At 40.6% G+C, this 144,179-nt stretch overlaps 1 protein-coding gene across 2 annotated transcripts; it reads left to right on the top strand.

Moving 5' to 3' along the window:
- Positions 1-37,758: 37,758 nt before the first annotated feature.
- Positions 37,759-124,691, top strand: RIMS4 (regulating synaptic membrane exocytosis 4). 2 transcript variants are annotated; one of them, XM_072996930.2, is made up of 6 exons: positions 37,759-38,557; positions 102,020-102,158; positions 117,351-117,463; positions 120,851-120,952; positions 123,002-123,141; positions 123,848-124,691. In XM_072996930.2, the coding sequence occupies exons 1-6, from the start codon at positions 38,461-38,463 to the stop codon at positions 124,064-124,066; spliced, it is 810 nt and encodes a 269-aa protein (XP_072853031.1). In that variant the 5' UTR covers positions 37,759-38,460; the 3' UTR covers positions 124,067-124,691. The 2 variants fall into 2 exon arrangements, with proteins under 2 accessions (XP_072853031.1, XP_072853032.1); XM_072996931.2 differs by having other exon boundaries at positions 102,017-102,158.
- The last annotated feature ends 19,488 nt before the right edge of the window (positions 124,692-144,179 follow it).

Below are 144,179 nucleotides of genomic sequence, written 5' to 3'. Positions count from 1 at the left end.
CCCTGGAAAAGACCCTGATGCTGGGAAAGTGTGAAGGCAGGAGGAGCAGGGGACGACAGAGGACGAGATGGCTGGACAGTGCCATCGAAGCTACCAAGATGAATTTGACCGAACTCCAGGAGGCAATGGAAGACAGGACGGCCTGGCGTGCTCTGGTCCATGGGGTCACAAAGAGTCAGACATGTCTTAACGACTAAAAAACAACAAAAGTTTAAAATCTGATTTATCTTCAAAGATGCTTATCAGTAACATCTTTTCACTATTTACACCAGCTTCAGATGTCTAGATTTTACAGCCATCTGAAGCTGTAAAGTTGTGGCCCCATCATACAGGTAGACATATGTCTTTAAAGAAAAAAAATTACTGCAGGTTGCCTTACCCTTTCTTTAAAAAGCTCAGGTTGGCATACATGATTCTCACCTTCCTAGCCCATTTTATCCTCAACACAACACTGTCAAATAGATAAGGCTGACCAATTTGCTTAAAGTTACACAACGAGTTTCATAGATGTTTGGGAATTTGTATTCAGTGTCCTTTTTCTGTAGTTAAGCACTCTAATGAGTATGCTGCAGTAGTGCTTTAAAAGTATGGGCTGTCCAGACTCTTTGGATGTCACTGCAACCACAGATCATATGACAGCAGAACCTGTGGGAAAGCTGGTCCATAGAACCTAATAATGTAATCTACAACATTAGTGTTCATGTGTTTGCTCCTTTCCAGGAATCTGCATATCAGTTGCCAGTAGTGCCTTTACGATATTCTCCATCAGGCAAACAATTCAATCTGACGTCAAATCTCACGTCAGAAACTGCAAGAATGAAATCTGTCTCACTGAAATATAACTGCAAATGTGGGCAGGAATGGCAATTTTCCAGTGGCCCTTCAAGGACAGATTGTATGGCAAGACAGCTGAACTACAAGTCATCAAAAATTGCAGTTCTTTCTCCTCTAACTTGAACAGAGGAGAAAGATATTTATTTAATTTTATTTTATTGAAAACTAATATTACATTTATTAACAGTTCACCAGTTTACTGAAACAGCGACATCTCCATTGGCTTGGGCATGTCATGAGAATGGCTGACAGTCGGATTCCAAAAGATCTCCTGTATGGAGAATTAGTGTAGGGAAAGCACCCCAGAGGGAGACCACAGCTGCGATACAAGGATATCGGCAAGCGGGAATGGACCTCAACAGATGGGAAGCCCTGACATCTGAGCGTTCAGCCTAGAGGCAGGCGGTGCAGCACGGCCTCTCCCAATTTGAAGAGACACTTGTTCAGCAGGCCGAGGCCAAGAGGCAGTCCCGAAACTAGCAAAATGAGGGAGCTAGACAGGGGACAGAATGTCTTTGTCTTCAGTGTGAAAGGGATTGTCACTCTCGAATTGGCCTTCTTAGCCACAATAGATGCTGTTCCAAGACCTCTATTCAGAGCATGTTACCATAGTCCCTTGAGACTGAAGGATGCCTACCTGGAACAGTTCACCGGGAGAAGGGTGATGGAGTTCTTACCACACAACTCTTTTGTGAGTGCTTATTGTTACTAAGGTGTAATTACCACTGTTTGTGTTTTGTGCACTTCACTTCCACTGTCCCCATCCCAATAGTATGTGTGCAGCTCTTGATTCATGCATCAGATGCTTTGGATTCAAGTACACAAAAGCTTATGATAAATTTAAGAATTTTTCAGGTGTCATAAAACAAGACATGTAGTTGAGTCGACTTTGCTGCAAGAGGTTAACATGGCAGCCCTTCAGGAAGAAATGGCTAAGGATAAGGCAGTGCAAATATGTCTCTGGCCAAAATACTGTTGCTTAGTGTAGTAAATTGCACAGAAGGAGGCCCATTGGAACTGTTGGAAGAGTGAATTCACTAAATTCCCCTATTGATTCAGTGGGTGATTTACTACACTAAGCAACAGAATTTTGGCGTCTGTCTTACAGAAAATCTGGAGAGGTTTGACAGATGCTGTATTAGGTTGACTTTAACTGCAAGGGGAAGCTTCTATGGTACAATTATTTTGAGACAAGTGAAGAACACACTGCAGAAGGAAGGAAAATCAACCTTTTTCCTGCCAAACTCTCTCCATGGTGTTCATTAGGAAAAACAGCTTGTTGATTTTTAATTCAGAATTAACTCTAGTGGGATGTGCGAACTGCTTATTAATTTTATTTAATATATTAAAAAAGAGCTCTTTGCTGTATTCCGGGAAACAAAACAATCAAGAGAAGAGAGACAAGGGAGAAGGAATATTATAAAACTCTATCATACATAATATGATTAACTATTCAATGAAGGGTGGAGAAAAGAACCATGAAACAAAATAATTTAATAGTATCTCTGTTCTACATGTGAGACATTGAGTGGATCCAGCGTGTTGCTTGTAACGTGCCAGAACATATATTTTATCTGCATTGTCCCCTACATAGGAAGGTTTGTTCTGTTAAGAATTTTGATTATAGCGTGCACTCTCATAACATTAGCAGAGTAAGAAGATATTGGTTAGCCGAGATACTTATGACACTATGACACTGAGAGAGTAAAACCAACAACTTAGTCTATTTACATATATACATAGAGAACATACATTCCTCTGGCAGCATAACATGACATGAAGCAACACACAGCATAGGAAAAAGTGATCTGACTTACAGCAGATAAAGACGTTCATTTTACACATGACTTATGTACAGTTCTGTGACCAATCAGAAAATACATTACTTCATTTTCTGTTACACAAAGTTTCATCATGTACCACAGCTGTACAACATTAAGTCTTCATCCTTGATAACCACACCTGAATACAATCGGTATAGTGACTCAGGTAAAATCAGCCATCAGCCATTTTACATTTAGCTATACAACATTAATATTAATACATTTTCATATCAAAATCTCAACATGTTCTGCATGAAGCAACATTTCAGATGTGCAAGGCCAGATTGCAGAGTACCTCTTCCAATGCACAACTGCCATGCACAAACATAAATATTTTCACGGTACCAATTGACCAAATTTTCACTTTGCCCATTTATTTTTCTATTTGGGCAGCATATAATTTTAAAGGAATTTAACATTTAGATAAATATGATTAACTCACGGTTTCATTTGCTGGTGCTGCATTATTTAGTTTCATATTTTTAAAACCATTTTTGCTATTGTTCCAAGGTGGAGCCTTCAATAAAATGTTGCAGTATATCGTTTCTCCTAACAGAGGTGCTCCTATTCTTCTTGGTGGCAGATGGCCATTCCTAACAAGGGAAGCATCCCATTATTCTACACCCATAACCTCCTTCCACGTTCTTCTTTTCCTTTTAGTTCTCTAAATTTCACAGCTACTGCACAGTGATGGATCATGACCAGAGCAGGGGACACTCCCTAAAATTTAGGGATGATGCTTCTTCCCAGTCTATAAGACACCTACTGTGTGTACTCAATCAGTGCACTTTCTGAAAGTGTAGTGATAGTGTGCCCAGTTAAATGTGTTTCTTAAAACTAAGTTTTGTGCTTCTGTAAACACTAATACCTTTTCCTTAAGCATCCTGATAGTTCCTGCCTTTTCTTTCTCAGTAAACCTGTATGGGTTGCAATACTTTACACACTCACTATTTATGGAGTGCATATCATCGTCAACAACAATAAAGTAGTACTGCCATTATTAACAACATGAACAGCAGTAAAATATTAGTATTGCCACTATTAACTAGCCCTGTTCCTATGTCTTTAAAAGCAGCCCAATACACAAGCAAAGCTTTTCCTCATTGGGATAAGAAATAGGAAATCTCCCTCCCTTTACATTTAGTGTTACAGGGATTTTGCAGCTTGCCCATGGCTACACAGGCTGGCTCTTCTCCCAGGAGTCACAGTGGGGAATCAAATTCCAGATACCTAATTCACTGAGCTATCCAGGGAGCTTGATCTCTGTGCTGCAAGTTACTGTAAATGGGGAGGAAAGAGAAGAAAAACACAAGGTCAATGTTAATACACATCAGTATAAAATATCTGTAATGATTTGGTTTTTGGTGTTGAGTCAGAAACGTCATGAAGATGAGTTTCAATGTTAAAAATATCTGACAAATTTGTGCACAGCTTTTCTTTCTATGCAGGTCAAGGTCAATTCTTTGATGTAAAATGTTTATGTGAATGGTATGCTGGTCTTTGTCTCATTCTCCTTATCTAAGTGGATGAGGGCAATGTTGTTTGTTTCCCCAGGATGTACACTGCCTTTTTAATCTACAGTGGTAGGAGTTGCTGTTTTCAAAGTAATTATTGTACAGATCTTTAGAACCCTGCAGTGGATGTACAAATGACAGAGAAGAAGACATGAGTCAATACTGTGGAGGTGTTACAGTATCCTTGTATAGCCTTTCTGTTCCCAAATGCCAAAAACAGGTCAGTTGTAGCGAACAAAATCCCTGCTACATCTGAAGTCCTTTCCATTTAGGAACAAATGTCCATCCCCTAAATTGTATAACAAATCTTTTCAAGAGAAGTGTCTTAATTTATTGAACTCTAAAGGGGCTCAAGGACAGGTAAAGGGAAGTACTTCTTCAAACTACAGAACTCGCTAGTACAAGATTTGGCTTTGCAAATTATTTTAGTGGGTGAAGCTATCAGTGGCCAGTATTCATGATTTATTTATTTATTTTATTATTTATTTATTTTATTTATATCCCGCCTATCTGGTCAAGCGAGGACCACTCTAGGCAGCTAACAATCTTAAAATAATACAGTAAAAATGTAAATAAACAGTTCTAAATCATAACAACACTAAATTACGATGCACAAACACAAAACATAGAACAGTAAGGGGGAAAGAAAGAGGTCGTGAGTTATGTGATGGAAAGGCCTGCCAAAACATCCATGTTTTTAATTGATTTTTAAAGGTACCCAGTGAGGGAGCCCCGCGACTCTCAGGAGGTAAGTTGTTCCAGAGGTGAGGAGCCACCGCCGAGAAGGCCCGATTTCTTGTCTTTTCCTTCTGGGCCTCCCTCGGCGTTAGGCTCCTCAGCCTCACTTCCTGGCTCACACGAGTGACACGGGTAGATCTTGGTGGGAGCAGGCGTTATATATGGATATATATGTATATAACCACTAATAACAAAGCAGTACACCTCTGAATGCTAGTTTCTCATGGAACATGTGCAGGAGTGAATTACTGAATGATTAGTGAATTTTTTTGTTGTTGTTTTCATTTTGTTTAATTTTTTTAGTGGTCCAATAAAAGTATCACCTGTTCCTACAAGGCCTGCTTATGGGCTTGTCATAGACATTTGAGTGGCTAATGTGTGAAAATAAGGCTAGAACAGGTAGGTCTTTGGCCTGATCGGTCATTGCTTTTCCTATATTGTTACAAGATAATGAGTTGGGGCCCTTGTCATGGAGAAATTTTATATACCTACTGTATACTTATGGCACAGGTAAAGAACCTTTGACCCTACAGATGTTTTAGACTCGAATTTCCACCATCAATGCTAGATGGCTGTTCCGTGAAATAAAGTTCAAAGCATCCAAAGAGGAGCAACATTTCCCCCACCAGCTCCTGTTGACTATCACAAAAACGAGTCTGTGGGTTAGGTTTCCAAGGCCCTGCAGTTATAAATTCTTTCTTATGAAGGATGGGATGTGTGTGTCTTATCTTCCCTACAGGGGAATAAATAAATACAGTAAATTTTATTTGGAAAATTATTTACAAAGGTTTGCCAAGCTGCTTGTAGAGGTTGCATTCCTGTTTCCAAGTCCTTAACTTTGGCCCAGCTCTAGAAACTAAAGCATACAATGCATTGTCTTGCTCAAAACAGGAACAATCCATTGGCATAATAACAATATTTGAAAATTAGCCAAAAACTTGAGCAAAATGGATTATGGGGTATATTCGGACTCTATTAAAATTAGAGTCCCGGAGGGAAAAGACATGAAACCGGGCCTTCTCGGTGGTGGCTCCTCGCTCTGGAATAGCCTTCCTCCGGAGATTCGCAAGGCCCCCACGCTGGGTACTTTTAAAAGCCAATTAAAAACTTGGATGTATATCCAGGCCTTCCCTCCTGTCAACACTTGATTCTCTTCTCTTTTCTGCTATTTATTATTTACTATATTTCTGCATTACATCTGTTATTGATTGTATCGTAATGTTTTTGCGTTATTTTAACGTATCTATGTTATGTTGTAAGCTGCCCAGAGCGGTACAATATACCAGATGGGTGGGATATAAATCGAATAAAATAAAATAAAATGAAAAAGAGCAGTGGGAATTGTGGGTAGAATTAAATGAGTGTGTTGTGTATTTCCAGACTTTCAGTGAGGATCCCAGTCCCTTCTCTTACCCCATGGGATCAACTTACTGAGTATGCTGCTTCTACTCTTATCATGGTGGTTTGTTCAAAAAGGCACAGGACATTTTTCATGATGGTATTTTACATTTGTAAAAAGGCAATTTATGCCCAGAAGCTGCACACTGAGGACTTTGTTTACATTTTATTGGGTGATGAGATCTCCTTGTTTCTATGATCAACTGGGCTCAGAGTCACAAAGAGGGCAGGGCAACTGCAGTTTTACAAGCTGTAAAACTTTGCCACTGGAAGGGCATGAACCCTATACACCATCAGTTGCTCTGTCCTTATTGGGTGTCAGCTGCTTCTCTCCAGACAGAAGGAAACACAAAACAGGTGGGCTTGTGAAAAACCAATATGGCCATCATATATATATTCAGAGCCAGGCGTTCCTCCCTCTCCATCCATCCTCCCTGTATGCTAATCTTTCATGATCCAAACTTCAAGTGAGTTTCCATGGCCAAGTAGGGATTCAAGCCTTGGTTTCCAGAGTCGTAGTCCATCACGCTGTCTACTACACCACTCTGGGTACCTTTACAAAAAGGAAGCCACCTACTTATTTTCTTAAAATGTTCAGTAGCAAAGGTATGACTATACAAATCAGACCAGAAAGCTTTGTTTTCTGTTTCATTTCTTTCTGCTGATCCTCTTGGATCACTACAAGCATTGTGCATTCTCAGCAATATGTAATAGCAGCAGCAGCAGCAGCAGGATCTGTCGATGAATTGATTTGCCCAGCTGAGATATAAGGAAATAAAGATTAAGCACAAGCTATTTGTTCAGCATCCCTGTTATGCAATCAGGCACCACAGATTAAAAAAGATCAGTCAGCTCCTATAGCACAAGAGGGAATTACTGACCTGTTAAAGCAAGCAGTGGATTTCCTGCCACTTACCAGCACAGGAAAGGGGTGGAAAAAAGCTGTTGGGGAGGATAAAAGTATAGGACTTCAGGTTTTGGTATTTTACTCAAATTGTATTCAAGACACTAAACACCCTTATTTAATAAAATACAGTGGTGCCTTGCTTAACGAGTGCCTCGCTCAACAATGAATTTGCATAACAATGGCCTTTGCTGGAATTTTTGCCGCCTCACCTAACGATGTTTCCTATGGAGGATTTTCACATAACGATGTTTGGGACCTTGCTTCACTTAATGATGACAGTTTTAGGTCCCCTGTTTCGCTGAACGTTTTTTTGACAGCCCGGTTTTTGCTATTTTAAAAATATTCTAAAATGTTTAAAAATGTTTAAAATGCTTGGAATCGTTAGTGCACCTAATAAAACCTTCGTTAAAGTAATTTGGCTTCGTTCTGAGTTTTTTTGAATTTTTGGTGATTTTTTTTTCACCATTGAAATGTATTGAATAGGCTCCTATTGGAATGGGTTAACTGGTTTTCAATGCATTCCTATGGGAAATGCTGTTTCGCTTAATGATGTTTTCACATAACGATGTTTTTAATGGAACCAATTAACATCGTTATGCGAGGCGCCACTGTATATTGTACAAAACTGAGCATGGATCTGGAAAACCCAGGTTCAAATCTTAACTTTACAAAGGACTTATCATAGAATTTCAAGCACATCAGACCACCTTTTTCTGTACCTGACCTGTATTGATGCCATTGTTGTTTCCTCTGTGGGTACCCATGGAAGTGGGCTATTAGGAGATACACCTTTTGCCAATGGTGCAAAGATTACATTGTGAAGACACTATTCAGAAGACACAGTTCAGAAAAACAACTGTGTGGATGAAAATCCTTGCATGCACTTGAATCAATCTGGAAGCAACTGCAGAGGCAAGTATGAACCAAGAGACGGATCATGAGGATACGAGTGCAGAGATATTTCATGGGAATCTAAGTTACTGTTTCTTCTATATAAAATAGAATCCTCCCTAAGTGACATAAGTGACATTTTAAATGAAAACATAATATGTACTGTGGGCTACATTAATTGGTATAACTTCTCTCTTTGTAGGAAGATGAATCAAAAGAGCTTTTGTAGTATTGGGAGTGGAGGACAAGGTATGTAAATAAATGTTAAAAAGGTGGTTGGCACTACCAGTGAATGGGATTTGACCATTGCTTATGCTAGTTATGTGCATCCATAAGCTGTGTCTATGCTAGTCAAGTGTATAGAAGAGCAGACACTTATGCAAATTGTCTGTGAGTAACACACACAGCTGTAACTCCAAGAGAGGGGAGTAGTTTGGGGTTTGGAAAGAACAGCTGAGGGGAGAGTACTGTTCCTTCAGAAGCTGCCACCAGAGAAGGTTGCCTCAGCCTTCCTGCCCTTCCTATCAGCCCCCATTGTTGTTAATACCAAAGCCAATTCAATGGCCTTTTCCCTACTTCTCAGCTCATGTGGCTGGTCCACAGGCTGTGGGGGAAGTGAATAGGGATCCTACAGATACACAGAAGATGATTCTGAGTCATGCAGTTCACAGGCTGGCCACCTGTATGAAAAAGCATGTGTTTGTTAACACAACAAAAGGTAAGAGTAGCAGTAGATAACACAATACTCTTTATTGTTTGTTCTGATGATTAGGTTACCCGCCCTGACGCCATAACAGGGATCTTTGTGGCTAAGTGGAAATTTATTCCTAGATCTCTTTCTTCCTAGTCTTATACTAGATCTCTTTCTTCCTAGTCTTATACTCTAACCACCACATCTCTGTAGCTATCATACATGTTCAAAACTGAGCACCACGACAAGAAATGAATAACTTGGACTGGGGGAGGGGTTAACAAATGTGGGATCTAACAATCTGAGATTTGTCAATACTGTAAATACTGTACAGGATTGGCTAGAAATGCTTTAATAATTAATTGAGTAGATAGATAGATAGATAGATAGATAGATAGATAGATAGATAGATAGATAGATAGATAGATAGATAGATAGATAGATAGATAGATAGATAGATAGATAGATAGATAGATAGATAGATAGATAGATAGATAGATAGATAGATAGATAGATAGATAGATAGATAGATAGATAGATAGATAGATAGATAGATAGATAGATAGATAGATAGATAGATAGATGGCCAAGGGTCTCCCCATCCTATTCTTTTTCTTAGTAATTGGTTGTTATTATATAGACTGCTATTTTCAGGCTTGGGGTGTAATCAGAGAGATGCAAAGGTGCATGCATGATCACACAAGAAAGAGTTGCTTTAAAATGACCTCTTTGCCACAGGGGTTGGGTTGGAGCTCATTTTTCCCCATTTATTATGCGATCCTTGGGAAATACATTGCACCGCCCCCCCCCCCAAGCAATCCAAATGGTGATCTATTTCCTTGTGTGATCACACCCTTACTTACCTTCTTCAAAGTTTGTTGTTGTGGCTTTCCTTTGGCAGACAGAGGTAGCTACATGTGGAGTCTCTCTTGTGGCTACCAGAAAATCTGCATGCACAGAAATCTCCTACAGGCTTTAATGTTGACAAGTTACAAGGGCCAAGGGCTGCATCATCAAGGCCAGGCTATTTTCGAGGATGGGGCTGTTGATGAAACAATCTGTGGCCCAAGCGAAAAGTTTAGTCCATTAAACCAGAGGTCCCCAATCCCCGGTCCATGGCCCAGTGCCGGTCCGTGGCCTGAGCCAGACTGAGCTGCAAAGACAGACACCCTCCCGCATGCATGTGAGTGCCGTGCAGCCATCTGCACATGTGCACAAGCATGAGTGCACCCACACAAGTGCCGCACCGCCATTTGCACATGTGCACAATTACATGTTCACTCACACACGTGAGAGAGCGCTCATTCGTGCATGAAACTCTCAGAAACTCACGACTAATAGTCAGAAGCTGAAGAACAATACCAAGCCACTGCACTCTGCCAGTATAAAAGCCTGATAACAATATGAAAGGAGTGTATTTTGCTCATTATCTAAACTCTAAGGAAACTGATATGTGTGCAGTTCTTAGGATTTTATAATTTTCCTATTTGCAGATTAGAGGGAAGAGCGATGGAAGTTGTAGAAACAGCAAATAATTGGTAAGAAGGACAGTTTGAACCTCTTTATCTGCTTTTGACTGTCTATTGCAATGACATGCACATATTACAGACATACTAATGACCAATACAACATGGAAAAACTGTGCTATGTTTGTGGGAATTGATTTTCTTTTTTAGGATAAGTCAACAGACAGACATTTAAAAATAACACAGTCTCATGCTAGGAAGAATAGCTTAAAAAATGAGATCTTGGAATAGTTACTTTTGTTGCCTATGTCATAAATCCCATGGCCAGGATGGCCTGTATGCTGGCCGGCAGCTTAAAAAAAAAGAAAGGGAAAAAGAGACAACTTGTCTAAGCATTGGAAAAAATGCCCATTAAGGCCATCAGTTCTAAATGGAATACATTCCCATAACACCTCCTCCATGTCATTTCTTTTATAGCATTCAGATTTCACTTCAAGACTTAAATTTCTCATAAAAATTCCCATTGACTGTTCTAGCAGAGGATGGTGGGAATCATCAGATTAGAGAAGACTGCCCATCATGAGCTGGTCTGTAACTAAACCTAAATATCTGTAACTGGAGCATGTGCAAAGTGCACTTTCCCCCACCTTTCTCCCCTGCTGATGTTTCAAATTTTAGATTGAGAACTACTTGGGGCAGGATCCTGACCCTCTATCAAATGGCATGTGTACTGATGGTGCCATAATGTAACACTCTTATTACTTTTTAGCATTGTTTTTATTATTTAATTCTGGATCAACTTGAGAATAAAAAAAAGGAGCAAAGCGATGGAGTTCTGGACAACAGACCTTCCACAGAGGGAACATTGCTCGTGACCTGAGTTTGATCCTGGGCTGAGTTAGCTGGCTTCAGGCTGACTCAACCTTCCATCCTTCTGAGGTCCATAAATGGAGTACTCAGTCCACTGGTGGGGGGTGGGGCAATATATACTCTGCATAATTAAATTGTAAACAATGTAGGGAGTGCTTTAAGCACTATGGGACCGTATATTAGCAGCACACTTTGCTTTTGTTTTGCTTTATTTGGTAAGTGTCTGTGTACAGTAGAGCAAAGGCTGTATGTGGGGAGGGTGAGAAAACAGATAAAGCCACTACTATTGGGTAGAATGCTCATATTATTGATCTAAACTTACGTATTTAACATATTTTACCCCACCTTTCTCCTAAAGGAAGATCCAAGGCAGCTGGGGGAAGCTCACTCAGCCTGTCCAAATGCAGACCTGTGTTTCCTCTCTGTCTTTTCTTGTTACTATAGGGACGTGGTGGCGCTGCGAACTAAACCGCAGAAGCCTGTGCTGCAGGTTCAGAAGACCAGCAGTCGGAAGATCGAATCCACGTGACGGAGTGAGCACCCGTCGCTTGTCCCAGCTCCCGCCAACCTAGCAGTTTGAAAGCATGCAAATGCAAGTAGGTAAATAGGGACCACCACAGTGGGAAGGTAACAGCGTTCCGTGTCTAAGTCGCACTGGCCACGTGACTACAGAAGATTGTCTTCGGACAAAACGCTGGCTCTATGGCTTGGAAATCGGGATGAGCACCGCCCCCTAGAGTCGAACACAACTGGACAAAATAATTGTCAAGGGAAACCTTTACCTTTACCTAAGCCTCATCTTAAGTACTGTGTCCCATTTTGAACACTGCACTTTAAGGATACTGACAAACTGAAGCAAGTTCAGAGGAGGGCAACGAGGATGATCAGGGGATTGGAAAACAAGTCCCATGAGGAAAGACAGAAAGAACTGGGCATGTTTAGCCTTGAGAAAAGAAGACACATAATAATAGGCTTACGTTACAGGAAGCCAGATTCTGGTTGAGTATCGGAGAGGGGGGGAACCTAACTGTTAGAGCAGTACAACAATGGAACCAATTACCTCAAGAGGTGGTGAGCACGCTCCAACGCTGGAGGCATTCACAAGAAAATTGGACAGCCATCTGCCGGATCTGCTTTGATTTGTATTCCTGCAAGTAGTAGAGCAAAGGGTAGACTCTATGGCCTTATAGGCCCCCTTCCAACTCCATTATTCTATAATTCTATGACATAAAAATGACGAGGCACATTCATACTAATTTTTCTCCTGATCCATTAAAGGCAGCCAAATAATGTAGTTGATTTTGTCAATCACAACTGTGACACTTGATAGGAATGTGATGTAAAACAGTATTATAATTAAATTGTGCCATCTGCAGCCTGGGTATGCTTGATCAGAAAAGATATGTCACACCACTCCTCATGATGCTGCACAGATGAGTCTAGGGAAAGGCTCCCGATTGTGCCCAAAATGGTTTAGCCCATCTGTTTAATACTATATTCACCCGTAAGTTGATTCCTTGTGTTTTGTTTGCTTTTATATGAGGAATGATTGCTCAGATTATTCTGTGTTTGTCTCTCTTCATTCCAATGGCCATCATATTTTCCATTTCTTTATGGTGTGTTCTGCATAAGGAGGAATGTTCTGGGATTTTCTTGAACTTTTCAGTCAAATCTTACTATGCCCTTACAGTATTTACTCAGGCTTCTAAAGTTAATAACCCAGCAATTTGGACAATAGGCTGAAAGAAAACCCTTAAAGTGAATTGAATCCTAACAAAAGAGAGACCATGAGTTAAATGGCTATCATGTTCAGGAATTAGATGCGCAGCATCTTCTAGATGGGGGTTGTGCTGCCCTAAAAAAGAAACAATATTGCTTGATCTAGAACTGTCTAGATTGGTCCTTGATTTAGAACTAGCTCAGGTGGCCCCAGTGCCCCAAAGTGTCAGCTAGTGATAGCTGTTCCTGTTTCTGGGCAAGAATAATGTGCCCACAGTTGTTAATACTTTGGAAAACCGTATTTGGATTACTGTAATCCATTGTATATAGGACTGAAGATTATTGAGACACAGCAACTGGTGCACAATACATCGGCCAGACTTATGCCTATTATAGCCAGGAAGAATTCTGTTTTGAAAGTGGAGTGCCAGTGTAATGTAATTCATAGAGTGACAGACCTCAGGAGATTCTGGCCATGGAAACTCATGGGAAGTGGCAATAGGTAAGCCACTCTTTCAACATCTCACATACCTCTATTAAGGCCACCTTTTAAAAAATGCTTAACTATATTTATACACTGGAATCCATAAGAATGAAAAGTAGTTTTATAATGCAAATATCTACCTACCGGTATGCACGTGGAGCTGATGTCAGAAGGAAGGAAAAGGGGCAGCTGCCCAGGACCAAACAGATGAGTTTTGATATGAAAGATGACCCAGAAAGATAATTCCTGAAGATCAAGTCCTGCTCTGCTGAGGTTGATTCCACATTAGCTGCTTACACTAGAATTAAAATCTTTTGTTTATTCACATTTTTGCCATAAATCTAGTCTTTTAAAAAAATGAAGCAAGAACTTGGAAATATCACTTTTGGGACTACAATTCTTACCCTTAGTGGCTAAGTGAATCTAGGCATTATAATAAATAAAGTAACTCTTCCAACTTCTGACTTTATTTACAATCTTCCTTTCTTCCAAAACCAGATTTTTCAAGGGCCAGTGAGAGCTCACTGGATGCTGCCCGAACCGCAACACTTTCCAAGGTTCAGGCCCCTCTCTCGGGGTGAACCCATTCCAGGGCACCCTGCCCTTCACAAACTCTCCCTGGGACTCTCACTGGCTTCTCCGAGATTGGTCGCATTACCACACTGGGTGCCTTGCAGCACCCATCTCCACCATTCCGGATTCAGGGATCTGAACCCAACTCCCTTTCAATCGGCTGAGGGCAACGGAGACCATTGCCCATCCCTCCGGAACGGCACCTATCTCTTAGGACCAAATGACCCGTGTTCAACTTCTCCACATGCCAGAGGTTATTCACCTTGGAGACCTGCTGGAGGTAAGCAGTGTTGTCAACAGCACTTAGGAGTACTCAAAGCTGATTCATCCCAAGAGAAACTATGGTATGAGTCTATACAGCCCACTATTGTCTAAATAAACTGACTCTTCAAAGTTTGGAGTTAGTAGTCTTTGGCAGCCTGACTGGGAGATATTGGCATTTAGGTTGCAATCTTTCAATTGCAAAGCATGTGCTATGCAGCAATGCTACATCCCTCCCTTGATCTGAGCTTCAGTTTTTCTCTATTGTCCCCTAGTATTTGTAGACTTACCATATTTGTGGCACATTTTAAAATGTAAAATGCAGCAGTGATGGGAGCCTATCCATTATGGATTGGCAAAACACTGTCTTGTCTTTCCAGGGCTACTTTGCTTTCAGTGAGAAGTTTCTTCCTCAAGGTTTTCACTCCTTTTGTTGCTTCTGCTGGAGGGAAAAGGAATGTAAAAAATTAGTCCATATCCCTGGCAAGATGAACAATAAAAGTGTGCTTTAAAAGTTCTCCATTAGGAATGCTGCTACTGTGGCCACTGTGCTGAACAGGAAACTATAAAAGGGAAGATGCTGCTGGGATCAAAATTACCATTAACATTGTAGGAACTTTCCTAAACAGACTGTGGTTTCAAGTAAACCTGTCAGGATCTTGGCAATGGCTTGGGAACTGCAATGTTAACACAACTGTGTATTATGTTCTGTGTTGAACCATTGTTTTAATTCCACTTTCAACCAGCTACAGAAAAATGTCACTAAGAACTGCTTGAATGAAAGGAGTCTATGTTAGATGACCAGGAAGCAATAAATGCTGAATATGCAAGGAGATGAATGTTTGATTGAAGCCAGACAGAGTTGCTTCTTTTATTTTATGTCATGTCTTTTCCATCTTTCTTTCAATGATGGGACTGAAGGCAGCTCACAAATTATTAAAAACCAAACCAGTTAAAACATGATCAATTTTCTGTGGGAGGTATAGCCTTCTCTTGTAATCAGAAGGACAAGAGGGAGAGGACCTACCTAGCCACTTAGGAAGGTCATTCTACAATCTGGGAGCAGTCACAGAGAAGGCCTTACTCTTGTGTCTCCAGTAGAGATGGGGGTATTCGTATAAAAATACCCACACACAGCTGGATGTAATGAGGGTCTGCCCTCCCTGGGACTGGACCATCCATTCACATATCCGCTGCCAGTGCCAGCTCTCCTCTCCCTCCAGAGCTCGCGGTCGGCTATCCACATGTCAGCCTGGCAGGGAGATTCGTCTTCCTTCATTCTGCCAGGAGTGGATAGTTGAACGTGAGCTCTGGAGCAATTGGAAGGGAGAGGAGAGTCAGCGGCAGCAATGGACACGTGAGTGGATGGACCGGCTCCATGGGGCCGTATCCCCCTTACTTCCAGCTGTACAGGGTATTTATATATGAATACAAATACCCCCATCTCTAGTCTCCAACAAACGTATCTGAAATGGCAGTGGGATTGAGAGGAGGGATTCCCATGAAGATCTCAACAGCCAAGAAGGCACATAAGGGGAGATGCAGTCCTTCACATAGTATGGACTATATCTGGCTTCATAGGTCATAACTAGCAGTTTGAATTGGGCCCAGAAACAGAATGGCAGCCAGTGAAACTGTTTTATTTGTGTAGCTACAGAGTATGGTCCCAGCCATGGTTAGCAGTGTGGCTGGAGTATTTTTCACCAGCTAAGGTTTCTGAATTGTCTTCAAAAGCAGACCCGTGTACAGAGTGTTGCAGTAATTTAAGTGGGATATGTCACTGTAGCCAAATCAGACATCTCTAGGGAGAGTCATACATGTGCACTAGTTTTAACTGTGCAGAATGCACTCTTGGCCAGTGCTGAGGCTTAACATCTAGGCTCAAGAAAGAGTCCGGGAGTATACCCAAGCTTTGAGCCTGAGTTGTTCAGGAAATATAACTCAACCCAGTACAGACTAAATCCCTAAACCTTAATCTGCTTTTTGATTGGCTGGAAGCAACTTTGTCTTGTCTGGATTGTTCTATCTGTTTACCCTCATCCAGTCCATTGCCAATGGCAGACAGTAGCTATAGAAGCAACTTAATATCCTATGCTTCCTCTAATGAGCCCGTGGCTGTGTACAAAGCTTCCTTCCTTCTGATTTTATCATTATGACAAAGTAAGTAATAAAGATCAGAACAAGCAACTTTCCCCAAAGTCATCAGTAAGTTGCGTGCCTCAATGGGGAATTGAACCTGGAACCAGGATCTCCCCAAACACAGCTATTCTGATTCTCCAGTACAAAATACAACTTTATTGTGCCTCCTGGGAAACAAGTTACCATAAGTCAGAATCAACTTGATGGCACGTAACTATCATTACTTAAAACATGGGAGCTTAATATTCTTATTTTTAAATAAAGGACAACAATTTGGCAACACTATTATATGAATTCTACATAAACATGAGATCAACAAGTGCAACTGGAGAGAAAAGAGTGAGTTACAGTTTTGTTATCCATAAGGTAAGTCCAAAGGTGCTTCCTGGTTTAACAGGAAGTTGGTAGTGGATAGACATACTGTGACGGACAGGCCAGAAACCACACCTGTCCATCACAATGGAACACTGATTTAGTAACCAATGGTTGAGCAGGAGGGCAGAACCAAGGAAATATAAGAAGAGAATGGAGGACAGTTAAAAATCAGTTAAAGTTTCAGTTAGTGATGAGATAGGATAGTTAGTCAGGAGTTAGGGAAAGAGTTAGGTAGATGGAAGAACTAGCATGAACAGTTAGAAGTAGGAGAAGATTTTAGAGAGAGATAGACAGTGATTGTTAAAGTCAAAAAGAAACACTTGGAAAGAAACGTATAAGAGAACTGAATGCAATGAAAACTATAAGAAATAAATAAATTGTTATAAAGTAATTGAAACTAAATACCCAGTAACCAGCATATTTATAATTGAATGAAGTTTAATGAATATCAAATACAATACCATCTATAATTTTCTTGATTCTTAAATATGTTAATCGGATAATAAACATCGTTATATGTGACACGATTGAGTCTGTGGTCCTAACTGTTAATTGAGGAAGGATTTCCCCTGGTGGCAGCGGATGTGGAGATAAGAGAAATTGTCATACCCGAAAGCAAATCTGTTTTGTTAGGGAGAACATACAGAGGAGCTGGGTTGTGTGACACATACATCCTATTGTTAAATGATTTGTCAGTCCAAAGCTTTGAAATGTTGCTTTTTTGCACACAAAGCTGGTAGTTTTAGTCCAACCCCCCCCCTCACAACATTCCCCAAATTGTAGACTGAGCCAAAATTCAATATTAGAATATAAATCTATCAGGAAGCAGCTGTGCATTCACCCTGTGGAAAAAGAAGAAATCGTTGAGACTTGCTATTTTCTCTGCAGTTGCACTTATTCACTATGGTTTTACGAAAAATTCAGAGGATGCAGTGTTAGGCATTAAAATTTCAAAGTGCTGCCTGTAGACTTACCCACTGAGATGTTCATCCATCAATTAATTTTTTTTAAGCCAATACATTTTTCAACAGTTGCAAGACTGAAGAACAAAAACAGCCTGTTCCAGAATAAATGTTCCCAAAGAAGAGCTGTGAAAAACCCTGTAATTGAATCTGTAATCTATTAATTACACAGATTAATTGACCGACTGCAGCCTACACTTCCTCTACCTTTCTTCCCCTCCGAGGTATTGTTTTATATATTTAATATATGAAACTCAGTGTACATCCGAATTACATGATATCATGGCTAACCACAAAATGCTGAGCAGAACACAAGAATTAGCCAGAAGGAAGTGAAGCAGCAACATCACAAGGCAGTGAGTGCTCAAATATTTCTAGGAAAGTCAATGTCCCCTGCAGAAAACTAGTTTTAAGTCACCCCAACAGTTATCTTGGTTGCTAAATACTTTTTACTAATTTCAAAAGTCAGAGGATTGCAAATGCATTTGAGATAAAAACAAAACAAAAACTTCATCCATATCTCCACCTGGTCATGGGGCTGTGTATCAATATGGCACTCCTATAATCCCACTCTTATGGCTGAGGAAGTGGGCTTTATCCATGAAATGTCACATTAAAATATAGCAGTTAGTGATTGTTGTAGGTTTTTCAGGCTGTTTGGCCGCATTCTGGAGGTTTTTCTTCCTAACGTTTCACCAGTTTCTGTGGCTGACATCCTCAGAGGACAGGAGTTAGAATTCTGTCTCTCAGAAAGAGTTCTAGCTCCTGTCCTCTGAAGATGCCGGCCACGGAGACTGGCAAAACGTTAGGAAGAAAAACCTCCAGAACACGGCTAAACAGCCTGAAAAACGGCAGGTTACTCACCTGTAATTGTAGTTCTTTGAGTGGACCTCCATGATTCACACTGTGGGTGTGTCAAGCGTAAGTTTGAAAATCCTCTGATGTGGATGGAGGATCTACATCAGCGAGGTTGGAAGCTGGCGATGTGAGAAGCACAGATGGAATTTGTGTTCGAGAACCATGTTCTGAGACTTCAGGATCAAGCATGGAGTCGATAGAATGTTGATCAACCTCAGTGTCGAGAGGATGTTGGTCATACTAATGTTGACGGTGGTCTGCCACTGAAGAGTGTGGCATGTCCATGGACCTTTGTCAACGTTGAGAGTTGTCAACCAGTATTGATGTCGAAGGTGCATCCATGGACAGAGGTAAACCAGATGGATCTTGGTGTTGAGGTCTGTGTCTTGATATTGATGGACTGCATGTCTAGGCTGGTGCTGTTGTAGAGGGCTAGCCACCAAGAAAGACCGAAGTGGAGCGTCCATGGACCAGGATGGATATTGAGGGTCATCGATATTGGAACCAGTGTCTCTATGGTGTTGAAAAGGCGACTGAGGCCGATTCAGTGGATGCATAGATAGGTCTGTAGAGTAAATCAATGCTGGGGAGGCCGATTGAGAGGAATGATTTCCATCATTTTGAGCTGGAAAATATGCAGTTACAGGGGCTGCGAATGCTTTGTGGATCAAACCGTGTTTCTCTACTGCCCTGATTTTCACCGGTAGTTGATAAAGAGTCATATGATGGCTGCGTTCCTCTAAGTGATAAGACCTCTTCAACATGGAAGGCTGTCTAGATGGAGGTTTGTGACATGATGCTAATATCAGACTAGAGGATGCAGCCAGTCGAGCATCTGCAGCCAGCAGGTTAGAGTAGCACTGAACAGGGCAAATGTCTACCCCATGAGCGTGCTGTGTGTGGATTGATCGACACGCGCTTGTGGAATTGCTTCATATGATGGATGTGCCTGATAGCGCACCTGTGGCCTTGGAGGCCGGCCCAATGACATAGAATAGGGCACTGTGTCCGGCTGAGGCTCAGGTTCCTCTCTCTCTGGTGAGGTGTCAGTGGACAGATTAGGAGGAGAGATAGAGTGCTGGGGACTATTAGGTGAGGAAGTAAGACGGTCTACTCGCTTGTCCCATGTCGGTGACTGAGAAACCGGTTGATGAGATGGAAGTCCCTCATCATCAGAGGGTGAAGGTACAGAAATTAAATCACTGGGTTCGGAAACCTGTTGTGAAAGGACTGTCAAGGTCCTTGATTTGGTTTGTTTAGCCTTGTTTCGGTTGCGGGAGACCGGGAACCGGATTGGAAGGAGGCTTTCGCTTTTCAGAAGGCTTTGATGTCTAAGTTTTTGATGTCAGCTGTTTAGACTTGTGTGTCTTAGAAGTTTTTGATGAAGTGGAAGGCACATCAGAGTGAGATGGAGTAGCGGAGGAACGATGTTTCAATGATTCTCCAATGGCTTTTTCCATGGCTTTGGCTTGTGAGGTGGTTTTACACACAGTTTGAGCCATAGGGTTTGCCAGTTGCAAAGACTGTTCCCAGAGGTGGAGTTTGAGTCGAGGTAGGTGAGAATGAAGGACTCCTCATTTGAAATTTTTACAATGAGGGCACAAGGAGGTTTGATGCGCCTCGCCTAAACAAAAAAAGCACTTTGTGTGACCAACTGATAGCGGGATCTTGTTATCACAAATCATGCAGTGCTTGAATGGGCCCAAAGGGGCCATGAACAATAAAGAGAAGAAAAATCATATGTGTGTGTGTGTGCGCGCGCGCGCGCGCGCAATGGCCAAAGGCCAAGGCACAGAGGAGAAAAAACTAAAAACAGTAAATGTAACTTTGATTACTTATAAAGAGAAAAAGATTTTTTTAAGTTCAGCAGTAAAAATTTGACTTGTTTCACTTTCAGACTCACAGAAGATAGACGTAAGAGGCTCTTCAACATGGCGGTTGAAAGAAACTGAAGGGAGAGTCCTGGCGCCATGGTACTTACTGTATACTGAGGGGGAGGAGTCTATCCTAGTGTGTTTTTTTGCTACCACGGAAGCTTTAGAACAGGGCTCTCAAACTCAATTTACCTGGGGGCCACTGGAGGCAGAGTCTGGATGAGGCTGGGCCGCATCAGATTTTCCACCAAGCGGAGCAAGAGCCTGAGGAAGCCGCCCAGGAGTTTCCTTAGCCCGGCTGGGGCTCCGAGGAGGAGGAGGAAGAGGGGGGCGCGCAAGCCCTTGTAGCCAGCCATGACCCCCTCCAGCTCCTTCTTCACCACCACCACCACCACCACCACCACCAGTAGGTTGAAGAAGCGAAGAAGGGAGGGAGCGCCGGCACCCACCTAGCGGGAGGGGGGGAAGGATGGCACAACATAAAATTTAAAAAAAGCCTCACAAAATTCACCTTGCCAAAGGAGAAAAGCCCCCACCGGTACCCATAAAATTAAACAGAATGGGGCAGGGGCCCCACAGGTGCACACCCGTGAACGCACACAAACACACACACACACACACACACAGAGGTCCGGCAACCTTCCTCTGAGGGCCCCCCTTCAAAAAGAGGTGCAATCAGCAGCAGCAGCTACCCCCACCACGACAGAGGAGCAAACTTTGTGAGGCTAGCCCAGGCAGCCTCCAGAGCCGAGGCGGCTGAAGCAGGACCAAGAGGAGGAGGAGGAGGAGGAAGCACCCACTGGGTACTGAGGTGACTGCTGGCCAGGCTGGTGCTGGGGGTGCCGAGAGAGAAAGAGAGCCAGAGAGCTGCTTCCCTGGAAGAGGCGGTGGCAGTGGCAGCTGCTGTTGGCGGCTTGGAGGTGCTCTTCGAGGACAGGCTGGGAGTGAGCGCCGCTCGGCGGTGGCTCAGGCACTCGGGGAAAAGGGCTGGCAGTGCACCTCTCTCGCCAGCTCTTCCCCAAGACAGCACCTCTTGCACCCTCCATCCAGAACTGCAGCCTGCCAGCCAGCACACAGGCAGGCTGGCTGGCAGGCTGCAGTTCCGGATGAAGGGTGCAAGAGGCGCTGTCTTGGGAGACAGCCGGCGAGCGAGGCGAGGCTTTTTTTGACTCTTGACATCAGAGGATGTGTGGGCGCTTCGGGGGGCAGGCAAGGCGAGGGCCACAAACTATCATCCGGCAGGCTGCAAATGGCCCCCGGGCCACATGTTTGAGACCCCTGCTCTAGAATATTCCAAAGAGGCTCTGAACAGGTGTGGATCACCCACAGTGTGATTCACAGAGGCCACGAAGAAGAACCTACAACAGCCATCGGATCCCGGCCGTGAAAGCCTTTGAGAATATATAGCAGTTAGACTTTAAAACACCACAATATTTTTGTCCCTTCCTCTTTTTTGTTTTGATTTGTGTGATATGTTTGCATAGGCTAACAGGGCTGCTTCTTTGAAAACCCAGTATTCTAGGCTTTCAGCACCATTCCACATACAACACGGCAGCAAACTTGGATTCACAATTATCTATTTCCTTAAATTTCTGGTGTGTGCTCCTGTGAGGCACCTGGGGGCTTCAGTGTGGCACCTGAGCCCTCAGACCTTCCTCATCCCTGAATCCTTCTTCTCTGCCATCTTTGCCTCTTTGCAGAGTCATCCAAGTGGGAGGCAACTAAGGTATGGGTCAAGTGATCTCTACGCTGCTTGTGGGCCAGGATGTAACAGACTCTTGACCAGTCATAGGTCACACACCATCCTCTATTATTAACATTTCCCTGTTCCTTGCCTTTAAAATAAATTCAGTAAGTGACATAATATTGAATTTATATAACAACGGATATAAATAGTTGCTTCAGCATACTTAGTACAATGTCTGTGGTATTTGATCCTTGTTCTACTGTGCAATAGGTTCTTCCTTTGTTATTGTCATCTTATGCCCTGATGGAAAATCAAACATCTTATCTTTGAATGCACTAGAACTTCCAGTCAGGATAATCCGTAGAATAAAACACTGTTTATAACATTTTCTCAATTTCGCTTTTTGTTTGTTTTTGTTTTTTCCCCTGTTTTGTTTTTGCCTTTAACCAAGAAACATCATAATTTTTTCTTTTTCCAAAGAATGCAGTGAGACCGAGCATGTCTCCCCATGTTTTTCTCTGCACTAAAAAATGGAATGGGCAAATTCCAAATCTTTCCAACAAGACCTTGATTATGCATATTCAGCTAATGCACCTGCTTTTGACTCGTTTTCTGCAAATTGGCCGAAGTGAAGAACAGGTAACATTTAAAGAGTTTCTTCTCACCTGGCATAGTAGGTTCACCCCTTTTCTTGTTGCTCAGGAATGATGGTCCGAATGCATTCCATTTAAAAATAAAATACTGCAATAATGTCTGGAAATGCTCTTTGATGGAATAAGTATTATCTAACATTCTGAAAATATAAGAGTCCAGGATAATTCTTTTTTTTCCCTTCAAGTCTTCTCCCAATGCTTCCAGAAGCACTGACTGGCAAGGCACTGGTGAGGTATCATCTTCAGAAAGCATTTAGATATGGATTCTATAAACAAGCTCTGAGGGAAGTGCCCAACTCTGCCACTGGTATCATCTTGCTCTGCCCAGGTTCATTGCTAAGTCTGAAAAGAGGGGAAAACTTATAGGATTTTTACTGTTCCTTCCCTCGGAGTCAACCCTGAAACTGGATAAAACATTATATTTGGAGAGGTTACGCTAGGTTCTTCCTTCTAAGCATGTTCAGAACCCTGAGCTGAAAAAATGCTTGAACACGGTTGTTCAAGCGTTTTTCATACATTTCTTGTATCCAGAATGTATGGAAAAAAATTAAGTGATCTATGGACACTGTATATTCTTTCCCATCCATATTGTTTGAGGTTTACTGGGGAAGACCTTGATTTGAGTCAGTTTCCTAAAAATGACTAATTAATGTAACTACATATTTATTTAAAAATTCTCTTTCTTTTGTGGATACCACATTATCCTTCTCCTTTTTCATGGGGGTCCATGGCTGGAATTTCCAATGATGGAAATTGTAGTCTAACAAACCTAAAGCATGGCAGCTGGGGGACTACTTTCTAGGGCAATCTATTTTAAACAGCTTGTGTTGTTTTAACTTCAAGTCACAGCTAGCTATATGCTATTGCTTACAATCAGGTCATTTCTATTTTAGCCAAAAATTTGATTTTTGGTAGTTAGTCACTTTTAACATTTAACAGATCTGGCCTTTCTTTTTCTTCCACAGCCTGATTTTGCTTAGCTATAAATTATTTCATTATTCTTTGTTTTGCTTGACATTTGAAATCCCATATATTATATATATATATATATATATATATATATATATATATATATATATACACACACACACACACACACACACACACACACAGTAATATATACACAGTATTTACTAGGCGAATCATTTAGACTTTACTCCAACTGGTTTTACAACAGGAAGTCATCATCTTAAGCCTCCTTTTAAAAACAAAAACAAACCCCTTGGGAACTAGATATTGTTTGCGCGTGCAAAAGCAGAAGCTACTTTTAAAGAAAATCTGACCCATATAGCTTTCTTTAGCAAACGCAGAACAGACACTTTGTGCTATATACAGAAGGCTGTGGAGGTGGAGAACCATAATAAAAAGTTAGCAGGATGCAGCTGAATGGGAGCTGAATTATTGTGCAGACAAACTGCTTCCTTCATGTTATTCATTCATTCCCACTCATGTCATTGGCAGTGTCACAAACGGAGGCGATGTTGGAAAGATGGAGCAAATTGAACTGCCTGAATTTTAATAAGCTTGTTTTGCAAAGCTCATCAGCCACATCAATTGGGAGATAATTCACCTCTAGTTTCACAAGTACATGCTTACACACTCCAAGCTGCATATTTCCAATTCCTTTAAAAAAAATCTAGCAAACAGCACTTCAGAGCCACACACAAGGTTTAAGCAAAACAAAGGGAGTCTAGGTATTAGCTTGCCCAGATAAAAAAAGTATTGCTAAGCTGTTCTGAAGCCACCTGGCTGGTCATGTTCAGAAATACATGCTTAACCTTGGCCTGATTTTAGAAAGACCAGAGGGTACTTTAATGAGGAAATGGAAAGGAATGTGTGGCCTTCCGGATGTTGCTTTCGACTGCACCTTCTATCAGTCCTAGATAGCACAGCCAATGAGAGAGGATGAAGGGAGCTGTAGCTGAAAAACATCTGGAGGAACACACTTTCCATTTTGCAACAAGCTGGGGAGATGTCTCTACTCACTGACAGACTTCAGTGGGATTCATATTCATAAGAACAGCCCTGCTGGATCAGGCCAAGGGCCCATCTAGTCCAGCTTCCTGTATCTCAAAGTGGCCCCACCAGATGCCTCTGGGAGCACATGAGACAACTAGATACCTGTCTTCTGATACCCCTCCCCTGCAGCTGGCATTTGGAGGTACCTTCCTTCTAAGCCTGGAGACTGTACATCCCCATCATGGCTTGTAACCTGCAATGGACTTTTCCTCCAAAAATCTATGTAATCCCCTTTTAAAGGCATCTGCTGGTAGGATGATGATGAATAAGAGGGGAAGTGACTAGGATCCTACGGAAAGCAAAACCCCTCAAAAGCAACATAACAAGAAAGGAGAGAAATGCCATCAAGTCCCTGAACTCAGACCCGATCATCATCCTACCAGCAGATAAAGGCAATGCTACAGTAATCATGGAAACAGAAGAATACAGGGACAAAATCAGAGAACTTCTAGACCCCATCACCTACAAAAAACTGAAACGAGACCCAACTAACAAAATCACAAAACAAACATGCTGATCAGGAGTTCCTCCCTGCACCCCAATGTCCTCCAACAAATTTGCAAGACAGAAGCTCTCCCACCTAGACTATACGGACTCCCCAAAATCCACAAGGACTCTGCCCCGCTCAGGCCCATTGTAAGTGCCATCGGCTCCCCAGCATATGAATTAGCCAAACACCTAGCAACCCTCCTACAGACCCACATTGGACAAACCTCATCCTACATCAAAGACTCGGGGCATTTCATAAGCAAGATCAGTACCCTAAAACTCAACCCTGGGGATAGACTGGTCAGTTTTGCTGTAGTATGCCTGTTCACTAAGGTACCGGTAAAGGACACACTGATACTCATCCAGCAGATATTTCCAGAAGACATCAAGGCCCTCTTCCAACACTGCCTTACAACCAGCTATTTCCAGTGGGATAATGAATTCTACGAACAGACAGATGGAGTGGCCATGGGCAGCCCTCTCAGCCCGGTTATAGCAAATTTCTACATGGAGCATTTTGGAAAAACTTGCCCTGGCTTCAGCACCCCTCGCACCCACAGTCTGGTTCCGATATGTGGATGACACCTTTACAATCTGGAGTCACGGTGAAGAAAAATTGGAAGAATTTCTCAACCATCTCAACAGCATCCACCCAAATATACAATTCACCATGGAAAAAGAAACAGAGGGCCAACTCCCGTTCCTAGATGTCATGGTCCTACGCAAAACTGACCTCCGACTGGGACACAAGGTCTACAGAAAACCCACCCACACAGACAGGTACCTACACAAAAACTCCAGCCACCACCCACGGCAAAAAAGAGGCATAATCAAAACACTGTGAAGCTCAGTTTCTCAACACTGAACTCGACTACCTGAATTGAGCCCTACAGGCAAATGGCTACTCCAAAAATGAAATCACAAGAGCCATCAAACCAAGAAAACAACACGGAACTGAAGAAGAAAAACAGCCACCCACAAACAAAGTATTTCTGCCATACATCAAAGGGGTCACAGACCGCATGGGGAAACTTCTGGAAAAACACAACCTAAAAACAGTATTCAAGCCCACCACAAAAATACAACAAATGTTACGGTCAGCAAAGGTCAGAAGGAACCCCCTCACCACTGCAGGAGTATACCGGATACCTTGCAGTTGTGGCCAGGTATACATTGGAAACACAAAACGAAGCATCCACACCAGAATCAAAGAACATGAGAGACACTGCAGACTAAAACAACCAGAAAAATCTGCAGTAGCTGAACATGCCCTAGAACAAACGGGACATGAAATTCTATTTCAAAATACTGAAATACTGGACAACACCAGCAATCATTACGTCAGACTGCACAGGGAAGCTATTGAAATCCACAAGCACCAGAAAAACTTCAACAAAAAAGAAAGTTTGAAACTCAACAAAACCTGGCTCCCAGCTCTCAAAAATACAGCATGCAAAAGGTCATGAACTCTACCCAACCACAAGGTCAAGGGGATCCATCAACCACAGTGACAGATAATCTCCTTATCACAACAATACACACACAACAAAACACACTAATCACCCATCCACAGAAAACAATACACCCACAATACACACTAATCATCCCATCTCACAGCCATAAATACTCCACGCCCTAGCCAAACTACACCAGAGCACAGTTTGCTGTCCTCTGAAGATGCCGGCCACAGAGACTGGCGAAATGTTAGGAAAAACCACCTTCAGAACACGGCCAAGAAGCCTGAAAAACCCACAACAACCATTAGATCCCGGCCGTGAAAGCCTTTGCGAATACGTCCACATCTTTCCCTTCCTTCAGTATGGCTGGATAATGGGTTATCGTGGGTGGAGGGGTGAGGATATCATAGGAGAATGACGGGGGGGGCAATAGTATAATAATATTACATATTCCTTAATGTGGTCTGAGGGTGAAATTTCTTGGATATATGGTGTAATAGGTTGTATTCATGAAAAATGAAGGTGTTTTTGTGTACAGAATTGATATCGGAGTAGTAAAACATATTGTGTGACTTAATTCCTTAACTTTGTATACTTTCTGTACATTTTTGGTCAAATGTATCCAAACCTGTGGGGGACGTGGTGGTGCTGTGGGCTAATCCGCAGAAGCTTGTGCTGCAGAGTCAGAAGACCAGCAGTCGTAAGATCAAATCCACATGATGGAGTGAGCGCCCGTCACTTGTCCCAGCTCCCGCCAACCTAGCGGTTAGAAAGCATGCAAATGCTAGTAGATTAATAGGGACCACCTCGGTGGAAAGGTAACAGCGTTCTGTGTCTAAGTCGCACTGGCCATGTGACCACAAAAGATTGTCTTTGGACAAAACGCTGGCTCTATGGCTAGGAAACGGGGACGAGCACCGCCCCCTAGAGTCGAACACGACTGGACAAAAATTGTCAAGGGGAACCTTTACCTTTTTATCCAAACCTGTGGTCACAGTCTTTGGCTTTCAGCACAGCTAACACCATGAAACCAATTCTCATTGACAACAACAGTATAACAAATATCAATATGTAAGATACAGACATTTCCCATCCATTAGTAGTGCACCCTGGAGACATCATATGGCATGGTACTATTGTGTGTGAATAAAGTCAGCATGTTCTAAATCACCTAGTACTTTAACAGCACAGCTAAAAATAGCAAAAGAAGGGCCAAGTGAATGCAGCTGGCTGAAATTCGCATCAGCAGGAAAAGGCTATTAGAATGAAACTGCACATTTAAAAGTAACAAACTTGTCAAAAGTATAGGGCAAAGAAGAAGAGAGAAAGAAAGGCCTCTAATCAGTTAGATAAATCTAACCTGGCTCAGCAGTAAGCATCTGAGAAACACTGGTCTAAACAGCTGTATCTGGTTAATGAACATTCTATTTTTATCTGTAATCAAAACATTAAATGGTCAGTCACATGAGTCTAATCAATGAATTGTTTCCAGTTCTACTTATATCCAGAGAATCTAGTTTGGTTTATTCACCACAAAGCTTGTGTCAAACAAATAAGAAATAGAAAGGAGAATCTAAGCTAGAAAAATTTGTATTTTAAAGTAATATAGCACTAAATTGATATAGTACTAATGTTCAAATGTTCTGGCAACATTGCCTGGGAATGATGGCTATTTTAGACCAACAACATCTCAAAGCCAACCATGGGGAATGCTGGGTTATGTTTTTATATAACCATCAACTGCATTATATCATGATTTTCTTTCGAGTTCGAGGTAGTGTATGTAAGTCTCATCCTATGCATTTAATCCTTACAACAGCCTCAAAATCAGATTAGGTGAAAGTTGGTCACTGCAAATCATAGTTGCAAGGGGGCTAGAACCTGAATTTCCCAGGTATTAGTTCAACCCCTTAACTGCTGTGAAGGTGAGAAGAGCAGTGTGCTGTCCTCAGAGACACAGAGTGCCATGACGGAAAGCGGATGTGTAGAGGGAATATTAGTGGAGATAGAGCAGGAGGAAGTGATACCTGCAAAACCGGCAGAAGTGTGCCTGGCAGACGAAGGAGGGGAGGAGTTAGACTTGAGACTTTGGGAAGATATAAAGGGAGACGAAAGTGCGCACGTTTTTAGACTGACAACCGAGGGGGAACTGAGAAGGACTGTAAGTCGTGGGGTACAAACGGAGCCTATGTGTGACCATGGAGATGACCCCGGGATTTTAAAGGACTTCCCCAATCTACAGCTGGAAGAAGGGCTGCTACCTGACCCCTTGTTACCTGGTGGGAAAGGATGAGGGTACGATCCGCTGGAATGGACAGGAAAGGACAGTGGTTGTCCACCCTGGAGGGAGGAGGGTGATCCGACCTGGTCCCTCTTTTCAGCAGAAACCACCAGAGGGGGACTGGGCTCGGCACCCATGTTTTGGAACGGTCTGCGCAGTGCAGAGTGCGCCCCTGAGACCTCTGACGGACCGGGAGCGTTTCAGCCCAGCGCCCTTTTGAGGGAGATTGGAAGACCCCCAGACGTTAGAGTAAAGAAGTACAAGATTTTACCTGAAATAAGTTTATTGGATCCATTTGATTCAGTTGAACTCAGTTCTGTTACAAATAAAGAAGTTGATGTTGATGTTTTAGGCCAGCCTCCTAGTCTTTTTCCCGCCTTTACCACCAGTGCACCCCCGGCTGAAGAAGAACTCTGTTACAACTGCATAAGGAAGTCCCCAGAAACCTTGTTTAAACACCGATCATTGTTCTCAGGTCCTGAGAAATCTAAGGTAGCCTGCAAGTGTGGTCTCACTGGGCTTAAGCACATGGACAGAGATTTTAAGTGACAGACCTGGCACTTGTATCTTTACATGGAACAGACATTCAGGTTTCAAAAGGTACTGCATGACTCCTAATAGACATCCAGCCTTCAGTATTCTGGGTAGCAGAGGGAAGTATTTGTATTTCAAAGTTGTGGGTTGGATGTCTTCCATCAAATAAAATTGGCAGCAGACTCAGTAAAAAGCAGCAAGATGTCTGTGAATCATGAACCACTTCCAAGTTCTTAGAAGCAGATTCTTATTTTTAAACATGAAGATTTATAGCACATTTTATTCTGAAGGGTTAGGTTAATAACACTGTTTACTTTATCTTGTCCTTACTCCCTCACAGCAAGTTTGTGAAGTAGACCACTCTTATTGCCATGGCAGGAGGTGTTGACTTGTCATATTACTGAACAACAAATGGATTTTCCCCCTAATTTTTTAAGTTTTGCAAACCAAGCTCTAGCAATGTATACCTAACGTTGTGCTTGTTTTTGACCAATATTTATACTGCAACCATTATGAATGCATCCTTCTGCCCAGACTCTGAGCATCTTTTCCTTTGATGGTGGACTGAGAAAGACCTGTATCTGAAAGATACTCCTAGTGAACATAAACAGTACAGAATTAGACAGACCAATGACTTCAGTTAGCTTAAGATAGTATCCTCTTTTGATTGCTCTTTTACTCTTGTAGCTCTAGCTAGTGCTCTCGCTTGTCAACATAAGCTCTTTAACTGAATTTCAGCTCCACAGCCCTAGCGGGGTTGAAAGGTGCACGTACGTATTTCAACGTCTGGCTGCATATTTATTATCTATTTATTTATATGCCACCTTTCTTCCCATAGGGGACCCAGGTCAGCTCACAACAACTAAAACTAGAAATCAACAGTTTTTAAATGCCATTTAAATATCATATTAAAATAAGTGAACATATATTAAGTTTAAAACCGAACAATGTAAAAATATTTTAAAAAACATTTAGAAATCTGTGAGCTAATAAACAAATCATTCCTGAGGCACTTATTGCTTAAAAGCCTGCTTGTAAAGGAAAGTCTTTGCGTGATGGCAGAAAGACAAGAGGAAAGGTGGTAATTCGCGAAGGCTTTCATGGCCGGGATCTAATGATTGTTGTGGGTAGTAGGTGTGTTCTTTTGCTTCAGAGTGTTTCCAGTCTCCGGGTCTGTCTGACTGTTTCGTCCCCATAGAGGCGTCCAATGTATTCGCAAAGGCTTTCACGGCCAGGATCTAATGGTTGTTGTGGGAAAGCTGGTAACCTGGCTTCTCAGGGCAATTCATTCCAAAGCCTGGGAGCAGCCGCTGAGAAGATCCTCTCTCATGTCTTCACCAAACGAGCTTGGGAAGGTGGTGGAATTGAGAGAAGGGCTTCACCAGAATACCTTAAAAGCTGAGAAGCTCATATGGGACCCTTTCTTTGTCCATTGACTGCTGGTTGTTAATCATTCTGTACCTTTAGAGGTTGTCTTGAAGCATGTAGGAGGAACAACTGGGACCAACTTCCTGCTTTGCTGCTTGCAGATGTTTACAGGACATGAAAACATAGGAAATAGATTTATACTGAAACAAATATGGTTCATCTAGCTCAACAATACCTCAAATTAGGGCCCTGCAGATGTGCTGAGACTCACTGGTGGTTTTCTTGGCTGGTGATGAGGCAGTTTAAAATTAAACATATACAGACAATGTGAACGACACCAGATTGGTAAAGGCTGGTCTAATAGAAGCTCTCCAGGGCTGCAGGTCCCCGCACCTCCCATTCAGCTCTAACAGGAGATGTCACTATTCTCTGATTGTTCCTTAAAATTCAAGGTGGAACCTTCTCTTCCGCTCTGCTAAAGAGAGCCACATCTGGGAAGGCTAGCTGTCTTTTTGCTTTCTTTCATGTTCCTTCATGAAATCAGAACTTGGAAGAGATATGTTTAGGAATACATCAGCCAGAGTCCCCGAGGCAGCATGACTATGCCATGTAGCTTAGGATTCTGGGAGATGTGGTCCAAAAATTTAATTTCCAAGCTCAAGCTCTACTCAGATACCATTCTTTCTGCATAGCCTCTGGTTTTCTTTTAATAATCCTCAAACCCAAATGTAATCATTGATGTTTATATCCTTACCAAATCAATACTGTATTTATATCCCCTCTTTCTCCATGTTGGTGCATAGAAGGGCTGTCTCCTTTATAGGAATTATCAAAAGATCTGAATTTAGGGGGATATACAGTATACAGTATTTTATGGATGTAAAGAATATATAAGGCTTTTAATGCAAAATGCATGTGTTTTGCACACACACACACACACACACACACACACACACACACACACACACACACACACACACACACACACACACACACAATCTTTCTGAATTTTGTTGCTGACCAAAAAAAAAAACAATAAAATACAATAAATTTCTAATCTTTTCCCCTCAGTGTAGGACTGTGTAGGAGCGAATCATCTCACAGCTATTTTCCAATCTTTCAACACGTCTGAATATGTTAAGACATTCTTTTTGATCAAGAAAATGTATAATTAGTTTATCCTCAAGGTTCTCTTCCTGCTAAGCTCCCATGTTCATCACACTTTTGTATGAATGTATGTGACTGAGATGACAAAGAGATGAGAAGGAAGTAGTAATTAAGGGGGCTCAGGCTTTCATGCCTGGCTCTCTCCACCATCAGTGGCTGTGGCTTCCACTCTGCCAACTACAGTGGGCACCATCAACCACCGTCTGTTCTTGTAGCTTGCTTTGGATAGCAACTGGTTGGACTGGAGAATAATTTGAAGACAGGCTCGGTGGCCTTTTTTCTTTCTGACCTCCAAAGGATCCATGCATGATGCTCTCTGAGGTGAGAAAATTAACTCAAGGATGAGACCCCATTTTATGTCGGTTCAAATCACCCGGAACCTCCATACAAATGGAAACATATAGTGCAATTGCGCCTAGACTGCTTCTGAGTTTCCTGGGTGAGCAACGTTCATCTTCCAAGAACAGCTGGCACTTTTGATCTGCAGCCAGCCTTTGTGGATAAGCTTTGAGGAAAGATAACAGTGGGAAAGGGGCTTTCTGGAAACGCTCAGAATCATAGCCTGACACCACAGACTCTGACTATGGGCTGATCACTCAGATACAAGGAACCCAGAGAGCCAGGAGTTAGATAAGGATGGTCTCTTGAATCGTTTCAGAAGGAAGTCAAAACTTATTGATGGTTCTTTTTTTTTTTTTTTTGAACTTCAAATTCTGAAAATCATAGGCAACATTCTGAGATTTGAAATGCAGAAAAGGAATTTTCCCTGTCTCTGCTACCAGTTAAGACAGTCTAATATGTTTATAGGGATGATGTCTTGGTTCCACTACTTTATTCCCACATTTGACAATATAACAAAATATGAAAACAAAGAGATTAAGTAATTCGGCTTTTCATCCAGATAATGTTGGAATGTATGTTTTTGGTGGTGCAAAAAGAAATGCACTCATATGTTCTGAATCAAATTGATCACCTCTAATAGCAATATCAGCTGGCTGGATAGCTCAGTGGTTTAGATATCTGGCTGCAGAGCCAGAAGTTGTCAGTTTGATTCCCCACTGTGCCTCCTGTGAGCAGAGCAAGCCTATGTGGCCTTGGGCAAGATGTACAGTCCCAGGTAGTCCTCATCAGAAGGGAATTATAAACCACTTCTGAGTATTATTTATCTGGAAAACCCTGAAAAGGTTTTGCTATACAGTGAATTGCACATGATGATGATGATGTAATACCAGGCAATGTCAATCAATATTATAAAACACTGACTCACACCTTCTCTGCCTGATGTTCCCATGGGTTTTTGGAGGCTGGCAAGTTTTTTTTTTCCAATGACCAATGTGCTAACTTTGCCACTCTATCATGCCTAATTTTGTAATCTGTTTGTGCAATCTTGGACACTCACAGAGAGGTGTGACACAGTTTCATCTTTTTCTTGACAAAGTTGACATTGGCTGTTATCACTCATTCCTTGAATTCTAGCTTTCATAACATTTGTTTGGAGTGCTTGTTCTTGTGCAGCAAAAATCAAGCCTTCAGTTTCTTTCTTAATGGTCCCCAGTTTTAGACATGCCCATATTGAATTATTGTCATGCCTCCCATCAATATTTCTCAGATGTTTTCTGTATAGTGGTTTATTTTTCCAAATACTTAATTTATTTTCACATTTTTTATATTGAGTCTTTGTTTCTGTTGTTTTCAAAATATTCTTCATTTTCACTGCCTTAAGTATTTTTTTTCTCTACTTGAACTAATATAATCATTTGGGCTTCCCCCCCACTACTTGCTGTATTTGCAATAATCCACAGCCTCCAATTTTTTTGAGGTAAATATAATCTGTCCAAATAACTTTTTGGATGTAGTTTATTAGTTTCCACATTTTTCAATGCAAATCTTCTAATTCATTTTGGGTCCAACCTATTATTCCAGCTGATTATCAAGTCTTAGAACTGCCAATATGACTTTGATTGTATTTCCATCATTCAATTTTGATTTTAAGATTTTCCGCATTTTTTATGTATTCCCTTTTTGTCAGATCTTTAACTTTTATGTGCAGGATCTTATCTGCTTCTACATAACCTTGTCCTCCATCTTCTCCAATGTGAGGGGCACAGGGGCTTGGAAAAACCCACAGGTAACCTTGGGGGCACAAGCGGCTTTTGGCTTTCTGCCTTTGGGGGTGACTGGGGGGGAGGGCTGGTTTTCCTTATCCTCCATCTTCTCAAAGCCTCGCCGGCCTCTGCAAAGAGCTGCAGGCATGTGCAGAAGTCCCCCAAAACAACCGCTGTGGATTTCAGCTCCAGGCGGCCTAAGGGCATGCCAAGACATGCGCTACAGCTACCCCTTTTCTAGCCAAACCCCTCCAACCTCTCCCCATTGGCCTACAGGCCATGGGGGTGACACGTTGCTTCAGGGGCCAATCCTGAGGCTGCGCTCTGGTTACGGGGGACCCCTGCATCTATCAATCCCTCCTATAGGCCTCAGCACCACCCATATGTCACTCTAAAGCCCTGCCCACCCAGGAGGAGGGCCCTGGGTCGATTCTTGACCCTTTGTCCCACCTCACAGGGGTGCCGCATCTGTCAAAATTGATTTGGATGAGTGCTAGGTATTCTTACTAATATCCTGACTAGCAAGCTAACTAGGTGTGGGCTGGATAGATCATGGGTCAGGTGGATACACAATTCGCTACAGAATCATACTCAGAGGGTGATGATTAATGGGTCCTTGTCTAACTCGGAGGTCACAAGTGGGGTATCCCAACGCTCAGTCCTGGGTCCGGTGCTCCTCAATAGTTTTATTAATGACTTGGACATATATGGCTTGTTAAAATAATTTTTAAAATGTAGATTTTAAGCCAGAATTCTTTCTATTAGGTATAATACCAGAAAATGTTGATAAACAAAGTGTATATTTAATACTGCATATTTTAATAGCAGTGAGGATTATATTTGCACAGTACTGGAAGAATGAAGAAGCACCTTGAGATGAAGAAATAATTAGCCGCCTAGAGTGGTCGAAATGACTAGATAGGTGGGGTATAAATACAATAAATAAATAAAAAATAAAAAGATACTGGACTGCGCAGAAATGGACAGACTGACATTAAAAATCAAAGGGAAGGAAGATTTAGAATACTGTACTACCAAATTTGGAATTTGTTTTATCAATGGCTAGAAGCACATTGTATAGATTAAGGCAGTGGTGTCGAACTGTGGCCCTCCAGATGTTCTTGGACTTCAACTCCCAGAAGCCTTCACCACCACCTCTGCTGGCCAGGATTTCTGGGAGTTGAAGGCCAAGAACATCTGGAGGGCCACAGTTTGACACCACTGGATTAAGGACTTAATATGTATTATAGATGTATTAACAAATGACTATAAGTGGAACCAGGGACATGATGTTAAACAAATACAGACAGATTTTGTAAATAATAATAATAAGATACTTTAAAAATATTTTTTATTAATGACTTGGATGAGGGAGTGCAGTGAATGCTTGTCAAATTTGCAGATGATACAAAATTGGGTGGAATAGCTGATATCCTAGAAGAGAGAAGCAGAATTCAAAATGACCTTGATAGGATGGAGCAGAGGGCCGAAAGCAACAGAATGAAATTCAATAAGCATAAGTGCAAAGTACTGCACCTTGTGGGGTGGGGGGACATCAAATGGACAGTTACAAGATGGGGGATACCTGGCACAGCAAAATAACAAGTGAGAAGGATCTTGGCATTGTCGTAGATTACAAGCTAAATATGAGCCAACAGTGTGATGTGGCTACAAAAAAAGGCAAATGCTATTTAGACTGCATTAATAGAAGTCCAGTTATCAAATCCTGCGAGGTGCTAGTCCCCCTCTATTCAGCACTGGTTAGGCCTCACCTTGAAGACACCACTCTTCAAGAAGGATGCTAACAAATTGGAACAAGTTCAGAGAAGGGCAACAAGGATGATCAGGGGGCTGGAAACCAAGCCTTATGAGCAAAGGCTGAAAGAATTGGGCATGTTTAGCCTTGAGAAAAGAAGACTGAAGGTATTTGAAAGGCTGTCATACAGAGGAGGGGCAAGATCTGTTCTCGATCATTCTAAACAGCAGGACATGCAACAATGGGCTCAAGTTAAAGGAAGCCACATTTTGGTTGAATATCAAGAAAAACTTCCTAACTGTTAGAGCAGTATGACAGTGGAACCTTGGGAAAGGATGAGTGCTCCAACACTGGAAGCATTCAAGAAATACTTAGCTAATTACCTAGTAGATACGCTTTGATTGTATTCCTGCGTTGAGCAGGGGGTTGGACGATGGCCTTGTGGGCCCCTTCCAACTTCACTTTTTTATGATTTCACAATATTGCAATTTTTAACTCTATTCCATCTAGTTTTCAGTCTTGCCATGGTACAGTATATAGACAGAGCTGCACATTTGTCAATTCCAAATTTCATTTGAATATCTTCAGTAAATATTCACACTGTGTTTAGCAGTTATTCTATCTCTGTGGAACTTTTTGCATTTGGTTTTAGGTCATCCATGTATAGCAGATTATTTTTTCCAGCTTGTTCTGAAATATGGAGGTTTTAAAACAATCCAATTTTATTTAGAATTATTGATATGCAGATTAGTGAGATACTAACAGTAGCAATAACAAACAATTATCTTGGAATATTCCTCTTTTGATACTAAATCCCCCAGTTTCTTCACCATAGCCCATTAAAACTTTGTTTCATTTTCCCATGTTTTAATTGAAGGACTTTTGAATATTTTTAAAGGTAAAGGTTCCCCGTGACATTTAGTCCCATTGTGTCCGACTCTAGGGTGTGTTGCTTATCCCCGTTTCCAAGGCGTAGAGCCAGCGTTTTGTCTGTAGACGGTTTCCGTGGTCACGTGACCAGTGTGACTAGACACGGAATGCTGTTGCTTTCCCACTGATGTGTTACCTATTTATCTACTTGCATTTGCATGCTTTCGAACTGCTAGGTTGGCGGGAGCTGGGACAAGCGATGGGCGCTCACTCCTTCACGTGGATTCGATCTTAAGACTGCTTGGTCTTCTGACCTTGCAGCACAGAGGCTTCTGTGGTTCAACCTGCAGCACCACCATGTCCCTTTGAATATTTTTACTAATCCCAAAAATATGCACTTATTTGTTCTGCATCAATTGGATCAACTCTTATAGTAATAGCAGCTGGCTGGACAGCTCAGTGGTTTAGGTATCTGGCTGCAGAGCTGGTGGTGGTGGTGGTTGTTCAAAAACACCAGGCACAGTCAATCAACATTATAAAAACATTGACTGGTATTATATGACAGATGCAAGTTTAAACGAAAAACCTAAGAATTTGAGATACCAAACCAGATGTGCCCGTTCTCCTCAGATCACATCAGCAGTTAATAGCTCCAAAGCAGATGCAGGGTATTTAAGCATCCCACTTGTTCTGTTCTGGGAGTGATTCTAAGGAGTCGGAACTGAGGGCTCATCACACAACTCCTATACGGAAAGAAAAAGGACGCATGGCCCTCGGCGTCCCCCCCCCCCTTCCCTTCTTCCTTGGCTCCGCAACGTCCGCCAACTCTACCTAGCAGCAGCCCCTCTTTTTAAAGCCCCCCCTTCCTATCTCCCGCCTTCTTTCCGCCGGGCGGCTGTGATTGGGCGCCCTCGTTTTCCCAGGAATGAGCTCACGGCAGCCCCCGCCCCCCCCGCCCGACGCCCGATTGAATGAAGAGCGATTGAGAGAACGAGAGATTGGGGAGTAGCTGCGGGGAGGGGGGCGCGGGCGGAGGAGCGGGCGAGCGCGTCGAGGCGAGCCAGACGTACCTCTTGTGGCGAGAGGCGCCCGGGGAGAGCGGGCTGAGGAGGAGGAGCAGCAGCAGCAGCAGCAGGTGGCTCTTCTCCCGCCGGCACCCTCAGGAGCCCCGACACCCTCTCCCGCATCTTCTCCTGGCGGTGGAGGCGAGCGAGGAGCTTCCATTCGAGCAGCTGCGGCAGGAAGAGCCCCAGCCGGTTGCCCTTCCCTGCCTCAGGGGGAGAGCAGCTGCAGCGGCGCGGAGCCTCTCTCTGCCTGGAACCGAAGCAGCAGCAGCAGCTGCACCTGGAAGAAGCACCAGGTCTCCGGGCAGCCGGCCTCTTCACACCGCCCTTTTTCCGTTGAGGACCAGCGGCCGCCTTGGGCTCTTGGGGGACCGCTGGACTCTCTCTCTCTCCCCCCCCCGCCTCCCCCTTCGCGCGCGCCCCCCATCCTCCTCCTCCTCTCCGGCCTCCCCTTTTCTGCCTTCGCCCCCTTTCTCGCCTCCCCGAGGCCCCCTCTCAGCAGCCAAGACGCCGCGGGCTGTGCTCCGAGTGAAGAATGGGGCGTCGAAGCTGGCCCATTCGAAGCCCCCCGCGGCGGCGGCGGCGGCGGCCGAAGCCCCCGGTGGCGGCGGCACGCCCGGCTCGGGGCTTTTCATGGAGCGCTCGCAGAGCCGCCTCAGCCTCTCCGCCTCCTTCGAGGCCCTGGCCATTTACTTCCCGTGCATGAACAGCTTCGACGAAGAAGACGCGGGTAAGCCGCCCTGCCGGTGGGGGGGGGGGGGGAGAAGACCGAGAGGCGCGGGCCGAGCCGACGGCGAGCTGGGGGGCTAGAGAGAGAAGCCTTGGCTTGGGAGGGAGGGGGTTGCGTTGGAGACCGCGGGATACGTGTTATAGGGGACCCCTTTCCACCATCCTTTTCCTCACTTGGGGAGGGGGCTGCCGATGGGTTGGACTACATGCCCCATCATCTCCTGAGACACCACCCCCCCCCCCGCTGATGGGGCAGTTGGTCCAATGTGCCTGCGTCTGATTTGGAAAGTATAGGTCGTGTGTGATCCCCCGTCCCTCAGTTATATTTGTCCTCTTCCCACCCACCCCTCCAGGATTAGCAAAGAGGCTTAAGGATGGGTGTATTAATGGAGGTGCCATAAATCTATTAATAATCGATTCATATGCTTGATGTATATTAATAGAGGTTGAGTGGAGAAGGAGGACAGGAAAGATCACCCACACCTGTGCTGATAATTTTATCATTAGGGAGCTAGAAAGGAGTTGTTCCCCCACACACTTCAGCCTCCCACCCATTTCCAGCTGTGCAAATGATCATGAATGAAAGGGAAATGGAGTGCTTTAGATTTATTTATTTATTTTTTGCCAGTTGCTGCTGATAGAGGAGGTGCTCCATCCTTTGGGAGCCCTTCTGGTATGAGAACGGTGAAGGGCATGAATGAAATTAAAAGAGGTGGTAGTGATCTGTAGATTTAACGTTGCCTGGGCCAAGGGCATTTTGGGGCCAGACAACTGAAAAGGGAGAATGCAGGAATCTAGAGATTGGGTATGGTATACCTAGTGATGAATGAATGAACAGAATGGGGTGATCAGTGATGGAAGAGGTTAGTTATTATACGAATAAGAACAGGTTATTAGGAACGATAGGTCAAAAGAAGCTCCCTTGGCTCTTTCAAGGTGGATGGCTAAGGTGTTTGTTCTCTGGGTTTGTGGTTTTCACCCCTCCCTTCTATATCCTGAGCTCAGAGTGTCTTTGTAGAGATATGGAAGCTGTTAGCTGACAGGACATTGGGTTGAGGAGAACAAGATGGACCAGATATTTGGGAGCCTGGCTTGGCTTTTCAGCAGGGCAGACCATGCGATCAGAGCTGCACTGACTCAGTCTCTGCCTGACTCAGTTTGAGTGACTGATAACACCCCACTCAAACTCCCTGATTCCCTTTAGCAATCTGCCAGCAGCTGCCTGCTGCACAGATTGTGTATATGCATTGTGAAGCATACTGAGTTAGGATCCTGAATTAGTGTGCATGAGATTAAAGGGTCAGTCTTACTTATAATCAAATGAACTCTCTGGTTTTTGATTTACACTGCAGTTGATGCCTTTGTAAAAGGACAGTGCAAATCTTAATCCTTCTATTAAGCTCCTCAGCCTTCTGGATAAAGCAATGAAAGGGAAAAAGTTTAAATGTGACCAAAACAAGCTCTCACTGACTGTACACTCAAGCATCAGCATGGAGTTTGTTAAAAACAAAAACCACACACACACACAAAATGCCACCTAGGCTGTTTGTGTGGTGAGGCCGACCCCTCCTGAGTTTAAATATCTTGAGTCCAATTAATAGGGAATGTATGTTTGTTCTGATGAGGCAGGCACATATCAAATACTGTATATGCAAGTTAAAAATAATCTTGATTGAAGCTAATGAAGCTTAAATCCAGGTGGATGCATTAACTGATTATAATAACATTATGCTGGGAATAGTAGGTCTGATGGATCAATCTGCTGCCAGGTTAACTTTGAAATGGGATGGATCTTTTTTTCCTGGGCATAGAGAAACAGGAGAACCTATTTGTTGGGGAAGAGCGGTAACTATGTTGTATTAATCCACTTACAGTAATTTTAGAGTAGAAAACACTAATATATCTAATGTATAATTTTTATGAGCTAATAGTGGTAGTAACTCCCTTTTCAAAGGGCCAGCCTCACTATTAGGCAAATTGAGGTAGTTGCTGCAGTCAGTAGATCCATACTTACTTAACGTGCTATGTTTGAATCTTAACTACTAGGGATGGACCGAGGTACAGTACTTGCATTCTGTTTTGTATACAAAAATGGCTTGGGTAGCATTAAATAGTACACACTTCAACTGTGGGGCAAAGGGAGGCACCTTTCGCTGTTTCAGTTTAGACAGCAAGATGTATTGGATAGTGCTGCCTCTTCAGTGGACATTTGACTGCAAATGTGTAGGTGGCTGTAATTTGTGAAATGGCTCTTAGCTTGAATTTATCATGCTGAACCTATCTATGGCAAGATCATTCATACTGCCAATCCTAAATCTGAGGTGACGGATGAAAGAGAAAGACTGAGGTAACATTAGAGGGAGGGAAATAATAGTTATTTCTTCTGTTTCTTTCTGGAGTACGGTCATTTCTGGAGGATTAGGGATATCCTATACATTTCATGTGCAGATGCCACACAACTTTGTACAGAATCACATTATTGACAGTATGGGGAGTGAAAGGGGTTTGTTGACCTGCCCTGTTTCACACTTACGGGGCTGCATACCATCTGCAGGATCAAGGTTGCAAGTTGATGCAGATTCATGCACTAACAGTTCTCATACATTTCATTACTGTTTGTGAGTAGTGATCCTTTGATGTGCCTCATGGTTTTTTTTTTTTTTTTTTTGCATTTCCGTCCCACATGTGGTTTTTTTCTCCTGGAGATACTCTTGGAATTCCTCCTTCGGAGAAGGGGAAAAAGTTTTTCAAGAAAAAGGGTGATTAGAATGCAAACAGCATCATGCATACATGTACTGATAACACTGCAGTCTGGGAAGAAATAAGAGATTTGGAATAAGTGGGGGCTCTGTGAAGTCACAGGAACCTAGCCAGGAATAAACTAGTGTAACAAGTTTACAGGTAGGTGAAAATTGGTACCAGTTTAATGAATGAGTTATGGAAATCAACATAAGAAGCCTTATTTTAAGAAAAGGGAAAAATCATAGAAAAAATATCTGTAGTAGCAGAGAAGTTGCTGAGGTTAGAGACATTAAACAAAGGGGCATGAGGGGCATCATTGAAAGGTCAGCATCTCCTTAAAATCTGGACAAGGAGCATTAGTCAAGACTGAACAAGGGATGGTGTGTGGACTGCATAAGTTTTTCATAGTAGGTATAAGTGTAAGCTGCTTGAAAAACAGTTATGTAGTGGTTCCATGATATCTCCCCATTTCTTTAAAGAAACTAACATATGTCACCTGACTGCAAAGCTAAAGGTTGTGAGGTCTGTTCTCTACCAAAATGAATGGCCAGCCATTAAGATATTGAGCAAACGGTATAGTCCCAGAGCACTCCTAGAAGAACAGATAGATAAACCACTTCTGAGTACTCTATACCCTGAAAATCTTAGAAAAGGCATTCATAAGTCAGAATCAACATTAAGTAATTATTAATTAACAAATGTCAACATAAATAATTTATGGCCCCAGAGATGAAAATGTTCAGTGGCTGAAATCCTGCTGCTTTGTTGCACATATGGAAAGCAAGCAGCATAACATTCAGTCACTTCAAGCTGGCAATCAACACATTGCCACTGGGATTTTTGGCAGTGCCCACTGGTTTGGTTTGTGCTCAATAATCCCAGGGGGAACTTGTTAACTGCCAGCTATAAGGCATTGGAAGTTATGCCTTTTGCTTTCTGCATACATAACAAAGCATCAATATTTCATGGGGATGGAAGATCTGGGACTTGTATCTGATCTTCAGATGCATAGTAGTACTAAGCCAAATCAGTTGATCATGACAGATTGCATAAGCTGGAACATAATAGTTTGGATAGATGCAGTTGGGTAATTTAGTTAAATCATAATATAATTACCGTGTGGTATAATTAGTGTAGAAAACTACCATGGTATCGTGGTGAGAATATTCATTCGTTTAGTCGTTTAGTTGTGTCCGACTCTTCGTGACTCCATGGACCAGAACACGCCAGGCCCTCCTATCTTCCACTGCCTTCCGGAGTTGGGTCAGATTCATGTTGGTTGCTTCGGTGACACTGTCCAACCATCTCATCCTCTGTCGTCCCCTTCTCCTCTTGCCTTCACACTTTCCCAACATTAAGGTCTTTTCCAGGGAGTCCTCTCTTCTCATGAGATGGCCAAAGTATTGGAGCCTCAGCTTCAGGATCTGTCCTTCCAGTGAGCACTCAGGGTTGATTTCCTTTAGAATTGATAGGTTTGTTCTCCTTGTAGTCCAGGGGACTCTCAAGAGCCTCCTCCAGCACCACAATTCAAAGGCATCAATTCTTCGGCGGTCAGCTTTCTTTATGTGCCAGCTCTCACTTCCATACATCACTACAGGAAAAACCATAGCTTGTTGGCAAGGTGATATCTCTGCTTTTTAAGATGCTGTCAAGGTTTGTCATCGCTTTCCTCCCAAGAAGCAGGCATCTTTTAATTTCGTGGCTGCTGTGCCAATCTGCAGTGATCATGGAGCCCACTGCCTCCATATCTTCCCCTTCTATTTGCCAGGACGTGATGGGGCCAGTGACCATGATCTTAGTTTTTTTGATGTTGAGTTTCAGACCGTTTTTTGCACTCTCCTCTTTCACCCTCATTACAAGGTTCTTTAGTTCCTCCTCACTTTGCCAAGAAAACCCCATGATCAGAAACAAAAGGTGAGAATATTAGAATTTATTTATTAGAGTATTACTTGGAAATAGTATTACAAGTAATAACTATTTGTAATATGTAGCAATGGACTGTTATTCTGTTTGCAAAATGCATAACAAGTGTAACATTAATTGTTTGCATTACAAGTAATCTGGAAGTTGGGTTATGGCAACTGGACTTCTTTCTTGTTAGGATGAAACATTTCATTACTCATCCCAGCAGCTTCTTCAGTCTGAAGAAGCTACTTGGATGAGTAGTGAAACGTTTCAACCTAACAAGAAAAAAGTCCAGTTGCCATGACTCAACTTCCAGATAACCTTACCTGAATGACTGAGAATCTTGACAGTTATATTACAAGTAATATTTATTAATTATTTTTATTGTCCCTTTTGGGAACATTTTGATCCTTTCTCCCCATCTCAGACTGTTTACTTGCTTTATATATATAAACCTTTCTATATATATAAACCTTGTAGTATTAACAGTAATGAGTTATCACCCCATGAGCTTTTCTAACAAGCCGTATAACAAATTACTTTTTAAAAGTAACATTCAAAGCTCTGCAAATAACGGCTTCAAAATTGCATCATCCCCATGAAGGGAGAGTAGTAACTGCTCCAGAGTCACAGTCTCTCAGCCCAGCATACGATATGATGTTTTGGGTTTTTGAAAGCAAGATGAGCTGATATTAAGTAGAGTTTTGCAAACTTTCTTTTCCCCTTTTGATTTCTTAGCCATCTTCCAGCAAATGATAATCTTGGTCCATCCAGCCTTGTTTACCTGTCTAACTGAAGATTTTCAGGTCTTAGTCAAAGAATCTTTAGTTTAGTGGGAAAGGGTTAAATTTAAATCAGGGTTGCAGCATATGTTTATGTGTGGGGTGAAGTATCCAATAAAATAGGTCAATTTGGGGTTAAGAACCTGAAATACTCATTGTTTTTAGCTTTAAATATTGGGTTTTAATGAGTTTTTGAGTTATTGTCTTTCAGTTATATAAGCTGCCTTGGGTCTTTTTTAAAGAGAAAGGCAGGGTAAAAATATTTTAAATAAATAAATAACTATTTCTGATAGGTGGGGCTACTGCAGTGTCTTCCCCCTTGATTTAAGACTAATTTGCGGAAGAGCAATTCTTATTAACTAGGTGTGTTCTAGTGTTCCTTTACAAAGCTACATCTTGCTAAGTGGTGTTTTCTCTGCATAACAAATTCTTATTTTTCTCCCACTGCCCCCTTCTTTGGCATCATTTTTTATTTTACAATGTCATCTTGCATGAGAAATTTTGTCTTCATATCTTTCTGTCATACAGATGAACTCATATTACTCCAACACTTGCATTTCTCCATTGCCTTCCAAGTGATAAAATTGAGGCAATGTATATCTAAACCTATGCCAGATCATAGCAGATCCTTAAAGAAAGCCAGAATTTCTGCTGAAGAAAATGATATCACTGCTGAGTAATTCTTACAAATCCATCTCATAACTTCTCTCTTTTAAAGGTAAAGGTTCCCCTTGACAATTTTTGTCCAGTGTTTGACTCTAGGGGGCGGTGCTCATCCCCGTTTCCAGGACATAGAGCCAGTGTTTTGTCCGAAGACAATGTTCCGTGGTCACATGGCCAGTGAGACTTAGACACAGAACGTGGCTACCTTTCCACCGAGGTGGTCCCTATTTATCTACTTGCATTTGCACGCTTTCGAACCGCTAGGTTGGCGGGAGCTGGGACAAGTGACGGGAGCTCACTCCGTCACGAGGATTCGATCTTACGACTGCTGGTCTTCTGACCCTGCAGCACAGATTTCTGCGGTTTAGCCCACAGCGCCACCACGTCCCACCTCTCTCTTTTAATCTAGAGCATAATTCTTGGTGAGTCCTTCTTGCATCTCCTTGAAGATTCCTAGCTTTCTTTGGCAAGATAGGATTGAAAATGACGCAAACAGGAACCATTAACTGTACAAAAGGCCTGTTCTTTGTTTATTGATATGGACCAACCCAGCTGTCTATATTTTTGGACTCTCCTGGAAGGCTGCCATGATGGGCAATTGTAGTTTAATTTTTTTGCTATATGATTGCTAGTGGAGAAGGCAACGTATTGTGTAATTACTAATAAATATGATTTATTTAGTCAGTTTAAAATCTATTTGGCACTCTTGGGACATATAGGTGAATTAAAACTGTGTAACAAGGAAGTTAAACAGAGAAGCAAGCTGTGGTTCCTTAAAAGCATCTGGAGAACCTAACTGATACACAATTACTGTTCATCAGTTATAAGTGTATATTTTCTTAGAACCTTTGCTCCAGACATGTAAAGTCTATATAATATAATCAATATTATCATCATAATAGTAGTAGGCATCCTTCAGTCTCGAGAGACTATGGTAGCGTGCTCTGTATGGAGGTCTTGGAACAGCGTCTAGTGTGGCTGAAAAGGCCAATTCAAGAGTGACAATCCCTTCCACATTGAAGACAAATCCAATCGGTCCTCTGTCCAGCTCCCTGGTTTTGCTTGTTTCGGGGCTGCCTCTTTGCCTCGGCCTGCTGTACAAGGGTCTCTTCAAATTGGGAGAGGCCATGATGCACCACCTGCATCCAGTTTGAATGCTCAGACGTCAAGATTTCCCATCTGTTGAGGTCCATTCCTAAGGCCTTCAGATCCTGCTTGCAGATGTCCTTGTATTGCAGCTGTGGTCTCCCTCTGGGGCGATTTCCCTGCACTAATTCTCCATACAGGAGAGCTTTTGGAATCTGACTATCAGCCATTCTGATGACATGCCCAAGCCAACATAGACAGTGCTGTTTCAGTAATGTATACATGCTAAAAATTCTAGCTCGTTCTAGGACTGCTCTATTTGGAAGTTTGTCCTGCCAGGTGATACCAAAAATGCGTCGGAGACAATACATATGGAACGTGTTCAGCTTCCTCTCCTGCCGTGCACAAAGGGTCCATCATAATAATATCATCATGCTAATATTGTAAATGGGAACTCAATGACAGTGGCTTGTTTAAGGAGGCTTTGGTATCTTCATAACTGAGGTAAATTCTGAACTCAAGATGTCCTCATTCCCTTCATTTTTTTAATTCCAGTTACTAAACAACTCTTTGCAAATACAAAGTGAAAAGGAATAAATGAAAATAAGTCAACAGATCTGAAACCTTGATCCTAGTAAGGTTATAAACATAGGAAAGAACAACGAAGTGAACGACTTTCATTAGCATGACAGAAAATAACTTTCAGCTAGCTAACACCCTTTCCCATTGAAATAAAATGGAGCATGTGGTCAATACAAAATAACGTACAAGTGCAAGAGTAGTCAATATCTTTAAAGACCACTAAAAACCATCACACACTATGCGAGCTTTCATGGATCAAGGATAGAGCGTAATGACACATTTTATACTGAACCCTCTAAGTGTCTTGCTGTATGGCTAAAAATGCTGCCCCATAACTGCTAGTCAAATTGGTTTCTCTATATGAAAATGAGATGGGGCAGCATTTATTCTTTCCTCCAGGCACCAAAATAACCTGGGCTGCCTCTTCTCTTAGGAAATGGTTTCCAGTTTTTAAGAAATCTTCTCAGGAATATGATTCTGCCAAGCTTGGAAGCAAAAGAGTTAACTTTTGTGAAAGCAACCAAGTTCAGTACCACTGTTTGGTTTCATTTATATATGATGGAATGACAGAATATGTTGTGTTGCCAACAAATACTTCAAGTGCTTTCAAATGAAATGTTAATTTAATAGCTTGGTAAAAGCACAGTTAAGCCCATGGGCTTGAAGTATTTCAGGCTTTTTCAGACATTTGTGAGTGTTGTATTCCATCCTTCAGCAAATTCTTGCCCTCAGAACAGACACAATGTTGATTTTTAGAAAATATTGACATTAGAAGTTACTTCTTTTGCATTTTTCACAAATTGTGTTTACTCTAATGTGTGTTTTCAACAAGGACAAGAGGGGAAAGATCCTAACTTTTATATTGTAAGTAAACATATTATTACTGTACAGTTTTGAGGTGAGTATCTTATGTAATAAGGCTGATAGCACACTTTGTGATGTTAAGAATAGTCGTCCTGTAGCATAGGCATCTGTTGTACGAAAGGAATTTGCAACAGAGCTCCATAGACAGTACAAAATGTGTGTGAAATATGACATCATTCTGATTTCCTGAAAAAAGAGAGGAAGGGATGGCGAAGAAAATGGCAGAGGTTGTGATGAAGGAGGAAGCACTGGGCAAGGTTCCTGTGCCTATTGACAGTTTTCAAAGAGACACTTCCTTACAAGGAAAAAAAAGTCAGACCCAATTGTGTGGAACTCCATGGAAATTATGACAGCTGGGAGAATGAAAATGTTTTTTTTTGCAGAGGATACTACAGTTCAAGATGAAATAAACCTAGGAAAATTGATATGAGTTTTGGTCTTGATGGCCTTCTATGATTGAATCTCTCTTCCTGCGTGCTCATCATATTGTCTAAAAGCTGATCCATGTCTAAATGTAAGTTTTGTTGTGTCATTTGCCACAACAAGGAGAGAGATGCTGAAAAGCACTTTTGAAATAGGTGAAATACTTGTATTAATAGGTAGAAGGTGGGATTCCCCCCCCCCCCCAAAGATAATTGTGTGTGGATATCATTACTGTCAGTTTGTTCTTTAGCGAACGTCTCTCTGGGTATGTTTCTGTCTAGGAGCAAATGTTCTCCTGCCAGTTTTAATTCATATAAAATTAATTCCAGTGCAATATTTATTATCTCAAAATTGTAGCTGTCCCAGCTTAAATATATGTATGCGTGCGTCCGTGCGTGGGCACACACACACACACACACACACAAATCTGGTGGTCTGTGTGAAATGCTTGTACACACGCACGCGTGAAATCTTGTGGTCTGTGTAAAGTGTACACACATACCGACACACACACAATCTGGTGGTCTGTGTAAAGTGCTTTTAATACCATGACTTCATGCATTGTTTTCATGAATGCTTGCTTCTAATTCATTGTAAAGTAACACAGCTTGATCTCACATTTCTTTGCCCTGGTTTCTTAAGCAGTTAATTGCTTTCTCTAATTTCTGACAGTTGAACTAGATTTTGTTTTATTTGTATTCCACATTTCCCTCATAAGTGAGATTCAAGACAACTGGATTCACATTCAGTTTTATTTAAACGGTACAAATAAAAACATACGGTTAAAATACAAAAATGCAAACAGTACAGCATTTCTTATTATAATTAACAAGAGTTGAGGTGCATATGCCATGAGAAAACTCTAGTGTCTCTTTAGATTGTATAAGTACTTAGCTGTGATAAAAACTCAAAATACATATTAGATTATTTTAGTAGATAATTAGATTAATTATTAGATTAGAGAGCCAGTGTGATGTGAGGGTTAGAGTCCTGCACTAGAGAAACCTGGATTCATATGTGTCCTAGACTGTGAAACTCACTGGATGACCTTCAGCCAATCATACATTCTCAGTCTGATCTACCTCATAGGGTTGTTGTGAGGAAAGAGTGGAGAGGAGTATCATGTATACCGTTATGAGCTCATTAGAGAAAGGCAGGATACCAATGTAGCACATAAATGTATATGAGAGCAATGTTGTTGCAGAGCCAGAGTTTGGGAGTTCGATTCCCCACTGTGCCTCCTTGACAGGGGCTGGACCAGAGGATCCATAGGGTCCCTTCCAACTCTGCAGTTGTAATATTACAATATGTGCTATCATGTTGCTTCTGACTTATGATAAAATGTAATACTTACTGCAGTCCTGTAAATTAAGTTGGTGTTGCTATCTCTCATGATAGAGATGGTGAGACTGATGCTGAAGAGGGAGCTTACCTCTGCCTAACCTACTGAGTTCATACCAGAGACAAGATTTGAACCCTTGATTCATAGTTGATTGTCCTTGACTACAGTACCTAGGCAACACCAGCTTTAATGTAAGATACACATATATAATGACAATAAATCCTTGTATAAATCAGCAGCTTGATAATGGAATGGGGTATCATGAATGAAATAAATGTTGCATGTCTTCAAAGGGTCTTGATGTAAGGGAATCCTTGTGTTAAGTATGTATGTGTTAATTTCTTTCATGTTATTTTGTGTTTTCTGTGTACAGTATGTGTATTTTATATTCTTTGAAATAAAACCTAAAAAGAAAAAAAATGGAATGCTTTGGACTCTGACAGAATGCTTCCTAAGTTTCAGTGAATTTTGAATATATTCAATCTGTTCTTTATTTTCAGCTTTCTGAAATGAGTTAATGATTTTCTGAGTGTTCTTCCACAGCAAAAGATAAATTGGACAATGCACTAGATAGTGGCAAACCTTTCCACCCTTTCTCATTAGAAAAATCTAGAAATTAGAAGACACCTAAGCAGAACATGCCTCCTGATGGTTTTTAATTACCAAAGCTGTGATTCAGATCATTGTCATCTTGATATTCTACTTGGCATTTCTGTCTTTAAAATGTTGTTCTAAGTATTTTAAAAAATGACCAGTTAACCAAATTAAGTGGAAGCATTATATTAGTTGAATTAAGGGCTCAGCACTTGAGAGGCTGCAACTCACCATGTTTTATTGCAGAGTCTCCAGCATTCATTTTGGTGGAACTGCAGTGGAATGCTGATTGACGGATGACGGCCTGTTTCTGTATTTGATACTCTCACAGTATTTATTGCATGTTGTCCCTTATCTCCTGAATAAGAGAAGAAATTGTAGAGTGTTCTGTAGGCAGGAAAAAAAGAGATGAGGCATGTTGCTGACAGCATGTTGCTTAAGCCTCATCTTGTGTTGCCCTTCCCAAGATAAACCTAACATGCTCCCCTACTTATCCAGGCAGTGAGAAATTCCAGGGGCTGTAGACGCTATATGGTTGAATTTGAACAATAAATAACTTGAGGCCAATGGCATTTTAGTGGTACAGTATATGTAACACCTTAATTTACTTGTTGAGCAGGGATGAGTAGACAGCACCCACACCATCTATAAAACAACACCAGTTCTTTCCATGGCATATCTACCAAGGCTCTCCTTCAGTAATTTACAAAAAAAACCACACCAAAAAACAGATCACTGGGTCTGTGAATCTGCATTTCCCCAAGCTGTCTGTCACCCTCTTTTTTTAAATATCAGAATCTCAGTCTTGGTTCATCTTGACTAGTAAGCATGTCCTCCCAAGTTATTCATGAACCATCTTTTAGCCATTAAAGTCTATTGAACAAGCAGTGCAGGTAACTCTAGAATTATTATTATTATTATTATTATTATTATTATTATTATTATTATTATTATTATTATTATTATTATTATTATTATTATTATTATTATTATTATTATTATTATTATTATTATTATTACTATTACTATTACTATTACTATTACTATTACTATTACTATTACTACTATTACTACTACTACATATAAATAATCCACTACTGAATTATTTAATATTTAAATATTAAGATATAAATAGTGACTATTATCAGGTATACAGAAGATGGTGTCCTAATATCTCTTACACTATTCTCATTTGGGAGGAAAGGCAACATGTTCTATCCAGCTGTAACCAGCTAAAAGATTCCACATTGTTTAACCTGTAAAAAGCAGCAGCTGATATTCCGGAAATAGAACAGAAATGGGGACGACTCACCATTTTGATGCTTCATGAGTCGTCAAAAGTTAATGACTCACAAAACACAAAGTTACCCCTGTGAACCAACAAATAACAAATTTATTCGTGGATTCGGGGGGTGTTACTAAAAAAACCACACCCCTCCTCCCCCCCAAAAAAACAGAGAGAAAAAGTCAAACCTGATGCAATCCCACACAGAAATCCAAAAATGCCCTGGCCAAAATTATTGGCACTCTGTCTAATTTGTAAGAAATAATTGCTTTTCAAGCATGTGATGCTCCTTTAATTTGTATTTAGACACACCTGTCGGAAGTAATAGGTGTGGGCAATATAGTGATCACTCTTGCAACCAGTTAAGATGGAGAAAAGTTGACTCAACCTTTGTGTTGTGTCTGACACTGAGCATGGAGAAAAGAATGAAGTGTAAAGAGTTGTCTGTGGATTTGAGAGAATAAATTGTGAAAAACATTGACAATCTCAAGGCTACAAATCCATCTCCAGAGATCTTAATGTTCCTTTGTCCACTGTGCACAATATCATCAAGAAGTTTATAGCCCGTGAGCAAAATTACTGAAAAATTACAACAAAGGATTGTTTGAATGGTGGATACAGAACCCAGATTAACTTCCAAACAAATGCAGCTGATCTGCAGACACAGGGTACAACAGTGTCAGTTTACACTATCCATCACCATTTGAATGAAAAGGGATGCTATGGTAAGACACAGGAGGACACCACTGCTGACACAAAGGCATAAAAAAGCAAAACTGGAGTACTGTATACCAAAACCTATGTGACAAAACCACAATCCTGGGAGGACATCATGGCACTGTTTACAGAAAAATGAGACATTCAAAGAAAAGAACACAGTCCCTACAGTCAAACATGGCGGAAGTTCAAAGATGTTTTGGGGTTGCTTTGCTGCTTCTAGCACTGGGTGCCTTGACTGTGTGAATGGTATCATGAAATCTGATGATTACCAAAGAATGTTGGGGCACAACAGTGGTGGCCAGTGTCAGAAAGCTGTGTCTCCACCAGAGGTCATGGGTCTTCCAGCAGGACAATGACCCGAAACACACTTCAAAAAACACTCAGAAATGGTTACAAACAAAGCGCTGGAGAGTTCTGAAATGGCAAGCAATGAGTCCCCATCTGAATCCCATAGAACACCAGTGGAGAGATCGCAAAACAGCAGTTGGGAGAAGGCATCCTTCAAATCTGAAGGTCCTGGAGCAGTTTGCAAAAGAAAAGTTGTCCAAAATTCCAGTAGAGAGGTCCAAGAATCTCATTCATGATTATGGGAAGCGATTGATTTCAGTTATTTTTTCCAAAGGTGATGCTACCAAATATTAAGAGTGCCAATAATTTTGGCCAGTGCATTTTGGGCTTTCTGTGTGGGATTGTATCAGATTTGACTTATCTCTGTTTTTTGTGTTGTTCTAATGCAAACCAAAGAAATGAAAACATGAGTACCCAAACATTTGCAACTGCAACAATTTTCTGAGAGAAGTGTTGCATTTTCTTACAGAATTGCAAGGGTGCCAATATTTTTGGCCATGACTGTAAATGTGCACTTTGACACCCCTTTCCCTTTGGTACCCTTTTCTGCTGTAATTTAAGCAGCCTTGGGTCCTTTTGAGGAGAAAGGCAAGGGGTAAAAATAAAAATAAATAAAAATAAACCTTTTTGAAGGAGGTGGGTGATGATGATTATGATGCACAAGAAGCGTGTAAAAAGAAAAAGCTAAAAATTGGGGGGGGGGCAAAAAATTCTTGACCACTTACTATACATTTCCAGAGATTATAAAAGACAATATCTTTCTCCTCTCCCTCTTCCTCCCTCCCTTCTTCCCTCTTTCTCTATGGACTACAAGCTGTAGTCCAAAAAGTAATTTTCCGAGCTCTGCAAGACTGTCTAGCTAGCATTTGGCAAGTTTATCTGATGGAGTGTATGTCTCTTCCAACCCTGCACATCTATAGCACATCAGATAGCCAGTTATTTCCAAAACCACAGAACTCCAGTTGTCAAAATACAAAAGGCATCATTGCCTGCAATAATAATTATTTGTAGGGAAATCAAGGGAAAGTTCCTGCAAAAACTACTAGTCTTGCTTTGTTATTTACCTCTGTTTCAAAATATGCTTTGTAAGAGACCAAATCAATCATTCCTGTACAACCCTTAAAATCCTTTGCACGGTTGTTACATAAAGAGGTTATTAAATAAATTGCCTAATGTTACATAAATAAGCTATAGTGCTTTAACCTGATGAGAAACTGCCTTAATCAGGGAAAGAGTAGTGGGCGAGCAAACCCTGTATTGTCCTCTCTCATTGCTAGGGACTCTCTAGAGCTTGTGTTTAGACTGAGTGTCTGGCTGGTAATTGCCATCCTGCATACGTTCTCTTTTTGCAAATAATCCAAGTGATGTTGTTGCCAGCCCAATGCATTATGTGTTCCATATGTGGTTATCTCCCTTTCCTCCTCTTCCCTTGCCCCCGGTGATTTGTGGCCATTTTTATCACATAGAACAATTACATGACTAACAGTCTCACAGTATAGACTGTCAAACTGCCTTAGCTGGTTTGAGATTGTTTACCACTTGAGCCAGAGATGGGAATTGCTATGTTTTCTTTGGATTGCAAGTTTTAGAATCCCACAACTAGCTAGCTTTGAGATTGTGGGATGAACTCTTTTTTAAAAAAACCAAATATTTTCCATCTCTTGCCTGAACTAGAGCAGTAAATATTCTCTGAAATCAAGGTGAATCCTATCTAAAGCCATTTTGGTACACACGAGGCAGAAAATTCTACAAACACATTTTCCCATTTCATTAGGGGTAGGTGGGGGCGGAACCCAAAACAACCCCAAAACAGAAAATTAAATAACTGAATAATACACTGTATGTCAGGGGCTTTAAATGACATCAAACCTGCCACTTGAGTCAGCCACCTCACTCTGCCCAATGGCAGGTTTGGCTCTCAAAGGGCTATTGTTGACCAATATGCTATCAATCATGCACACCGAAAGTTGGCAATCACACAACTAAATTATGTTGCAAGTGAGCAATCAGGCTCTTCAGCTTCTTCAAGTCAAGGAAGAAGTTGCATGTTCTCTCCCTTGATGGATATCAAGCGAGAAAGGGAAAAAGAAACCTGATCAATTTCCTTTGTGTGCATGATTTTTCCAAACAGAATTTTGACCATTAAGGCTTTCTTTCCTCATGCCAGGGAGCAAACAGTTTTTTCTTATTGCTCACATGGCAGCAACATTACTGATCAATATTTACTATTTTTAAAATAAAAATCAATTGTATTCTCTCTATCTTTTTTGCCCCATAAAGTTGGGAAACTTGCCATAACTTCTTAATTGTAAATTATACCGCCGTATACATTTTTGCTCAAACATCAGTATTACCATTGAGTTTCACAAGTCTTATCTCCTGCTAACAAATATTAAGACTGCACTATTAATTAACCACTTCCTATTATGAATGAGTAGCTAGTTCCATTTCATTTCTCCCCAACCCCCTTTTAAAACTGTGGAATACAGTTAGAAATAAAATGTAAAAAGGAAAATTAGTAGTGAGAATATCTCAAAAAACAAAAATATGAAGTAACCAATAAAGAGCAATTAGTCTGTCATTTGTTAGCACCTCTGAATACCAAAGAATAAAAGAATCAGAAAATACAGGGAAGAAGCTACTGATTAATGCTGAAATATTTCCTAATGAGTACTGACTGAATGTAAACTAATTTCCAGAGAAGTCACTCTGGAATAAATCTCTTAGTCTTGAAAATGCCATAATACTTTCCCTTTTTTTCTACCTCTTCCTCCCCTTTTGTTTTTTGTTTTTTCTGTTGAATTTTGCCAACATGGATTTGTGCTACATAGTTATAGCCCTTGGACACCTCTTTAACTTCCAGGGCTTCATCCTCTGGAATCCTGTGAGGTACTTAGAATTCTTCTCTAGAGAATACAGATTCTTGCATGAATCTCTCCTTGTAGAGCATAGCTGTGCTTATTGAAATGAACAGTGCAAACAGTGACCATTTAATGTATTTGTGAAGGCTTTCATGTCAGGGATCTAATGGTTGTTGTGGGTTTTTTTGGGCTCTTAGGCCATGTTCTGAAGGTTGTTCTTCCTAACATTTCACCAGTCTCTGTGGCCGGTATCTTCAGAGGACAGGAATAGCACTCTGTGCTCTGGTGCAGTTTGTTTGAGAGTTGAGTATTTATAGCTGTGGGATCAGCTTTTGTCCTTTTCAGGAGATGGATAATTATGGTAATCAGTGTGTTTTTGTTTTGGGTGTATTGTTGTGATAAGGAGGAGAGATTATCTATCACTGTGATTGATGGGTGTCATTAGCTGGTCTTTTGTGTGTAGCGATCATCAGTCCTTGTGGCTGGGTAGAGTTCAATCACCTTTTGCAGGCTATATTTTTCAGTGCTGGGAGCCAAGTTTTGTTGAGTTTTAAACTTTCTTCTTTTTTGTTGAAGCTCTGCTGGTGTTTGTGAATTTCATCGTCTTCCCTATGCAGTCCAACATAATGATTGCTGGTGGTGTTCAGTATTTCAGTATTTTGAAATAGAATTTCATGTCCAGCTTGTTTAGATGACATCAGAATTACCACTTGAGTCAGCCACCTCACTCTGCCCAATGGCAGGTTTGGCCCTCAAAGGGCTGTTGTTGACCAATATGCTACCGATCTTGCACACCAAAAGTTGGCAGCCAGACAACTAAATTATTTATGTTGCAAGTGAGCAATTTTGCCAACACTCACACAGACCGGTACCTACACAAAAACTCCAACCACCACCCACAGCAAAAAAGAGGTATAATCGAAACGCTGCTAGACCGTGCAAATCAGAACTGTGAAGCTCAATTTCTCAGCACTGAACTCAACCATCTGAATTGGGCCCTATAGGCAAATGGCTATTCCAAAAATGAAATCACAAGAGCCATCAAACCAAGAAAACAACACCAAACATTTAGTTTTCTGTTTACTGTACTTGTGAGGCATTTAACCATCATTCACAAATTTACTCACTTTTTACAACACTCATAGCTTCTACCATTGCTTTGTTAATCTCAGGCAATCTCAGCCTGTTCCAATGCTATTAAATCATAGGTGGATATGTGGAAGATAAGTCCAGGACATTGACAGGCCTAGCATTTCTTCTGTCAGTAAGTTTCCTGCCTTGGCATTGCATGGATATTGAACAGTGAATTCTAGCTTCATGGGATGCAAAATACCAATGTCAAATACGTATTAGAACTTCAGAGAGTATCTAGTGAATACTCAGCATCAAGATACAGAAAAAAGGATTTAAGAAGCAAAGTAGATTCTGTTCTAAACCCACAGGGAGGTAGCAGAATCTTGGGGAATAAGTGAGTCAACAGGACTTCTATGGGTGGTGGTGGTGGTGGGTGGCTCTTGTCCTTTTAACTGTGTTGTACCAGACAAAAGATGATATTTTTTGTGAGATAGGCTGTACTTGTGTTGCAGACAGCTGTAATCTCACAACAGTGTGTTTAATTGCTAGAGTTCCTGCCATTTTTATTTTCAGTTTAAAAAATCGCAAAGATTTTAAATTAAAATGTGTAGAAAAGTGGAGGCTTATATTATGGCAAGTGGAGGTCAGCCTCACTTCAAGGTATCTCCAGTATCCTACTCTTGCTTGAAGCAAATCATTGCTTATGTGTCTCTGTGCATACCCATGTGTAGACAACAGTATGTGTGTGCATGCCACACCCAGATAATAGTATCTAGTTTTGCTTCTAATCCTGCCTAATCTTGCTTGTTGCACTTTTCATTTTAGCAGCAAGATGGGCACTATGCACCCCTGTTGTGAAGTATCAGTGCCTTACTGGTATTTTGTTGTTGTTGTTGTTGTTGTTGTTGTTGTTGTTGTTGTTGTTGTTGTTGTTGTTGTTCTAAATTGACATGACTCATATTTAGGGAGTGATCACATGAAAAATTTGTGAACACGTTGCTTTCTAGATTACACCATAGAAACAATAACACTGCAATGGAATTGTGTGTTGCTTGCTATTCAGCAGTGATGTTCAGAGCTAGCTGTAACTGCTTCTCTGTGGCTTTTGATTGACAGAAAATGTTGCTTCAGTGAGTATTGAACTAATATATCCCTCATTCTTTCACAAGGCTTCCTGAAAAAAATGAGAATGTGGTTTCTATAAGACAAACAGGTCTATTTTTGCAGCTGGCAGTGATAAGGAATCTCGGAAGAGGAACAAACCAAATGGATGCTTTCAGGGCGGCTGGTAACAGCTATGAAAGATCAACCCTATCTCTTGATGTGTTTGCTTGTTTCTGTCTTGTTAAGGTGCATGCTGTATTTGCAAATAAAAAGATCTTTAAAACGCCAAGGGTCTCCATGGTGTTCTACTTACAAGAAGAAGGGCTCTAGAAAAAGATGTCCTTGAAACATTTAATAAATAATGTTCAGGATGAATACATACACATTGAGCAAAGCAAATCATATATTCCTTCTCTTTGATTGTGTTATATCCCTTAAGACTGGGATGGGAACTTTTGGGCCACCAGATACTTTGGATTACAACTCATGTAATTGCTTGTCATTGGTCATGCCGGCTGAGACTTTGGGGATTTGAAATGCTAAACATCTGGAGGGACCCCACCCTTGTCTTAAGTAGTTTGAGGCTTATGGCCCTGAGAGTGTTTTGAATGATTAGAAAATGAGGACAAGTCATGCTGGTAGCTACGTGTAGAAGCTGATTTCTGTTCTTGCAGATAGTAGATACTAGGTCACATGGGAAGTTGTGAGGTTTTTTTTTTAAAGCTGCCTTGTGTGCTTTTTGAAAATTCCAAGGCGGCCAGATTGGTCAGGATCCAATAGGCAGACAGCTTGAGTTAGCCATCGGCAGCTGTGGCTATTGTGGTGAACTTTGAAGACAGGTTGATGTAAGTTGTATTGATGTCACTTGTAATGAAACAGCCCATGTTAAAATGTTGCACTGGATGAAGTCATTTCCATGGCAACATGCAGATCCCATCGTACCCTGCCTAGCACTTTGAGACTGGTAAAGTCTTGCATGGTGGTATATTTTTCCTTTCCCTCTACCTGCTCTACTAGATTGCTTTGGAAATGACAACAGTTACTCATAAAGCATGCTGTTTAATAAAGGGCTCTTGCTGGAGAGTTAGAAGATGTTGACTAAGCAGAAGCAAAGAGGAAGACACGTGGTTTCAACAGGGCTTTTTGGCAATGGTGTCACCTCATGCAGAAGCGGGATTGTTGCAAAATACCCTATTTATTTATTTATTTATTTATTTATTTATTTATTTATTTATTTATTTATTTATTTATTTATTTATTTATTTTTATTCATTCATTCATTTATTCATTTATTTCATTTATTTGTTTCATTTAAACCCCACCTATCTGGTCGATTATGATCACTCTAGGCGGCTTACAACACACACTATAAAAACAATTAGGCATATAACATAACACATAACATAACATAACATAATTTGCATAAATGAAAAGAAATATTTTTTTCCCCAAAGATGGCAAGAAACAGGGTATATTGTAACGGAATAAGAAAGAAAGAATAATTAGGAGTTAATTGGAACGGGGGAAGGCCTGCCTAAACACCCATGTTTTCAGTTGTTTCTTGAAAATACCCAGCGAGCGAACCGCACAAATCTCAGGAGGTAAGTTGTTCCAGAGGCGAGGAGCCACCGCCGAGAAGGCCCGGTTTCTTGTTTTTTTCCTTCTGGGCCCCCCTTGGCGTCAGGCTCCTCAACCTCACCTCCTGACTTGCACGAGTGACACAGGTAGAACTGGGTGGGAGTAAGCGTTCCGATACCTTAGCATGATATGGGAATTCTTCTTTTCGGTCTGATCACATTGGTGATGTCTTTCTCACTCATTAAGGGCAATATAAACCTCCTTTGACTGATACACCACACACTATTTTTGCAGCAATGTTTTGCTATGTTGTTAGTGCCAGCACTCCCACTAGAATTGCTGTTGTAGTGTATTGTTGAAAGGCTTGGTAGACTACCTTTGGATGGTTTAGAATGTAAAATACAATCTAAAAGCCAGTTCAGTTTAAACATGGGCGTAAAAATATATATATTTTTAAGTGAGCCAAAAAAACACACATAGGCCACAGCAGAAACTTAAAAATAGAGCTGAATGTTACATTATATAGCTCAACATGTAATATGTAGCTCTCAACAATCCAGAGTTTGTTTGGGAACGAATCCATTTATTTTGTGTTTAAAATAACACAAGAGGAGATCGAAAGAACTTTTGGGGTGGCATGAATTTATCACTAAACATGAAGATATAGAAGATGAGTTTCTAAATTTGCATTATAATTACATATGTTAAAATTAATATATGCAAATATAGTAATAAGTAGATGTCATGACTATAAGTCATATAGGAAGTATTACAATTAAATGTATGTATACAGTATTTAATATATTAATATATATATACTGTATAAACATATGCATATATTATATGTATTTCTACAGGACGAGAGCTCTCTAGAAGAGGATTCAAAATACAGTTCCCAGGATCACATAAGACAGACCCATGTCAGTGAAAGAAATATCAAATGTCTATATCTGCAGTGTGTGATTGCCTTCAGTTATTCAGTTCCTCCATTGTTCAGATGTATTCTGTCTGACCTATGTACCCTTTGCTTGTTCAGTAGAGATTACTTCTGCTGTTTCTGTATGTGGGCCTGACAAGGTGTTGATTTTTTGACTATTACAAATAGCTGTTTGTTGTCATTGCTGATTGTGGAGCATCCTGCTCCTGCTCCCTTCACAGTCCTTTGACCCACTGCTCCATTGATGTCTTAATTAAGGTTTTTGATGTAAGTAATTCAACCCCTGCTGCCACTTTTGGTCCACAACATTGTTTTTCTGAGATACTTCATGTCTCTATTGATGTGCCTAAACAGTTTGTCATATTTTTCTTATAGTAACAGATTTCTTCACTTGTATTAGGCTATCTCTCAGTTGTTGTAAGGGTCATCCTTCTGCATTGGTAGATCCCCACAACTATAAATAAGTAGAAAAACAGTATTTAGCATCTGTTCTGTGAGTTCATGAGCTAGTCCTTAATAAGTAGGATTTTATAAAATACATTTCAGTTTTTATTTATTATCACAGAAATAGTAACTATTTTCCATGAGATTGTTCATAGCTCCATCTCCATGTCTGCGTGTCCACGTTATAAAGTTGGAGTAGCTTGATTCAATAGCACTACCCAATGGAATGCTGGGATTTATAATTTAGTGAGGAAATCGGAATGATCTGCCAAAATGTTCTCGTAGTGCAACTCCTCTGTACTGTAGCAGAGAATTCCAAGTGCCTTATCAGATGACAGATCCCAGTATTCCATGGGATGGAGCCCTGGCAGTTAAAGTGAAATCAAACTCTTGTAATTCTGTAGTGTAGATTTACTGTAAGGCAGTCCTCCCCTTCATAGTTATTTTGGACTAAATTCCCTATAACAGAGAACTTTTTGCTAAATATACACAGGTTTGAGATCAGAACTTGGAATCAGTCATCATGATGTTTAGGGGATCTTGGAAACTGTCATCTGAAAAAGTAATTTTTTCCAAACTGAATTTGGTTATAGCAGAAACCAAAGTCTATATTTTTTTCAGAACTGAGTCCTGCTTATGGTGAAGCTTACTCCTAGGAAATGGCATGGAAGTACAAACTCTAATCAGACCCTAGAGGGGCGGGGTATAAATCTAATTAAAGTTAGTTAAGTTAGCATTGCTGGGAGATGCAGGCAATTGTAGTTCAAAAAACTAACACCTTGACCCAAGTATTGACTAAGATGTTTGTGAATGAACGTAGCACTTGTTTGTTATGTTTGGTACTCAAATTTGCCTCACTGGCAGCTTAGGAAATCTAAATGCCATTTGATGCTGAAGATCAAACTGGAAGAGATCTATGCTTAAATTTAGAAGCAGATCTTCCTTGAGAGATAATAGGCATCTCTTTGTCTTTGCACAAGTTGTTCTGATCTCCATGTATTTCAGGATATTTTGTTTTGTGATTGATCACTGGAAGGTAAATGGAGACTTAATTTGCACATTGGATTGTTGAGGCATGAAAATTCTGCTGAAGCTTCATTAAAGATACAGACCACATCCATTCATTAAGCTGTTGAATTTAGAAGGCAAGTACCATTGGTTTATCAGTCCAAAACTATTGCTACTCTCCATGCATCTCTTTCTCAAATACTCTGCTGGTCCCCATACCACGTATGGTAGAGTACAGAATTGCCAGATGGCTTGGAGAAAAATATAACAATAGCTGTAAGGCAAAGACAGACATGTAGGGGATAGACAAGGGAAAGTCAAGTCACCACCAACCCATTCATTTAGACTAAGACCCCTGCAACTGAGAACTTCTAGCTAAACATACACAGGATTGGAACCAGAACTTGCAATCATTTGTCATGATGACTAGGGGATTTTGGAAACTGTCAACCAAAAAGAGTAATTTTGAGTAAACTGCTGGACAGGAAATATATTTTCATTTTCTAAATGTAAGCTGAGCATGTTGTCTAGTTTGCTCTTCAACCTGGTCAAATGTTTCTGTCAGAAATAGTTTTAACTTCTGTTATTCAGCCAAACATATTAGGAATCAGGACTGAATTGCATGTCATGTTAACAGCATAGTGACCTAAAGCCTTTTCCCGTCATTAGATTAATGGCTTGGTGGTGACTTAACTGTCCTCTGCTTATCCCCCACATGTCTTTCGTCCCCTCAGTTGCTGTTACATATTTCCCCAAGCTGTTTAGAGATGCTGTACTCAACCATGTCAAGTATGGGGACCAGCAGAGGATTTGAGAAGGAGATGCATGGAGAGTGGCAATAGTTTTTGGACCGGTGAATCGATGGTTCTTGCCTTCTAAATTTGACAGCTTAATGAATGGATGTGGGTTGTGTATTTAATTAAGCTTCAGTCAGTAGAATTTTCACTTATGAAGGTTTCAACTTTGCAAAGACTCTGTCAGAGGTGATGTGTTACCATATCATTTTGATTAGTTGTCTGAGAGAGGCTTTTACAGGTCCTGAACCTGGCAAGAAATTGTAGTTATTCCAGCTAGATGGAAGCTGAGATAAAAAAATTATCACTAGGCAGAAATGTGTCTTTGTTGGGTCAAATTTTATAAAGAATTTATTCACCCAGTTTCTTGTGCTTGAGTAGTTGTTTTGACTAGGAGAGAAGCAGAACTGTAGAACAGATCTTTTTTTAATGATCAAGACTGAAATACTCATTAATACTGTAGTTTACATGTTTTTTGCCCTCTGTCTTGCTGCATATGCCAGTAGTCCTGCAGGTGTGCAGCCCTTCAAAATGACATTTAAAAAATAAAAATATAGAGCAGACTTGGATTATACTTAATATTATTCCAGTTTGACTTGACAACCATCTATTGAACACCTCCAGGCTCTCCGTCTGTGAATCACTCCAAAAGCAATGCGACTTATGTCACAGTGCATTAATAGCCACATAATAGCCAACATTTAGAAAAGAACTTCATTAATTACTTCCATAAACAAACACCAATGATTTAAAAGACCCAGAAGGATTAGTTATACACAAAGAAGGAAGCTGGTATCTCTGCCTACAGGATGTGTTTCAATGCATCTCATTACTCTAAGCAAAAGAAATAAAAAGGGATGTATTTTTAAAAATTCACATATTGAACTAAAGGAGCTGATGATGGAATACAAAGCCCCAGGGCTTAATTTTGTTAAACAGTTTACACTGTTCAGTAAAAGCAGGCTTCTTACCTTCTTTAGAAGCTGGCAAGCCATAATACTGCTATTATTTTTCTTTTACTTTTCCGTGGGGACACTTCAGTAGCTTCCTCGTGGTTCAGCTCTCACTCATAAAAATACAGGAAGATGTCTTCTGCTGAGTCAGTTTACTGCTCCATCTAGCTGGGGTAGCCTGAGAGCTCACTTTCCATAATGTAACCCATTGAGTTTAATTCAAGGTCTCTGTATACCCAACTATAGTTTGTGTATATTCCCCTATAAATCAGGATTAAAAACCATGCCTCAAGGTTGTTTTAGATGGCAAGCACACAAAACAGAGTCTTCCAGTTTGTATGTCATGAGAAACTATGGTAACAACAAACCAAAAATAATTATATTCCCTTTAATGCAATATAGGAGATGGAAGTCACAAGGTCTGTATGATATGAGGACTCAAATTATGGTTTGATCCCATGTCAGAATCCAGCCCTCTGTAAATATTCAGCTTCACAGAGCTCTGGGCATACAATGCTTCCATTTCATTTGAATATGAACACCAGCTGCATAAGTATTTACCTTTTATAATCCTCACCATTTTTGATCAGTCACAAGACTGATCTCATGAATTACACCCGCAGCATAAACCAAGCTCATGAATAGCCAAATCTACAGATTGATATTCCAAGGGTTGTGCAGCTGTCATAAAAGCTGTTTTTTACATACAGGAAAATTGAAAGATAATGTAGTGGATACAGCAGTCTTGACATAAATCCCATGTCTTTAAAAAATTCCTTTCTGGCTGGTTGGGAGCCTCTCTTATACACCTCATTGTACTTTTAAATTTACTTTCTTTATTTGTATCAGAGCATTGCACAATTTAAAATGTTTAGATAATTAGACTAAAAAGATAAAAAATGTATTTTAAATGGATGAAACCAAGTAGGCCAGTCTCTTCAGAGTTGTGTAGGACTTCTCAAACCCCAAAATAAAGTTATCATCAAATTTGACAAGATAGAAACAGCAATACTGTCTCACAGAAAATAAAGCAAATGAATGATTAACACATTACTACATAAAGAATGAGGGACGTGGTGGCGCTGTGGGCTAAACTGCAGAAGCCTCTGCTGCAGGGTCAGAAGACCAGCAGTCGTAAGATCAAATCCACATGATGGAGTGAGCTCCCGTCGCTTTGTCCCAGCTCCTCGCCAACCTAGCAGTTCGAAAGCATGCAAATGCGAGTAGATAAATAGGTACCACCTCAGTGGGAAGGTAAAACAGCGTTTCCTAGTCACTGGCCACGTGGCAATGGAAACTGTCTTCGGACAAACGCTGGCTCTACGGCTTGAAAACGGGATGAGCATCGCCCCCCAGAGTCGGACACGACTGGACTAAAAATGTCAAGGGGAGCCTTTACTTTTACCTTTACATAAAGAATGAAACCAGCATAGTGGTGTGGATAGTTTCAGACTTGGACTCAGGTGACCTGAGTCCAAGTCCTTATTAGTCATGGAAACTAACTGGAAGCTGGTACTGGTAAAATTATTTTTCAGTGTAGTATAGCAAACAGTGATACTTGGGATGGTAACAACTCACAGATATGCTAAAATTGTCTTCCTGTGCTATAGTTGCATACCCAATATTCCGTGTCCAATTGTATTAAAGGGCTAGCCCCATGAAACCTAATGGTTAACTTACCTCACTTGTTCTAAATAAAACCCATAATACACACAAGGACCCTCTGTCAAGAAGCTCATATATTAGTTGGATTTATATCCCACCTTTCCCCCTGTGAGCTCAAGGTGGTGAACACGATCCTTTTCTTTCACTACTTTATTCCCAGAACACTCCTGTGAGGTAGGGCCAGGGATGAGAGAAAATGATTGGCTAAAGATCATTGAGTTTCATCATTCATTGCACTCTGAAATAGTCCGACTCAACATATCATAAACAGGTGAAATGTATGAATTTTCTATTTGTTGGCAAATGATTCATACAGATTTTCTATTTTCTGTTTGCTGGCTGAAGATTCATAGAGATTTTTTTGGCACTTGTACCTCAAGTCTATAAGACTTTTGTGTCCATCTTTTATCATATGCATACCTTGCATGGCTCAAATATTGTTGCTTTTAGTGGTTGGCCAAAATCACATGCTCCTTCAATTTCAACTATTCTTGGCGATCCTTATTTTTGTCCTTTTTGTTCCCTTCCTTTCCATAATGAATAATTCATCAACACTGCTTACATTTTTGCAGGCTGACTGGTTCTTCTCTTTGCCATCTGTCATTTTATCTTTGATATTTATAAAGTCATCTGTCACCTTGCTATGACTTTATTTTTCCTGACATACAGTATAGCTCTCAGGAGGAGTTCAGTGCTGGTGAATTTCTCGTGCTTCTGCTTTTAACGGGACTAGGAAAAGATGGCTCCAAAGAGCCATATTAACACCCATGTTGTCGGACTGAAGAAATGTTTCAACCTAATACAGTGGGGTCTCTACTTAAGAACTTAATCCGTATTGGAAGGTGGTTCTCAAGTTGAAACGTTCTTATGTTGAATCTGCATTTCCCATAGGAATGCATTGAAAACCATTTAATCCGTATCTGCTCTTTTACGTCCATAGAAACTACAGTGGAACCTCTACTTAAGAACTTAATCCATTTTGGAATGGTGTTCTTAAGTTGAAACATTCTTAAGTTGAAGCAAAATTTCCCATAGGAATGCACTGAAAACCAATTAATCCGTTCTGGCTGTTTTTTTGTTATTTAGAGGTGCGTTTGTACATTGAAGCATTAGTTCCCATAGGAACTAATGCAAAGCTGGTTAATACATACTCTACCACTAGGGGGAGAATTTTTTTTTTTAACCTAAGATGACCTAAGGTTAAAAAAAGAGCAGGAAAGGTTTTTTTCCTGTTCTTATCTTGGATTTCTGTTCTCAAGTAGAAGCAAAATTTAGCAAATGGAGCTGTTCTTAAGTTGGATTGTTCTTAAGTAGGGACGTTCTTAAGTAGAGACCCCACTGTAAGAAAGAAGTCCAGTTGCCATGACTCAACTTCCAGATAACGTCACCTGGATGAGTGAGAATCTTTACAGATATATCAACACACATGATTCTTAGGATAGGTGTAGAAAATGGAACTATTGGAATTGAATCCCCATGTTGTTTTTACACTTGTGAATAGTCCTTCCAGCTGAACAATAAATTAATATCCAGGATTCAGATATGGTCAAGGCATTCTCAAGATTGTGACAGCCTCTTATCTCACCTCCCCTAATATTGCAAATTAGTTTGCTTTCCATTGTGATGGATCTTCAGACCATAAGTATGTTCTTCCTTTACAAGTCTGATTTCCTGAATAGGAAACACTGCCTTATTTGCAATTCTTGAACACTACGATGTGTTATTTCCAACTTATCTCTAATTCAGGTGTTAATTTGGCAATAGAGTTTTGGCCACTGTGTACAGTGATCCAGATATGACACAATGCTTAAGGTTTGGTTATTCATTTTTTTTTGTTTATTTATTGCATCGTTCCAAGCCCTTAAAAGAAGCAAAATGCTAGCCAGTCATCAGTAGGTGAACTAAAATTATGTGGCTATCAGAGGGAGATTAAATATATGTATTTGGATAAAATGCTGCTGCTCTTACCCCTTTGTGATCTACCTGAACAGACTGTGATAATAGTCTTTCCATTTACTTGCCTCTCCTACCTGTGTTGCTTGTGGTCTGTCTAGCAAGCTGAATGCATTCTACTAATATCACACACTTTTAGTGTTCTCCTAGCTGTGGATACATTGTATATTTAATCTGTCAAGCTATCCTCCAATCTAAATTGAGTGGGTTTCATCAGTGTGTGAAGCTAAAAGTTGTAATTAGCAAGATATGTAAAGCTGGCTTGAAAAAGAGAAATGTGAAAAATGAAAGGCACAATTTGAAAGGGACAAAGCAGAGGTTAAATGGTCCATGATTAATGCCATGTAAAAGGTTTCTCTAAGCTATTGTGATTGTAGGGGAAGTGCTTTGATGCATAAGAAAATCTTCAACGGCCAGTTTCTCTAACTAGGATCTAAAATACATACAGGGAGGTGGCCAGTGCCAACAGAGACTGAGGTGAGGCAATTGCTAAAGCCTCGAGGACAGTAAAGGGCATGTCTTTACTGCTTTGTGTTGGAGCACCCAAGAAGTTTGAGAGAAGGATGCTTTCTGTTAGCTGGGGTAGTGCAGTGGCTAAGAGACAGAATTATGTTTCGGAAGGTCATGGATTTGAATCATGACTTTGCTAGAAACCCACTCAGTCTCAGTAGATTGTCTACTGGATGACCTTCAGGCTAGTTCATACCAAATCAGATATTTCAGGAACTGGTGAAGCTCTTTTCTATTGCTTGTCAGGATGTCAAAGAAAATGACATTGGGTTGCCTGGTGTTGCCAGGTCAACAGCATACCATTCCCTAACATTTCAGGATAAAATGTGAGATGGATTGGACATTTGGTATCTTGTGGGTGGACTATTGCATCTTCATAGAGGAAAAGCAAGGGTTCTAAGGACAGAGTGCTTTTTCCAGGCTTTGCATCATTGCTATCATTGCAACAATGGATGGAATCCTGTTACGTAATGTAAGCCAAATCATAACATTTGATCCATTCAAACAAACCATCCCTTTCATAATTTTCCAGGATGTGCGCTCATGCACCAAGAATTGTGGCAAGGACAGTTTGTTTACCAGGGAGGAAAGGATAATAAGTTATGATTCAGCTTGTACTATCTAGCAGGATTGTGGCCTATAAGTCTCATGACTTGTAACACTGGTGCTTCACTCAATTTCTTGCTTTGCTCAAAATGGCATGTTGAATCCAGTGCCAAAAAAAAAAATTGGGCGTGAGGAAAGAAAGTAAGAAAAAGACTGATGGGTGCATGCACTTAGCCCCACTGTGGTATATGGAACAGCACAAAGCTTCACATTGAGTCATAGTGCCGCCTGGGAATAGGCAGAGACAGGTCTCTGGACTTTGAAGCCACCTCACACACAAAAGATCAAACTTTATCCTTCTCCAGTTCTGTGTACTCTTCATTTGCCTCTCCACCTGGAGAAGCATAACAGTTCCATGAGACTTCAGCCAGCAGATCCATGAGACTTACCAGCCTTACTTATTAAGTAGCGTCACATGCATATATAGGGTGGTGAATTTCCATTTGGGGTCAATAATCATTAGTGTCTGTTCACTGATTTCATGGTGGAAATTTTAGCAGAACCTGGTTCTCACTATCCCAGTCCAGTCTCCTACATTATTGTGGACTTGAGATGAGCCCTGGGAAGCATGAACTGTAACAAATAGACAACAGCATGATAAATAATTGCATCTCAGCAACATGTCTTCAGCACTTTTATCTTATCAAAGCAATGTCAGAGGCTGGCTATTGGGGACATGTTACATTTCAGAGATGAAATCTTCCCTTGAAACATTTTCTGATATTGTGGTATGACTAATGCCACATTCTAGGGGTTCATCCAAAATCTTTTGGTGCCTGAGGTGAAGACAAAATTGTGTCATCCACTCATACCCCCAACTCTTTCCCATTTGCTACATAAAAAACAATTGGATGAGTGACTGGTCTATTTATCCCACTACAGTGGATCCTCGACTTACAGACGGCTCGACTTACAGACGGCTCGACTTACAGACTTCTCTGGCTGCAAAATTTAGATTCGACTTGCAGCCAGAGAATTGACCTACAAACCAGAAAAAAACCAAAATGGAACAAAAACGGCCAGTTACGGGATTAATCGATTTTCAATGCATTGTAGGTCAATGGAGACTCGGCCTACAGACTTTTCAACCTGCAGCCACCGTTCCAATATGGTTTAATTCCATAAGTAGAGGGTCCACTGTATTTTCAACTCTTGACTGGCATCTCCAGAACTTCAGGCAGAATCCTTTCCTAGCCCTATCTTGATGTGGTCTCCCAATCCAAGTATGAGCCCGCTCAACGAACCCAACTCAACTGGCATGGTGGATCATGAGCATTATGCTTATACACAGTACTGTACATATATAAGTGGGTAATGGAAATTTTGTTCTGGATGACTTTTCCATTGAAAAAAATGCAAGGTACTAAGTAAAAGTGTAGAACCAGGTGTTGATTCATTAGACTGAAATAAGAGTCTCTGTTTTCTTGTATACACATGTTCCAATGCAGTGTTAACAGGAACTGCTAAACTTAATGACAGGAAAGCAGCTTTTTTTCCTGTCTTTGCTTATATATACTGGCCAGTATCCTCTTCAGAGCAGAAGGCAATTACATGAGTGTTCTCCCTATGTTGGTACGCCCCCATCACACATCACATGGACAGTCAAGCAACCAGCCTCAAAATGAGCATGAGACCAGCATGAGCATGCATAAAAGAACCTGCTGGAACAAGGAGAGCACTTACATGATTGTCTTCTGCTCCAAATAGTATGTTGGCCATTGAGGGTTGAAACTCTGAGAACCAGGTGCCTGATTTGTGTAAAAACAGTAGAGATTTCAGGGGTGGTGTGATGTGCATCTGTTAAATTATATTCTCTAACAAAGATGTCAGCTACTGAACCCACAATCATATTTGTGTGACTACTGCATTCCACAGTACCCAGCAGAACTAATGTTCAAAGGACATAATAATTTGGCCAATACATTTCTCTTGTTTTCTAGTTTGGTTCCTAGAATAGAAACCATTCTCCTGGCACAAATGTGTGCGCACACATGCTTATTCTCAAGATAGAACGAGACAAAACAGTTTGTGCGATGCTAGCTGCAGAACTCCTTTCAGAGCTAAAAGATATGTGTTTATCCTGAAATGAACTTGCCTTAATCTACATTTTGCAAATTAACCTGCTTTTGTTCTGTGATTGGCCAATACCTTTGAAGGATTTGCATGGCTGGAGAGAAGATGTTTTAAGAACATGAAATACAGATTTTCCTTGAGGTGTGACTTGATCTTCAGTTGTCTTTACCCTAGACAGAATACAGAAGCCTCTTTTGCCTTGCTGTCACATAATGTGCTCAAGATACTTAGGGAGGTACCTTCTCTGATGATGTTGAATCTGAACATCTGAGATACAAAGGAATAGTCCTTCTGATATTTAGGACTCAAGCCACTTCACTTTAAATCACAAGCAACAATGTTGTTTGCTAGATAATTGAAGGTAGTTTAACATTAACTTAATTAACACCTCATGATATTTTATTGGTCCACTTTCCTTTCCTGGACCAGTTCAAGAAATTTTATTAACCAAGGTGGAGCAGCAAATGCCTCTGCATTCAACCAAATTAATTGTGCACTGCAGGACTTTGAATCTTCTCTTATTTGGTTCCTGCAGGTTAGAAAGAAATGTTTCAGTTATCTCTCACTACTCGGCAAGATTACAAGAGATTATGTTTTTTTCACATATCGAGGCTTTTTCTTTTGCAAAATATTTGCAAAGGTTTTCTGTGCAAAACTACTAGTTTTTGCATAACGGTTGCATGTTGTGCAATGCCCAAAATATTTTGTGCAAAACAGAACTTTTAAAATGTGAATATCATAATTTTCTTGCACATAAAACAGGAGATTTGGGGCAAAATTATGCAAAATGTAATTGATTTTGCTAATACTGCTGCTAACCTTATTGCTGTTGCGCATGAGTGAGATGTCTTGCAGCAGCTGACATTTCTGATGTATCAAGATTTGCTTTTTCATCAAAAATGGGGGAAATTGTAAATATTCATTACTTACTTAGCCTAATTGGCTTGATATATGACGTATGGAACCTTACAAACACCTCTTGCCAGCAAAACTATGAGAAAAATAGATTAATTAGGCAGCAAATGCATCTATAAATATATAACAATAATAAATAAATAACAAAGCAAGCAAGTTAGCATATGCTATCCATACATGACATCCTAAATCTGCAGCTTGAGATGGCCTCCTCATTCTGCCTAATAGTTGGGTGGTCCCCTTCATGTTCAGTAAACAGGCTTTTTAGTGGCTTCTGGTGTTTCAGAATCCACTGACAGATGTTGCACCTGCATAATCATGGGGTTGCAAAAAAGCGAACTCAAACCACTTTTAAATTGCTTAAGAAGTATTGCCTGTTTTCTCTCTCCTCAGGCAAAAGTACTATGATTGTTGGGTGTAATTAGGAAGTTTAAAAGCATTTGTGGTTGGGAACCATCTCACCGTGCTTTTTAAAATTTCTTTGGAGAGTTTTGTGTTGGCATACAGTATAGCATTAAAGTGGTAGTTAAATTGTAGCCATCCCAAGTGAATTCAAAAGATCAAATCTGAGATGGACAGCTCCCTAAAAGAAGCCGCAGGCTTGAGTTTGCAAGAGCTGGGCTGTTGAGGACAGGACATTTTAGTGATTGCTAATTCATAGGGTTGCTATAAGTCAGCAACGACTTGTTGGCACACATAAACAACAATGAATGAATGCACACAACTGATAAGATAGCCCAAAAAAGTAAATTAATCAAAACTCTGCCATGGTAGTTCAACATTAGTTCGACATAAATTGATAATGTCATGTTCAGATTTTGAGTACTGTATAGTGGAGTCATGACATGTACAGTATTGCTTTTTATTATTGTTATTTTCTATCTCTGTGTGTATATAATGAACTCCATTAATATTCTTATTTTAATGATGAAATGAAAACTGCTAATTCCATCTCTGCTAGTGTTTTCTAGACTGGCCATTTATAGCACATCGATAAAAGTGATTTTAAGTAAATTGGAATCTGTGTTTGCTGGTTCCTGGCTTGTGTAGTTTAGGTATGTGGGTGACTTACTAAATTGCTTTTTACTCAATACAGTAGTAATTCATTGGCCTCTAACTGTTTTATTGTCATGTTGATTTATTAATGATTTTGGCTTGAGAAGGCTTAAATTAAACTTCTATTCTGCCCGAAATACCATGGGCTTTAAATTGTGACGTGAAATGTAGTCTTTGTCACATTTGGCAAATGTGTTGAGACTGTGTTTGAACACGATGGCACAACTCAGACATCATATGAGGAAGGCAACCCACTTCTGGTAGGAGGGAGCCACTCTCCTTGACAAAAGTTATGGTGGCAGCACCAGCAACTTATAAGATATTAGTTACTGATAACTAATAATTCTGAAATCTCAGACTGGCTCACTGCCTGTCAATCACCCAGAGGAGGTCACCCTTTTTTGGGGGTGAGAATTGTAAGTGGGTTTCCAAAGTATGGTTTATACAACCCATGCTGTGCTATCTAAAACCGAAGCTTATTGTTGCACTTATGGCTTCACCCCAACAAGCTGCTCCATGAAGGAATGACAATCATAAAATGAAAGCTGAAAAAGCATTGTATAACTGAAACCATCAGTTGATTTTTAGATACAGGATTGTACAAACTATGGTTTGGTTCAGTACGTGGATTAAGTTAACAGCTCTAGATGCATAACCATTTGGAAGTCCATGCAGTAGATTAGGAGTAAGGCTTCAGTGCATTCCATAGTATTTTTTTCTTTTCCCATGGATAGCAAACCCAGAATGTATTATGCAAAGCATTTGTTATGGAAGTGGCAAAATAAAACAAAATGTGCAAATTCATATTTTTAGATTTCATATTTTATTAAGATATTCCCTTTTTCATGCTTCAATAGCCAACCTGTCTGATTTATAAATGTTCCATAGGTACATTTATCTATCTGTAAATTCTTACTTTCCCTTTATTTTAAAAACAGGAACAGAGAATATGTAGATTTTTCAGATATGAATGAACCACAACTCTCATCATTCTCCACTGGAGATCCTGGATGGTTGAAGCTGTTGAGAGTTGGGGTCCAACCAGATCTAGAAAGTCATGTGTTTTTCATCTACAGTCTGCAAAAATACATCTTTGAATGGCAGTAGGTATTGTTCTGCTTCTTGTGAGTGCTGATGTCATAAGGGTGAAGGCACAGATACAGTCAATTCTTGTTGTCCAGTAGCTGGATTTCGCTGAAAACCTGCAGAACTGTTTTCCTTTTCCCTAACTTCTTTGTTCTTGTTTTGCTCTGGTGAGCTTATTCCTTCAAGAACAAGGAATGTGTTAAATGCCGTCTTCACAGCTGACTTATGGGGACCCTAATAGGGTTTTCAAGATGAGTGAGATATTTAAAGAGTGAGTTTTACCAGTTGTAGTCCCACTGATTTTCCATGGCTGAGCAAGGATTCAAACTCCTGAATCCTAATCCATTGCTCTATCTACTGCATCATATTGGCTCTAGAGTTCTGCAAATTTTAAGACTTTTCTCCAGTCAGTCCAATCACATGAGTTCTGGCTCTGATGCTTTGACTTTGATGCTTTTCCTACTGCGAACATTTGCAGTTTCAATCCTTTGAAAATAAGCTCTGCCAGGGACAAGCAGAGCATCTCTCTCCTGCTTATGTTTGATTTGCTTAGCAGATGAGCTCTTTTGGTTTGGTTTACTATCGCTTACAGTGAGCGCTTCCCAGAAAGGGAAAGTATATGCCATCAAGGAACGGGCAGTCTTATGTGCAGATGGATGTGTAGAAAGATCCCATAGTTAATTTGTCAAGCTCCACATTCTGAATACTGCTTAGGAAAGAAGATTGATTTGCTAGGCACAAACTGTAACTTCTAAAGTAGGTTACACAAATGTAAAAGTGCAGATAGACTTCAAAGCTGCTTAAGACAGCAGCTTCAAGAGGATTTACATCAATTCTTACAGACATGTACCATTAATTTTTGAAATTTTGTCTACAGTTTTTCTGCATGATCCATGGAGGAGTTGTGCTAAGCCTGGAAAAGTGAAATTTTATCCACAAAAACTTGCAATTTGTTTAATTTTTAGTGGTCCAATAAAAGACATCACCCACTCTTACATTTGTGTAATCTTGGAGACCGCACTGTTTTTTCCTTGTTGTTTCTAAGGTAGGTTGTGTGCTACTAACAATATTAAATCAGATTGATAACAGAAAGTGCTTAAAAGTTTATTTATGTATTTAAAACATTTCTACCTTGCCTTTTTATTTAAGAAGGACGCTTCCATCAATTGAAGACAATATTGGCAGCTAAAAATAATAAGCGTATATAAATACTAAAAAGGTTCAAATAAATACAACAGTAAAAGATGGTAAATGGCAGCAACATCAACACATTCAGAGCCGTAAGGCACAAGAATCTATTTAAGAATCCCACTCAGGCAGCCAGTAATTAAGGGAAAGTTTGCTTGAAGAGAAAGATCCTTTAATCCTTGCAGAAGGACAGCAAAGATGGGGCCAACTTGACCTCCTGTGGGAGGGAGTTCCAGAGTCTGGGAGCAGCAACAGAGAAGGCCCTCTCCCATGTCCCCACCAAATGCTTCTGTGAAGGTGACTGGACCAAGAGGAAGGCCTCTCCTGATAGCCTTATTACCTGAGCAGGATCATAAGAGGCAATCCTTGAGATAGCTTGGATCCAAACTGTTTAGGGCAGTGGTCCCCAACCTTGGGCCTCCAGATGATCTTGGACTACAACTCCCAGAAGGCTTCACCACCACCTCTGCTGGCCAGGATTTCTGGGAGCTGAAGTCCAAGAACATCTGGAGGCCAAGGTTGGGGATGACTGGTTTAGGGCTTTATAAATTAGGACATGTGCTTTGAATTGTGCCTGGATACAGATTGGCAGCCAGTGGAGCTGCTGTAACAGGGTTTTTTGTGATCCCCGTGACCAGCCCCAGTTAGCAATTTGGCTGTCATGCTTTGTACCCCTCTGAAGTTTCCAAGCACATTCCAGAGGCAGCGCCACATGAAATATGTTACAGTAATCCAGCTGGGATGTAACTAAGTCAAGTGTCACCATGGTGAGATCAGACCTCTCCAGGAAACAGGCACATCTGGCACACTAACTTCAATTGTGTGAAAGCACTCCTAATCACCACTGAAAAATGGGCATCCAGGCTCAGAGACAAAGTTGCATCCAATTCCTATTTCATCTCTAAGTTATGATTCGTGGCTGTTTACCACCACAAAATGGTGAAAGAAATCTCACCCTTCTTTTTGGTGATCAGCTGCAAATATGCTTCCATTGTTCTCACTACATTTCATAAATAATGGAAAATGTGCTTCAACACAGAGGAAACTTTGCTTTTAACATCATTTGGCTCTGATCTGAGAGATGCTCTGAACATCTTACATGTAGAACAGAAGGGTATTTAAAAAGTCAAAAAGGAAAATAATTTTGGAGCTTCTAGAACAACAGACTGAAGGGAGTAAATGGTTCCAAGGCAGACAAAAGAGGCTCAGTTGTAACTTACAGTATAAACCATATCCTTGCACTCTTCCTCCGTGGAAAAATATGACATGCTCAACCAGAGTTTTTTCATTTTCTTCTCATCCTCACCTCTGAATTGTGTTTTGACTGAAAAGCTTGGCATCATAAGAAACACAGGGGCACCTGTCTGGCACCATAGAGTCAGAAGCAGAAACCTCCAACACTCCAGGTATTACTGGACTTTTAGCTCCCATAAGCCCCTGACAAAACAGCTAGTGACCAGGGATGATGGGAGCTGTAGTGCAGCAACAACTGGCAAGTTAAAAGTTATATTTTCTGGAAGGTCAGGTGGGGCAGTAGAGGAAAAGGCTCTTCAAATCCTTTCATAGATTGATAGACAGAAGACAGACATACAAGTGATGCTTCATATCATGCTGCAATGCAGCTGGGCAACTGAATTTGCTTGAGTATGATTTCCCTTCCCCTAATTTACTAATTTGTTTCTTTGTAAACCTGTTCTTCATCTTTTAAAGTTTCCAAGCAGGCTTTACCAAAATAAGTTTAAATACAATAATAAACTAACATCAAATTAATAACATTAAGACAAAATTAGCATAAAATATGCAATTTAAAAAGAAAAAAACTTATTTGAAGTATCCAGTGTGAGGAGCTGTGTCAGTCTGTTGCAGCAAAAGCCAAAAGAACCTTAAAACAAACTAGTTTAATTCTTCATTAAGCTTTCCTGAGTCACAGCCAATTCATCAGATGTACCTGCTGTGCTGGGCTGAACTCCATAAAAAGTCAAGCCAAATAACATATTTTTAAATCACACTGTTATTTATTATTTTCACTAACAATGGCAATTCATAATAAATGAAATCAGACTTAAGGGCTGAAATTCTGCTACTTTGTTTGTTTGTTTGATTGACTGATTGATTGACTGATTGATTGATTGACTGATTGACTGATTGATTGATTGATTGATTGATTGATTGATTGATTGATTGATTGATTGATTGATTGATTGATTGATTGATTGATTGATTGATTGATTGATTGATTGATTGATTGATTGGATTTGTATCCCACCCATCTAGACCAAAGGACTACTCTGGGCGGTTTACAAATTTGAAAACAAAAACATTCCCCATTTTGAATACACCATATTATTGATTCAATTGTTTAATGTTATGATGTTTTAATGTTTTTTATGATATTTGTAAGCCGCCCCGAGTAGACGCTGTCTAGGAGGGCGGGGTAGAAATCTAATAAATAAAAAAATAAAAAAATAAAACAAAAGTATAGTGACTTGCAACTAGAGTTGGCCTATTGAATTAGTAGGGACTTGATGAGTCAATGTCTCTATAAGTTCCATTGATTCAATGGGCCTACTCTAGTTGCTAATTACACTATTACAAGATTTCAGCTGCTGTTTCTTTATAAACCTGTGCAAATTAAAACATCTTCACCTGACATCTAAAGAATAGCAGTTAAGAGGGTCAACTGTACTTTTCTCAAATGGAAAAGTCCATCTTTATTATCCAAGGTACAGGTATAAGCACAGTTCCAGCTAGATATAGACAATACTGTCTACATAAAGTAATAAACAGCAGTGTTGGTCCATGCAATTCAGAGACACTAAACTGTTCCCATACTCCACATCTTGTAATAAAGGTGAAATTTGTGGATGACACAAATTGGCTGGAATAGCTAATACCCTGGAAGACAGAAACAAAATTCAAAATGATCTTGATAGGCTGGAGCACTGGCCTGAAAACAACAGAATGAAATTCAGCAGAATAAGTGCAAAGTACTGCACCTTGGAAAAATAAACCAAATTCATAGTTACAAGGTGAGGGATGCCTGGCTCAGCAATTCTACAAGCGAGAAAGGATCTTGGAATTGTCATAGATCACAAGCTGAATATAAGCCAGCAGCGTGATGCGGCTACAAAAAAGGCCAATGCTATTTTAGGCTGCATTAACAGAAGTATAGTTTCCAAGATCTGCGAGGTGCTAGTTCCCCTCTATTCAGCACTGGTTAGGCCTCACCTTGAGTATTGTGTCCAGTTCTGGACAGGGATAAGTGCAAAGTTCTACACTTAGTGGGGGGGGGACACATAGTTATAAAACGGGAGGTACTTGGCTCAGTAATACTATGAGTGAGAATAATATTGGAATTGGCTGCAAAAAGCCCAATGCTATTTTAGGCTGCATTAATAGGTTGTAGTCTCCAAATACCATAAAGCACTAGCTTCCCTCCATTTGGCACTAGTTGGGCCTCATCTTGAGTACTGTGTCCACTTCTGGACAGTGCACTTTAAGAAAGATACTGAAAAATTGGAATAATTTCAGAGAAGGACAATGAGGATGATCAGAGGACTGGAAACCAAGCCCTATGAAGAAAGACTGAAGGAACTGGGCATGTTTAACTTTGAGAAAAGAAGGCCGAGGAGTGATATGGTAACACTTTTCGAATACTTGAAAGGATGTCATACAGAGGAGGGGCAGGATCTGTTCTTGATCATCTCAGAGTGCAGGACACACACCTATGGGCTCAAGCTACAGGAAGCCAGATTTTGATTGAATATTAGAAAAACTGTCCTAACTGTTGGAACAGTACAACAATGGGACCAATTACCTTGAGAGGTGATGAGTGCTCCAACACTGGAGGCATTCAAGAGAAACTTAGAAAACTACCTGGCAGATATCCTTTGATTCGTATTCCTGCATCGAGCAGGGGGTTGGACATAATGGGCTTATAGGCCCCTTCCAACTTCACTATCACATGAGTCTGTGAGTCTTAAGGCTGAAGCATGGAAAAATTCCTAGGTATGTGTGCCCTAGTGAAATTAGCACTTTGAAAACATTACATGTTTGACTTCCTTCCTTGGGAAGACTTCCATACCTTGGTTCAGGGCAGAGCATAAAATGAGGTGTCTCCCATTTTACCAGCTTTCTATTTCCAATGAAATAAAACTCAGTTCTACTATTTCACTGAGATATTGTTTTAGCTATATATGTACCCTTAGTTGGTCTTCCAGCTGTGAAGTATTAATTGAGAAAGCCCTGTGGTTAGTGTAACAGATGTTGTTTGGACAGAAGGTCATAATGTCTTGCTTTCATTTGGAATGTCATTTTCCTATGGTCCCCAGGGCTGAATTGGCACCAGGTCAAGGGTTTTATGGGTACTCATGAGTCAGGTCAGTTGCACCAGCTGTGACAAACACATTTGCATTTATGGGAATGTTCTGCACATTAAGGGCAATCTACCTATGCTTGGCAGCACTCTCAGTTGCAGAAGAACAACCAAAATTGTTATAAGCAGTATCCTACAAATGTAAACCTAATTTCAGCCACAAAACTGTTGGTTAGCCTTGCATGAAACACTTTATCTCTCACACTTTTAATTACATAGTGATAATAATGTTTATCACAGTTTGAGCATGGTAATAAAGTAGAGTGGGTGACTTTAATTCTTGCAATGTTTTTTTTCTGTTGGAGTTATTTCAACTTCAGATGCTGCCTCTTATGGGTCTGGCTGGAAGGGACCTTTCTGGACTGGCGTGACTGTCAGTCAGTCCAGCAATAAACAATTGTTCTTTCCCTGCCTCTGATTTCAAAGAGAGTCAGACTTTCATGCTTAAGTGTCTTTTCCCCTCTCTTTTTAGTCTACTGGCACTTAGCAGTTAGTGCAGTTAGAATAAGAATGCAGTCTGCAGAACTCTGCTGGATGTATGCTGTTGTGGCCTGTTGCTGAAATTCTGTAAGCAGTCTTTTTTTTTTAGTGTGTTGTTTTGATCAGTTCAACTGTGACTAAATTAAATATTTATTCTTTCTCTTACCAATGTCTCAGAGTGAGTTATTGAGACTGCAAGTGCTGGTTGATGAGACAATAAGAGGCGGTCTACTCTGGGGAGATCTGAAGCTAATTCTGCTCTGTAAATTCCTGCACTTCTGCTTCATAGCTAGAGATTTTTAGCCAAAACTGCAACAGTTTCCTTCTCCTCTTCCTCTTCTTCTTCATTGTCACAGTTAGTGGTGATTTTTTTAGTACAAGAATCTGTCTACGCAACAGATGGCTTCAGATGTATGAATTTTTCTTCACAAACTGTCCAATCCAATCCTTTGCTCTTTAGAGCAAATCTCAAAATATGATTTCACTTAACAGTTAATCAAGGCTCTATACCATAATACCAGACACACATTAAAATGTTCTTACTGTTGATGTGTACAACTGCTTATGGTATTTGCTAGTATCAGCCAATTCATTTATAGAGAAAGATATTAAGCAAAAGGTATTTACATGTAAGATTTGCCACTCCTATTGTTCTGTAGGTAAAGCTTGGAGAAGTTACATTTTGAACTACAAATTCCAGAATGCTTCTACCACGGGGGAATTCTGGAAGTTGTAATCCAAATATGCAGTTTTTCCAGTCTTTGGTTTAAGAGTACAGTGGGGTCTTGACTTGAGAACTTAATCCGTATTGGAAGGCGGTTCTCAAGTCAAAAAGTCTGTAAGTCAAGTCTCCATTGACCTACAGTGCATTGAAAACCAATTAATCCTGTAACAGGCCGTTTTTGTTCCATTTTGGGTTTTTTCTGGTCTGTAAGTCAAATCTCAGTCTGCAAGTCAAACCTAAATTTTGCGGCCAGAGAAGTCTGTAACTCAAAAAGTCTGTAAGTCAAGCCGTCTGTAAGTCAAGGGTCCACTGTAATTATGATGCTTCAACATCCCAAATTTGAAACAAATAAAATTATTGATGCATCCTTCACACCAACGTAGCAATTTCTGTTGACTGCAGGTTCTTCGCTGAGATTTTCGGCAGACAGGTTGTCAGTCCTGAACCACTTGGGGGGGGGGGGCAGATTATTTCTGCATTACCCTTGGGCTTCTGTTTGGAGTGCCTTCATCTAATTCTTGCAGTGTGACTGAATATATGCTGAACTGTAACACAGTTACTGTGCCTGTCAAAAAAAAGTACATGTTGCTCTGAATATATTTAGAACAGGAAATTTGTGGCACTGTACCTTGAATTAATTTTCTTTGCTGCCATCCTTTCCCACCCCTTCTGCCATTGCCTCATATGAAAAATTCTGGCATGTGCTGGGTTCTGAAAAGCTCCCCGGTCAATTATCAGTACTGTAAACAAGAATAATGTTGGGAGAAGATGCAAATAGAAAGGTAAACTAGCTGCATCATCAGAATAATTTATAGGTCCTGTAATATCCCAGACTTTCCGTACAGAATGACCTTGTTTTTAATCACTGTTTCTTATAAATTGTTTCTAATGCACTCCATAAATCTGTTTCCACCAAATGTATTTGTCAGTATTAGAAGAAAAAAAATTCACCTCCACCTCCCTGTGATTGCATGTAGAGACACATTGCTATGTGACAGATGAGTTCCACCAAATTGTTCTTAGACTGGCTGTCTCACAAGCAGAACATGGAAGGCTGGCACAGGGGTGGCCCAACCATTGGACATATTGAAGTGGCTGCCCTGGGCTGCATAAGCTGGGAAACAGGGAACAGGTACAAGACATTTGAGGACTGTGCCCATAAGCTAGCTTGATGATGTCATGTGAAATAAGATTCAACAACCTCTTCAGTTGGCTTTTGCGCAGGAGGAGAGGACACCAGTCAGCCATCTAAACATGAATGATTGAAGAGGATCCTTTCTCAGATTCCACAACATGCCCCTTTCCACTTGGTCACTTCACAGGACCAAAATAAAAACAACTAAAACTTTATGCATTTTTTTCCTGATAGAACATCTGCTAACTGGGCAGCCATGAATTCCTCTAGACGTTTCGCTCCACCTCCCAAAAGATATGGATTGCTGAACAATGAATTGAAAACAGTCTTTCTGCACCTGGTATCCCCCAGATGCATTTGGACTACACTGTCCATTATTCTCTGCCATCTGGCCATACTGGGTGGAGACAGCAGAACTTGAAGTCCAACACATTCTTCCACCACTGTGTAGGATAAGGCTGGGTTAACAGAAGAGGGCATGAAAATGCTAATGAACAATAAGTACCTATATTTTTATATTGCTGCAACATAATTGTTTCTCACTCACACATACCTACCTGCTCATACACCCACACCCACATACATAGATATACACATTCCACGCCCCCAACAATATTTGTAGAAACAGAGCTTGGAAAAAATCCCTTCTTGAGTGACAGTCTCTACAGTTCCCCAGCCAGGATGGTCATGGGAGCAGTTCTCCCAAAAAATGGAATTTGTCCATATTTTGTTTGGGATTGACCTCACTGCAGTAGTCCCTGCTTTGATTACAACTGGATTCGATTTAGAAAAAGTTATAAATGAGTCTAGGCAAAGTGGTGGGAGTGATACTGTTGGACCATAGTCACTATGGACTGAAGGAGATAGCTCTGTCTAAAACTAATAAGGTCTGTGTGATGAGATTATCCGATCAGGCCAGAAGCTTCAGTCTACTTCTCAATTTAGGGGTACATTTTTAGAATTAGGAGTGCCTTCTTTCACTTTTGGTTAATTAGGATGCTTTTCTCTCTTAGGCAGTAACAGACAAATGTCTGTTTATTTGCGATTAGAAGGAATAAAACATTACAGCTCAGTGAGTTAGGTATCTGGCTGCCAGCCAGAGGTTGGGAGTTTAGTTCCCCACTCTGCTTCCTAGGGGAGGAGGCAGACTGTGTGGCCTTGGGCAAGTGGCACAGTCCCAGGATGTCCCTAGCAGAAGGGAATAATAAACCACTTCTGTGTATTCTCTACCTAGAAAACCTTGAAAAGGATTGCCATCCGCCAGAATTGACTTGATGACACATACTCACTTAAAACATTATCTCTCTAAATGCATATTTTTTTTTCTCCAAAAACCAGTATATATGAAGGACTACACAGGATTCTCAATATGGTGTAGTGGGTAGAGTGACAGATCAGGGGTCTGGAGAACAGGGTTCAAATTCCCATTCAGCCAGGGAAACTCATTGGGGAGTCAAACTGGTAAGCCCACTCCTTGAATACCTCACCTTGAAAATCCTGTTGGGGTTACTAAGTCAAGGGGAGAAAGGAGGTAGAATGAATGAATCAATGAACGAACAAACAAATGAATGAATGAATGATACAATCTGAATACTGTCATTTTTATGAGTTTCATTTGCAAAAGTATAAATTGACATATACATTTGGAACAACAAACGGAAGAGGTTTTAACATAATCCTTGCCCTGATGGCCTTCTTTTCTATATATGGTGAATGTTGTATGTGGGCTGGAATAATTTGGTGTGGAATCATTATTCTGAATGTGGTGTTTGATACTCAGGCCTTTTCATGAAAAGGAGATGTGTAGGTGGATCCTGGTGGGCATACAAGTTCATTTCCTGGAGTGGAATTTTTGGTTCGAGTAGGAAGTATTTATTTGTAATTCAGAGTTCTTCTGCCGCAAAACCTAGACTATCTCTGTCAAAAACACAATCCCACTGGCCTGTGTCCAAGCTCTGCATGAGTATGTGTGTGTGCCTTTTTTTAAAAAATGAAGCCAACAGGCAGCAATCTAATTCCACAATAATTTAGTTTTCATTATGAGCTGGCTGTTCTATGTGGGTGTCTTTCTCCATTCTTCCTGTTGTGTCCTAACCTCTCTCTCTAACCTTTAACATTGGAACAAATTTCTTTAAGATGATTGCCTGAAGCAAAGGGCAAGGGAAAGTCAACGGGATGGTACTATTTGGGAAGGTCAGAGCTACCTCAGGGATGCGGTAGAAATGCCTTCAGTCCCCTGAGTCCCAGTATTAGCAGCTGCTCCATGTTTAACAGCATTAGAGGGAAGTGGTGCACATCAGTCAAACAATTTAAAACAGATCAAAACATACAAAGAGCAGAGATTCAGAATAATTTAAAACACACAGAAGCAATTTAACACTATTACATGTGCTTGCCCATAAACACATATTGACAAATTGCAAGTGTGTTGTTCACCTTCCATTCCACAATAACCATCTATTTAGAATGTAAATGATTGGCTTTGGAAAGACTGCAGCCAGATTTCAACTCCTAGAATCCCTCAGCCACATTCTTAGAGATGTAGTCCAAAACAGTAGAGTTCCCAAGCTCTGAGTAGGCAACGAATGGGCTGGTTCTGACAACACTCACACTACCTATACACATAGGAGACACGTTGCCCGATTGTGCCTTGCATGCATACAAAAAATGCAGTATCATGTCCTTTGTTTTCTGATGCAACCCACTGTGATTGAGTTTGCTTGCTTTAGAAGTGAATTATCTGGGTGGGTGCTTTCTTATTTTTTTATTGGTGGGCTTTTAAATTGTGTTTTTAAATGTGTATGCTCTTACCCTTGTTTGTTGTAATTGTGTTTATGCTGTTTAATGGTAAGCTGCCATGGGTATCATTCATGAGAGAAAGGGGAAACATAAATAGAATAAATCAATAATAAATACAATACATTTGTACATGTAGAAGAGACAGTGGCTGGCTAGATAGCTTCATGATTTAGATGAGGTTGGGAGTTTGATTTGCTGTTCTGCCTTGTAGGAGAAGAGCCAGCTTCTCCTACAAAGTCTCAGGAAAGCCCCAAGGTCCCAGAGTGCCCCCAGAAGAAGGTGATGATAAACCACTTATGAGTACCAATATCTAGAAAACCCTGGTAAGAGTCATCATGTCAACAACTGACTTGATGGCACACTATTATTATTGCATAGGAGACAGTGAGATAGGAACTTGCAGGGACACTGGAAACAGAGGTAACATACAGGAGGATGGGGAAGAGGTATGTGTGTTCACTCCATGCATTGAACTAAGTTGTTGTTTTTCCATACGGTTGGAAGGAAGTTCCATGGAACTGACCTATGTGCCTGACATGCTGCTGTTGTACATTAAGTAAAATAGGATCCTAGGTGAAATTAAATATTCATTAGAGAGGGAGAGGGAGAATAGAAGCAAATGCCAGCCATTGATTTAATAGAACATCGGTTTTGGAACAACCGGTTCAGGATAAGTTATTGGAAAGAATCACTGAATGCAATGTTGAGAAGGCAAAGAAGAGAGATGGAAACATAACTCTCATCTTGTAAAAGAATTTGGAACCTGGACTACAGTTCCCAGAACCCCCCACCCAGCATGGCCACTGGGGGTTCTACCCTACTTGAGAGCAGTGTTGCATCTGAAATCAAGAGTTACTGAGAAGAGGAAGGATCAGAGCTTGGATTACTGAATTCCCAGAATTCCTCAGCCTGCGTGGCTTGTAGCTGTATTGGCTGGAAAATTTGGAGCGCTGCAGTCTTCCATAGCAACATGTCCAAGCTCTCAAACAGAGGTTGGTTTCCTGTGTTATATTTAAATACAGTGGCTCCTGAAATGGCTGGTGAAAACACATTGGCACCCAAAAGCCACAGAGGAAGTTGTTTCTGTGGTCTGGATGGACGGGGCAATTTTAGTCACATCATTAAGCCATTTTAGAAGTGTTTAGGAAATTACACATATACACACATGGGTTGTCAGGATGCTATGTTAAATCAGCTGCCCAGACTTTACTTAAAGGCTTCTTCTACCTTATAAAAAGATCATTCTGCATCTTTGAACAGCATGGGAATATTTCAGAAAGACTTTACTGATTCAAATAAACATCTCAAAGAAAATTCAAAGTGACAAAGTGATAGCTGGTGCTTCGAGTTCATTTCCTGCCATTTCTGGTCCATTCCACTCCCCCAGCAAAGCTGTTTCAGGCACCATAAGAGGTTTGCTTGTTCTTTAGCACAGGATAAAATACCTTACTTCAGAAGGTCAGAAAATTTATCATCCCATTAAGAAGGACAACTGTCACAAGTCTTGGAGTGTATGTCAGCTCCAGGTGTGCTGGTGTTGTATGTAGTTAGTTAAACTCTACTAAGAAACTTACTTTTTAATATTCTTTTAAAACATATTTCACTAACCAGTGAAATTGGCAGTGGTTTCAGAATAAACAGAAGTGTATTTTGCCATATATAGAGGCATTCAGAGCAAGTCTGGAAGTGCTGGGGATGTGGCATAGTAGTTAGAGCATTAGACTACAACTTAGGAGACTTGGGTTCACATCCTCGTTCAGCCATAAAAATTGCTGGTGACTTTGGGCCAGGCACACGTTCACAGCCTGACCAATCTCAGGGGACTGGGGTGAGACTAAAGTGGTGGTGGGGAGACATGAATGCCACCTTGCACTCCGTGGAGAAAAAGTGGAATATAAATGCAACCAATAAATAATAAAAAGAGAATAATAATTCAACCTGGAATACTCATCATGCAAAGAAAGTGACCTGCCTTTGAGCTACACCTCTCCATTGTAGGAAAGTCACATGCATATACTGGGGAAAGATTTTGTTGAAATGCATATGTTAGGAAAATGGATGCACAGGATTATGTGTGGGAAAAGAAAGTGGTACATAAACATGAATGCTTTTTTTATGCTTTTAGGAATATAGGAAGTTGCCTTATATGAACTACGTTGCCATTAGTCTATGTAGTCCAGTCTTGCCAACGCAAACTGGCAGCAGCTTTTCAGGGTTTCAGGCAGGATTCTTTCCTAGTCTTAGCTGGAGATGTTACCTTGCGGTCTCCTGTCCAAATACCTGACTTTAGTCCACTTCCAAAATCAGATAAGATTGGTTGCATTTGGGTTGGTATGGTGGCTTTTTAAAATATGGTGGGTCCAGACATTTTTTGGATGGAATTGACTTATAGCTGAACACATACAAATTTGTCACAAAGCAGATATAGCTAGATTTATACATCCTTTAGCTTTGATTACTCTCTGGGTACAAAAGCAGGAGTTACTAAATATCTACTGCTGAGTGAGAACAGTAGAGGAAATCTATTACCAGCCTGATCTTATTCTCTCCTTTCTAGGAGGGTTCTGATCAGTCACTGTAAGAGCTAGTAATGTGTTCTGTTGACTCCAGGCGTGGATTTTTGCCTCAATCTCAAAAGCAGATATGCTCCATTAAACAGCTTTTCTTCTTAAACACACAAATATAAATAAGAGCAAATAAGCAAAACTATAGCCGACATGGAATACTTTTTCAAGATAAAATGGTTTGTAAAGTTTACAGAGTGTGCATCAAGGTGTTTGTATTCACACCATTCTGCTAAAATGCTATTTTTCTCTCTTGCATTTTGGACCAAAGGGATTATTTTATTCTCCAAATGGATGTGTAATGAATTGCCCACTGGCAAATAGTCCACAGGGGCCTCTGTTCTCTAAGCTTGAAAGAGATAGAAAAGGTGGAAGGGGGAATCATTTAAACATACACACTACCAACAGAATCAAAGTTCTAATGAAAATGATATTCAGCCCACCAAAAGCTACAATCTGAAAACCAAATTGTAAGGAGAAAATGCAGGACTTCAAAACTAGGATAGAGGAGACCCAGAATCAAAACTCTATTCCACCTTGTTTTTCACTTGGATAATTTTAGGCCAGTCACTATATCTCTGCCTCAACTAACTTAATAGAGTTGCTGTCAGAGCAGAATGGGGAAAGAAGGGAAAGGATACCGTTTACACTCTTGAGTCCCAGGGAGAAAATGCATGGTGTGAGTGTAATATAATTTTTGTATGTCTATTGAAAAGATGACTTTGAGTTTGCAAAGAAGAGGGACACTATTCCAACACGCATTTCAAATTTGGAGGGTGCAGATTACTTGCTTCCCAACACACACCAATTTCTTTCCAATCCAGGCAGGAAAGCTAGTTTTCTCGTATTCCTGCCCATAGGCATATATTATGTGTTTACAAAATGTAAATAAAAATAGATAGATGAAAAATGTAGGTAAGAAACTAGTTAGAGTTAGAAAAATAGCTTTCCTGCCTGTTTCCTGAAAAGAAGGAGAGCAAAAACTCACAAACAAGTTATTATAGTACTTTTCAGGCTGTTTGGGATCTCTGCTTGTTAACCAAGCTGTGCAAGGTCTGTAGCTGACACAGAGGCTCTCCAGTGGTTTAGACAATCCACTTAACTTCTACTAGCAGGCCCACTAATTTTGGTTATATTAATACCAGGTGCAATTCAAACCTGAAGCAAAAATCCTAGAAGTCCTAAAATAAAGTTAATTTATTTTAAACCCTAGTCATTTGCCATCCAGCTTTCGATCAATATCACTTAATTTAGCAGACGTGGGAGGCAAGACTCAGAGATACTTCTACAACCCACTAAATTCTCTCATCCTATGAGAGTGGAAGCTAAGTGGGGGATCCAAATGGAGAAAAACTGGATGGTAATCAAAGCAGATGAAATTTAAAATAAGGGAGAGTATAGAGAAGAATAAAAAAACTTTCTCAGGAATAAAAGGAAACGATAATAGTTGGGGCACAACCCAGGAGAAGGCAAGAATTTCTAGTTTCTGTTTATTTCAGTGAGTAAAACATGCTTGACCAGCAGAATTATTCTGTTAGTATTTATACATAGTATTCTCTAATTGAGTTAAACATTATCTCAGTAGTTCACAGAACAGTATCGCAAGTTAGGTCTCGATGGTTTATTACAATTGCAGGCTGGGGTATGAAAAAAGAAGGTTGGAAGGCAGTGATTTGCCTGAAACATCAAGAGTTCATAGTTGATCTAAGAGTAGAAATGACCTCACATGACCTCTTTAAGGATTGCATTACACCATCCTCTGACAAGAAGCAGGCAATTTCTCAGAAGACCGGGACCATAACCCATTACCAGTTCAAATATTAAATACGTAATGGTTACATATTTAATTGCTGTTCTGAAAGCCCTCTGGTGGGATCTGATGATATGCATTAAGAAGTGAATAAATTACCATGTGTTGACATTTGGGCATGATGAGCTGGTCTTGGAAATGTTTTGACATATTTCCAGATAGTGACATGTCATGTTTGGGAGAACCTGTAACTGTGAGCTGAGCCAGGATGTAGTGACTCATAATGCTGACACATGACAGGTTATTCAAAACAGCAGGACAACCATCATCTCTGACTGCATGTCTTACAGCAAGTGGCTGAGCCTTAGCAGCTGTCCAATCCTGAATCCATATGGCTAAATTTGCCCTTGGGATCTTAACCAAGACAATGTATGCTACCTAATTATGATGATAATGATGTGCCATCAGGTAAATTCTGAGTAATGGCTACCTTTTTCAGGGTTTTCCAGTTAGAGAATACTCAGAAGTATTCTGTTCTAGCAGTGCTCTGGGACTATGCAGCCTGCCCAAGGCCAAAGAGGTTGCCTCTACTTGCAGGAGAAACAGTGGTGAATCAAACCCTTATCTTCTGCCTTCACAGCCAGATACCTAACCACTGATCTATGCAGCCAGCTAGCTGTATGCTAGTTACTAGGTAGATATTCATCAAGATGATTATGACTGCATGTTGTTGTTTAGTCGTTAAATCATGTCCGACTCTTTGTGACCCCATGGACCAGAGCACGCCAGGCCCTCCTGTCTTCCACTGCCTCCCAGAGTTGGGTCAAAATCATGTTGGTAGCTTCGATGACACTGTCCAACCATCTCATCCTCTGCCGTTCCCTTCACCTCTTGCCCTCACACTTTCCCAACATCAGGGTCTTTTCCAGGGAGTCTTCTCTTCTCATGAGATGGCCAAAGTATTGGAGCCTCAGCTTCAGGATCTGTCCTTCCAGTGAACACTCAGGGTTGATTTCCTTCAGAATGGATAGGTTTGTTCTCCTTGCAGTCCAGGGAGCTCTTAAGAATCTCTTCCTGCACCACAATTCAAAAGCATCAATTCTTCGGCGGTCAGCCTTCTTTATGGTCGAGGTCTCACTTCCATACATCACTACTGGAAAAACCATAGCTTTGACTATGCGGACCTTTGTCTCTGCTTTTTAAGATGCTGTCTAGGTTTGTCATCACTTCCTTCCCAAGAAACAGGTGTCTTTTAATTTCATGGCTGCTGTCACCATCTGCAGTGATCATGGAGCCCAAGAAAGTAAATTTGTCACTGCCTCCATATCTTCCCCTTCTATTTCCCAGGAGGTGATGGGACCAGTGGCCATGATCTTAGTCGTACTCCTTTCCCAATGTTGAACCAATCATGTGTTGCATATCCAGTTCTAACTGTTGCTTCCTGTCCCACATATAGGTTTCTAAGGAGATAGATAAGGTGGTCAGGCACTCCCATTTCTTTAAGAACTTGCCATAGTTTGCTGTGGTCCACACAGTCAAAGGCTTTTGCGTAGTCAATGAAGCAGAAGTAGATGTTTCTCTGGAACTCTCTGACTTTCTCCGTAATCCAGCGCATGCTAGCAATTTAGTGTCTAGTTCCTCTGCCCCTTCGATATCCAGCTTGTACTTCTGGGAGTTCTCGGTCTACATACTGCTGAAGCCTACCTTGGAGGATTTTGAGCATAACCTTGCTAGCGTGTGAAATGAGTGCAATTGTACGGTAGTTGGAGCATTCTTTGGCAATGCCTTTCTTTGGGATTGGGATGTAGACTGATCTTTTCCAATCCTCTGGCCACTGCTGAGTTTTCCAAACTTGCTGGCATATTGAGTGTAGCACCTTAAGAGCATCATCTTTTAAGATTTTAAATAGTTCCACTGGAATGCCATCACCTCCACTGGCTTTGATGCTAGCCATACTTTCTAAGGCCCACTTGACTTCACTCTCCAGGATGTCTGGCTGAAGCTCAGCAACCACATTATCTGGGTTGTCCGGGACATCCAGAACTTTCTGGTATAAATCTTCTGTATATTCTTGCCGCCTCTTCTTGATGTCTTCTGCTTCTGTTATGTCCCTCCCATTTTTGTCCTTTATCATGTCCATCTTTGCACAAAATGTTCCTTTAATATCTCCAATTTTCTTGAACAGATCTCTGGTTTTTGCCTTTTAATTATTTTCCTCTATTTCTTTGCATTGTTCATTTAAGAAGGCCCTCTTGTCTCTCCTTGCTATTCTTTGAAAGTCTGCATTCAATTTTCTGTAACATTCCCTATCTCCCTTGCATTTTGCTTCCCTTCTCCTCTCTGCTATTTCTAAGGCCTCGTTGGACAGCCACTTTGCTTTCTTGCATTTCCTTTTCTTTGGGATGGTTTTTGTTGCTGCCTCCTGTACTATTTTACGAAGCTCTGTCCAAAGTTCTTCAGGCACTCTGTCCAAAATCGCGTTCCTTAAATCTGTTCTTCACTTCCACTGTGTATTCATAAGGGATTTCATTTAGATTATACCTGACTAGCCCAGTGGTTTTTTTCCTATTTTCTTCAGTTTTAGCTTGAATTTTGTTATAAGAAGCTGGTGATCAGAGCCACAGTCAGCTCCCCGTCTTGCTTTTGCTGACTGTATAGAGCTTCTCCATCTTTGGCTGCAGAGAACATAATCAGTTTGATTTCGGTATTGCCCATCTGGTGATGTCTATGTGTAAAGTCACCTCTTGTGTTGTTGGAAAAAGAGTGTTTGTGATGACCAGCTTGTTCTTTTGACAAAACCTATATGAATGCATATAAGGAGATAAATCTTTTTTAGGATTCTGACTAGTGTATATATATAATTTCTCTCTTCACATAGGTTTGCCTTCCCTTGATATTATGACATTCAAGAATCTCTGTATCTCTTTCTATTTAAAATGTTTTTAATGATGGAATAATGGAGAATTTAGAGAGGAAAGAGGTTATGGATAGTAGAGCTAAATGTCCAGTAGAACTGAAGATCTGAGGAGTATAGAGTTACTATTGTTTTACCTCTGCAAAAGAATTACATTTTGATGTTTGGCACCAGTTATCAGATTCCTTCATTGCATTAACGGCCAAAATAAAGACAAGAGAAAGTTTAATATGACCATAGTGTCACCATTCACAGCCATCAAGCAAGCACATTTAATTATTAAAAGTGAGCTGGAGAAATAGCCAGTAATGCTTGTTGGACATTATTGACATTTAGTTTTCTCTACAGAAATTCTAGTTTTCAAAAGGAAGATGGCAAACAACACAACACAGTACCTTTTTACCAAACAATTTGCCTTTCTCATGGTGGAGGTTTCAGAAAGTAAACTTGTGCTTGCTCCATATTTCCTCTAAGCTTTCTTGCTTTCTCCATTTTTTCATGCTATTTGACTATATACACAAACATGGGCCATAATAAGTTTTCAGTTCTTATGAACAGAGCTCTTAAACTATGAATAGTCCACCACCATTATGAACTGGTGACAGCTCTAAATGGGAAAAGAAAATGTTCTACACAAGCCATTTGGTTTGCATAAAGACATCAATCTTCTGATTTTGGAGATTTGTCAGGATATTACAACTATTGTTTATCTGTTTTCTCGAAACTAAGAAGCGAGAAATTTGGTGGAAGAGCATGGGAAAGATGGAGGGAGGAACAAACCATTTTGAGCATGCTAAATTCTGCACCAGGTGCCGGATTCCACATGGACAAACCTGTGAGCAGTGAATAGACATGGTCACTAGTGTTGCAGCACACCCAACTGTAATTACATTCATTTCCTGTTTGTGGATTTTCCAACCAGCTGCACTGATTGTCCACTGTGTGGAATGAATATTCAGTCAGATTCAGCCCAAAGGGTGGAAAATGTTACTTTTTGGAGCTGCAGTTCCCAATATTTGGGAATTGTGGTCCAAAAAAGCTTTTGACAAGTCCTGGATTTGACATGATCTCCAGCCTGAAATCAGATTAGATTGCATAGGTTCTAATTAGATCTTGGGTACAACAGAAAGGGTAGATGAAAAATTGAAAGATATTTCTGGCAGGAAATTCAGAAAGCATTAGATTTTTCATCTGTAAATAACAGACTCCAGAGGTTTCAAGATTTCTTTTTTTTACAGTGAGTGATGGCTTTGAAAGTCATGAGGTGACACTTTACAAACTGCCATTTTCCATACCTTTCCATCACACAAAGCACAGATTAGAGCAGACGGTGGTGGCTTGACAGTACTACAGATTTACTCATACATACAATACAGTACAATACAATGCAATAAAAATTTATTCTACAGCCAAGGGCCTGATAATTTACTCATAAACAATTTGGAGAAGCCATCTCAGAACGTATTCTATGTGCTCTGGATTGAAGGGTTGGCTAAGCAGACCTCTCAAAAGAAAGGAAAGTGTGGGAGCTATGGAATCTAGAACACAGAGAGCACTTGTGTTGATTCATGAATCTATGATTATCTGTATTAACACAACAAAGATTCTTGTTGGTGCCATTAAGAACTAACACATATTACTTGGTGTAAGCCTCTGTGGGCTGCAGCCCACCTTGTCAGGTGCAAGAAAATTCATGAAAGTTTATGCCCACTAAAACATCTGGGGTTTTGTTACTGCAAACTTAACACAGCTACCTCTCTGGATGTTCTTTCTTCTTTTTTCCAACTAAAATGTCCAGAATCTACAACTGGGGATTCATATATCTGTCATCTCAAAAAAGTAAATTTTCTGAGCTCCAACTGGAATTTATCATCTATCTATCTATCTATCTATCTATCTATCTATCTATCTATCTATCTATCTATCTATCTATCTATCTATCTATCTATCTATCTATCTATCTATCTATCTATCTATCTATCTATCTATCTATCTATCTATCTATCTATCTATCTATCTATCTATCTATCTATCTATCTATCTATCTATATCCCGCCTATCTGGTCAGTTATCTGTTGCATTTTCCCCATATCAGTCTGCATTTTTCTGCTTCCCATCTGGCTGATCATGAGGGAATTTGTAAAGACAAATGGAGAAATGTGGTAAAAAGACCTGGGTTAGGTCATGCCTTTTATTCTGAGGCCATGTGTGGAACTGATTATGCAGGAAATGGTGCATGAAGCCAGGTGTTACCTCTAGGCTTGTAAAGTGGTTTGAATCCTGCCAGTACTATGCATGAACATTAGCACCAATGCTGAACAGGTTGAAGGGGTAGATGTGGTGCAGTCATGCTGTCAGTGACAATCTAGTCAAATAAATGCCTCTGAAACTTTCACAACTGCATTGTGTATAGTGACTGCAAGAGTGGTGGATATTGTGCACTGAGGGTGATCACAGTTTCCCAGTAACACAGTACCGTAATGGGGATGTTCAGGAAGATGGTTGTTACATCAGAGCACATGCCACAAGAGGGGAAATACCCTTGGCTATATCTGTTACATGAATAAACATTACACATTTTTTGTGTCTTATGCTTTAAAAAAATAGTAACTGTATTTTTAAGTTGAGATAGGAAACACACAACCCAGAGACTATGGTGCCCATTTTTATCCTCAAATCCCTTCATCACCAAGAAATTTTTAAAAAATCCAGAAGTGGATTTCCAGGGAGACTTCTGGTTTCAGTGGGAGGTGGTCTCTTGGGTCTTGGGAGGATGCAGGGACTGGCAACTGGAACTGCCCAAGTGGCTTCCTGATGATTTAAATGCTTCTTGGATGGATTGCTTGATTAATTAATTGATTACCCAACCTTTCTCCTTAAAAGGAACCAGAGTGGCTTACAATAATTAAAAGACAATATTTAAAAGCTAAAAACAGTAAATATGCAATACTTTAAGTGGAATTAAACAATTATTATATTAAATATGGTAAATAAAATCAGTACTAAAACACATTTAAAAACAACAGAGCACAACAATCCATTTAAAAAATACCCTCTCAGGCCGGCAGTCACTAAGGAAAAGCCTGCCTGAAGAGAAAGGCATTGTAATAGGCTCAGTATTCTATTATTAATGTTATACAATCCATTGACTGTAGATACTACTTTATTGCAGTTACTGTATTTTTCCATGTATAAGACTATATTTTCAGACTAAAAATTGAGGGTCGTCTTTAACACTGAAGTAAGCTGAGGAGAGTACAAAAACAAGTGGAGGGGAAAAGCAGGGATCAAATTGTTCCTGCAGGGCTTTGATCCCTGCTTTCCCCTCCACTTGCTAATCCTTAGCAAAAGAAAAGCAGGGATCAAAGTGCTGCAAGATTGCTTTGATCCCTGGTTTCCCCTCTGCTTGCTAAGTCCCATGGGGCTTAGCAAAAGGAGTGGGAAAGAATCAAAGCAATCCCGTGGCTATATAAGGGGGAAAGGGATCAAAATTGTTGTGCAGTTGCGAGGTTGCTTTAATCCCTTTCCCCCTGCTTTTGCTAAACCCTGCGGGGCTTAGCACGAAGGGAGAAAGCAGGGATCAAAGCGATCCTGCAGTTCTTTGGTCCCTTTCCCCCTACACTTGCTAAGCCCCACTTAGATTTCTTAATTTTGGGTTAGAAAAATGAGGGGGCGTCTTATACATGGAAAAATACAGTACATCCTGCTTTTCTTCGCAGAATTCAAGGTGGAATGCTATAGCATTCCCCAGTGACTTCCCACTAGAACACTGGCTACAATCAGACATGTTTAGCTTAAGCAAGACTTCAGACTAGCTTCCGTGGTTGGAGTCTTTGACCAATCTGTGTGCTTATATTTGAAAACCTACAGTCCATACGCTCAATACAGTCAATCTATTCTCCTTGAGCCAGACATCCTGGAGAGCGAAGTCAAGTGGGCCTTAGAAAGCCTGGCTAACAACAAGGCCAGTGGAGGTGATGGCATTCCAGTTGAACTATTCAAAATCTTGAAAGATGATGCTGTTAAGGTGCTACATTCAATATGCCAGCAAGTTCGGAAAACTCAACAGTGGCCAGAGGATTGGAAAAGATCAGTCTACATCCCAATCCCAAAGAAGGGCAGTGCCAAAGAATGCTCCAACTACCGTACAATTGCACTCATTTCGCACGCTAGCAAGGTTATGCTCAAAATCCTACAAGGTAGGCTTCAGCAGTATGTGGACCGAGAACTCCCAGAAGTACAAGCTGGATTCCGAAGAGGCAGAGGAACTCGAGACCAAATTGCTAACTTGCGCTGGATTATGGAGAAAGCCAGAGAGTTCCAGAAAAATATCTACTTCTGCTTCATCGACTATGCGAAAGCCTTTGACTGTGTGGACCACAGCAAACTATGGCAAGTTCTTAAAGAAATGGGAGTGCCTGACCACTTTATCTGTCTCTTGAGAAACCTATATGTGGGACAGGAAGCAACAGTTAGAACTGGTCATGGAACAACTGAGTGGTTCAAAATTGGGAAAGGAGTACGGCAAGGCTGTATATTGTCCCCCAGCTTATTTAACTTATATGCAGAATACATCATGCGGAAGGCTGGACTGGAAGAAACCCAAGCCGGAATTAAGATTGCCGGAAGAAATATCAACAACCTCCGATATGCAGATGATACCACTCTGATGGCAGAAAGTGAGGAGGAATTAAAGAACCTTGTAATGAGAGTGAAAGAGGAGAGTGCAAAAAACGGTCTGAAACTCAACATCAAAAAAACTAAGATCATGGCCACTGGTCCCATCACCTCCTGGGAAATAGAAGGGGAAGATATGGAGGCAGTGTCAAATTTTATCTTCCTGGGATCCATGAACACTGCAGACGGAGACAGCAGCACTGAAATTAAAAGGCGCCTTCTTCTTGGGAGGAAAGCGATGACAAATCTTGACAGCATCTTGAAAAGCAGAGACATCACCTTGCCAACAAAAGTCCGAATAGTCAAAGCTATGGTTTTTCCTGTCGTGATGTATGGAAGTGAGAGCTGGACCATAAAGAAAGCAGACCGCCGAAGAATTGATGCCTTTGAATTGTGGTGCTGGAGGAGACTCTTGAGAATCCCCTGGACTGCAAGGAGAACAAACCTATCAGTTCTAAAGGAAATCAACCCTGAATGCTCACTTGAAGGACAGATCCTGAAGCTGAGGCTCCAGTACTTTGGCCATCTCATGAGAAGAAAAGAGTCCTTGGAAAAAACCTTGATGTTAGGAAGGTGTGATGGCAAGAGGAGAAGGGGACGACCGAGGATGAGATGGCTGGACAGTGTCTGCGAAGCAACCAACATGAACCTGACACAACTCCGGGAGGCAGTAGAAGACAGGAGGGCCTGGCGTGCTCTGGTCCATGGGGTCACGAAGAGTCGGACACGACTAAACGACTAAACAAACAAACAAAACATTCTCCTTCCTTCCTTGTTATCTTGTTTGTGGAGGAGGGAAGAATTGTGTAGCTTTGGAAGGGATCTTGAAGGCCATCTAGCTTATGTTCAGTGCAAGATCTACAAAAATGCAACTTAAGGATGTACATAAATACTCTCCTGTCTTGTTCTCGTGGATAAGACTGAAGAAATGCAAAATGCTCCCTTACTCTGCAAGACACTCGGGTATTTTTGGGGGGAGCACTGCTGACAAAGAAATAGAGTGAGAACATTGCTTGCACAGATAAAGCAAAACCATGCGTATTTTGCTTTAACACAAATAGAACAAGATGACAATGGCTACTGGTTTATTGGGTGGACTTTTAACTATTAGAAGCAGGATGTGTGTGTGTGCATGCATGTTTGTGTGTGTGTGTGTGCTGGCCTCATCTTTGCTGTCCTCCCGCAAACAAAGCAAAGATATTTCTCTTCAGGTAGGCTTTTCTTTCGTGACTGCCTAAAAATGGCTGTTTTAAAATGAGATGTTTTGTATTTTTGTTGCCTCTAAATCTGTTTAAGCAATGCTTTTACCTAATAGTTTTAATGTTTATTTAATTCTTTTTAAAATATTTCAATACTATACTTTTTTAGCTTTTAGTATTGTCTTTTTAATTATGTAAGCCACATTGGGTCCTTTTTTAGGAGAAAGACAGGATTAAAATATTTTAAATAAAATAAATAATGAATTTTTCAAAACGATCAGCCAATTTTTTCGTGTGTGTGTGAGATATCTTTATTTCTCATAGGGAAACAATAGTTGTTTTGTGCAGAAACAGTTTGTGCAAATTACACAGAGTTTACAAGAAAATCAGTGTTCCTAATAATACTATCAAGATAATTTCTTATCATCAGAAGAGAGAGGAGTATGATGCTCCCTCACTAACAACAGAAATGAGACAATGTAGCTAAGATCAGGGCTGATTAAAATTACACACTGTATGTTATTGTGTTGTTTATATGGATTGTAGTATAATGTTGAGACTGATTTTGCTAACCTTTAAAACTTAAGAGTTTACTGAACTGAACTTCCTTTTAATATTGAGGCTGATGAAGTGTATGCTAAAACATGAAGTAGTAGTTTTATATTAAATTAAAGGTTCCCTTGACAATTTTGTCCAGTCATGTCCAACTCTAGGTGGCGGTGCTCATCTCAGTTTCCAAACCATAGAGCTAGCATTTGTCCGCAGACAATCCTCCGTGGTCACCTGGCCAGCATGACTAGACATGGAACGCTGTTTACCTTCCCACCGAGGTGGTACCTATTTATCTACTTGCATTTTTGCATGCTTTTGAACCACTAGGTTGGCAGGAGCTGGGACAAGCGGCGGGGGCTCACTCCGTCACATGGATTCGATCTTACGATTGCAGGTCTTCTGACCTTGCAGCACAGAGGCTTCAGCAGTTTAACCCGCAGCGCCACCACCAAATTACTCAGAGTTAAAAGTTTGTTTGTTTGTTTGTTTGTTTGTTTGTGTGTGTATGTATGTATGTATGTATGTATGTATGTATGTATGTATGTATGTATGTATGTATGTATGTATGTATGTATGTATGTATGTGGTGGGTGCATAAATATTTATTTATACCACAGAGTGGTATAAATATACCAGATGGGCGGGATATAAATCAAATTTATTTATTTATTTATTTATTTATTTATTTATTTATTTATTTATTTATTTATTTATTTATTTATTTATTTATTTACGCACATAACTTTATACACAATAGTTGCAAGGCTTTCCACCTGTATAACTGCTCACTCAAAACCTGTTATTTTCTAGAATGGGCAAATACCTTTTAATTTCAATTTGCCAGCATCTCATAGCCCCGTTTTCATTCTTTCCTCACCATGGTGAATGAGAAGACTTGGCTTTACTAGCCTAATCCCATCTAGGCCCTTTGACAGTGGAGCCCTACCTGGCATCTCCATCCAACATCAGCAGCCTTCCACTTCTCCTGCTCTCTTCTGATTGGTTGCTGTCCTGCTGAGTGGTGGACAGTGGAGATATGCCTTCCAGAGCCTGCTCATTTAACTGCCACAAGAGGTCTATGAAAAAAGACATTGCTTCCTCATTATTCTTCTCTCTGTCTGTTCTTGACTTTCTGAACTATAATTAGCATGGAAAACAAAGAACAGGACTCCAGAGCCAGAAGAGTAAAGTTGCCAGGTTTCAGGGCACTGGCTGATTCTCAGAGAATTGTGATGTCTCTCCAGGGTTCCTGGCCATGAGACAAATCTCATGGCAAGCCGTACTGCAGGAAGAGAAAGTTCCTGCAGGTGCTGTTCCTAACTTAGCAGGAAGGTGTTTGTGTGCAGGAAATATACACCATCTGTCTCTCTCTCGCGCACACACATACACGTATATATACACACATAATCTTGCAGTTGTTACACTAGGGCCTACCTCCTTTGACATCACAGGATTGGTCTGATATCACAGGTGACCCCATGTGAGACGGGCGAGAGTGGTAGCCCCCTCGCTGGAGTGCCGTCCCTCCCCCTGACAGCCGAGAAAGAGATACAGACCTTGCCCGTCTCACCTCCCAAGAGAACAGAACAGTGAGGGACAGATACAAGGGAAATAGAGGGAGAATTACAAAAGTTAACGGTTGAAAGAACTCAAGGAAAAACGGTGGGAGTAGAGTGGAAGAAAAGGGCGGAGATAAGAGGCGGGAGCAGCAGATATAAAAAGGAGGGAGAAACAGTTACCTCCAGGTTGGGAGTGGGATGGAGGACCCATGGAACGGAGCATGGGAACAATTGAGGGTCCCTAAGGAAGAGGCAGACTATAGGAAAAGGAGGAGATCCCTCTGAGACCCTCTTACTGGGGAGAAGCAGAAGTGGCCAGAGAGTGGCGGATAAAACTAAAAGAGGAGAAAGAGAGAGTAGAGAGAGAAAAAAGAGAGAGAGGCTGGAATGGAGGGTGAGCGAAATGAGGAGGAAGGGATACAGGGGGAACCCTGGATGACCCACACACCCATTGGATGCTCCATGTGGGTGGGTGGCTGGAACAATGACACCGTGCCCCTGTTGGAAAGTGAAGCAGGAGAGAAGGTGAACCCAAACTTATTGGTAGACTGGCGGGTCCTTGGAACTCGGTTGAAGGGAACCCCTTCCTAGATGAAGCATGGAAGCCCCTGAATGACCCGTTGTCAGAAGGAGAAAAGCATTGGATCAGTTTTGTTGACACCGGTTATTTGTTGAACACACCAATAAACATCACACCTGTTTCTAAATTACAAAAATCTCCTGATTTATTTGAACCAAAGAAGGCGCCTGAAGTTGAATCCTCACACCCCACAGCTCAGAACACTTCTTGATCATTCTTCTCTCCCACAATTGCTTCTCTCAGGTACTTTTCCACTCTCTAAGGCGAAGAGGGTGTGTGCAGACAAACCACAGAGGAATATGTGAGGAAAGCAGCTTTTCCTCTTGTGTAGCCATTTGCACACAAGTGGAGGGAAATAGAGGAAAAACTTGACAAAGTCCTGTTTTAAGAAAAAATTCTGTCTTCAGGTGAAATGATGCACTGTAAAGTTGGCAGCCGGGGCATTCATTCTTATTTACACGTGTCGAGACCAACACACAATACCCAGAGCCATAATTTTAAAAATCGGCATGTGCAACTTCACTGCCGATTGGTCATATGAGGTGAGCATATGTAGATGAAGGGTGAAGGAATGATGTGGAGCTAACTGGTCTGAGAATATGAGACCCATATTAGTTCTGGTCCGAACTCACTTGTTTTGAGAGTAGTGTGTATGTGTGTGGTTTCCTGCTGGGAGAAGCAGCTGAAGATAGTGTATGCACCCAGGACTGGCAGATTCATGTCGTCTCAACAGTAAATACTAACAGGCAGGTTTACACCCTTCTGACAGCACATTTTTGCACCCACCACATGTTATTGCCTTAGGTCGAAGTCCCAGTTGCCCTGTCCTATTTGCAGTTCTGAAATGTAGTCTGGTAATGCAGTTGTCTTCCAATTGTTGCTGGAGGCAAGAAACATGCCTCCAGCAGGCATTTGCCCCTCGCCAAAGACACTGTGTGTGCATGAGAGGGAAGAATACTGTGTTCTAACAGCAACAGGGTACTTTTGAAGAAAGTTCGTCATCCAAGTTCATTAAAACAATTTTGCAACCCTTTGTCAGCATCTTGCTATAACTATTACATATCAGCTGAAGCTTCCTAGCTTCCTGACGTCAGCCAAAGCAATTAGTGTTAATGGTTATCATTATATATTCATTATATAACATAATTTATTCTAAGAAACATGGGCTGGAGGAGCGGACAATGAAAATAGAAGCTGTTAATTTCAGAGGATAAGCTTTTAAAAGTTGGTTTTTCAGGGAAAGAAATATCTATGTGGCATTAGAATTATTTATTGTCCTGGAATGTGTTATGAGCAGACATGACTATGGGGTCCTTTATTTGTAAATTTGGTTATTGGAATACAAAGTGGCTCCATTTCTTTATCACCTTTTTGAATATGTATTTCCCATTTTCCCAGTGCTTTTGTGCTATTCAGGGCATATCCCAACAATTTAGAGCAATGATGAAGTAATGTTTAGTTTTTAAAAATGTAAAATTTGATATAATGACATGACCAGGTGCAGCAGGCAAGACAAATGCTATATTGGATAAAAACATAAGTAGCTCAAGAATCACATGAGAAGACAAGAAACACTGGAAAAGAAAATAATGTTGGGAAAGCTGAAGGCGGCAAATAATAGGAGAATAAATATGAGATGCACTGATTCCATTTCTTTCATGCACATGGTGAAAGACTTTAAGTGTGTTATCCTAAGCAAAATGGCATCAAGGATTAGGTGAATACCTCTCCCCTTAATCAGAGACAAGAATCTGCTCCCCTATTGCAAATGGTATGTTGCCAACATATGGGTCATCTGCAGAACACCCCAGGCTCACATAGCATCTGTGCTTACTAGATTTAATGTTCTACCCTCAGCATTGCTCCAGAGTAGATTTTGAGAGTTCCCTGTCCACAGCTAGAGCTCTTGAATTTTTGTCTCGGGTCCTTCTGTATTGTTCTGTAGGTTCTAGGAACAAACAAAGAATTATTTAATTTGTACCCTCTTGCAAACATTTCAAGGCCATCCTGATAAGTGGTTGTTTATGTATTGTTTGTCGGACCAGACTCCTTATGTTTCTGTTCATGTTACTAACCTTTTTCTTGCTGTAATACGAAAAAGGGCCTACTTATTAGAAGATGCTTGATAACCTTTCATTGCTTTTTAAATTATTTTCTGTGTTCTTTGTATTGTGTGTAAATCCGTTGATGTCATATAACCATGTGTGTTCTTTGTATTGTGTGTAAATCCGTTGAAGTCATATAACCACAATAAACTAATTGATTGACCTACAATGCTAGAATGTGTTGATTGGCCATCATTTTCTGATTCCAACATTGTTCTAGTTTCCACGTACCATTATTTGTGCATTATGCAGTAATGTTTCACTGTTGTGGCCGAAATCCTCTTGCATACCAGTGTAATGCAAATCATAACTTTTGGAGGTGAATTGCTTCAAGTTAAGAAATTACCACAGACATTATCTGTTGCAAAATGACTTGCAAGAAGATTTTGGTGCATGTATTTTTCTCAGTCTCTAAATGTACAACACAAATGTAGAAGAATTTGCTACCTTTATTAGATCACTAAAAAAGCAAACAATTTTCATGAATTTTTTAAAAAAAACCCCTTCAGGCATGCAGCAGTAACTTCTGAACAGGGTAGAAAAATTACAAGTGAATGCCCCAACAATTCATGGAAAAAGTTTGCCAGGCATCCTCTTAAAGTGGGTTTAAAGCTGGTTAAAGTTATGCAGTGGGGGTGTGGTTTAAAATTTCACCCCCTGGAACCATGCAGTTGGAAGTTTCTACTCAGCATTCAGAGGCAGCCTATCATTCTGCATAAGCCCCGCCCCTCGCCCAATTACCTGCTTTTGGAACACAAGTTTCCTTTTGTGGCTGGGAGTAGGGAAAAGACCACACATGGACATAGTGATCCTCAACAGAATCTCTCTCTCTCTTCCTCCCTCCTTCCTATTCTTCACCCCCCCCCCAATCCCTTGCATCCACATGCATTTCTCTCTTTGCTTTAGAAGGAGATGGCCGGAAGCTCAAAGGCGCTATCCAACGGAGCACAGAAACGGGCTTAGCTGTTGAAATGCCAAGCAGAACTATCCGACAAGCCAGCCATGAATCCATTGAGGACAGCATGAACAGCTATGGATCTGAAGGAAAGTAAGTTGGAAGGGTTGCAGCCATATCATTTCAGACAAGCAATTTCCTCCCTTCTCCCTAGCAATTAGCAGCCATCTATAGCAGTCATCAGCAATAGGTTTGCTTGATCTCAGGGTACTTGCTGTCTCAAAGAATTGTCATGCCTCTGAGGTGGCTCAAAAGCCTGGGCACCTGTTTCCACTCATTCTCAGCTAGTCTCAGAACTCACTGGCTCAGTGCAAAGTCCCCCCCCCTCTTTGTTGGACTTCCAGAACATTGAAACAGTACAAGTTTTCAGGAATAGGGAGATGGCCAGAGAGCCCATCGTGCCATTTGGTGCAAGGCAGGGAGGCATATGTGCTTGTTTCCAGAATCAGTAATTGTAGCATCTTTCTCAACCCTTTGCCTGCATATAAGGGGCACTGTATAATACAGTATACATTATCTCCACTTTATAGTGGCGGTAATAACTTGGCAGAGTGAAACCTGTTATTAACTAAAATGAGGATATATTGATAGACTCTGGGAGATAGTGGTGGAAATCACCTGGCTGTTGCTGCTAAAGGCTCTGGGTTTTCCCTTTGTTAAAGGGACAGATCTGTGTATGCCACCCATTCTGTTCCGGGTCTCCTAAATTACTTTTAGTATGGTGGAGAATGCTATCCAGTTGGCTTCTATGTGTGAAATGGGAAAGGAAAACGTCTTGGGAACTGGCACCTTTGTGTAGCTTTCTTTTAATGATGCTTAGGCCTGACTGAGGTTTTAGGTACTCTTAGCCAAGGATGTAGTTATTAAAAGACATAAGAAGTGAAATGAGTATGCTGTGGTGATCCTGAACAGTAGTTCCCAAGTTAACCATACTCATGTGAATTGAACCATGAGCTATTGTGACTTAAAAACACACACTATCAGGTATTCTATATAAAAAGGTGGATTCCACACATAGGGCCTTTTTGTGGCTAGTCCTAGATAAATTTAATTTTCACTGTAGTGAAAGCACAAGATTTTGGGGCCTTTATAGGTCAAAAGCAGCACTTTTTAATTGTATCTGGAAAGAGATCAGTAGCTAATGAAGGTGTTGTGAGCAACGCTATGTGTGCAGTATTTTTAAACAAAAGGATGGAGGTGGTGTAGCTGTATTATTTTGACCTTTTCAGTCAGGTATGCCAGGCAGCCTATGCTCCTTTTCTTAATATGAATTGAATCAGCTACGAAACACACAAATCATTCTGAGGTGAGGATGTGAAGGAGATTTGTGTAATGGATGCTCATGTCATAGAAAGACCAATGGCCACATAAAGCAGTCTGAAGGCACTGTTTCTACTCTGTATAATTTCAATGATGATGTGGTATTGGGAGGGAGGGAGGGCTCTCCTAGGCTGAAAATTCAAGTTCTCCAGACACAATTACATAACCTTCCCTGTCAGATTTCAGAAACATCTTTACTATCCATCTTGGCAATATAGATTCAAGTAGAAATGGGCAGATTTAAAAATGTGTAGGACATGGATGTGTAAAATTTCCTCCGTTGCTCCCAAAATTGTGTTTGGCTTGTTGCAGTAGAGGATCTTCTAGCACCATCATAGTTATTCAGAATTGTTATCCACAAGGCAATTAACAGACTGTTCACTACTGATCTGCACCCCCACCATTAATTCACATTCCTACCCATAATCATGAGTTAGCACTAACATTAACTGAACTAACAAGAGTGAAATTTTAATTAATATTGCTGATATGTTTTGCTGGTATGTTTTGCTTTGTTGGAATTGCTAGCATTCTAAGATCTGGTCATGGGAAAGAATAGCTCCTGATCATCTTGAGCATTGTCTTGTTTTGTTTATACCTTACCATTCTCCCAGGAGAGCAACCCAAGGCTGCTAACAAAGATTTAAAAATATTTATATTAAAACAATTTAAAATACAATAATCACAATATTGCGAACAATTCGGTATATTAATTGTTAAAAATATTAAATAAAACCAACTTTAAAATAATTAAAAATACACATTTAAAACAACAAAAAGACCATTCCTTCCTTAAAAACACATTCCTTTGCAGCAATTTATTCCCTTTAAAGAAAGCTTTTGCCAGTGGGAAGGAGCTGTTGCGATGTCTTGTGGAGGAATCTTTCACTTCCTAGGAATGGCCACCAAAAAGTTCTTCTCTTATGCCTGCACCAAACATGACTGTTGGGGTGGTGGGACTGAGAAGATAGTCTCCCCACAAAGATCTTAAACCAAGGGAGACTGATATGGGGAGATGTAGTCCTTGGAGAGCCTTGACCCAACAAGAGATTTATACTTTCCCTGTAGCCATTTCTGGCCAGGAGTCCAGCGGCATCATCCTGGACCCACTGAACTTTCTGCCTGATTATGAAGCAGCCGCACATGTCAGTAGTCTGAACAAGATGTAACCAAGGCATGGTTTCACTTGGGCCAGATCAGACATGAATGATAATCACAGCAGCCAGGCCTCAGAAGAAAGGAGGAAGAGAAGACATCGGTGACAGCAGAAGGAGGAAGGGCAAGAGGAAGAGGAGATTTCATGCCGGACTCTAGATGTTGGCTATTAGAGCCGGTTGTTTCTAGAATAGCTCTTCCAGAGCCCAATATTCAAGAAATACCCATTTTGAAGAAGAGACATATGACAACTTCCTTTGTTTTCTCTTCTGTTGATAGCCAGGTAGTTAGCCAGTGGATGAGCTGCTGTACGGTCATCGTCGTCCTCCTCCTCTTCTTCCCATCTTTTTATCCAATCATTCCCTCTGCTTCCTCCATTTCCTACAGGTGCACTGCTGCCACTGCCACCCTATAATAGTCTCTTTCTCTACACTTTATCCAAAGGTAGGGAGTAGTGAGGCATTGGTGAAATGTGCAGTTCTGAAGAGGTGCTCTATAAGCAGCACCTTTCTAAAACAGTACAGGCCCTCTAGACTGAGACATGGTGGAGTCAGAGCAGTAGTGTCAAATGTGCTGTCCCCATGATCTGTTACTTAGAGCAATTACTATGCTAGGCCTAATGGGTTGACTGGCCCTCTGTCTACCTAGCAGCAGCCTCAGAAAACAATATTGCATGTGTTGATATACCATCTGAATGTCCCATAATCAGGAATATTTTATGTGTTAGAACTAAGATTCCCTAAGATAGTCATTCCACATATTGCTGATCTAATACCTGCCCAGTTCTATAGCCCTGCAGTTTCCAGGAAGTATTTGAGTTTTGCATTGATATACCTGTTCATATATACATATATGAACAGGTATATCAATATATTCACCAGATTATATTTTTTAAAATGGTTTGGCAATATCAGAAGCAGAAATATTTTGAGTTTTCCAAAAATTTGATTTTAGATATTTAATCAAACCAGCAGAGGTTAAAGAACTTAGCATCACCTCCGGCAATGTCCTAGAGTATTATAAAGGATAGTATGGTAGTGTGGCAGGTTAATGACAACCTAGCAATTGATTTTTCTGGAAGAGCTGAATTAGAATGAGAAAATATTGAGAGCTGCTACACTCCATAAGAAAAGGCACCTGAGGGCCTTACATTTTTTTCGCTGACTACCACTGAAATGATTAGGTCGCAAAATGCAAAGGTGACTTTCTTTAAAATAATGCAGTAGGTAGCAAGTGAAGCAGGAACAAGAGAGGGGCATTCTTTTATGATGCCAGAAAGTCAGAAGAGTGTTCAGCAAGGACACATTGTCAATTTGCTGTGCCTTCGTCTTTCAGTTTGATTCCAGCTCTTAAAACAAAATGTTCTCTTGCTGCTTCCCTAGAGGCTGGTTTATCATGGCATTATGTGTGCGGGATTCTCTGCACTTAGAAACACAGCATGGAAGGCTGCAGAGTCACCAGCAGGTTGGTTTCCTACGTGTCTGTCTTTAAAAGCTAATCATAATTCCTCTTATAGCTGATTTTTAATGCCAGTCACCCAAACACAAGGTTGCAGTGTACAGAGTCACAAAACTGCATTGTGCACAGCAGCAAGCAAATGTGCAATTTTTAGACAAAACAGTTAAAACTGCGAAAGCGAGCTGACAAATGGCCCATGTGGAGTGTTAAGGTGACAGCTCATCAGAGAATGGGGAGGAAGTTAAAGGGAAGCAGATGAATACAGTGGAGTCTCGACCTACGGACTTAATCCGTATTGGAACGGTGGCCACAGGTCGAATAGTCCGTAGGTCGAAAATGCATTCCCCACAGGAATGCATTGAAAACCCACTAATCCGTTCTGGCCCAAGAAAAAAAATACCCCCCCAAAAAATAAAATAAAACACTGCAAGCCCCTGGGGCTGCAAAAAAACAAAACAAACACAAACATAACCCAATCCCACCCTGCAAAAGACCAAAAAAAAGTTTTAAAAAAGCAAAAAGCAGAACCTTACCGCTGCTGCCAGGAGGCCTCCCGGACTCTAACTCCCGCTGCCGGGCTACGGCTCTGGCCGCAGACGCCAGGCCTGGCCTCTGCCACCGGGCCAGGGCTACGGCCGCCGAGCCTGGCCTCCCCCGCCGCCTGGCTTCACCGCTGCTGAATGCACCATCGGGCACAGCACTTCAGGAGAAGCCGCGCGGTGGGGGAGAAAGGCCGGATCGGCTCCTGCTTCTCTTCCCCGCCACCCAGCTTCTCCCAAAGGGCTGCCCCGATGATGGTTTCAGCAGCGGAGAAGCCGGGCAGCAGGGAAGAAAGGCAGGAAGGCTCCCAGCAGCAGCAGCGGTGGTGGTGGTGGACCTCTGGATGCCTTCCAGGACAGTGGAGAAGCCTTGGAAGGCATCCGGAGGTTCCTCCCGCTGCTGGGAACTGAGCCGGGCGATCTCGACCATGCTTGGGCTCCTGGGAGTCCGAGCATGACTGGAATTTCCCGGCATGGCTCAGCTCCTAGCAGTGGTGGCGGGGGGGGGGACCTCCAGATGCCTTCAGAGGTTCCCCCCTACCGCCGATAGTGCTTCGGAGCTCCAAGATGCCTCCCATGGCGGCATAGAAGCCCTCGAAGGCATCCGGAGGCAGATCCGTGGCCTACAGACTGGAAGGGGGAGGCGGGAAAAGCACCAAATTTGAATTTGGTGCTTTTCCCACCTCCCTCTTCTGGTCCGTAGGTCAATTCTCCGGCCGCAATTCAAAGTAAAGCTTTGCGGCCGGAGAAGTACGGATCTCAAAAAGTTCGTAAGTGGAGCCGACCATAAGTCGAGACTCCACTGTATAGGCCTTTCCAATACCTTAATTCAGACCTGGGCAAAGTGCGGCCCAAGGACCAAATACGCCCCACGACCCGCTCCTGTCCGGCCCGTGGACAGTTTTGAACATCAAAACTATTTATAGCTTTTTGTCTAAAGTTGATCCGTTGCTTATCTTTAAGATACTGTACTGCAAAAAAAAAACTCTTTAGTATTTGTGAAGATTAAAAAGTTTAAAATAAAAACAATCATAACAACACTGTTTCATTTTATTTTTAAGTAAAGTTGGTTCGGCCCCCGAACACAGTTCAGATTTTTCATGTGCTCCCCTTATAGAAATTGGCCACCCCTGCCTTAATTGTATGATTCTATGAAATCCTCACTTTGGAAATTCACTTGTAGGGGGCAGTAAACTTCTTCTTGAACCCCTCACATACCTCAAAAAATCCTGTTAGTCACTAAGTTTGAGGTACCCTGGTGGGACATAACAGCAAAATGCATTTCACCAGAGTGGGAGAAACCATGAACCAGTGGCTTGTATGCCATCTTTATGACTCTTTAACTTTAAATATGGCTTGAACAGAAAAGGCTTTGAAGCAAAGGACATCTTCAAAAGGAGAATCCTCTTCTTGCAAACTGTTCAAGAGGAGAATTGATCTGCCAAAGAGGACACATGGCCACCCCAGAGCAAGCATGTTCTGAAATGCCATCAACTCTCTGAACTATGGAATGCCTTTGTTTGGAAGAGGTACGTGGGTGGGGGGAAGTAATTAAATGCCCAAAAGTAGCAAGGATAATGTTATAGAAAATTGTTCTGCTGCCCGGGAAGAAGGGATGCTGGAAGTACATTTAGCTCTCCATATTAGATAATGTCAGAAACAGCAAGGACTAATCCACTTTAAGAAGTAGAAGTGATGAAGAAAAATCCCATTAATCCAATTGTGATAGATTATTTGCTTCATTTATTTTGTTAGGTGATCATTCAGGCAACTCGGTGTCAACAAATACGAGGAAATGACATTTCTGAGCAACTTCAGTGTGACAGTGAAGGTGTTTAATGTACAAGCAGGTGGATGCAATTCATTCCTTAGAAGCCTCATAGCCCTCTCTCATCATTAGTGCTTTATTTACAGTCAGTGCTCTTCTGCAAATATACTCCCCTTGCAGAACAAAAGGTGGGGGAAATGATTCATGGCAAATCTTTCATTCTGACTCAGTTGCACACAGCTGTAGATTGGATTCAGGCATCATCTACCTTCCCTTTGCCCAAGGGCTGGTGCTTATCTTAGATTTATGGATATGCAGCTGATATTGAAAATGACGAAGTCTAGAACTCAACAAGACTTTGAAAGCTGCCTTTAAAAATGTAAGCAACTTGTTACTGTTCTACCACAATTTCTGTTCCAGTTGTAGTTTTTAAAATTATGAGTCTTCTGTTTCCTTAAAGACTAATATTCTTTATTTGGCATAAGCTTTCAGAGATGATAGCCCACTTCTTTGGATGCATCTCAACATGGGCTGAAGACTAGAAAAATATATGCCAAATGAAACATATTAATCTTTAAGACACTCTCAAATGCTATTGTTTTTGCTGCAAAAGACAGCAGACTAACATTGAATTTAACCTCTTTTCCTTCTCGTTTCTCAAAAGTAGCTACTTTGAGAAAACACATAACAGAGCCACAAGCTACTTGCCTTGGCTTGTAGCAACAAATATTTTCCTTCTGTCCACATTCTCATCACACAGGAGCACAAAACAAGAACACACATTCCAGCATGTTTACTGAAGCCACATTGCTTAACTATAAAATTAAAGTTACACCACAAAAGGCTGAAGTTATCCTCATTCCATCACACTTGAAGTGTAACTTAATTATACCATTGTTATTTGGAAAAGGATTTAATTGTAGATAGCTGGCTGGCTGGAAAGTTCTGTGGTTTAGGTAGCACTCATTAAAATTAATGGAAAAGCTGCCAAAGGAAAGGCTGGCATGGAATAGATTATAGTCTGGAAAAGATTTTGGAAAAAGATTTGTCTCCTTATATGCAAGTCATACTCCTCTTGTTGAATATCTACCTAGTAAGTAGCATGCAGCTGGCTGGATAGCTCAGTGGTTTAGGTATCAGGCTGCAGAGTGAAAGGTTGGAAGTTTGATTCACAACTGTGTCTCCTGTGAATAGAGCCAGCCTGTGTGACCCTGGGCAAACTGCACAGTTCCAAAATGCTCCCATAAGAAGGGAATGGTAGACCACTTCTGCGTATTCTCCTTGAAAAGGATTGCCATAAGTTAGAATCAACTTGAAAATACACAATTGTTGTTGTTGTTAACTAGTAATTAGTTACTTCCAATCTCCAGTTCTTAGCATCCATCCTGCCTCTGCTCTTCTCCCAATTATTCCTCTACCACACCAGTTCAGTTTTCTCCCCCGTGACAGGGGCATTTTGATTCAGCTTGAAATTATACACACATAAGAGGCTGCAGATATCCTGAGACAGTGCCCAGAATCCTCTTAACTGAAGATGCATGGGCCAAATTGAATCTGGGGGCCAAACTAGAGATTATAACTTTGCAATTAGAAGATTATAAAGCATTTTCCCACCAAAGAAGAAAACTCCAGGATGGCTTTGTTTGCATACTTAACCATCAAGAGAAGTTCTTGCTTATCTCCCAATGACCATTCTCCAAGCAAAAGCAAGCTAATTTGCAACCCTCATGCTTTATGTTAAACAAATGAGAGTTATGTTTTAAGCAAGCTCCATTCCTGATGAGGGGCTTACTGCAATGTCTGTTTTGACCTGCAACTCTTCTCATATGTAGCAGGCTTGCTCCTGAGCCATAACCTTCCCATTACACAGCATCCTATCCTAGTGTGAGTACAGTCGAGTAACTGGAGACCTAGATATTCTGATGAGTGTCATGGGAATGGGGGGAGAAATCTTCTGTGCACCCCTTGCCACATGAATCAGTGGGAAGTGTAGAACACAGTGTTTGGAAAGTTGTTTGGTAACTGGGATGTTGGCAAACCTTTGGTACCAAGTCCCAAGTCCCAGGACCCAATCCAAACCCCTATTAAAAACAAGCTTTTACCCCCAGAAAAATAGGAGGAGTGGGTGAGTTCTGAGTTGAGTCATTGGGGAGAAAAACAGGTCAAGTCTGAATTGAGTCACGGATGCAACTTAAGTCCAACTTGACAACAGGTCCTGCGACTCGAGCCCCCATCTCTGGTTACTGATAGGATTACAACTCCCAGAATCCCCCAGCCAATGTAGGTAGCACTTACACCTGCCAGTTGTTCTAGAAGCTGTAATTCGAAACATTTCCAAGCCCTGGCGGAGGAATAACTGTTTAGACTTTGGAAGCTTAGAGGCCTTGAAAGACAGAGCAGTAAAACTTGGAAGTATTGGCTTGGCAGGCTAAGGCAACACTTGGCATGCAAGATTTCAGAGCCACTTTAAAAATAGATTTGAAAAGAGGGCACAAACTCCACATGGACAAGAAAAGAAATTAATGATACGTTTTCCTAAACTTAGCTGTGTGCCGATGTTTCCTGCATACTAATGTGTCACGTTTGACAGGTTGGAAGGGGATGGCTCCCACTTGGGATTTTTCTTCAAAGCACTCCTTGCTGCAAGCAGTTTGGTTCATTAAATTCTTTGAACCAACATTGCTTTCCAAAAAAAGACGGAAGTATTTTAAAAGCAGGTCAAGAATATGAGTAAATTATTAGGAAGGGACATGTGAAAAAAATGGGTAGTAAGTTATGCAGACATAGCTGCTGAAATCTGTGGCTTAGCATAGTAAATCACAACTAGAGTAGGCCCATTTGAATCAGTGGAATTTACAGAGGAGTCAACTCACCAAATCCCCGCTGATCCAGGAGGCACCAGTGCACTAAGCAATAGGACTTCAGCCAATGATTTTGTGCCTTTGACTTTGTAATAAATCTATGGTGCAACATCCATACAAGTGAGAAGATGAGATAATATTTGTTTGGCTATATATATATATCAGATTCACATAAGGAAAAGGAGCAGGGTAGCTGAGGCTGCATTAGCTACTAGGTAAGCATAAAAGAGATGCTGAGTGCAGTAGGATTATATGCATCAGACATCATAGATGGTTCCATTGTTTTACTGCTTATTAACTTTACTGCTGATGTTGCTACTGTTTCTTCCTGCTGCTGTGTGGTTTTTTGTTCATTAAATTTGCTTTTATGTATTTTTTTTGTTTTTTGTAGTTTGGAAACGGAACTCTGCATTTAAAAGGAGAACAGAGTATTCTTTTTATGAGAGATAAGAATAGCTCATTGGCTGAGCGAAGCAAGGCCTTTTTTAAAAGCTCCTTGCTATTGTCTATCCTAAAATATCTTTGCTTAGACAAATGCTCTCTTCTTTAAAATGTTGTCTTGAGGCCAGTGTCTTAGATCAGCAGTGGCTTGTGAAGTGAGTAATGGGGGAACCTCACTTTACCCCTGTAGGGTGAGTGCTACCCCTGTCCAACCCCCTGCAGAGGGACGGATAAATTTTTCCTGGTCAAACAGTATAACAATGATAAAAGTTCTGTCCAGGCACATAATCCAAGTATTAAGCTGTACTTGGAGCCAACACATGTATACAGGTGCCCTGCTTCACAACTTCCTTCTCCCCAAAAGGAAGGGGATTATTATAATCTTAGAACTGCAAAGCTGGAAGGGACCCCCTGGATTATCGAGTCCAGCCCCCTCAAGGAGGCACAGTAGGGAATCGAACTCCCCATTTCTGGCTCCACAGCCAGAGACCTCAACCACTGAACTATGACACCGGGTGATGCAACCATGAGGCTATAACACCTAGTGAAAGCTGGAAACTCTTGTAGCAATTGTTTTCCAGTGTAGTGATCAATTTATTTGTGAAGCATAATTTTGCAGTACTGTCCTGCAATCTGTTCATTATTTTTCTAGATCATGCTGCCATGAGCCTACACATGTTAGATGGATCTGATTTTGGCAGTCAGTACAGATCTAGAAGCTGAGGTGTATGTTAAGGTGGCATACCATAAATAGTCTCTGAAACTGCTTTTCAGCCAAGAAAATGTTTTTGCTTTTGTATTCTTCTTGGACCATTAATTAAATTCTAATGTACTTGCGAGACATACTTTGTTTTCATACAGGTGTGCACTGCTCTGATCTAATACCTCAGTTTGTGCAAAGCTTTTTAAAAAAGTTTAATTCAGTCATGCACTGTTTAACAATGTTCCTTAAAATGCTTGATGGGGGGGGTATCTATTATCCAAAGAGAGAGTTGGCAGATTCAGTGATGATGTGAATGTAGGATGCAAAGTTATTTTGTGCGTAAGTCAAAAAGATGTAGGAGTAACATCAAGCTTCAAGAAGTTTCTTTCTTGTACCTGGGGAATTCTGTGGGCTACTCCAAAAAGTAACTTTTCCAAGCTCTGGAAAATGACTTGGATCCACAGTGGCTGTCTGATGTGTCACAAATGAAAGGGCTCCTTCCTTTCATGGCAGGGCCTTTGAGCCAATCAGGTCTCTGCTAGAAGAGTGCAGGATGTGGTTTCCCCTTTCCCTTGCAGCTCCACCGTCCCCTCCCATGCTTTTCTGGAGAATTCTCCAAAACAAGGTTCTTGTAGGGCAGATGGGATTTCAGTGAGAAGTTGGAATTGTTGAAAATAATCTGTTCCCCCATTTTGCCAGTTGGAACCGCTCTGTGAATAAAGCTCAGCTAATAACCCAGGTGCCAAACCCATATGTTATGGTGTAGAAACTCCTCAACATAATATCTGTAAAGTTTCATCAATGCTAAGTGCCTAAAACCTGGTTTTTACTCTCTGTCGTGCATAGCTTACACTCCATGTTCACTGACTACAGCAGTGCTGTAGCAACAATCTCTGATCTCTGCTGCCTTTGTCCAGACCTGATGATGTGGCAGATATTGGCCCATTAGCTGAGGCCTGGGCCAAGTTCATCCCATGCATAAAGTTCAGAAGAGACGTCAAGTGCTATTTCCATAGGCCACCTGATCTAATTTTATTTAAATCATTAACATACTGCTGGAAAAAATGTTTTGTTAATTATAATGACTAGGAGGAAAAGGTCACGGAAGAAAGAAGATTGAATATTCCTTTTAAAAATGTTTGACAGCATGGGGGTAACTTTATTGAGTTGAACTATGGTTTTCTCTTACCTGTTCAGGTGTGTAATAGGAGGCATGAGTAGACATTACCCTTAGGTAGTCTATTTTGTTTCTACTACAAATCCAAGATCCACCAACTAGAATTTAATACAGAGGGGATTTGTTTAGAGCAGTGATTCTCAACCTTGGGTAACCCATGTGTTCTTGGACTGCAGTTCCCGGAAGCCTTCACCACCAGGGTTGCTGGCCAGGGTTTCTGGGAGTTGCAGTCCAAGAACACCTGGGTTACCCAAGGTTGAGAATCACTGGTTTAAAGTATCAGAACTGGACAGCTCTTACTGTCCTTCCATAGAAATCTCAACTTATTATCCCATGTTTCCTTTATTTTAGCAGTTTGATTCACAGTGGTGGACAGCATCGTTTTGTTGTTGCTAGAAACCCAAGATTCACCAACCAGAGCTCGGTACATAAGTGATTTGTTTAGAGTACCAAAACTGAGCAAGTACATCACCTTCCTTCCACACAAAACTCAGTTACTGGCAACTCCATGTTTCGTCTATTTCAGCGGTATGATTCACAGGGATGGACAGGGTCATTTTTTTAATGACTGGGAAATAAATTTATTCCCAGTTGTAAATAATTGGGAATCGGGATGCTGATCTTTAGAAATCACCCAGAGGTCTATTAAGTTATCCAAACTACGTTCTGCACATTCTGTACAACTACACTCTGACCATCTTTAGCCTTTCAACTATTTTGGACTTCAGTTCCTCAATGTTCTTAGCTAACATGGCCAGTTGGTAAGATTGAGTAGATCAGGACTCTACTCCAAAGTATTTGAAGGGCCAAATGTTTCCCAACTCTGGCATTAAAAAGTGTTTGTGAAATGCTTGTGCCAGACTTAATAGACATAAATGCCAGATGCTACCTATTGAAACTTCTCTCCTGGAGCACTTAGACAATCTATGTTGTTTTCTAGAGCATATATGCTTTTCTTTTCATCATTTCTGTCTGCTACTATAGCAAAGTATTTCCCCCTTTATACAGCAGTTTTTAATCACCACCATCTCATTATATGCAAAGTAACTCTATTCCATTTTACCATAGGTAAATATTTTCCCACTGTGGCAGCAACATTTTCTTGACATCATCATGCCGCCTAGAGTGGTCGTTCGACTAGATAAGCGGGGTATAAATGCAATAAATAAATAAATAAATCATAATGAAAAAAATAGCAAAGTAACATTGTAGGAACCAGCATCTTTACATGTACAAAATTACTTTGAGCAATCATAATAGGTCTGTACCTTCCCAAGATTAATATGAAGAACATACATTTCAAGACATGCAGCTTCTATATGCATTTCCTGTTACAACCTTTATAGGACATAGCTTAGATTTGGTTCATCTTTAACCTTATAGATTTATTACAGTGTCTGAAATTATCTGCTGCTGACTGAAATGATTATATTACAAGTTATTACATATTATATATGTCTTCCTGCACATATAACAAATCTGTTGTAATTTAATTGGTAACAACACTTTTGAATGTAGCATTTAAGCAAACGTGTTTGCTTATATTCTTTGCTACAACTTACTAATTTATTGTTATTAGTCAGACAGAAGCAAATGCTAAATATAATTTCATTTCATTTTCAAATATTGTCAAATAGTAATTACGTGTTTCAGGTTGGCTATCAAATATCATTACATGCCAAACATGGTTCCACAGCTGGATATTTCTCTATGCTCTTTATGTCTTGAGGGAAACACACAGAAAAGTATCTGGTTGCTGCCAAAGGCTGAGTATTTTGCATGGCAGAGAGACAAGCATTTTGCTGTTGTGCATAGTCAGGAAGAAGCTCCTGTCATCAGCTATAGGAGAACATAAAGCATGCTGTTCAAAGTGGATGCTGCCAACTAGCTTTCTTTTTCTTATGTGCGGGGGGGGGGCAGGGGACTGCATTGCTAAAAATGCATCACCTAAAAAAGAAGTGGACACAGCTTTGCATATCATTTCAAGTGCGATTTGAATTGTATTGCATATAATTTCAGATGTTATCCAGCTAGCTAATTTATGTATATAGATTCATACTTACTCTGATTGAAGGATGGGAGATTTCAGGACCCTTGTTTTCCCTCTCTATGTTGCTGTTTTTGTTCTTAATCTTCAAACTGGACTCAAAATGGACAGCCCTTCAAATAGAGGATTGTCCACTCAAAGCCTTTCACAGAGAGGATCCTGCTTGAGCATCCTCCACCTGAAAAGATTATTCTTCAACTCAGGCAGTAAAATGCCTCAGGCCAGTTCTGCTCAAGAAGAATCTTGATTTGATTGGAAACAGCTCACAATACATCAATGTTGTAAAGGTTTTTTGTTTCTGTTTTTAAAATATCCGGGTTATTAATCAGATCACTTTAGAAGCTCGGCAATTACTGACTGTGGGGTCAGAGCTTGGAAAGTTCCTTTTTTGGATGATAGTTCCCATTACATACACATTCAAGACAGTATAGCCAGTGCCTGAGCTACCATGTTTCCCCAAAAATAAGACCAGGCCTTCTATTTTTGCTACAAAAAATTCATTAGGGCTTATTTTCAGGGGATGTTTTATTGTTTTCCTGTAGAACAATCTACATTTATTCAAATACAGTCTTGTCATCTTCTTCTGGTTGTTGCACAGTGGTGGAGGGTGGGGTTTCCCTTAACTGGGGCTTGTTTTTGGGGTAGGGTTTATATTACAAGCATCCAGAAAAATCATACTCGGGCTTATTTTCAGGTTAGGTCTTATTTTGGGGGAAACAGAATAGCTATGAGAATTGGGGAACTTTTGAACAATGTGTATTTTTTTCCAAGTTTTACATATGATGGATGCATTGGTGGCATAATCAGATGATGTTGTACCTGCAAAAGAAAAGTGATAAATCCAAATTCTCAGACAGGAACCACTTTTAATATGGGAAATGTGCAAATATCGGCACATTTATATGTAAAAAAAAATAAATAGTGGGAAAGTTAGGGATGAACTGACATGAGTGCAACAGCTAAATCCTGTTGTACTTGGCGTAGTTTAAATTTATGGGGTGTTACACCCAGGCTGTTTGCATGTCTGATTGTGCAAGGAACCACACTCTGACCACACAATTGACCATGCAACTCACCATGCGACTGCATTTGCAGAAGTGCTTCCTGTAAAAGACATTGGCCTTTATGTAAATTTCATGACACCTTGCACAACTTCAAGTTAAAGAGCCATAGTTAAGCAATGGAATCTCAACCGGTGAGAGAGCAAATCAGGATGGATCTCAGTGGATGTGACAATATTGTGGCATTATTTTCATTTCAGAATGCAAGCTATTCTGCTTAGCAATACAATTTAGTTGTGAGAAGATAGGCAGGAATGCATGGTTTCATCTGTTTTCATTGAGTGTAAAAAGGAGAGGAGCTAGCCTCTTCAACTCTAGGTTTCTTCCCAAAAGTCACAACCTCAGGACAAAGAGTGCATACAAGCTGTCATCATCGCCTCCATCATCGTAAACCACTTGTCCCTGCAGTCTACAGATGATCATTTTTTTCCACTGTATGAAAGCAGGGTGAGGAGGGGGAACACTTAAGCCTGATATGGAAAAAGATTATAGGGTGTGTTTTTCAAAATGATTTGTTATGATGATAACTGCTTGTCTGCAATTATTGATAAAAGAGCACATATCCTATGTGAACTGAAGAGAGAAACTGAAAGTGGATGATATGTAACAAGGCACTGTGAAAATCAATTAAGACAGGAGCTTATACAAATAGCTCTCAATTTCTTGCATCTGTCCAGTTAACTTAAGACTGTTTAATTGCCAGATCACTGTAAAGACTTGAAATAATCGCTTGTGCCAACCAATTAATTTTGCAGCTTGAATTTCAATGGAGTTCATCTGGCATCTGCTGGACAATTCAGTGATTTCCTGGGGAGTATGGGGCCTGCACAGTTTGTGGGCCGCCAGACTTTGGCCACAACCTCTATGGGTAAGGAACTGAAAATTAATGCAGATATATATGTATGTATGTTTATTTGTATAGCACCATATGTGTAACTATTTCGTTACCAAAAATAATTAGGACTGGTCCCTACTACCCAGGGTTTTTTTAGTCTGAAAGCAGATTTATGGAAACAATGGACAAAACAGAGGGAGGGGGAGATTTAGAAATGGACAAGAATAAAATATGTGATAATTAGTTTTGATTGTTGTTGTTATGTGTTGTCATGTCACTTCCAACTCATGGCAACCCTGTGAATTAGTGCTGTCCAACCTGTCCTGTCCTCTCTGCTCAGATCTTGCAAACTCAAGCCCATGGTCTGTTTTAGAAAGCCATCCTATCTCATACTTGGTCTTCATCTTTTCCTGCTGCCTTCTACCTTTCCCAGCATTACTGTTTTTTCCAGGGAATCCTGTCTTCTCAGGATATTCCCAAAGTAGGACGGATTCAGTTTCAAAACTTTTGCCTCCATAGATAGTTTAGGCTTGATTTGTTCTAGGATCCACATCATATCTGCAAAGCTATCCTATAGTGCCATATTTCAAATGAATCATTTCCCCCCGTCAGCTTTCTTTACTGTCCAGCTTTCTCACACATGGTGATTAGAAATACAAGAGCGTGGATGGTCTTGGTCTCCAGTGACACATCCTTACACTTGATTATCCTTTCTACTTCCCTCATTGCTGCCCTTCCTAGTCCCAGTATTCTGATTTCTTGGTTGCAGTCTCCATTTGGATTGATGATTAAACCAAGGTATGCAAAATCTCTTAATTCTTTCAATTTTTTTATTCCCAAATTAACATTAGCACTTGCTTCTTTCACTTTCCCTAACAGCCAATTCAAATCGTTGCTGCTTTCTGCCAGTAAGATGGTGTTATCTGCAAATCTTAAAATATTGATGTTTCTTCCACCAACTTTCACTCGTCTTTCATCTGAATCCTGTCTGGCTTTCCATATGATGTGTTCTGTGTACAGATTGAACAGTTAGGTAGATAAAATGCACCACTGTCTCGACACATTTGCCTATAGGAAACCATTTTGTCTCTCCATATTCTGTTTAATAGTAGTTTCTTCTCCACAATACAAGTTACACATCAGGACAATCAAGTGCTGAGGCACACCCATTTGTTTCGAAACAACACATATTTTTCAACAGCTTTGCTGTAGTCTATAGAGCATAAACTGATCTGAAATTCTTTAGTGCTCTCTAGTAGTCAGTGGATATTTGCAATGTGATCTTGATTGCCTCTTCCTTTTCAAAGTCTGTTGTACGTCAGTTATTTTTCGCTTCATATAGGGTAAAAGCCTTTGTTGCAACACCTTGAGCATCACTTTGCTTGCATGAGAAATTAAAACATTGGTCCTATAGTTACTGCGCTCCTTGGTACCTCCTTTCTTGGGAATTGGAATGTATATTGAGCAGGTCATTGTTTTGTTTTCCATATTTGTTGACATATTCTTGTTAGGATTTTAACAGATTTATTCTCTGTGGCTTGAAACAGATCTATCAGAATCCCATCTATCCCTAGTGATTCTTCCTAATGCTTTCAGAGCAGCTTTCACTTCAACTTCTAGAACTGCAGGTTCTTCCTCACAGGATTCCTCTCCAAAGGAATCTGTCATCCTTTTGTCTCTTCTGTGGATATTTAGTATACTGTTTCCACTATAATCAGATAGTGTGCTTCTCTGTTGGCCATTCAGCATTCCAAGTCTAGGATTACATTTCCCTTTGATTTCTTGGATCTTCTGGAAGATACCTTTTGTTTTCCCCTTTTTGTTGTTCTCCTCTATTACTCTGCACTGGTTGATGTAGTAGTTTTCTTTGTCTTTATATAACAGTTGCTGAAAAACTGCATTTAGGGCTTTGATCCTGCATCTGTCATCTTTTGCTTTTGCTTCTCCTCTGTCCTTTCTGATTTTAAGTGTTTCTTACATCATCCATCTAAGTTTTTCTTTTTACTATAGGAGTTGTCTTTTTGCTTTCTTCTTGGATAATAGCTCTGGTTTCAATCCACAGTTTTTCTGGTTCACGATCAATTGAGTTTAGTAGTGCAAATCTGTTATTTATGTGAACTTTCCGTTCATCAGAAATGTTATTTTAATTTGATAATGTACAGGATATGTAATGCTTAACTGCTGCTGGATGTACAGAGTACAAAAGATGAATTTAAAGAAATAATGGAGCTCATTGTATGCAGCTTTTTTGGGACTTTCCATAATCCTACAGCCAGTATGGCCAGTGGACCTGTTGGTTCAGGGATTCCAGAATTTATAGTCTAAATAAGTAACATTTCCAAGCTCTGGACTTAAGTGGCCACATCATGTTGCATTAGCTGGTGTATTCACATAAGCCACAAATATTGTAGCTCAGTATTTACATCTTATATATAAACATGTTTTCCTCCAATTTTTCTGGTATCTCTTAATGTAAAATCATTTGAGAAAGCATTCAGATTTTGGAAGCCATCAGTTAGAGGATGGCTTCGGCAGTTAGATTTCCTGATGGATCACTTTGATAACCAGTGAGCCACAGCTCCATTCACATTATCTGATTAAGACTGCCATCATGCCAACTCAGCAGGAAGAGCAGGAAAACCTTTACAAACAATATTGAGGGTTCACCAGACTTTCCATCTAAAGCAGGAGCAAGCAAAGCATGGCCTGTAGGGTGCAAGTGGCACTCAAGTTGGTTTTTGCTGCTCCCATGGAGAATTCCGATTTCTTCCTAAGCAAAGAAAGGGGGGGTTGTTCTCCTCCCCCTAGAATCCTCAGGAGGAATAAGTCTGTCCTTAAATAGATTGAAAAGATTCTTCCAAATCTACATCCTAAATCTTCCAAATCAGAACATTTGATATTTCCTGGCTCAGTATTTTCAGTCCTAGTGTTTGGGGGCAAAATTTTGTCCTCTAAGCCTGCCAAAGCTGCCCACCCTGATATAGGGAGAGAGACCTGCATGAGACCTTCAGCTGTAAAGTCCAGAATTACACAACTGCGTCACTGCTTTATGTGACAAGTTCTGTTATCACTTCCTCCATATGATTTTGTCCATAGGCTGGCATCTTACAATGCAAGGGATAGGCCTGACCTGACCTGTACTTGTTAATAATCTGGAGACAGTATAGAGCATTCTACAAAACAGGAACAGGGACTGTGTATCCCTCCATATATTACTTGATTGTTTTCCCTATCAGCCCTTAACAACATAACTAGTATTAAAGAAACATGGCCTATGCAGTCCAGTAATCTCTGGAGGACCACACATCCCCCTGTTAATCTTTTAAAGTCCTTAATTTACCAAGGGAGCAAAAAGATTTTATATTATTTACTTTTATATATTTTTTTAAAATTTTAATTTCTTTTGTGCCTGGTATCCAGGGGATGTGGAAATTGGCCTACAGGAACGAAACGGACAACTGGAAGTGGATATCATTCAAGCCCGAGGACTGACTCCAAAGCCCGGCTCAAAAACTCTCCCAGGTAAATTTTCTTCAGTCTCTCTTCAAATGGTTTCTGCCTTTTAATAAATAAATGCCTCAGACTTTGCCTCTACAAAATACTGGATAGGAGCAGTAAACGCTGTTGAATTAAAATGGCAGAGATTGCTTGGTTTTTGTGAAGGAATATTTTTGTTTGTTTGTCTGTCTGTCTGTCTGTCTGTCTGTCTGTCTGTCTATCTATCTATCTATCTATCTATCTATCTATCTATCTATCTATCTATCTATCTATTTATTTAATTATTAGATTTTTATCCCGCCCTTCTAGACAATGTCTACTCAGGGCGGCTTACAATAAAATTATTCATAAAACAGTTAAAACAACTATTAAATTGACAATAAAGTATTAATCAAGATGGGTAATATAAACAAAAGACTTAGAAAAAAATAAAAGTCAAGTATTGACAGGAGGGAATGCCTGCCTAAAGAGCCAAGTCTTTAATTGGCTCTTAAAAACACCCAACGAGGGTGCCAGGCGGATCTCTGATGGCAGGCTGTTCCAAAGTCGAGGGGCCACTGCCGAGAAGGCCCGGTTTCTAGTTCTTTCCAGGCCTCTCTCAGCATTAGGCCCCTCAGCCGTCTTTCCTGGCTATAGCAAGTGACTCGAGTAGATCTAGGTAGGAGAAGCCAATATGAGTGGGTATGGAAAGCCTATAACTCCAGAATACATTTTAAAAGCAACAACCGAGAAAACACTGATTGAATAATATTCTGTTTCAAGCTATTTTTCCATTCACTGAGCTACCACCAATCCAGGTGTCTTTATTGGAATGCTCTAAAAGCACATTAATACAAAATTGGCATACTGATAACATACATGCACATTTAAATGCATAGCTACTTTGGGAACCATTTGGCGGAATAGAGAAATACAAATGTAATAGATAGAATGTAAAATACCTAGCTAGTTGGCCTTAAGACGCACCCAACCATAAATGACTAATCTGATCTAATTTCACAGTGAGGCATGTATAAGCAGGCACATCCAGCAGTTATTGCTTTAACTGCTTCGATGTAACAACAAGACTAAGTGGCACTGGTGCATATGTCACAGGCTCAGGGCATTGAAGAGGAAATCTCAACATTTCAGCTACCAATTTGTCATGGCACGGGTTTGTAGCTTGTTAATGCTTTTGGAGCCCATCAGTGGAAACATATACAGTGGTGCCTCGCTTAACGGCGATAATCCGTTCCAGGAAAATCGCCGTTAAGCAAAAACATCGTAAAGCGAAAATAAAAACCCCATTGAAACGCATTGAAAACCTTTCAGTGTGTTCCAATGGGCTTAAAACTCACCGTCCAGCGAAGATCCTCCATATGGTGGCCATTTTCGCTGCCTGTATAGCAAGGAATCTGTCCCTAAACACAGTGGGGAGCCATTTTAGTTACCCGGCGCCCATTTTGAAACCGCCAATCAGCTGTTTAAATATCATCGTTTTGTGAAGAATCGGTTTCCGAAGCAGGGAACCGATCATCGCGAAGCGAAATTCCCCCGCTTAGACTATCATTTTGCAATCACAATTGTGATCGCAAAAAGATTGTCGTAAAGCAGATTTGTCGTAATGTGGGGCAATCGTAAAGCGAAGCACCACTGTAGCAGGACTGGATACAAATTGGATGCAATGAATTACCAAGGGCACAGTTTTCTATATGGTTACTTTTTTAAGGTAATAGGCATACAATAAAAGTAATGTAATGAGTGAGATCAAAGTTACCTCATTGGTATAATATGTAATGTTTTTGATTTATTTTCAAAAGTTACTTTCAATGATAATTTTGAAGCATTTTAAAGACATGTTGACACTTTTTTCAGGTTTTATCCCATTCTCCTGTCGATTGTAAGACATTTTTCAGCAACAAAAGCAACGAAAAAGGAAAGAGAGAACAACAAGTGACAAATAAAATTATTTCTCATTGTTGTAGTGTATAATAACAGCAGCTTACTTGACAAGCATTATAAAGAATGAAAGAAAATGTCCTTTATATTAACATGGAGGGAGAAAAAAGGTTTCACTATGTGCTTTTCTCCTAGCTGCTTATATCAAGGCATATCTACTGGAAAATGGAGTGTGTATTGCAAAGAAGAAGACCAAAGTGGCTCGCAAATCCTTAGACCCTTTGTACAACCAAGTGCTGCTGTTTCCAGAGAGCCCACAAGGGAAAGTACTGCAGGTAACATGAGCTTATCTCTGGCTTACTCTACAGGTAGGTTGCCGAGCTAGGAATGACATGGACTGCCAAACTGAAAGTGGGGCTAGGTAGGAGGAAAAGTCATCCTTTGGACTCAAAAGGTACCAAGTAAAATTCTTGGCATGTCCAGTGGGGCAGAAAGATAAAGTCACAGAGATGGGTGGGAAAGCTCTCTTTCCCTGTTGGCGAGGCACTATATATTTCTCTAATATACAAGCATTATTTTTCTTTCTCTGCAAGGAACAATGTAAGGAAGGGGCCAATAAGTTGCATTTTCTACCAAGGCTGTAACTTGAGTGCCCTTGGCCTCAGGGCACTAAAATTTAGAGGGCACCAAAATCTAGAGGTGAATTTAGTGATGATTGTTAGGGAAATAATTTACAACTCTTCCAGTCTATTCTTTCTCTTTTTTTCCTAAAAGCATATGTTTTCTCTTTCTCTGGAGGGATGCCTCATTCTCCTCTTCCTTTTCTAGGGGCAGGGTTGAGCCTCATGTCTCAGGGCAGAGTGAGTGGGAGATAGTGCAGCTTACCCCAGGGGAAAAAATTACTAGCCATGGCTCTGTGGCTGCTACTGCAGCATGTATAACAATCCTTTATTACAAGATATAAATCCATGCCTGTTTCCCATCTGCCATGTGGTAACTACATACAGATTAAAGCCTCTTTCTGCTCTTCTTATTTCCAAGGTGATTGTCTGGGGGAACTATGGACGCATGGAACGCAAACATTTCATGGGAGTTGCCCGGGTTCTTTTGGAAGAACTGGATTTGTCAACTATGGCAGTCGGTTGGTATAAGCTTTTCCCAACATCCTCGATGGTGGATCCAGCGACCGCTCCACTCCTGCGCCAATCCTCACAGCTTTCTTTGGAAAGCACAGTGGGACCTTGCAGTGATAGGTCTTAATGAGCAGAGAAGTGCTCGGGGACTGCTTCTGTTTTTAACATCATGCTGTCAAGGTTTTGTTTGCTGGAATGCTGTCCTCAAGTGCATTGTATCTTTGATCAGTCCTTGGGGGAGCCTGAAGGTGTGGTGATAGCCAAATAACTTTGGGCAGAATCCAAGATGGAGACCAATGGCCTTTCTACACCTAAATAGGTGGAACGGCAGGGCACAAGTCCTAATTATGGAATGACACACACAAGACACACCTTTTTTGTTTTGTTTTGTTTCCATTTTCCCACTGTCATCCATACATCTTTGCTTCAAGTCAGTATTAAATCTTGAAATACTGCAGCAACTTTTAATACGGTGGGGCGGGTGGGGAATGATACTTTTATCATAGTGCTATTTTACAAATTTGAAAAAGACAACTTTGGGCAGTTCTTAAATATTCAAGACATCTGACCTTTTTTGGGAAACTTTCTGGGTTTTGTAAACTTGTTTACTTGTTTCCTTAATGGTGGAGGCTAAGGAACTGCAACTGTCTGTGTATAAATACAGTTGCTGGATTTTTATTTTTTACACTGTGCCAAATTACCAGCAGTGTCTTTTATTATAGGACTTAGGCTAATGTTACTGCTGAAGAAAAGAGAAGAAGAGAGAATATATATAGTCTGGCTACAGCAGTCAGTTCTAATACAAGGACCGTAGCAGGCCAATTAGTTGGACTCTTACACAGAAAACATTGCTGAAGGCAAAATCAAGTCTTGCAGAGTTGAGATTTACTAGCCCACTGTTAGACATGAACATTGCAAACACACACCATACTTAGCCTCAGCTTCTGCTGTGCTTTCTTTGGTTGTGTTGTTGATCTCATAGAATATGATTTGTTTTGTTACTGCATATCTTGTAATGTGCCATTTCCCTTTGAACTAGGGATTGGTTTCAGGTAGCAATACTTTATTCCATCATTGCAGTCCAACTTATGATATAAATGTTTGTATTAAAAAAAATCACAGGAAAATAACAGAAGGTGCCATGTACACAGAGATCTTAGGATCTTAAAGATGGGCGGTAAAGCATGACTGTAATTTTATTTAATCCAGGTGTAATGTGAAGCCATCTGAAGGAAGAACTTTTTTCCAAAGTTCAGGCACAGAAGGCAGTGATTCAGAAGAGCATTTTCACAATTTACAGTAATGACTCCTCTTGTGTGGCTTGTTGGCAAACATGAATGAATGGGCAGAAGTAACATTTCATGTGGTTCTGTGTCTGTCATGCATGTGCCTGTGCATACATCTGAACTATGAAAGGATGTTTTCTACCCATGATGCATTAGTTTCCATTTGCCATAATTTGCACCATGTAGATGTATACATTCCAGATTCAGTAAAATAAGGGTGTGTCTTCTACTGTAGTAGTGCAGGGTAGCTCAGCAGGAGAAGCCTTATTTTTGAATGGAGTTAAGTGCAATCCAGCTGGACAAGTGATAACTAAGCAACATCAAAGGGATTTACCAGGTCATTCCTACCAATGCCCTGGTCACTGCTAAGGAGATTTGTGAGTGATTTTTAAATGCAAAAAAGAATTATGTAAATATTTTATGTTAACCAATAAAAAGATAGGTATATATACAGTATACATACATACACACACATCCGTATATATGTACATTCTGCATACAGTTATGAAGACAACAGTTGTGAACAGAAGAGTCACATACAGTACAGTAGTTTGGTGATTTCCTTAATAACCAGAATGCACAGTAAAGCATTTTATCTGGGCACAGCTGTTTTTCACAGTTGCTGGCTCCAGAATAAATAGTTTTATATTCGCTGGGATGCTCTATCTGTATTTAGATTTACCATTTGTACATTACTAGCTGTTCTGTTTTGTTCTCATTGCCAGCAAATATTTAATTATTGCTGTGTCAAATCTGTTTTTTCTCCTGTTAGGATTTCGAAGGTTGACTTTGTTCTGCAGTTTAAGATGCTGTTCCCATATGGATATTAATGAGCCAACTGAAATGGCTTCCTGTTTTGTTGTTACAGCACAAAGTAATAACAAGGTTTACACATGGGCTATGAAATACGCATGGCTAAAGCATGATTTGTTATGAACTTTAGACAGTAATAAATTATAGATCATTTGGGATGTAACAACCAAATGACTTAGTAGCATTAGTTCCAAGTAATGAGCTTAGAAATAACCTAATATAGATAATAGAATAAGAGAACATTAAGAATTTAAAGGATCTTAAAATCACGGAAGCTCCAGAGTTTGACTATTTCCCCTCCATGCCTGTGATTTCCATATAATTCCTTTTCCAGTGTATATCTAAATGTTTCTCTGTGTGAGCTGATGGAAGGTAGTTGCATGCTGGTCAAAGTACATTGTGACTCTTTTTAAAGAGTATATTGAGACTGTCTTAACAGTACTTCAAGCTGCCATCTCTTCATTGTGCTCAGTAGGTGCTGCACAGCATTGTACAATATATCTACAAACTAGGATAGATTGGGTTAGCTGTAGAGCTTGGTATCCATCAATTTTTAAAATCACCTTGACTTTAAGACTTGGCAGAGGGAGGTAAACAAACACATTCCAAACCTAGATACGGAGCAACAGACTTTTATCATGCTTTATAAATCAAATGGTTTTTAAAATGTTGCTTAAACCTGTAAACCTAATGAGTCATATTTTGTATGTATCTTGCAGTTGTCAATTCTCTGCACTTGCTGATAGGGAGATTGGGAGTAGAACTACTGAATCAATCCCTGGTTTTCTCACCTGTTGTTACAGCACAATATCAGGCATGATGTTGAAAAATTATTCGAGCTGACTGCCTCCCCATGATTAGCAGGTCCTGTATTTGTGTACCAACCAGTAACTAGTTGGTTCCCAGGGTAATTAAGTGACAAGTTAAAACAATGTAAAATCAAAATTTATAAATAAATAAATAAATAAACAGCAAAAAAATGCAGGAGTCAGCTACAGGTAGCAGATTGAAACAGTTAACACCCCAAAGGTGGGAAGCAAAAAAGGTGAGAGAAAAATAACATATTTGCTTATCATTTAAATTCCAGCAAGTTTGGTGCTAGGCCAGGCTCCTTGGGAAGAGAGTTCTGTAAAAGGACACAGCCTCTCTTCTCCCATTTACTATGAGCAGAGCTGCTTGCTTGCTTGCTTATTTCTTTGTTTGCAATTCAGTGGAGCCATTTTATAGTTCTTTTAGAACTGAGCTTGATACAGTTCTTTTTTTTTCAAGACAACTCAGAATCTTTGCTGAGAGGTTTCAGGAGCCATAATGAAAACAAAATGGAACACAGTAAAAACCTTAAACCTCTGGACAAGACCTCCACTGAACAATTAATTGTTCATCTACATTCACATGTGATCCATGCAGAAGGGCTTTTCACTAATTTGCCCATGTCTCCTGAAAATGTGAGCCTAACTGTTGGGCATGCTCAGAATCAGTATTTTCATAGCAAGGATTTGTCTGCCACTAAAAAAGATTGGCAACTCTGTAAAGTAAGCCATCATGTGAACTGAAATGGAAAGGCTAAAATGTAGGCCAGATCTTAAAACAGCTCACTTTCAGTCCATGTGAACAAGATTCAGAAATGATGCATTCCAAACTGTAAGCCATTCTTGTTCTTAGCATCTCTTCTGAATGATAACAAATTGCAAGCTTTTGTGGAAAATATTCCACTTCTTCAGACTTAGCACACCCCCTCCATGAATAGTCCAGAAAAGTTGTGCACAAAAATTGGAGGTACATGTCTGTAAGAGTTGATGCAAGCCTTTTGAGACTGGTCTCAAGCTTCTTTGCAACATGGCACAGTTTGGAATTTTTACACCTTGGATGTAAATCCTGTTACTCTTGAAAGTGAGTAGGCTTTGCATCCAAACAAAGCTGGGTTACAGCTAGTGAAGCTTTTCTACATTTGTCTGCATCCTCAGATAGATAAGTGTACTAGTGTACACATTTTGTACTGGGAGATAATTTAGAATCCCCCAAGAAATAGTTATCTGATATCATTAATATATGGAGCCTCTTTTTGTCTGTGTTATACTTCATAGATCCAGAGAGCCCCTTTAGGTGTGCAAACCTGGATTTTCTCTTTCCTTTCATCCCCAGAATATTCAAGAACTCATTTCTGAAGCCACCCAGACTGTGGGGTGTAGTTTATTTTGTAGCCTTTAAAAAACTTTGGACCCAGGGCTTTAACTTCTTATCATTTTGACGTTGCAAAGCAAGAGTTCAGCATTTTAAATCTGATGTTTTACTGCCTTTTAAAAGCTTAAATCAGAACTGTGTCTATGTACAAATTTATTTATTACTTCTTTAATGAGGATGTAAAATCTGTGTTTGGAAATATCAGCATGTGTCCGATTGGTGATTGTTTCTGTGCTGGTACTTTTTGCACCCTGACATTCCATTGCTTGTTAGTGGAAGTGACTAAGACTCAAACTGTCTGTTTGATGGCTTGATCAACCTCTACACTATTCAGTTAAATAACTGTAACAACTGCATCAGTAAGAAGAGCAAAGCAGAATCCTCCCAGCCCCTATACCAAGAACACAGAAAATTTGAGCTCTGAGATTTATTGTTGTTTCTTGTTTTCTTGAAGCAGGGAAACTATTCTCATATCCACATTTTCTTCAAATGCAAAAGTGTTTTCTTCCAGGTCTCATTAGGGAAGACGCTGATCCTGTATCTAGATGCAGTGCTTCCTCAAGTGATGAAAAAGATATAATAAACATTATCCTGGGAGGATTCTGCTTTGCCCAGGTCAAAGTCTGAGTATCCTTGAAATTATCATTGGGATGTAAGCACCGATTGCTTTGGCACATTTAATTGTAGAGAAATGCTTAGCATAGTAAATTATGTTGCTGTAAAAAAAGGGAAAGGGATCATTGTTGTCTAATGAGGCCCTTAGTCTTCTGGTAGTGTTTTATTGCCCCTCATTAATTCATAGGGTAGAAATAGAAATAGGGTTCTCTTACCGTTTCTGGCATTGAACATTCAAGGGGAAAGTGCCAATGAGCGCACGTGTCAGTGACTTCCAACCGACAGCTCTTGTCATTGCTCAGGAAGAGCCTGAGTTTATGCAGGAAATTGTTTTTGAAGTAGAGAGTTGAAGTCAGATTCCCAGTGTCTCTTAAGCATCAGGTCATTATAAGCAGAGCTCTTCTTGAGGATCAGGGATTGAGGAAACCCAGGCTGTTCTTAGCTCAGCCCATGCTTCCTAACTCTGGGGTGAAGGACATTTGAAGTAAGAGGAATCAAATTGTGAATGCCTTTGTTGTATATAATTACACCTTTGTAATGTTTTTAATACTGGATCCCTTTTCCATGTACTGTTTTAACAAACCTAAGTCATCAGGCAAAAGAAATGTCATAGGTTTATGTTTAGAATGAAGTACTGTAGATGTTGAGGCAGTAAAAATCTCAGTATAAAGCATGTTTAGCAGTAACTTCAATAGCAGGACAACTTTTTAAATGAAACTTATTTTAAGTTAGTTTGCTACATGCCATTGAATAATTTTGACACTGGAGAAATATTTTCTTTAAAAACAAAATTGTTGTATTTTTTTTAAGATTATATAATTTAACTTTTTCTAAGGAAAACATTTTATGCTCTTGGTACAATGTGTATTCATTGTTTTTCCTGATCCAGATAATGTTTAGTCACATTTTAATCAAAATAAATGGAATGCAAGTTAGTTACAACTAACTTGGTTCCCATAAATTCAGTGAAACTTCAGCACATCTAACTTTCTTTGAATTAATGTTTATTGGCTTAGCATTAGATGCTTTGTGTTACATTTTATCTATTTGTATTTTTCCCAAAATGAAAACATTTGTAAATAGTTATCAGGAAATAGTCCTATAGATACTTCACTTGAACCTGTTGTTAAGTTGATATTAATTAATATTGTGTAAGAATATTTGCAATTGTTCAGTACATCTCTGCTAAAGATCTTCATCTAAGATCTAAGCCTTTCTTGAAGGAATTGATGTTGTATTTTAAAGATGAAACAAACAAAAAAAAAACCACTTAGCTAGTTTGTCATAATTGTGTATTCTGTAAACAAAGCAAAAGTCTTTTTTATAAAGAAAGTCTGAATAGGCATACAAGCAATAATATATTCCTTTTGGTGTGTGCAGGTTGTGACGTGCAGATGGCAGTACATGGGTACAATATGTGATGATGACAGACTTGGTTCTTAAGAGGATCAGCTCTAGACAGACCATTGTAATAATGGTCCTTAGGATAAAAAGGAAAAGAGAGTGGGCTATGGAAGTAGTTTAATTCAATTATACTTGCCATAAGCAAATGTACTCACTGTCCATAAAATCTTTGTGGTTGATTTTCATGCTACAGTGGTCAAACATTCTGATCTAAAGCTCACAAATGTGTCTGATCTCCTTGTTTTCAGATAATTGTTTAGCATTTGTCACTGTTGTTTCAGGCACCACCACTGCCACTGTTTTATACTCTGAATCTGATGATGGATCTGCCCTCTAATGGCCAGTTTGGCAAACACATCTCTCCAGAACTAAAGAGAAGCAGGTTTATTTTTCCTGAGCTGTTGTTCTGTCCTTTCTTATTGTACATGAAGCAGCAGGGGAATTCATGCACTTTAGTAAACAAACAAACAAAAACCCACACGTATTCTTTGTGTGTTTGTGGTTCACATGACATATTTATTGTTTCTATTTATTTTATGCATATATTTATTTACTGCCTTTCTTCCTATGTAAGGAACTGAAGGCAATTTCCAACATTTAAAACAGAATAAATAAATGGTGCTTAGACAAACAAAGAATTAAAACATATGAAAGCATTATTAAATTATATAGAAATATTATAATACTGTAACTATCACCTGCCATAGCATAAAGTGTATAAATTCAGATGCCAAATGCCTGCTTAGAAAGCTGTGTTTTGCTTTTTTTTAATTTATGGCCTACCAGTGGAAAGACAAAAAGGAGAAGCAGTAAGATTATTCATCCATTATTTATGTGCACATTTTACAGGAGATGGAGGGAATCTGTCAGCTAGTCCAGGTGGAAATTCATAAAATGGTAAAACATCTTCTCCCTTCTAATTTTAAAGTTTAATTGGGGAACAGGGAGCATTCTACTCTCTAGCTATTTAGACTATTACTACTAGATTCTCTTAACAATTGATCTTACTAGCAGGAATTTCTGGGGCAAGCATTTTAAGGCATCTGGAGGGCCAGTTTCTCCAGCCCTGGTATAGGCCATGTAATCTTAGTCTACTGATCTGGTAATTTAAATAATCATTCCTGAAAATTAAATTCCTTTGTGGAAACTGGAGGCTGATGAGCACATTTTCTATAGCCAAGTACATTTGCTTTTTTGAACGTAGAGAAGTATGTAGTGGTCCCGGGTTCATCTCCATCCCTTTCATGTTTTCACTTGCTCTCTCTGTCAGTTGCTAGCCCTAGAGCAAAAGAGGATCATGGAAGAGCATTCTCCAGTCAACAAGTGGCGTAACTGGCCAGAAGCCCAGGCTGGTAAGGCCCTGGCAAGGGTTTCAAAGCCTAAGAGGCACAGATTAAGAATGAGGTAATCCTTCATTTTTATTCATCACACAACACATTGTTAAACTGTGGAATTCACTGCAACAGTATGTAGCATTGACTGGACATTAAAATAAGATTAGATGTATTAATCGAGGATGGCCACTTGTCCCGGTGCTCTTATGAACATGGTCTGTATAGATTGGATGAAAAAAAACAGACCAGCTTTGTAGGTCAAGCATGGAATGTGGGCTTGTCAGCCTTTCCCATTCCTTTTTCCAGAGCATCCTCCTTGGCTCTTCTCTTCTGGATTATACAGTTGTGTATACCCTACAACCTGTTATGGCTATCACAGGCTTAAAATTCTGCTTGTGCAAGCATTATGTAAAACTAGGCCCGTGTATGTTTGCTGGGTATTATGCTAAAGCAGCAAGGTATCACACAATTCAACAGTACATTTGGCCACATAATTCCCATTGCAACTGTTGTGCTGGTGGAAGTAAGTGCTCCATTGCGTAGGGCCTGAATCAGTGGATTCAAAGAAAGAAGACGCTATCTAAACACCAGGAAGAACTTACTTATTGTTGGAGGTCTTCAGCAGTGAAATGGACTCGCTTAGAGGGTGATAGACTTTTCTCACAGAGGTTTTTAAATAGATGTTGGATATCTCATCGGAGATGCTTTATCTGTGGATCTCCTGCTTGGAATGGCTGGACTATTTCACATTGGCAGTCCCTTCCAGCTCTATGATTCTATGGCTTAAATCCAGTTAAGAAAAATGGCATGTGTATGTTTAACTGTAGCTCTGGTGGCCTGTCCTTCATCTTTGTTAGTACTTTCCTCCCATATAGTTCATGATAGCTTCAACAATTCAACAAATTGCTGGATAACTCAAGGGTTTAAATGCACAGCCATAGGTTGGGAGTTTGATTCCCCACTGTGCCTCCTAGAGCAGTGGTCCCCAACCTTGGTCCTCCAGATGTTCTTGGACTTCAACTCCCAAAAATCCTGGCCAAAAGAGGTGGTGATGAATGCTTCTGGGAGTTGTAGTCCAAGAACATCTAGAGGCCCAAGTTTGGGGACCACTGTCCTAGAGGACTCGATGATCCATAGGGTCCCTTCCAGCTCTGAAGTTGTAAAAGCAACAAACAGACACAATTAGGCAACAAGACATCTGCTAATTATATGTTACCATGGTCTGTTATATCATCAGCCCTTACTTTTTGGAAGCCCTTATTCTGTACTAGACAGAGTCTGTTCTTTTTTTAAAAAAATCAAGCCCTCAGAAGTCCAACAGAAACTGTCATCTTCTAATAAATTCCAGAGAAGTTTTAGTGAGGTGCCTGAATTTCCCCTGCTTTTAACCTTCTGTGGCAGATTGCTCTGTGCACAAGAACAACAGCACTGTATGTTGTGGTGAGGTATAAGTTAGAACATAGTGTCTGGACATTCATGTTGGAGACCGCTCATTGTCTTTAAAGGAAGATACTGATTTGCTGTTTTCTTTGTCTGTCAGTTTTATCCAGACAATACGCAATGATTGGGTAATTTACAATCTAGTGTTAAAACAATGAAATTGTTGAAAATAATAAAAACTTTTTTCCTAAATCGAGTCAGCAGCTTTTATTCAATCTGTGCTTTGTATAATATTGCTGGTTCCTTGATACTGGGACAAAGTATTAAAATAAAAGAGTAGTTCTGAATGTAGACAGGAGTATGCCTTTTAAAAACCAGTAATACTAGCTGAAATAAAAATAATGAGGGGAGAAATCTATAAGTTCCACTTTTGTTGTGTTTCTCAGAAATCCACCTCAACCTTGGTGGGGTGACTCCCCTGATTGGAATACAATAATTGGAGGATATAAACTATTCACAATGAAAAGAAAGTGATGTAGAGTCACAGTATATGTAAAAAATACTTATCCCTGCACAGAAATGCAGGAGAATGGGCTTGGTTGACCCATTAAGACCATCTGGATTAATATAGCAGGGGCAAAAAACAAAAGGAACATGGTAGTTGGAGTCTACTACTAACCACTCAATCAAGGAGAAGATGCAGATGAAACCTTTTAAAAACAAATTCCAAGAAATTCAGAAACATGATGTAGTAGAAGTGGAAGATTTGAATTATCTTGACAATTGTTGGGAGGCAAATATGGCCCTTCCAAGAAACTCCTGGCTTGTGTTGCTGAAAGTTGCCTCCTACAAAAAGTGGTGGAAGAAACTAGAGGATCAGTTATCTTTACTTGATTCTAACCAGTAGAGAGATCTTGGTGTAAGTAGTGGCAGTAAGGGGAACTCTGTGACCATGTTCTACTTCTGTTCTTGATGTCAAAGGAGACAGAAGCAGAGTGTAGCTGCATGCGTATGTTGGATTTTAGGAAAGCCAAATTTAATAAACTCAGAAGAATGATAAGTAAAGTTCCATGGTAGGACATCCTAACAGAAAAAGGAGTCCAAAAGAAAATTCTTAAGGTAGAACTACAAACATTTCCATTAAGAAATGAAGGTGGAGAACCACAAAAAAAGACCAACTGAGCTTCAAAAAAAAAAAAACAACAACTAAGGAGCTGCAACCAAAAAAGGGCACTTGCTTATTTAAATTACTTATATGCTGCCTTTCTGTTAACTAGGTGTGGGCTAGATAGAACGACTATCAGATTGATCCACAGTTAGTTACACAATCGTACCCTTGAGTGCTTATCAATGCTTCCTTCTCGAACTGGGAGGAGGTAACAAGTAGGGTACCACAAGGCTCAGTCCTGGGCCTGGTACTCTTCAACATTTTTATTAATGACTAGGATGAGTGGGTGCAGGGAATGCTTATCAGATTTTCAGATGACACAATATTGGGTGGAATAGCTAACACCCTGGAAGACAGAAACAAAATTCAACAAGGTCTTGATAGGCTTGAAAACAACAGAATGAAATTTAACAGGGATAAGTGCAAAGTTCTACACTTAGAGGGGGAAAACTCACCATAGTCAAAAGATGGTAGAATCTTGGCTCAGTAACACCATGAGTGAGAAGGATCTTGGAATTGGCTAGAAAAAGCCTAATGCTATTTCAGGCTGCATTAACAGAAGTATAGTCTCCAAATCCCATAAAGCACTAGCATTTGGCACGAGCTGGGCCTCATCTGGACACTTTAAAGAAGGATACTGAAAAACTGGAACAATTTCAGAGAAGGGCAACAAGGATGATCAGAGGACTGGAAATCAAGCCTTATGGAGGCTGAAAGAACCAGGAATGTTTAGCCTTAAGAAAAGAAGACTGAGGGGATATATTATAGCATTTTTCAAATACTTGCAAGATTGTCATACAGAAGAGGGGCAGGATCTGTTACTGATAATCCCAGAGTGCAGGACACATAATTAAGGGGCTCAAGTTACAGGAAGCCAGATTTTGGTTGAGTATCAGGAAATTTCCCAAAATTATTTGCCCATGAAGGAGACTTGTTCTTTTCTGCCTCTTTCTCAAAGTCCTTTGGGATTTGGGCTTGTTACAACATTCTAGAGTGGTTAAGAATGCTGTATGCTGCTGTTTTTATTTTTCCCTTTCCACTACTCATCTCTTAATCACTTTGCAGCTTCCCTAACTGCTAAGTGCTAACCCTTCCTGATCCATGATAAGTCCTATAGAAAGAATAAGCTTGTGACATCTTTTCCTGGGCTGTAATTGAAGTGTGGGAAGCTGCAGGATGAGGTGGGAAATTGTCAGCAGCTACCAAGATTATTGTACCATGAAGGACAGGACATGCACACTTACTCCTCAGTCGTCATAAAAGTAAGATAAATACAAGAAGCCTGAATCTTGCTCATGATAATTTCTACTTCTTTGAAATACTTTTGAAAGTGAACAACTTTTATCTCTTAAATTAAGTACAAATGATTAAAAAAAATCTTATGGGAGAAATTTTTGGCTCAGCATTAGTCATAAAGGTTTAATTGAGTGCCAGGGGCTTTAAATTAAATAAAGAACTTTTCTACATTTGATTACTAGGGAGCTGGCTTTCCCATTCACTAATTGCATAATATTGCATGAGAGTCTCACTGGACATAATGGGCCAACATTAAGAACTTCAGTACACGTACCTTCAAAGCAGCTGGACTGAGCATGTGGAGAATCACATTTTATTTCCTCTAGCTACAGAACTGCTTCTTAGGCCATGGCGTTTGCGTCACCATCTGAGCATTAAGACCTGCACAAAATCATATGCCAAACAACCTAATTACAGACTTCATCAATATCACTAAATAGGGCAAGACATCTCTGATTCCCTAGTAGAACGTCACGCGGAAACTAGCAGTAGAACCATACAGCTGATTCTCCCAAGCTTTCTGTTGCCTACATTTATTGCCATGATTTGGCTTGTAGGGATCCAGAGAGACCTATACTGATCCAGTGGGTCTCAGGTATGGTTATCTCTCACTTGGCAGCCAGGCCACCCATGCTGTTGAGGGTAGATACTACCTGTCTTGGGACACTATAACCATGAACGCTTGCCTCTCTTTCCCAAGGATTCCATGGCAAGATGTACATGTGTGGATCCTTTTGTGTGTACAAAAGGGTTGTACTGGAAAAAGTTAGGCAGTAAGCTTGTGTGGGCAAAGTGTGGCTCTCAAGATGTTGTTGGCCTGTAATTCCCTAAATCCATCACCATTGGAAAGGCTAGCATGAGGTGATGACCACTGCAACCCAACAACATCTGAGGGACCATACTTTGCCCATCCCTTCATTTCAAGGCATACATGGCATGACTTGCTGAGGCTCTTTGTAGCCTAATGCATGACCAGACCCAGACATCTTGCTGGCAGCTGTATTTTACAACTACACTAGCAGCAAGACAACACCTTCCCCTCCAGCACCCCACAACTGAGAATAGCTGTCTGCCTCCGATTGGAATAGTAGGTCACACAGAACATGCCACTCTGTTGTTCACTGAAGGAGAACAACATCATGTTTTCTTGTTACGTGGCTATAGTCAGCCACATACACTTACTGTACTTGTGTTTTTTTATTTAAACCATTTTAAACCCACGTTCACCTTAAAAAGGATCCAAGGCTGCTCACAACAATTAAAAGACAATATTTAAGCTAACAACAGTGATTATACAATGCTAAAAGAATCAATGAATGCAACACCAAAAAACACAAGCAACATCAAAACACATTAAATGCAGTAAGGTACACTGGGGATAAAAACGGTTTAAGAGAATGTCCCTTAGTTAGGTTCTGACACCGGTCATCTGGTGACTTTTTTTTCTCCATAGCAACAAGGCTGGTTCTGTCACAGTGGCGGGTTGATATCCTCAGTTTTTAAATATGAGCTGTACAAACATGTAGTTGGCTACAGTCATGTAACAGTGAGACAAAAAGAATTACTACAACCATATATTGTACATAAGATCTTTCCTAAGAGAGAATGTGTGTCTGTGTCTGTCTATGCTTTTCTCTCTTTCTGAAGGTTAGGAACATGTAGCCAATCAAATGTTGAAGCCTAACTTTCATCAGCCCCATTGGGTAAAGCAGGTAATCAAACTCGCCAGGGCTGGAGTCTGCCTATATCTGGTGTACACAATGCTAAGAGCCACATGACTTTAGAACTCCCTCCCACAGGAGGCCAGGCTGACCCCATCTTTGCTGTCCTTCCACAAGAAGGTGAAGACCTTTCTCTTTAGGCAGGCTGTTCCTTTGTGCCTGGGACTTAAATGGATAGTTGTGCCTTTCTGCTTTGAATGTGTTTTTGGTGCTGCTTTTGTTTACCATTTGTGTGTGTGTGGCATTCGTTTGATCCGTCTTAGCATTTCTATATACTTAATGTTTTTTTGCTTTAAATATTGTCTCTTAATGATGTAAGCTGTCTTTGGTCATTTTTAAGGAGAATGGCAGGGAAAATAAATAAATAAGTTAATTAATTAATTAATAACAGGAGCTATATGTGGAAGAAACCATGTTCAGTACTCCCTTTACTCACTCGAAGGAGGAACATCAGCTTCTGGCAGTTGCCAGGCAACTACTGGCCCTAGCATCAATATCTCCTAGCAACTCACGCATCAGAAGACCAGCAAATCATTAAAAAACAGATGCCCGGCCTTGCTAGTTTATCAGATACCATATGAAGATAGTCGTACTCGTATGTGAAACAAACACCGGTGTCAGCGGTTCTCTCTCTTAATTTTCTCAGTCCTTGTGGAGACCCTGACATTACTTCTTGGGCCTTTAATCTGTGGCTATTTGTAGTCTGCCATGTTCTTCACCACACAGGTAGAAACTGCAAGTTCCAGAATAAAGAAAAAGCTTGAAAATGATACTTTTTGTGTGTGTGTGTGTGTGTGTGTGTGTGTGTGTGTGTGTGTGTGTGTGTGTGTGTGTGTGTGTGTGTGTGTGTGTGTGTGTGTGTGTGTGTGTGTGTGTGTGTGTGTGTGTGTGTGTGTGTGTGTGTGTGTGTGTGTGTGTGTGTGTGTGTGTGTGTGTGTGTGTGTGTGTGTGTTTTCTTAGCAAGGCTGGCCCTACCATTAGACAGAGTGAGCAAGGCCATTGCATTGTACTGGGCGGTGGTCCTGAAGTCCACAGCCATTCCCTCTGCCATGCAAGTTCTCCTGGATCCCCCAAACTAGAATGATACTCAGCTGTATGTGTTAGAGAACATTGTCCCATTGCCAGTGACGAACTAAGACTGATTTTACTGGCTTCTATAAAAGCTACAGGGAGTGGGCACTGAGGCTGTATTGAGTAATCACAAAATTACTCATATTGGCATTCTTAAAGTCTCGGGATGTTATAGTGGCAGGCCCTTGCAGTGTCACATGAAGTGTTGCTCCTGTGATGTCACAGGAGCCAAGAAGGGCAAGCAAGAGTTGGGGCAGAACTACTTTGGAGCCAACGTACTGTGAAAAGGGACGTGCAGGGAATCCAAATAAAATGTGCATGCAGCACAAATGACATTTTCTCCCAGGCCCAGCACCACAGCTCCGAGAGCTTGTGGAACAAGATGGATCACAAGTCCCAGTGCTGGAGCAACTTTCCTCCCTTACTTGAGATGTCATGATGGCAGCAATTTCTGAACTCACTGGAATCCTCCCTAATCCCTTCCCCTTGTTCTCAGCTTTTTGGTGGACCAAGATTGTGGAAGCCACTGTACACAAACACATGCCTGCCAAGCCAGGGAGCCCTAGCACCAGCTGCAAATGGGTTTAGAGAGTACTGGATTTAAAGCCAACATACACCTTCACACAAATCTCCTCCAGCACTGTTTGCCCTTAGATTTATCTCCTCATCTAAAGAACCAAAGATGTGCAGTAATTCTTTAAGACTTCAGCCAGCAACCTAATAGCTGGCAACTCTAGTACTAACTATATTGTCTAGTTTAGGCCTCAGCTATTCCATGGTGCCAGAGCTTTGCTTTTCCAGAAACTTAATTAAAGAAATCTTAGATTCAATTTTCCCAAGTAGTGGCACAAGGTGGAAATAAGGTGGTAACAGAGATCTGTAGCAGAAGAGTGGATGCACCATTTCAGGTAGACAATATCAGTTTTGAATGTCCCTATATATGGGAGAGTCAATAGAAAACAAGAACTCTAAAGAGTGTGCTGGACTGGATCTTCTCTCCCAATGGAGTGGTTTGTTATTGTTTTGTTTTATTCAACCTAAGGGATTTTTTAACCAAAGAGAGCAAGATTTTATCCACACCTATATTATGATGCGGGCAACATATATTCTCAGTTGTATTGAGACATGCCAGAAGGATGCAGATGAAGGACGGGAATAGGTAGTTCCACATAACCTTTATGCTTATTAGATCTCGTACCTTTACAGAACATGATTTATTTTGGCTTGCATTAGTGTCAAGCCAGGGGTGCCTGCGTACTGCCATCCCCCAAATCTTAAATGTATTTGTTATGTTAACGCACACGACAGATACACTGGGCTGTAGTGGTGTTCATTATGCACAGTAATTGTGCATCTAGGAGAATGGGTGGTTATTCAGAACCTTTATGCTTCTTGGGTCTGGGGCCTTTAGAACTTTTGCTACTAAATACGGAGAGTCAATGTGGCTAAATCTATGGGTATGCAAGCTCACATGTCAGCTGGACAATGTGGGAACTAACATGCCACTATGCTGCTTTCCACCCTGACTCCCAAGTGGAAAAATTCTTGTGGACACTCTTGTTTTGAGCAACCTTGGATTATAGGTAGGATGCTACTTTAGAAAGGTCGGTCATCTGTTTGACGAGCTATGCAGTCCAAGTTTGGTTTAAAGCTAAAGAGGCATAAAGAGAGAGACCAGGAACCTTGGAGTTGTCCATTTAAATTTAGCACTTGGACAGCAGACTGAGCAGGTACACAAACCATCGAGTCACAATATTCCTCAATACACTAAAAGATGAATTTATTATCAAATTGTTGGCCAGAATCTTACATTAGGGTTTCTGCCTATGTTAAGTATAATTTGCATAAACCGTGTTGGTGAATTGCTTTGGTGAATTGCTACTGATTAACAAGTTGCTATTTGCATTCCTGGTCAGGTACAAGTTGTGTGACTGGCAAGTAACCAGGAAAGCAAAGAGCAAGTTATAGCAATCTCCATGCAGTTACCATTATGTGAAACATAGCTCAAATTAGAGATGGGCACGGACCATGTTCAGTCTGGTTCAGTATGACACCTGCACAGGTATTCCACTGGTAACACGCATTATCTTCCATTGGGTCCCCTGCACAATCACCCACTCACCACTGGTGGATTCCCACTCAGGAGAGGAAGTGGGGTGCTAACAAGTGGGGTACCGCAAGGCTCAGTCCTGGGCCCACTGCTCTGTTGGTGGAAAGTGGGCAATCTGGCAGAGGAGGCCGGCGTTGAAAGCGCACTGCTACCTGTGAATGGGTGATTGCGCAGAAGCTGCAAGGAAATCCACAGCACCTGTAGAATACCTGTGCGGGTGCCAGGGTAAACCACTAGTTCCAACATAATCTGGGCCATAATAATTTTTTTTCCTTAAATGTACAGGTATAATAAAACACACAGTTAATAAATTTTTTTCATAGATACGCATTCTTTTCTGGACTCACTCTCTCTCCCCCTCCCTCCCTCCCTCCCTCCTTCTTTTCTTTTAGTCTTGTGCAAGCGACTACCCTATTACGAAATAAAAATTCTATCCCGCATTAAACTTAAGCATAATCATTTTGCTTGCTTTGCCTCACACAGCTGTAGCATTGTGGGTCCATTTTGCACTGTTAGGTAGAATGAAAATAGAAAATTAAGCTATTTAAGCTAAACTGTTTGTATGTGCAAATGCACAGGTGTGCGCACATGTGTATAATGAGCACATGCTTCCTGACTAGATAAAACAGCCTGCTGTCCAGTCTAATCAGCACACAGAAGAGCATTTTGCCTCTTTTGTCAAGAGAATCATGGTTAAATGGCATCTTGACCACAAGATGGCGTTTCACATGTGAAAACATTAACTTGCCTTCTTCTTCCAAGCCCTGAAACAGCACATATATATTTTTTTACCATTAGCAGGTGAGCTTATGCTATCCATGCTGTAGAAGCACATCATTCTGTATGCATGATGTTCTGCGCCTGCCAAATATACAAGATGGGGGGGGGGGTATTTCTGGCAAGACACATGCCACGAGTCACTGTCTGAAAAGGTATCCTCGTTCAACTTCATTGTTGTTTAGTCATTAGGTCGTGTCCGACTCTTCGTGACCCCATGGACCAGAGCATGTCAGGCCCTCCTGTCTTCCACTGCCTCCTGGAGTTGGCTCAAATTCATGTTCGATAACACTGTCCAACCATTTTGTCCTCTGTCGTCCCCTTCTCCTCATGCCTTCACACTTTCCCAACATCAGGGTCTTTTCCAGAGAGATTTCTCTTCTCATGAGATGGCCAAAGTATTGGAGTCTCAGCTTCAGGATCTGTCCTTCCAGTGAGCACTCAAGGTTCATTTCCTTCAGAATTGATAGGTTTATTTTCCAAACTTGCTGGCATATTGGGTGTAGCACCATAACAGCATCATCTTTCAAGATTTTAAATAGTTCCACTGGAATGCCATCACCTCCACTGGCCTTGTTTTAGCCATGCTTTCTAAGGCCCACATGACTTCACTCTCCAGGATGTCTGGCTCAAGGTCAGCAACCACACTATCTGGGTTGTCCAGGATATCCAGATCTTTCTGGTATAATTCCTCTGTGTATTCTTGCCACCTCTTTTTGATGTATTTTGCTTCTGTGAGGTCCCTACCATTTTTGTCCTTTATCATGTCCATCTTTGCACAAAATATTCCTTTAATATCTCCAGTTTTCTTGCACAGATCTCTGGTTTTCCCCTTTCTATTATTTTCCTCTATATCTCTGCACTGTTCATTTAAGAAGGCCCTCTTGTCTCTCCTTGCTATTCTTTAGAAGTCTGCATTCCATTTTCTGTAACTTTCCCTATATCCCTTGCATTTTGTTTCCATTCTCTTCTCTGCTGTTTGTAAGGCCTCGTTGAACAGGCACTTTGCTTTTTTGCCTTTCCTTTTCTTTGGGATGGTTTTTGTTGCTGCCTCCTGTACAATGTTACAAGCATACATCCATAGTTCTTCAGGCACTCTGTCCACCAAATCTAGTTCCTTAAATCTGTTCTTCACTTCCACTATGTATTCATAAGGGGTTTAGATGATACCTAAGTATCCCAGTGGGTTGTAGTGGACAGAGTGATGGACTAGGATCCAGGAGTTCTGGGTTCAAATCCTCACTAAGACTTTTTCAATCATGGCACTGATAAAATCTCACATACCTTAAAAATCCTATTAGAGCCACTGTAAGTCAGAGGTGACTTGACAACACTAAACACAATTCTCTAACAGCAGAAATGTAATTGTTGCTTTGCAACAGCAAACTAGGTTTTGCTGAAAACTAATTTTGGGAAAATCGAGTAGATTTTTTCTGAGGAGAATGAAAGTATTTGAGTTTCACTCTGATACTAACCACAAATTCTTGGGCTAAGCACACGCCCAGAGGTGCCTTACTTTTGAACACAGCAGATAAACTCTTACCCCACATTATCCTTTTGCATATAGTTCCAGCCCCTTGTATTTCAGATTTCCAGGTTATTTTGTTTTTCAAAGTACTGCCTGCAAGCCTGACACCCAGTCATCCCTCCTAAGCCATTATGTGGAGATTAAGCCTTCTCATTTTGGAAGCCACTTAGCTGCTGGTGTCAGCTTTTGAACTGGCAGCAGCTACTGCAGCTGTAGCTGTCCCTTTAATTAACTTGATTAACAGCAGCTTCATCTGCAGCCGCAAAACAGATGATCAAGTTCAGCTTCATGCCTAGACAAGCTCCACCTGCTAATGTCTACAAATCAAACCTCAATTTAAGAAACAAGGGCAGGCTAGGCTGTTCTTTTGTCCACACCATCTGGCAACCCCTGGGCAACTGAGCTGTAATGTGCCTGCACGAGCTTCGTTGATTGGACCGCTCCATACATACAAATACAGATCCACCAGTTAATCTGTTCCATAAATTTACTCTGTGTGTTCTCTAAATGTTCAGAACATTTAAGATGTAGTGATAGTGACTGATTTTGGTTTAGTGAGCAAGAGCTGTGAGAAAACATCATTAACTAGAGCTATAGCATCATAGTAATGATGTGTCTTGCACCAGGACAAAAACTCACGGAGATGCTTTCAGATGCAACTCCTATAGCCTTTATTATCTGGCTCTGCTAGCTGGGGCTAATGTGATTTGTAGGCTGAGACCTTCTAGATCAGTGGTCCACAACCTTGGGCTTCCAGATGTTCTTGGAGTACAACTCCCAGAAGCCTTCACCACCAACTCTGCTGGCCAGTATTTCTGGGAGTTGAAGTCCAAGAACATCTGGAGGCCCAAAGTTGGGGACCACTGTTCTAGATGATCACCACTGCCCACCCTAAGCTAGATGTGTAGATACTCTCTGTTGGCAGAAGACATGTTCTGGTTCACATACTGGAGTGAAATGCAGGGGGAGTCAATGCAAAGGAAGAGTGGGCTCCTGCACTTTTAGTAATTGTACAGAAGAGGTGTAGATGCTGAAATCTGCTCTTTCAAACAACTGCAGATGCAGAAGTCCTGGTGTATTTATCCCTTGTTATTAGGCCCAGCCCCTGTACAAAAACACTAGCCAAATCAGCCTGGAGTAACTTAAGTGCCCAACTATTGCTTGTGAAAGTCTAATAAGATGACCCTTTGCTCAAAAGCATATCCATGAGGTCAGGGCAACCAACCTGTTAAATGACCATAAAACAGAACTAAGATGAAAAATGGTCAAAAGGATGGCTGGATTAATCAATTCTAACGACAGAACTAGACACAACCTCCTACATTTTCTCTGTGTCACTCTTATCTTATGAAGCCTACTAGAACACCACAGAATATGACATGATCATCCTCCATGTTCTTCACCCCATCAGCCACTGATGCAAAACAGGAGTGGAGAGACAAATGCCACCACAACGCATACCACAATGGATAAAGTAACGTGGAAGAGGAAGCAAGGAGACCTGGAAAAGGTCCATGTATCCTATACTGCAACACTGTTAGAGCTAATTTACCTTA

The sequence above is a fragment of the Pogona vitticeps genome, chromosome 4 (assembly GCF_051106095.1).
Source record: "Pogona vitticeps strain Pit_001003342236 chromosome 4, PviZW2.1, whole genome shotgun sequence".
Classification (NCBI taxonomy): Eukaryota; Metazoa; Chordata; class Lepidosauria; order Squamata; family Agamidae; genus Pogona; species Pogona vitticeps.
Note: the sequence above shows the minus strand (reverse complement) of the source record. Positions and strands in the feature narration are given on the sequence as shown.

Coding starts and splice junctions, on each gene's coding strand:
- RIMS4 (XM_072996931.2), top strand. CDS start 38,461: ATGGAGCGCTCGCAGAGCCGCCTCAGCCTCTCCGCCTCCTTCGAGGCC. Junction 102,159..117,350: donor AGCTATGGATCTGAAGGAAA/GTAAGTTGGAAG, acceptor TTAATTTTGCAG/CTTGAATTTCAATGGAGTTC. Junction 117,464..120,850: donor TTTGGCCACAACCTCTATGG/GTAAGGAACTGA, acceptor CCTGGTATCCAG/GGGATGTGGAAATTGGCCTA.